This window comes from Doryrhamphus excisus, chromosome 19 (genome assembly GCF_030265055.1).
Source record: "Doryrhamphus excisus isolate RoL2022-K1 chromosome 19, RoL_Dexc_1.0, whole genome shotgun sequence".
In the NCBI taxonomy this organism is placed as follows: Eukaryota; Metazoa; Chordata; class Actinopteri; order Syngnathiformes; family Syngnathidae; genus Doryrhamphus; species Doryrhamphus excisus.
This window is the reverse complement of record NC_080484.1, coordinates 8,888,257-9,010,152: the sequence shown is the minus strand read 5'-3', so window position 1 is coordinate 9,010,152 and position 121,896 is coordinate 8,888,257. Positions and strand designations below refer to the sequence as shown.

Below are 121,896 nucleotides of genomic sequence, written 5' to 3'. Positions count from 1 at the left end.
AAAATGATCAACTTACCATCACTGAAAGGATGTAATCCACTCACCCAACACAAACATCACATGCATTTGGGTGTATCCTGCAAACAAACGTTGCATGAAGAAATAAAGAAATCGATGCAGTTTTATGATTAAATACAACTTACCATTATAATAGTCACATCCTGCAAACAGGTGTTGCAGCAGATTTGGTCCAAAGCTTTTATTGTCACCAGGGCGCCACCTGCTGGTACGTTTCTGAAAGGCTACAGCGTCATGATTCATTGCAACACCCTAGGAATAGAAACCACACACTATACATTGTAATTGAACGAACAGTGAACGGTTTAGTACAAACGTTTAGTCTCCTTTATTGTCATTACTTTTTCAGTGTTGTTACAGCATTCCGATGTGCTTAGAATTTGGATAAGAACCACGCATGTGTCACTGCTTAAAAAAGATTTTTATTGTGGCTGCAACATTGTGTTTTGTTCCCTTTCAATAGGTAAACAATCAGCATATGTCAAGAGGTAGAAATCTGTCCGACTGTATGGGGACTGACTGACACACACACACACACACATACATACACACAGGCATACACACATGCACACACGTACTAATGTTTGTTGTGATACTGCAAACATGCAGCAGACTCACCACTTTGCACAAAGTAGTGTTATAACAAACAAGTAACAAACAATAAATAATATGTAGGCGGACCGTCTGGGGACACAGGAAGTTACTACACTCATGACAGCAGCTGATTGGCTGATTATAGTAAGTCTGCCTCTGATTTCAATCACATCAGAGTTGTTATTAGGAGAAAGATGTGAATGCCGTGTCCATGAACTTGTGGTTCTTTCAAGGGGGGAACTTCGGCAAGAAAAGAAGGCAGGACAAAAACATACGTTGACTTATTTAACCCAAGAGATTTTGAGACAGCGAGCGATAAAAGCGTAGGTGTCGGCCACCTCCTGGATGACCTTGCTGGTGGGTTTGCCGGCACCGTGGCCGGACTTTGTGTCCACGAGGATGAACAGAGGGTTGGCCTGCTTGGTGTTGCGGCCCACAATGTGCTGCAGGGTGGCGATGTATTTGAGCGAGTGGAGGGGCACCACCCGGTCATCGTGGTCGCCCGTCAGGAGGAGGACGGCGGGGTACTGGACCCCGTTGTCTTCTGGGACTCGGATGTTGTGGAGTGGGGAGTATCTGAGGTGGGATGGGATATTTTCCAAGAAGTGTAGAAGGAACAGGTGTGGGGGGAAACAATGTGAGATGAACATTAAGTGTGTTTTCCTTTTAAGGAAGTAAAGTTTCCATGCATGAGCAGTAGGCCCTTTATTTAGTTTCTATTTTGGAAGGTTTGCAGGGACAATAGGGAATCAAGTGCACACAATGTGAAAAACAGTATTTTTTGTCATCTAAAATTGATAGATTGATAGAAGATAAGTTCATTTTTCAACAGACAACCAATGAAATACGACCATCCTCATGAGCAACCATTAAATAACCAATTTACTGATTTACTCAATATCTGAACATAGCCAATTCCTAATAGTTTGACTTCATCCTGTGAGAATGGCACTTTCAGTCTACGGGTATTATAATAAGATAAAAAGATGACGCCATGACGATAATGTGTTGTACTTACTTGATGAGCCACTCAAACTGAGTTTTGTCTTCCGAGCAGCCAAAGTCGGTGGTCCAGGCATGGCCAATGGTGAACTTGTGGAATTTGAGCATGTCCATGACGCCGACCTGAGCGACAGCGCAGCCAAACAGCTCGGGTCGCTGGTTCACACAGGCCGCTGGTGAGGAAGGAACAAACAGTATGTCAATGACGGATGAGGCACGAGGAGGAAGTAGTTTGGTTACACCCTGCTAGTGACATACCTACAAGCAGGCCGCCGTTTGAGCCTCCGTTGATGGTGAGTTTGGAGGGAGAGGTGTATCCCTCCTTGATGAGATACTCTGCTGCACACTGGAAGTCTGTGAAGCAGTTCTGCTTGTTGGCCAACATGCCAGCTAAGGAGAGAAATATCATGTATGTATATATCAGGTATCTCCCTCATCAACATTTGCCAAACGTGTCCTATCCTCATTACCTTTATGCCAGGTCTCGCCATACTCGCCACCTCCCCGGATGTTGGCGACAGCCAGGACTCCGCCCAGGTGCCGCACAAAAATGAGACGGGAAACGCTGTAACTGGGCGTGATGGAGATGTTAAAGCCGCCATAGCCGTACAGGAAACCCGGATGGGAGCCGTCCATTTTGATGCCCTTCTTGTGAACGATGAACATGGGGATTTGAGTGCCGTCCTTGGAGGCGTAGAAAACCTGGAGAGGAAACATTAGGAAGGAAATGACAGAAGGAAATGACAGTGATGACAGGACAGGAGCACCATATGACCACCATTTAATAATATTACCTGGGTGGTCTGATAGTCTGAAGGGTCAAAGCCTTTGACCGTGACCTCTCTGAAGATGTGAGGCTGCAGAGGCTCCTTGGTCAGGTCACAGTGGTAAATGATGGCTGGAGGCAAAGAGAAGAAATTAATTGTTATCATACTTTATCACAGAACTACCCAAGTGATACAGTAAAAGCCCAGGTTTCCTAAAAGGAGTGGGAAAAAATTGGTTTGAATCATATTGCCTTCCAGCAAAGGAGTGATGGATTTCAGTAGTTGGTAGCAACCAGCAGAGGGCGCAATGGGTTAAACTGTTACTTATAAATTCATCGGAATGTTTTATTTCTATTTCCATTATTTCATATGGCAAAAACAGTTTTGAAATCTAAACAGCATCACAACATCTTGCAATCAAACCAATACAACCAGAGGTGAGTGGTACCTGGTGATAGGAAGGAGGTGAAGTAGTAGAAAATCTCAGAGTCCCTCTTCCGTCCCGTGAAGCCAACCACTGAGCCGACATCCAGAGGAAAGGTCCTGAGCTCCTCTCCCGAGCTCAGACGATACATTTTAAGGACATTCTTTACGTCATGGAGGAAGCACACAAACAGGTAGCTGGAGAACGTGCAGGTGGCGAACACTGGGAGTAGGGGAGAGTAGAACGCATGTGAAATGAAACATTATTAAGGATTTAAGGCGTGTTTAAAAACGCTTCTCACCGATGACATCCTTGTCATGCTGAGGGATGAGCTCGGCCCAGTTGCTCTGAGCCGGAGAGGCAAAGTCGATGTTGATGAGGCGGTATCGTGGGGCGTCCAGGTTTGTCTTGAATGTAAAAACTGTGCCTTCATTGGTTACGTACTCGTACTCTGCATCAAAGTTGTCGATAAGCTTCACCCATGGCAGAAGTCCTGGATTTGCAAAGAGGGAAGATGACCACGTCAAGACAGAATCAGATAGCTGTATCACACATAAATAATTAAAAACACAAGATTAGCAATACACCACTCTAAATAAGATGAAAGAGTGATGGCAAACATGCCTGTAATGCCCTGAGGAGTAGTCTTGAGGTCGCAGTACCACAATCTGTTGACAGGATCACAACCTTCCCTGATGGACAGCAGCACATAGCGTCCATCGTCCGAAACCTGCACAGTTCACATTTATGTCATCAATCACCTCTGAAACACAAGCTAAGACATATTTCAGGACAAAAAAATACCTCAGCTCCACTCATCCACTTTGGGTGATCAGGAAACTCTGCACAGAGCACGTCTTCGGACTGCGGTGTTCCCAAAATGTGGAAGTACAGCTTCTGGTGCAAGTTGGTGGAGGTCTCCGTGCCTTAACAGACAATGTAATATATGTTAATGGTGTGAATAATATAGATTTTTTTCTCACCCTGTGGTTCCTGAATAAATGTGTCTTGACCTCACCATCACTCTTTCCCTCCTGCTCAGGGTAGGAGTTATAGAAAAGACCCTTCCCATCGTGAGTCCAGGACATGCAGCTGAACTTGACCCGCTCCAGGCGATCGTCCAGAGGCACTGCTCCCTCCACACGCAGGAAGTGGATCTCCACCCAGTCCGACCCGCTGGCACTAGTGCCATATGCTAAGTACTCCCCATCTTCTGAGAATGCGTAACCTTGCAACGGTGGGAAAACATCACCACGGTTAGGAAAATGAAGTAAAAAAACTAATTTTACAAGTGTGGGCCATTTACCTCGCAGGGCAACTGTCCCATCATCAGAAAATGTGTTTGGATCCAAAAAGACAGTAGGTTCTGCATCGAGGCTCTCCTGCACATACATCACACTCTGGTTCTGAAGGCCAGTGTTGTAGAAGTGAAAGTACCTGCATACCAAGATGGAGGGTTGTTAGATAAATGGAGGACAAAAGAGGAAGTTAATTGTTTTTCTTAAGGTTAGGTCTGGGAAAGGGTGCACTCAGATTTATGATAAACTACATCGCATCCAGAATGGATTGTTCCTGGCCTGATTTATGTTGCTCGACTCACCTGCTTCCCCTTTTGAAGGGACAGCTATACTTGGGATAGTCATACAGCTCAGTCATGCGCTCCTTGAACAGATCTCGCACCTCACAGCGCTCCAAAAAGGGCAAGGTGAGCTGGTTTTGAGCACTGACAAATGCCTGGTGGATGAACACAAAATTAAAAAGAGTATAGAACTAATCGTTCATGTTTTACATGTGTTTTTTTTAAATCAATGGAATCGATACATAATGCTTTATTACCTGTGTCTTTTCACTGTCGGGGTCTTCCAACCAGCTGTAAGGGTCTGGTATTTTGTAGCCATGGTAATCATCCACCTAGGATACACATTGTATATTTTTATCGAAACAATTCGTGTCGCAATTCAACAATTTTACCATTATAAAAAAGCAAGGGCCGGTCAGTGTTTGTGAAGCGTGTGAGAAGCTGTCAGTGTGTATGCTAAAGAGGAAGCTGTGCTAAGCTAACTAGCATGCTAAACAATAGTACAGTGCCAATGAATGAAACAGCACAATAATGACAGCGCGCTAGGCTAGTCGGCTAACTAGCAGTACTTACAACCGCCTCGTCACGGTAAGCAGTAGGGTACTGAAAAGCCATTCTAGAAGTCAGTCGTCGTGAATCACGTAACAAAAAATGCCCCAGAGACCGAAGTGGGTATTTTGAAACAGCTCTCCGGAAGAACATAAATCTGAGGCGCAAAAAATTGGGCACAGGATGGGCTCCTATGGCTGTAGTTCGATTATGCAGCCAACAAGCACCGTCAAGAGGGGACTTACAGTCTGTTTTGATAAAGGAAAAAATCTAGAGCGCCCTCTAGCAGCACAAAAAATATTACAACAGTTACAATGCATTCGAATACCTTTCCACAGGATGTAAACCAAGCGTGTTTTAAAAAAAAATCCATCTCAGCTTTGTGATATAGACAAAAAGGCCTATATTAGTATTGTTTTTTTATTTTCAAAATATTTCGACTTTCTTCTTCAATAATTCAATCATCTAAATTTTCTTCTCGTAATTGTATGCCTTTATTCCCATAATATTATAATGTTTTCCCCAACCCAATTCATCCCCAAATTACACCTCACAATATTACCTAAAACATGACAATGACATACTGTTTTAATATTTTAACTATATGCTATTAAAATTAAAATTTTCCATATTCTCAAAAAAGTCTAAACTTGTTTCTCCTTAGAATTTCACTTTTTAAAAAATATATTTTGACTTTGCAGCTGTTTTTTTTCAGTTTCTGCTGTTGTTTTTTTCTTTATTTTATTGTCTATATTTTAATGCATTTACTTGTATTCACTATAACTATTTCAGCAGTCTTCTTGCTTTATTGCCATCATATTTTTACTTTATTTTGGTAACAGAACTTTTTCACCACCTAATACTAAAGTTATTTGATGTTTCTCATAATATTATGACTCAAAATAACATCTTTCCTTGTATATTTCAACTTTACGCTACTAAAATAAACAAACTTTCTATTTCCGCATAATATCATAATATTATGTTGTAAAAATTACTGCTCTTTTTTTCATTTTCTAGTTAAATTCTAGTTTTAGAATGTGACTTGGGCCAATACAAAATCTGACATGGGCACAAATGGCCCCGTGCCACACTTTGAATACCACAATGTAACCGATTGTAACCTTTGATTTGGTTTTACCCTTAAATTTGGGTCATGTATGTATATGTATTTTTTATAATAATATTGAAATCTAACAATCACCCCCATGCCTTATCTTGCAGTGTTCTTGTGTTTATCCTATGCAGCGTGAATAGTGCCATTGAAAATGCTGACCTTGCACCCCCAGTTAAAGGTTATCTGTGTCCACTGGGGATCTCCATCATCAACTCTTATCTGTGACAGAGAAGGAGAGACCTCAACCTCTCTGCTCCTCTTTCTCTCTGCTCATCTCCACCTCCCATTCCTCCCTCCCTCCTTCTCTTCCTTCCTTCCTGGCTTGATCAATCAATCTCGATTAGGCTATAATTATCACTGGCGCCCATTCTTACACAAGACAGATAGCGGCAGATAAGGGAAACACATATTTGGATGCCTCATGGGTAATGAGTGGACATAAACGGCAAAACGTGTGTTGTTGTCTGCGATATGTAGGCAATGTTTCAAAAGGCGTCCTTACAGCTATGCAGATAAGACACTGGAAACAGGTTTTATGACACTGTCTGTCTCGGCTGTAAAAAAAAAAAAAAAAAAAACACACATTGTTTGGATACCGAGACTGATCAGACAGTGGATATGTCCTCTGGCAGGTTCCACCCTTTTAGATTCAACATGACACGTGTCAGAAGGTGTATCAGAGTGAAAGTGAATAAAGACGCCAAGAGGAGGAATGTTTCCAATGAATCTGGCTTGTTTTTGCTTGCACCTGATTGGTCAGTATTAACAGCAAAGCTCAAAGGTGGACGTTTTGGGTCAAAGGATGCTCTCGGCCTCCCACGCTCCACCCAATTCTATTCTTCTTCCCTTCTTAAAATCAGGAATACCCTACTATGCAAAGAGGATGTTTGTCTCTGCCGGATATGGGTCACGGAAGCTTTGTCCTCTTACGCCAACCGGGGGGAGAAAAACACTGACACTTTGAATGAGTGTGTTTGCTTTGAAAAATGGACCTCTCATTCTCATTCAGGGAAGGGAAGAAGGGTTTTGACACGGGCTGGTAGTATATGAATTAAAGCTTCTTTTTCCGCCATTATAAAAAGCCAACAATCATGAGACCCCCCCACGCACAAACACACACAAGATATATACACTCCCACAGGAGGAAACACCTGTCCCTGGGGAAGAGGATGAAGAAGAACGACCACCTGTTGTGTTTTGGGGCCCGGGGTCACCACCAGGTTAAATTGAATGTCCTGAATCTGACGTAAAATGTTCTCACAAGAATTCAGCCCAAATAAATGCAGGATAATTGGTCGAAAACAACATATTTTGGGGAGTTTATATTAGAAAAATCACAGTGGAACCTTGGTTAGCATGATTAATTCGTTCCAGAAGGACTTTTGATGTGATTCTTGATGTGACTGTTCCCAAAGACACAATATGGCAGCGAGACACCACACGGACACCACCTACCAGTTTTGCCATGAGTAACTCAAATGGAGCCAATCTGATGAGAAGGTGAACAACACTATTGAACTGAATTCAAGAAATAACTCATGACACAACACGGAGATGTTGTCCATGGTGTGTTTCGCTGCCACATCGTGTCTTTGAGAACGGTCACAACAATAACATCTTCAATGAAGGTAGAAGTAATCTTATTCCCTTTTGTTCATTATTTACATGCAGTCATGATTGGTTTATGTTTTTAAGTTGGTACAACTTAAAAAAAGTGTTTTATGTCAACATTTTTGACAGTCAATCACTGATGACATCATAGACAGGCGACGAATCTGACTTCCAGTTCCGGTCCCCATTTTGTAATTTAGCAAGCTAGCTTTTTTGTTGGGAGCTAAGAGCGTTTTGTGCCGTATATTAATAAACACAACCAGATGCGTACTGTATTGTACACTAACTAGAAAATGAATGTAAACCAAGGCAAAATTTTGGTCTACATTTTTTTTATTAACTGAAAAATATGCAAACGTTCCACTGTATACTATTATTAAAATGTATTTTTTTATTAATTTTGGCGGATTTAGAAAATTATTTTACCATATCATTTTACTATTTAATTTTACTACATCGGGCTGGTGGGGACAAGCGGTAGAAAATGAATGAATTTTACTATATCATTTTACTACATCAAAATTGTATTGATTAATAAATGACCACTGTTTCGTGGTTGACTACGGTCTATTATTAGACAAAAATATGCACATTAAGTAAATCTTATGTATCTTATTAAGGAGTTTCAAACCAACAGTTTCAGAGTTTCGGGATTAAAAGACGTTGATGAGCTGTAGTCAACACTGGCCACTCGGTGTCACTAGAAACACCTGCACCACAACAATAGTTGCATGTGTGATAATCTCACAACAGGCACAATAATCATCATCATCATCATAATAATAATACAGAGTACTGTTGTTGCCACACTCCAGCTAAAACCCAACTGTGAATAACTGACGTCACTTCCTGTCCAGACGTCTGGAAGACATTTATTGAAACACACAGACACTCAAATGTCTTATTTTCTTAGATTATGTCTACTATATTGGGAAGTAAGAGTGTAAACATGACTATAGGGGTGTTAATCTATGTCTAGAGGGCTCTAATAATATTAAAACCATATGGTCAGAAGGTTGTAAACAGGTTTCCTATGCTTTACAAATAAGGAACCCTACTACGCGGAAATGTATTTAACGCGGTAGAGGAGGGTTTACTGTATTCCTACAAACCTCATAAACTCAGATATGTATTTACCAGCAACAAAGAAACGTGTCAGCCAAAAACCTATTTTAAGTTCTTCTTTTTAAGTCCGGCCTTCGTTCTAATAACAGTTGTAGAAGGGGATGACAACGCGACACAACAATACTCAAGGATGCTTTTAAATACGGAGATCACAGAGGACGGCTTCCTGCCTGTTTGTCTCATTCGGCTGTCATTAGCAACCAAGGGCCAGGCCAACAGTCTGTGCCCTGTCCTGTCCCTATGCATGACGTGGTCGCTCCGACCTGTTCCCGTCGGATGTCAACAGGAAGTTACTAAGGGGAAATTACCGAATACACAATAGGGTTTTCCACTGCATGGTAGCTAAGTAATACTCGCTATTGACGGGTTACTATTAACAAAACGAGCTACTATATCTGCAACCCGAAATTCGAAAAAAAACAAACATTAACGTACTTAGATTTATTGTCAATTTATCATCAAGGTGAAGCAATATCTATAAATTCATGCTTTTTCGTTCATTTCATGTTTAGAACAAATTCCAACACATGTATAGCAACACCTGTAGACATGCTAAGGAGTGGCCAGTAAAAAACAGCTGCAGGCTGCAAATAAACCATCAAAAATCCAATTTTTGTGAACCAAGTTTCTGTGAAAATCGCTTTAGTCGTTTTTGTGTAACGTTGCTCATAAACAAAGAGCAATGACAAGTATTTGGCGGAGTCGTGTCAGTATCTATTCAGTCATACACGTCAGACAAAAACATTACAAGCGCTACAATGTCAACCAGTCAATTACCCAGAGTGGAAGGGAAGTTTGTCATTGTTTGTGCATGGCAATGTTGAAAGGGAAGCTACAGAGCACTCGTGTTACTCAAAGCCAACTGGGTGAAAGACGCCAGGATAAAAGGGCGGTTTGTGCAAAAAAAAAAAAACGGCGTTAGTTATAGGTGTGGGTCGCATGAATGCATCATTGATATTTACACTAGCATTACAAGGTCGGCACGAGTGTTAAAGAAGAGCTGATGTAACTGTCGGAAAGTAGAGCTTTGCAGCCCAGACTGATTTGTATCTTGTACTCTTGGCACAGTGGTGTACCTCGTCAAACCTGTCAGTCTGCCTGTATAAAACCGTCAAAGACATTTGCCAAAGACTGTCTTAATTTGGGAATTCATTTAATTATATATGGCCACAGGTTAAGACGTTTATTTCTATGAAAAGACTAAGCAAACAGGAAGTAGCATGTCAACGAACAAATACCACGCTTGCCATGTTTTCACTTTTGTCGGAAGAAATGAAGTTTCATTTTGTGCCATTTTAATTGGAGTGACAGTGGACAGAATTAAATGTGGTAAGGTTCTGTCGTCTTATGTTGTCTATGTTGAACCAGGAAGTAGCTATTTTATGGATAAACCAACAACAAAACCAGTGCACAACAATGTTTTCACTTTCTTTTGGAGTATTTTCTTTTGTTTTTTTTCCAGTGTGAGTCATTTCTGACAAGTCAGAATTTTAAAAAATGGCACAGGTAATGAATGAACAAGGTAGTAGGTAGGAGCCTGCTAGCTAATATAAGGATAAACCAACACATGGTATATGGTACTCCACAATGTTGTCACTATTTTGGAGGAATTTCTTTGATTTGTTCCATTTCTACCTCCTCAGAATATCCTCATCTTACGTCATTGTTCTTGAACCAGGGATTAGCCTGCTAGCGAGCATACAGACAAAGAAACCAAGAAAATACAACATGCCAAAAAAAATGTATATTACTTTTTGACATTTGAATCACAGTAAAACCATTTCTTCCACCTCAGAATAAAAAAAATGGTATGGTCCTGTCATTTTACATCATTCTTCGTGAACCAAGAAGTCGCATGCTCGCTAACATAAAGATAACGAACCAAAATATGCAGCTCCACAATGTTTTCCCTATTTTGGGGTGGAATATCTTTGATTTGTGACATTTCTGCCATCTCAGAATAAAAAATGATACGGTCCTGACATTTTACTGTCATTTTTAGTGAACCGAGAAGTAGCTAGCTAGCAAAAAACAGGTCGTGCCACAGTAATTTCACTTTTGTCGGAGGAATGTATATGAAACATTTTAATCAAAATAAAATAATTTCGGCCATCTCAGATCAAAAATGGTACAGTTTTGTCATTTTACGTCGTTCTGTGTGAACCAGTAAGTAGCCTGCTAGGTAGCATATGGACAGACAAATGTTAGTTTTTCCACTTTAACTATGAAAAAAAGAAACATACATATATGAAATATCAAAAAGGTATACCTTTATAATTCAGTTTAGTTCTAATAATTCATTTAAGTAAGCAAACAATTTTAATAGGATAAAGAGTGTGTCTACTGTGTTGCTAGCAGCAGTTTATGCTAACAGAGTGCCCTCTGACAAGAACAAGCAATGGATGGCAACAAATACCTATAAAATCTTCAAACAAGTGAAAATGATTCTTGCCCCCACAGTATTTCCAATGAATTATGAATTATAAGATTATTGTTATGCTTACATAACAGTAGATAACAGGACTGATGCTCTCCAATGTGTTCACCATCCCCTCACCTCATCTTCTTTTCTTTTGTCTTTGAACCTCACTTTGGTTTGGGTAAAAAGGTGGACAGGGCAGCAAGCAAAACGACCGTAAAGCCTTTGCGTGCAGACTGATATTACCCTTTTAAAAGCAAAACAAATATGTGTGCGAGGTGCGCCCTGTAATTTCACTGTTGACATGTGCACTTACAGTGGGGCTCCGGGACCCTGTTAATGACTAGGGCAGGTAAGACATGGAGACAGGTGGAAGACAGTGCTGTCTGACTGGTCCCAAGAGAAGAGGGAGAGTGCGTCTGTGCTGCGTGATTGTGTAAAAGTGTCACAGACAGACACCATGGCACCTGATGATGTCACTGATGTTGTCACCAAGTGCCTTCAAAGTTCCCCTTTTACAACACACGCCACTCCTAAACCGTAAAGCTCTTGAATCATCACACTGCATTGTTCTCTTCTTGTTGTCTTGCTCAATGGACAAATTACAGTGCTGCACGCCGCCTCCTCAAAACAAAGTCTGTAGGAAGCACTCACGGCCACGCGACAAACTATCATCTACAATACTAAGGCCATACCAGCAAGATAATGGGAATATTTTGTGAAAGAAGTTTACATTTTAAAATACTTATGCTGAAATTCTACAAAACATCAGAAAATAGTAATAATATTATCAAAACAAACAAGCTTTCCAAAAGGTGTTTGATAGGTGTCCAACTCCCGATTGAAACACTGATTTACCCTATACAATAAAAGGTCAATTTTTCATGAGCTAAACTTATTTTCATGTACACAAATCTGTGTTAGATGTGTCCTTTGACACACATCTCACAGGTGTGGCATATGAAGACGCTGATTAGACAGCAGGATTATTATTATACAGGCGTTTCCTGTAGGCTGGCCACAATAAAAGGCATACTGACTGTAGGAATGTCCACAATAGCATGAATTGAATGTTCAGTTCTCGACACATTTTTTTGAGAATTTGTAAAACTGTGCATTCTGGAGCGGCCTTTTATTGTGGCCAGCATAAGGCACAACGATGCAATAGTCTTGATACTGTATGTTAGACTTGTGAGGTGGATGGATCTTCTCAGCATGGAAGAAAAGCTCACTCACACAGATTCAGACGAAGAAGAAGCTTTACATCTTTAAGTTGCCTTAAGCACCATGATATGTTTTGGCCCCATCCCTGCGGGTGGTTTGGATAAGATTTGAACAGCCGTGTTGTTGTGTGTGTGTGTGTAAGTGAACACGTGTGAAGTGCAGCGACATTCCTCCTGGCCTTGGAACTATGATAATAACCTGTCAACAGGAGATCATCCACCGGTGGTTGGTGGACAGCGACGTGGGTGGTTGACATGGGTGACATGGTTCATTCTTGGAAAACTGGAAACAAAAAGACAACGGAAATATGTCAGGTCGCTGTTTTTATGTTGGAATTGGAAACATTTTCATTAAAATTGTATTGCTATGCTAAAGAGAAGATTAAAGGCACAAGAGATTTAAAAAAAAAAACTTGGAAAGAGATGTAGTAAATTGTATGAGATGTCCTGTAAAACAGGGATTCTCAACCATGCCTGTAATAAACCAATGTCCATGAATGCACCTCTGTGTTACTCGCTTGCTACGACGCCACTATAGGTGTGTGCCATGTGGATGGGAAACTTCAAGTAGGAGTCGGTCCCGTCCCACACACAGCTGCAGATACGTATCTGCAGATTCGGGCGAGAGGCGGGGTACACCCTGGACTGGTCGCCAGCCAATCACAGGGCACATATAGACAAACAACCATTCACACTCACATTCATACCTATGGACAATTTGGAGTCGGCAATTAACCTAGCATGTTTTTGGCATGTGGGAGGAAACCGGAGTAAACCCACGCATGCAAAGGGTGGAATCAAACTCAGGTCTCCTAGTTGTGAGGCCTGCGCACTGACCACTTGTACACCGTGCAGCCCCTTGAGAAGTTTGAGTTGCAAAAAATTCACAATATGTGTCACCACTTGTCATAGAGCGGCAATGGTGTGTCCCGTAGCTAAACCAGTTGAGAACCACTGCTGTAAAGTGACCCAAGGTGCAAGGCAGAAAAAAAAGTGAATAAACGTCAACTATTTCTCCTAGAGTCAGCCATAAAACTCAAAGAGAAGCAGACCATGTCAAACATTTCACGAGTTATAAAACTGGGCTCAGTCCCAAAAGCATCCCTGTTGAAGATCACCGTGTGTCATCCTCAGGGAACAGGATGGTCACCTTCAGTCCCCACTGATGAGAAATAACCCTTAGGCAGGTACAAAGTCAAGCATGGAAATTAAAGGCCTGAAGCTACCGCCACAATTTGCATGGTACATTGAGCCTTGGTAGGAATAGAGTGATACAAAACTGCCTTAAGGTATTTAACTGCAGTATGCAAATGAAAAATTGGCCTGTCAATTGCTTGTGAGTGATGGCTTGTGACATTAACAATTGCAGGTGACATTGTTGTTGAAAATAGAATGGAACTGTTTCACATTTAAACAGTTACCAATGTTCAGGCAATGTTTAAAGTGTAAAAATAAGTTAACCACCGTATAATAAAAGAGGCAGAGGGAGATATTACTTCACTACTGCAGTATATGCACATTACATTTATTATTATTGACTTCGCTTGTTGTTACAGATTTTAACCATATTGTACTGAGCAGCCTGGTCAGAGATGCGTGTCATTTTCCAGAACGGAAAAAGCCAAACTCATTTAGATGTTGAATGAGCTGGAGTCTCATGAGAGTTGATTCAATCTTGCAAAATTTGTAGAAATTTCGTAAGACACTCCAAGCAAGACGGTAGTTTTATGGAAGTCTAGAGGTGTAGTTGGATTTAGTGCATTGCGCAATGGTTTTGTTTATTTTTAATGTTTTTTTTTTTTTGTTCATTATTTTTCGGCCCATAGTCAGCCTAAAACAGGAGAGAAAAAAACCCTGATGAATAATATGACACGAGTCCTCGGTGGTGTAATGGTACAGCTGCCGCCTTTTAAGGGTTTAATCCCAGCAATGTACAGTAAATTATGTTAATTTGTTTTTTTGCACTAAAATTAATTTTTATTTATTTGTTCCACATTTTTATTCCATACACATATAAAATATTTTAGTGAACTAAAAATGTGTCCTGTCTTTCTACCTAGCAACAAGTACTACAGATGGGAAGTTGGTAATAGGGCACTTTTTAAAGAATAAAAATACCACAAATTGAATTACATTTCACTGAACTTTCCACCTTTGGGCTTTGTCACGTCTTTTTAAAGCCACTTATCATCATGCCTTTCGTACATCAAATATCAAGTCATTCAAATCGGCTCCCAAAGCGAGCACGCAGACACGATAATCACACACCTCCATCCACACGGTGCTAAAAGCTCTGAAAGCAGTCTTGGCCTGGTTACTGCATATAAATTGTTCTTGACAGAATGCATGTGACTATTAAAGGTAGTGGTGGGAGAGAAGGCTCCGATAGGGAAGCATTAGAGAGGAAGAGGAGGAGAGCTTAATAGAAGGTGATGAATGAGATGACCCCAAGGCAAGAAGAAAGAGCCAAACAGTAAGATGGAGAAGTGCATTCTAAATTACACGGTGGCTCATGTCAGCAGGTGTAATTAGTAGCTTAGTCAGGTGTGGCAAACAGGACAGGATGTGTTTGAAAAAAGAAGAGAACAAAAAAAAAATAACAACAGAAAGACACTGTGAACTTTGGCGAGAGGAGAAACAGCACGCGAGGAGAAGGAATGGAAACACAAGGCAGGTTGTTTTCTACGTGTCGCGTGTCAAGCGCGAGAATGATGTGTGAGGAAACTCGGACTCTTCTTGAATGGGTTGGCACAGCACCAAAGTAAATGTTGCTTTTGGAAGGACAGCTAAGACAGGAGTGAAAGCTGTGCTGAATGGAAGCAGACAGCACGGAACAAGATCCTATTGTGTCATGGAAGTGTAAAGCACACGCAAAACAACAAAGCACAGAACAAATGCGGTCGGTGCTCTCGCAAGTTATTAATGACAATCGCCAACTTATGTAGTAGAAATAAATACAAGGGCTGAAAATAAGTGTTGTGAAATGAGCCGGGCCGCCCCTCCCTACACATTGAACACGCGCTGCACGCAGGGCACCATGGGGGGGGGGGGGGGGGGGGGGGGGGGGGGGATTTTGTGCAAGTGAGCGCGTACTCGACAAATATGCAAAGGACATGCATCACTGCCATGAGGCATAGAGCACCAAGGGAAAAAAAACAGACATTTGAAAATAAAATGGCAGAATACCCCTCTCAGACACTGGTGGTGTAATGGTGTAATGGTACAGCTGCTGCTCTTTCAGGCAAAAGATGTGGCAGGTTATGCAAACAAATTCAGCTTCAAGTCGAACCTGAGCCGAGGTTTTAATGGGCCACTTAGGTCCTAATGATGGGGGGGGGGTCCTAGTCCACCTTGTTATTATTACGAATAAAAAGTGCCCTGCCATAAAATTTGAGAGATTTTTCAGTTTTAGTTTGGGTACCCATCACGGGCCGTGTTGATTTAACAAAATTGACGGAGGGGCCAGACTATATATTTTACACATATATTTTACACATACTTATTGTATGTGTAAAAGTGTCATGCAACCTCCTATATGTGCTTGTGTCCCTTTTTTCAGGAGCTTTGTAAAACTTTGTAAACAGCAGACCACATCAAATAACAAAATTGATTAAAAAAATAAGAGCTACCTAAACCATCAAAAGCCATGATTCCAGGTTGTATGTTAAGTTTCAATGAAATACTTTGGAAAGAACGGGCGGGCCGTATTTAAACACTTGGCGGGCCGGATGTGGCCCCCGGGCCGTAGTTTGCCCACTCCTGCCCTACATTGATGCTCAAACTTCTTGTCTGATTTCCGACTAATTTCTTGAATAACGGCGTTGTTACAGTTATGCGTTGAACCTGATCGGTGTTTATTATTTCGACCTCTTCACTAAGTGACACTGCCTGCCTCTGACTTCATGCTATTCACCGGGGCGCCAAAATGATGTCATCTCCTATTTAACGGCCTTCACTTCCGAACACGACGTAGGGATGCTTGGGTGAAGTAGATGTTCAGAAGAATGAAGACGTATGTGGCCTGATCCGGACATAGCTGTGTGACAGCCCCACCACCTTTGGAGAAAGCCTCACGCCTCGGGGCAAGAGAGTGACACACACACATACACTCTGAGGAGGAGTCATAGGGCAAAAGGGGAGGAGGAACAGGGAGTGTATAGACAGCCACAAACAGGTAGAAAGAGAAAGAGAGATAGTGAATGAGAGATTTAGACAAGGGGCACAAGACACTGGTTGCTCACACACACTCAAGCTCTCCACACAGCCTCACTTATGTGTGGCTCCTCTCAAGGCTTCACAGTAAGTCCTTTTACATTTACAATTAGCACCAATTACACAGGATTATTGGAAATGTCTTTTTTGGCTTTGCATCACAACAAGGTGTGCACGCGGAGACGTAGGGAGTCTTCATTAAGTTACAGCTGTGTGCCTTTGACTCATGTCTTGATTTTCACAACATATTTTCTGCTGTGTCACCCCCGGCTCCCCATGGTTTCAGAGTGAGCTGGCACCGCTTGTGACACTCATTCCGAGGTGCATACTTTTGACTGCAAAACTGGGTGAAAAGTCGTCAAACTTCATCGTTGGTATTATTTATTTCGGCGTTAATGTTAATTGCATAGCTATTACTCATTTACATACTCCAAAAATGTTCAACTTTTTAATGTAAGTATAAAAAAATAATATCATTTCCTTGTGCGTCTACTGCCTCATAGTAAAGTATGTGGTTTTTTTTTCATCTGTTTACGTTAACGTATATGGTTTCTTAGTTTATAAAAAGTTAAATCGATAGTTAAGTCTAACATTATTCCAAACATGACCGATATTTATTTATATTTGGAAAATTTACATTTGTAGCTAGAAATGTCACATTAATTTTAAAGATTCCACAAAAGATGAGACAAAACATCAAAATTTCTCGATACGTGCATTCGTCTGTAGTTGATTTGAGTGTTCTCGTCTATGCCAGCGGTCACTTTTTTGTGCCATTTCCAGTTGAAAGACATCCATTTAAGAAAACAAAAACTGTAAATTTGGTGTGATATTTGACGCAATTTCTCACCACGTTAATTCCAAAGTGTGCTTGCTTTTATTTCAGTGAATATTATCTTATCACTGTCTGAATGGCAACCTGAGCAGCCTGAACAGGAAACAGTTTGGAGAGGGCATATCCCAGTATTGTTTTTTTAATCAAAGCTTCTTCTGTCTTCAGTGTTTCATCCCATCAGTTGGAGCACTTTGCTGGGGGCGTAGGGGGGGTGGGGGGTTGTGGGGGTGCGATATCTGGCTCCAATCTTCATTTGAACTGGAGAGACAGTACACAGAGAGGAAGACAGGATGGATTTGTTTGAGGGCCAAAACCTCATTTGGTCCAGAGGAAGTCTGCTTGATTCACTGGGAACGCTGGCCCCGGCTTCCTTGTGAAAGTGGTGTTGCTCCAGGGAGAATGACGTGCACAGGAACCTCCCATACAGCTCCGGGGTTTGTGACTCGGATTTTCACAGGATGTATGGGACAGTGGGGGCAGAGGGGGCAGCGAGCATGAGGGCTCCACTTTGAAGTTTGTTTGTCCGGTAGTAGCCGAGGCTGGGAAAGTGGCTGCTGCCTCCTCACTGTAATTTTAGCTCCGCTGCATCTTGTAAAAATTTCTCCTCCTCTTCTCCCGGTTTAAAGCAACAGTATGTAGAAATTTGATCTTACAATAACATCTTCAAAATCCCTTTGATGACTGGTAATAAGGTGAACAGCATCTCTTATTGCCATGGAAACCTTGGACCATCTACTTTAATGGTCTACAATGTTGGTGGACCAGCCAGGACACCTCTCATGTGTAGTGCTTCTTTAGATTTGTAACTAATTGTGGGCTATCCTGGTAAAAATGATCAATCAATAACCTTAACCCTATGTTTTTTGCTATTTAATAGCTTTCCATGTCAAATACATACTGTATAATATACGGCCAATTGTCGCCAACTGCATATTTACGTTCACCTGTAAATAAAACAGCAACCATAAGTGAAGTCCTTCTTTATAAATGTAATCTTTTTGCAGTTAGAGGATAGAAAACAACCTCCTAAAAACAGTTTTATACATGATTAGAGCCCTCTAGATATAAACTAGCACCCCTACAGTCAGCTTTACACTCCGACTAGCAAATATAGTTGACAAAATAGCAGTCACTAATCCATTTAAGACATAAATAAGACTTATGTTCATGTGCTACTATCAATGTGTTCCCTACAGGACCTGAAAAAGAGTGGCGGGTTTCAGCTTTGTGTGGGTAACAGCTGCAAAAGTAGCCTGTGGTTTTACTAGGGATTTTTATTTGGGATCATTGGGAGATAATTCAAACCTGGAAGTCTGGTGCTTGTGTGTCTCACTGAACATTATACTACATTTCATCAACGTCTTTAAATTAAGTCCTCTGTATGCATTATATTTGTATTTTAGTTCATTTAGTTCATATATTTTGTACAAAAAGTAGATAACTTACATTGTTTTGGGTCATTTAAATACCGGTACATAAAAACCTGGAATTTTGGGAAACGTGAACCAACCCATCTTAACATGTCGCTCCCTCCCATCAGGCCTCGTCCTCTGAGTGCAGCGCAGTCATGTTAACCTCAGAAGGGTCACCGCACAGCACAGGGGTCATGGCGGTAGCGACAGCCAAGTCGGCGGGTGCAGACATGACATCATGGAGCGAGGCTGACTTTGAGGATAAGTGCACGTACATCGTAAAGGACCAGCCCCTGGAGGAATATTCCCGAAAGTGCATGAAGACACGAGCCGAGCGATCTTTGCCTAGGAACTTGGCCTTGAAACGGCGCCCAGACTCAACACAGGTACGGTTCTGCGGTTGGGCTGGGGGGGGGGGAACTGACTCATATCCCGACATGTTTTGGTGCTACCTTGCATCCACTCATCCATCATCAGGCGGGAAATACTTGACATCTTGTTGTCTAATTTCAGCCTTTGCTTTGTCGAGGCAAAGCCAGAGACAATTGCAGAGCCCCTCAGCACATAGCCTGAGGTCTCCGTGATTAGTAGCTACCTCAGATTCTCAGCCCTTTTGTCCTAGCGCTCAATTATACCGTAAAGCAAACTCGAGGCACCGGAGGGGCCCCATCTGATTGGTCAGCTGCATTAGCAAGTTTTATTTGCTTGCAGCTAGGAAGGTGGTTTATGTTTAACCTGCATTAGAAGAGTCAGGACATCATAGATAGTCAAAGATTAACACTTTAAAGATGTGGTGTCAAGAGTCAGACAAGATCAGAGAAAATGCAAAAATACTATGTTGACCCTCTTGTAAAATCCGTCCGCGGACACCAAAGAGGTTATGTTACTGCAACGTATGTCACAAAGACCCGCTTAGAGGGGTATGAACACTTGACTAGACGGCAAGGGGGGGGAAGCCCATGATACTTTATCTTTGTTTAACTGCCCTGGAGGCTCAAGAGGGGCACGTTTCACACCTGGATGTGACAGAACATGAGTAGCGGTGAAATTTTAATGCCGGGAAGGACAACAAAGAAAACTTGACTGATTGGCTTTTGAAATATTCAACAAGTAAAGCAAAGGAGGAGGACAGTCTGTCATCGTCTCCCTGGACAACGCCACTATTGATTGGCTGATTTCGGTTTTTTTTTGTTTTTTGAAAAGCTAGTTATGTTAGTCAAGTACACCTTAGACAAGTGGTTCTTCGCGGGAAATGAGATGTATTAACTTGAGAAAAATGAAGAAAAACCCTGAACATAAATAAAACTAGAATATATTGCATTACCATTGGCCGTACTTCCTGCTTCTCAGCATGCTTTGCTGCATTTGCTTTGTAAAAATTTGTCAAAGTTAATGGTTTAACATTAACTTATTCTCCGTCTGGGTGTGGAGGGTCTGATTAGAATAACTGTACCTCATCCCTCTAATTAGGTTTTTTGGGTTTTGTTTTTTTAACTAACCTAGGGTACCCTATTGTTGACAATTCTTCTATGTTGACAGGTGCTTGGGGTGACCAGCAAGGAGTTGATCCCAAAAGGGACACGCTTTGGACCTCTGATAGGGGAAATGTACACCAATGAAACGCTGTTGAAAGACGCCGATAGAAAGTATTTCTGGAGGGTAAGTAAGCATGTGTTGTTGCAAAACCATTCACTTCCTCTATCTCCATCTGAGACGTTGATGTGACCGCGCTGTGGGACTGGTTAGCCGTTGTGGGTTTGTGAAGTTATGACTCTATCAGCCATCGCCAGCATGATATGCGGCTGCCTGAGGTCACATGCTCACAGCTGTTGGGTTTCAGTGACGCAGCGCTTCTCCTTTCTGCACGCTCGCCTCTGCCAGTAAATACACCAGTACAATTGTCCGCACTTTTCCAGAGTAGCAAGCGCTCACGCGGTGACGAAGCAAACGAGGAAGTGGCTTTTGAACCTGAGAACTGTTTCCTTTCCAAATGTGCAGCAGCTGGACAACTTTCATTACAGACTCTCACGTATCACAAGACCACTGTGATGTACTTGCAACCAAATTAATACTTTTATTAAAGTCAAAATAAAAATATGCTAATAGTTACACTTCAATATACTTAGAGATGTGCTAAAGATAATTAGCCCATACTCAAAATAATTTGTCGTATTTGCTCTCTATTAGTGTAAACTTGGACATTTTTCAACCTCCGCCAAGTCCAGTGCAGAGGTTTTGTTTGTTTTGTTTGTTTATTTGGTTGTGTTCAAAATAATACATTTTCAGGAATAGTCAGAAATGCGATATGGAAGAAGTGATTCGATTTTAGAGGTGATCCGAAATGCAAAATTCAAAAATTTTCCCCAAATTCTCTCTTTTCCCGAAAACTAATTACCTGGTACTAAATTGTCACATTTCGCGACCGATTCAAGACATTCCAACATCAAACTGACTAACACGATCAGGACATTCAAGTTAACTATTTTTATACAGAAAAAAATTCAAAAATTTCCCCAAATTTTCCCGAAATACTACCAATACCCACTACTGCTACTACTTCCACATTTCTGCCACATTCATGCCATTTTCCACTTTCCTTGACATTCCCATTTTTCGGCATGCAAAATGCCTTTGATCTAAGCACTTCTAACTACTTCCACATTCAGACGTTCCAAATCAAAATACTCATTTAGTCTTCCCGGTACATTGCATTATCATTATCATTATCATTATTAAGTGTTAGCATGCTAAAGTTAGCATTGCTAGCATGCTAACATCAACATGGTTGCATTTTTAGCTATTTTCATGGGTAAACACTTATATACAGACTTAGCACTATTATGCTAGGTGTTAGCCTTAGCCTGCGCTCTCCAAGTGATTTTGTAGTTAAAATGTGTCTCATACAATTATTTCATCTTTCAACAAATATTCACATCCCCATCATTGTCATATCGTTGGTGTAACAGGAGACATTGTTATTCGAATCAAAAACAAAAAAATTGTGGGCCAATTTGGCTTGAAGCAGTCTGAAAATACTATGCTGACAAGCTGTAGTAAGTTGTCAAGTTAAATTTGCTTAATAAAATTAACTTTAAGTTTATTTTTTTAAAGGAGGAAACGTGGCATTAAAATTATTTTGAATTTCTGAAGGACAAATTTTAAAAACTTGGAGATCAGTGTCTTTGAATGTTTTTCAATGAATTTGAGGAAAACCGATGATAGAGAAATAATGATTAATCCACAGTTGTAAACAGTACGCATTATATTCACTTCCTGTGCTACTTCTTTGCCATAAAGACGGGTGGCGCCTATCTCACAAAGATTATATCGCATTTACCATAAAAGCTTCAGGAAGCCTGTGACTTCATAGTTTCGGGTTCAGAGCGCGTCATAAAGCCGATTAGTCACCAACCACTGAACACATGTGTGATTGCATCCCGCTTGCAGGTCTTCTCCGAGGGGACCTTACACCACATCCTGGATGGTTTGAACGAAGAGCAGAGCAACTGGATGCGATACGTAAACCCAGCCTGCGGGGTGGAGGAGCAGAACCTGGTTGCATGTCAGAATGGTCTGGACATCTTCTTCTACACTATTAGGCCCCTTCAGCCTGGTCAGGAGCTGCTGGTGTGGTACTGCTCTGAATTGGCCCAACGTTGTAACTACCCTCCCCTTGGACAGCTCACTATGAACCGTGCAGGTGAGTTGCTATGAATAAATATTTAGTCCTCTACCTTTAGGGTGGCATTAAACAGCTCCATTTTTTTTACTGCTTATCCTGTTCAGTGTCACTGGCAGTTGCTGTAATATGCATACTACACCACTTGTGGGCGTTATTACTTTGCAATAAAACCCTGTAGTTACAGCATAGAAAATCTGTTTACTTTCTCCTAAATATGGTTTTTAACATCATTAGAGCCCCCTAGACATGAAACAAACACCATTTAATCACAATTACATTTGCATAACCCAATATAGTAGATATACCAGAAAAAAATTAGACATATTTAACATAAATAAGATAACACGTTTGCAGTTCCTTGTTTTCTCTTGACAGCGTGCTTCCTGCTGTGGCTATTGTCTCATAAATATATTGTAATGGTGGCTTTAAATGACTTTACATTCATATCCAATATTCATTCATTCATTTTCTACCGCTTATCCTCACGAGGGTCGCAGTGGGTGCTGGAGCCTATCCCAGCTGGTACACCCTGGACTGCTGGCCAGCCAATCACAGGGCACATATAGACAAACAACCATTCACACTCACATTCATACCTATGGAGAATTTGGAGTCGCCAATTAACCTAGCATGTTTTTGGAATGTGGGAGGAAACCGGAGTACAGGGAGAAAACCCACGCACGGGGAGAACATGCAAACTCCACACAGAGATGACAGAGTGGAATTGAACTCGGGTCTCCTAGCTGTGAGGCCTGCACGCTAACCGCTCGGCACCATGTAGCCCATATACAATATAGTAGACAAAATAAGAGGATGTGTGGAAGAAAGGAAGGGACGTCAGTGGTTCGGAGTTGAGTTTTAGCTTGTTGTAGGCTTCAACAATAGCCCTTATTCAGTCATTATTGTGAGATAATTTAACCCCGCAATAAATGTCTTTATGGATGGATGGCCACCAACTGCTTATCCAAAATCATATTCCGGGAAATGTTTTTGGGTCATATATCTGGATTTAGGATTTGTTGTGTGCAGTCGTATGAATTGCAGCGCCACTGGTCGTAGAAGTAGTGCAGTGAATCCATTTGCTAACGTACACTTACTATTCGGGAGTTAAGCACATGCAACAACGTCCCCGTGGTTCTCCATTTCTCCTTTTCTGAACATATTATTTCTTTTGTTTGTTGTTGGAATTACACTGAAATGTTATTCCAGTTTTATTTCATTTTCAAATGAAACAAATGAACAAAGCCTCTTTGGGAACCGTTCATGTGCCCACTTGTGATTGAGGAATGATGCTCCCAATTAAAGAAGCACCGGCACATTCTTTGTGCGGGTGTTTGAGGAGCGAGTCACGCCCATCGTCCTTTTGTTAGTTGCCGACACAAAAGAGGAGAGTAGAACCCTGAATGCAGGGTCCTGTCCCCAGGTGCAGCTATAGTCCTTCTAGGTAAGATGAGACCAATTTTTAGTCTTGTTTCAGTTTCTTCTTTAACACCGCAGAGAAACACAGCTGTCAGCTCATTGATGCACAAAGCGTGCACCCCTCCATTCACACGTACAAAGAGCATGCATGCTTCCAGAGGGGAAAGGTATCCACACACACATCAATGAGTGTCGGGCCGTCTGAGTTGCTGACAGCATCCTGGCACGACTCATTTTATTTATTTGCCTCTTAAGTAGGAGGAGAAGTATAGGAAGCGCTCCACTGACTACTTGAACTTCCTGACGGGGCGACCCGCTGACAGACTGATGTCTCACTGAGTGTCGGCTGTTTGTTTGCCCAGGGTAGTGGGTGAGGGAGGGGGGGTCACACACTGGGAAACAGTAGATAAGGGTTCCATTGTGTGTTTGTGTGGGTTAACCGTGTTAAAGAATAGGTGAAATGTGCAGGCATACCTGTGTAATTCACTGTTGGAGTGAGTCAGCAAGGCAGGACATTGTTGGCATGGAATGGATGAAGGATGGATGAAGAAAAAAATGTAATTTCTTGGGAACAAAGTGTTAAAACTACAAGAAAGGTTTTAAAGACGCAAAGCCAGTGTGGTCCTTCTTACTAGCTAACTCACTATCTAACTAAGGAGTATTAAAAAACATTAAAACAAACACAATACAACTTAAGAGGAAGACTTTTATGAGAATGAAGCCATAAAATTACGAGACAAGGTCTGAATATGAACTATACATCCACAGACTTTGTAATATGAATAACTGCCGTCTATAAGACTGCAGTGGAATGATCCACTTTTTCAAGTGAAAGTCCCATTTTAGTTAAACGGTGGACGTAAATAACAAGAATCAGACCTAACCCTAACCTCCACATTTTTAATCCATGGTGTATCCCTGTGACCCTGAAAGATTAAGCGGCCGAAGGTGTGGTAGCCTGTTGGTTGTTGTATGCGATACCTGACATTGTACCTGCCTTCTCTATTGCCCTGATAGAGCGTCGCCCATCTCAGAAGAAGACCACGACAAAACGAGGACACAGTATGACTGAGATCCTCCAAGAAGAACCCAAATCCCTGTCTAGCCTCCCCCGACAAATGGATGGTTGTTTATCAGTTTTCCCCATTGTCTACCCAATACAGCCTCATTCTGAATCTGTCCATAGATATGTACCTCTGGCTCCGCTACCATCATGTAGTCCTCCAGCTGCCAAAAGACCAGCTTTAAGCAGCCACGTTCCTTCTAGTTTGCACTTCAGCTTTCAGCACAGTCCAAGTCATGTTCTAGGGAAGCCTTACCAAGAAGCATCTGCACCGGATCAGGCTTATTCTACTCTGAGACACGCTTCCTATCTGCTCCCTCACTACTCAACTGACAGCATTGTACCTCATCCCTACCTATCTTATGTTGATGGACTAAAACCCTACCTGACATTCCCCACTCATTTACTGCCCTTTGATGGCTATGCACACCTCCTCCATCATCAGGCCAATGGACATAAGAACTCCTCTCTTGCACTATCAAATACCAAAGTAGACCTCATGCCTTCACCAACGAGTCAGACCAAAGATGAAAAGAACCATATAACCAAAAACTACCTCAAGATTCCTTCCCGGCATCCGGAAGATACAGAGCTCCCTTTACCATCTACATCCAGCGCGACATCCGTGGTCACCTCACTTTGCAGAGCACAGCCCTCACTCTCTCCCGGGGGATGCTCTCCACCACTAGGTACAGCGGCCTCCATGGATGGAGTCCCTTCAAAACCTACCGCTGCCACTCAAAGCAACACAGACGGCGAAGTGGACCACAGAAACCCCAAACAAGGAGAGCATGTCATCGGCTACAAGACTTTGTCGTACCCACTCACCAGGCAGAATGGAAAGATCCGATATGAGTGTAACGTCTGTGGGAAGGTCTTTGGACAACTGTCAAACCTCAAGGTATGACTATACTGTCGCATGATATTAACACAGCATGATAGGGAAAACACTGATATGAGCTGGAGGATATTAATATGAAGTGTTTTTCTCAGGTTCACCTGCGAGTGCACAGCGGAGAGCGCCCTTTCAGGTGTCAAACCTGCAACAAGAACTTCACCCAGCTGGCACACCTGCAAAAACACTACCTGGTGCACACTGGAGAAAAGCCCCATGAGTGCAAGGTAGCCTTATATTAAACATCAACACTTGAGCTCATCTTAGCATAAATATTATGAATATCATAATTTGGATTGAGAGAACTATGTGCCTATCCTTGCTTCAGGTATGCCACAAGCGGTTCAGCAGCACCAGTAACCTGAAGACCCACCAGAGGTTGCACTCTGGTGAGAGACCATACCAGTGCAAGCTGTGTCCGGCCCGTTTCACTCAGTTCATCCACCTAAAGCTCCACAAGCGCCTTCACACTGGAGAGCGTCCGCACCGGTGTCCCTGCTGCCCACGTGCCTATTTCCACCAGTGCAGCCTTCAGGTGCACCTCCAGGGCTTCTGCCCTCTGTCCCCCTCTGCCTTGCAAAGGCGCTCCCTGGAGGAGCTCCACAGATTCAACTCCGAGATTGAGAGGTTTGACATGAGCGAAGCGGCGGAGCAGCTGGAAGCAATGACGGTAGAGGCAAAGCTGGACAAGGGAGATGTGCTGGATCTCATACAAAGGATGGACAGCGGCACCCCCGGCCAACAGGATGGTGCCACAGGCGCCTTTGAAGTCTTTGAATCAGCAAAGAAGAGTTTGCTTCTTCTACCTCGGCACCCGAGCACCATCAAGCAGGAGTCAGGCTGCATGTCAGAGCCCCAAGACAGCCTTGCTAATCCAGTCGTATAATCCTTACAGGTCAACTCAGCAGCTGTGTGGCACTGCCCTATTTGAGGTAAAGCCTCATCTATAAACGACTGTTGCATGTGAAGAATCAAGTCTCCACCAGTACGGCCCGGGAGCAGTGACTCTTGTTGAATTAACGTATAAAATGTTGCTAATTTATTACATCTCTCAGCTATAACAGGGTTCATTGTCATGTCATGCAATGTCAGCCAAAAATGTTTTCTATAAACTATGTTGTGTTGTGTTTATCTGTCTTCCAATTAAAGATATAATTAAAGCAGAGGCATAACTTACACATGTAAAGAGGAAGCCTCCATTGTTCATTCAACCTTTTGTGAGTAAGCTATGCTGACGTGGGTGGGTTGATGACGTGGATAAACTTCCTGTTATGGTTTCAGGGATATACGTATTTACAAGTGTGTCAACTCTTTACCTTCTGCAGCTCATTTTTTCCCTCATGCAGTGGACAGGAGAGTGTGTTAAATCAACTGCAGAGAGTATCAGGTGCTTTTAATTTGGAACTTTTCTTCCCCTCTCCCGCAACTAATACTTAATTTTAGACATACTATGCGGCACTTTGTCATAAACGTCAGCTTTACAGATGCCCTGTAGGTTTTGTGGAAGGTAAGGAAATTATAGCCACCGAGTTGAAGGCATATACTGTATTTGAAGTGTTGAGTTGAGTGTCTATTTCAGGATAAAACGCTCCAACAAATTTTTGACTAGAATAGGGAAAAACCTTGGCACTGGTTCTCATTTAGGGAGTAATAAAACACAGCTGTTTTACTCAGTAAAATACAGCAACAAACGACTGTCCAACCATGGTCTGAAATATATATTTCATATATTATGACATACTATCATCTCTGTGTGGAGTTTGCATGTTCTCCCCGTGCATACGTGGGTTTTCTCCGGGTGCTCCGGTTTCCTCCCACATTCCAAAAACATGCTAGGTTAATTGGCAACTCCAAATTGTCCATAGGTATGAATGTGAGTGTGAATGGTTGTTTGTCTATATGTGCCCTGTGATTGGCTGGCGACCAGTCCAGGGTGTACCCCGCCTCTCGCCCGAAGACAGCTGGGATAGGCTCCAGCACCCCCGCGACCCTTGTGAGGAAAAGCGGTAGAAAATTAATGAATGAATGACATACTATAGTATACAGTATTATTGGGTTGTGCAAGTGTACCTAATAAATTGAGAATGGGGATGAGCGGATTGTTCCAGAACATATGGTGTGTTCCCAGCACTGTGCATTAATGATAAGTGAATTGCAGGTGCTGCCATGTGTGTTCCATCATATCATTGGATATCCTGCTTGAACAAAAGGCCACCTGACACTCTACTAAGTTGTAATTTGAGCCCAGCTGAACGTTGGTGGGCAAGGAATGGCAGTAACACCATGTGTTATATTGAACCATTGCACAAACCATGCAAAGACTGTGTGTGCTGTATATGTCGGGGGGAATGTGGGGAATTCAAAGTAGATTCCCACTGCAACATCTGCTGTTATGGTTTGGGGTCAAAGGAGGAGAGGAGGTCAAGGACCCACAATGGAGGTGAGGGTGAGTATGGCCCTTTAAAAACTGCGCACTGACGTCATGTATTTTGACAGGAGGCAGGCAGCGGGAGAAGAAAGGAGCGGATGCACTGAGGGCGAAGGATGCGCAGGATAATGTCGCCGCTTTGGAACGTACCCCACCGCCCGGTACCATGATAAACACATCCGAGGCGGTGAACCGCAGGAGGCCGTCGGCGGCCAGGCGGAGCGAGCGCTGGATCGCCTGGTGCCAAGCGGCGCTGCTCGGCGTGTCGGCGCTGGTCATCGCGGCCGAACGTAGCGCTCGTAAGTGGGCATCGATACGTGGCATGCTCAAGGTGTATGGCGTTGAACCACAACGATTGCTATTTGTTAATAAAACAAGACGTTTGACGCAATAAATGAAGCCAGGCTGCTTGCTAGATGCTGGTGGTTCGACCTACAATGTAAACGATGATGCTGCAAGCAGGGGCGATGCTAGGAGGTGACCTGTTGGGGTGTACAGCCCCCCATCGGGATGTCAAGCGTATAACTTACAATCCCAAATTGAATTTTTGTGGTAAAATATATATATATTTTTTATTACCCAAAGTAGTGAATAACGAAATATAATGTTAACGCATACAGTATATTAATAATAATATAATGTATAATTATTGCCAAATCATTGACAAGTGGCAACCTTTCATTTATTCATTCATTTTCTACCGCTTATCGTCACGAGGGTCCCGGGGGTGCTGGAGCCCATCCCGGCTGTCTTCGGGCAAGAGGCGGGGTACACCCTGGACTGGTTGCCAGCCAATCACAGGGCACATATAGACAAACAACCATTCACACTCACATTCATACCTATGGACAATTTGGAGCCGAGGGTGGAATTGTCTCTTAGCTGTGAGGCCTGTGTGCTAACCACTCTTTCACCGTGCAGAAGTGGCAATTTTTCTCAACTCAAACTTCTCAAATATCATATTTAAAGGGGCTGCAACCCCCCCGCTTTATGACATGCTCTTCTCCAGCAGGTATCCGCAGCTGTGTGTCGGTGTGTCGTCCCTCCCTTTCAGTCGCCCCTAAACATGGCATGCCCCTCGTGTCGACGCAGCATCGAATAGCACAAACATGAACACAAGGTGCATTCACGGACATCAGGCGCTAAACGTGCGACCCACTGAACCCACTTTTGGGTCCCGACCCTGTTCTAATGAACATAATAATTTCTAACGATACAATTCTAAACTTACACTGTCAAAAACATAAATGGAGTCTGCCATAAGAAGAGCATGGGTTGATGACTCCCCCAACTGAGCAGATCAATGGACCAAGGACAGTGACTGACAGTGGAGAATAGACGTGACACCAAGCTCTGCACACAGGGGTCAGTGTGTCACAGCACTTCCAATCACACTACTCATGACAACAAGTAGGTTTCCTCTGTCCTTGGCAAACAGCTCTTGTGTAACTAAAGGCAAAAATGATTACAACCCTGTGCAAGCAAGTCGGTTCTTACGTAACAGAGTCACTCAATTAAAGGACCGACTCACCTCAGTGCGGTGCTTTTAACCTGCAGGGAAAGGGACTGCAGCACTGTTTAAAGTACGCATGCCGAGTTCTCAAGGGTACTTGAACATCCTATAAATGCATAAAATGTTCATGTTCAAAGTTTGATAAGTGCCTGAATTTTGGCTAAGGTACTAAAAAGTGCTTGAAATATCTATATATGTATGTGACCTCTCACTAGTGCATTTTCTCTTGCATGTGTGTTTCAAGTGATCTACTGCATAGGGTTTTACCTTTGGAACGACGAGACACGGTGGGCCGGCTTCACTCTCGGACTCTTCCTCCCGGGCACGGCGGTGCAGCTGCTGAGCGTCAAATGGTATTATGATGACGGTGACGACAGGCGATGGTACCTCTCTACCATACACATTCTTCACTTGGGAATCTTCAAAAGGTACAGACCCATTTTTGGCCCTGAAATATCATAAGAAAGTTGGTAGACTACAGACAGATCCTGTTCAGTTTTGGTCAATTTGAGCAGTTAACTTATTTTCCTCACTTTTATGACATTAAAGAACATCACCTGCACTGTTAATAAAGGTTTTTGTAAAGCCCACTATTTGACCTCCAAACCATAAGTCAACAAGCCATCTACTGTAATATAATGGTCAGCAAAAGTCATTTCATAACTCAGGTCAGTGGCGTTTGTCTATGTCACCCTCTCCTGGTAGGTTATGGGACTGCATGAGGTATGTGTCCCGCATGCAAGGATCAGTGGCAGAGCTCGGCGCTGTCGTCATGCAGCAGGCAGATGTTGCTGCTCTTTGGCTCCTGGAAGCCCTGGTCGTCTCGCTGCCGCAGAGCCTGCTGCAGGCGTACATCGTGGTGTCTACTGATGTAGGGATCATGTCCCCAGGTGACTACTTACGCTTATGCAATGCACATGCCATCTAGCTATCACCCATAGTAAGATATAATGCAGTTTTTGTGATGTGTAATATCTTACAGTTGCCTACTCCTGTGGTCTTTGCGTGCTGTCTATTTCCTGGGCCCTGGTGCTGTACAGCCGAGCCTGCTGTCTCATCCGGCCAGGCCACCTTGCCATGCCTCCGGCAGCCCTTCTGTGCCAGCTGGTGTGGAGAGCTGGCATGCTGGGTGCCAGGGTGACATGCCTCATGTTCTTTGCCAGGGTGTTCAACTGGTGGGTCTGTGGAGTGGCAGGTAAGCACAATTAAATTTATTGAGCGCTGTAAATGGATGATTAAATAGGTATACACAGCATTAAAATTCTCTACAGTGGTTCCTCGGGCTGCCGAAAACTGAAACATATAAATCCTAATCAAATTAATCTATCCCTATCCCAGCTGTCTTTGGGGGAGAGGCGGGGTACACCACTGGACTGAGGTGCTAACCAGTGTACACATGTACACATTCATAGCTATGGACAATTTGGAGTCGGCATTTAACTTAGCATGTTTTTGGAATGTGGGAGGAAACCGGAGTACCCGGAGAAAACCCACGCATGCACGGGGGGAACATGCAAACGCCTCACAGAGATGGCCGAGGACTTGAACTCGGGTCTCCTAGCTGTTAGGCCTGCGTGCTAACCACTCAAACGCCACGCAGTCCACACCCAAAAATATGAACAAGAAATCCATTTAATCGAGAAAAATTGTAGTTTTACACACAGAAAACATTGCAAAAGGAGCTTGGATGGAACGGATTTCCCATACATCCTGGCAAGATAGTGTTTCTCACCTTCTTTATCAAATTGCTGGCACTCTCAACTTCCTTTGGCCCCATGGTGGGTTATTTAGTGGTCACATTCAATAAATAATGCAAGGGCATTGAGTGACCGAGTACAGGATGCTTTTTTTGTTCAGTGCTACCTTGTGTTATTGTTCCACTACAGTCCTGTAGGTGGAAGTAGTAGGTCATTGCCACCATTGGCCCTAATGCAAGCAGACTGTAATGATAAACAAATACTACTCCTACAGTGTGAGTCCAAACTAAACATTTCAAAGGCAGACCTTTTTATATAGCTTGATAAGAGGTCTATTTTTACACTACCTGCAGGTTTTCACTGGCTGACCGCCTCCTTCTGGCTGGTGTCGCAGCAACCAGACATCTGCACCGGTCCCTGGTGTTGGCGTGCCTTTAACGGCCTCCTGGGGCTTGTCCATGTCTTCCTCTTTCTTAACATCAAAGACGGACCATCACGATTCCGCATGGCCAGCTTTTATACGGTGAGAAAAGATTTTAAAATTATTTAGAACTACGCCTGGTTTTACCTTCCTTTTACCTTCCTGTTTTCAGTTCATGCTGATTGAGAATACCACTTTACTGCTGGCCGCCTCTGACTTACTGAGTGAAGCATCATGGGACAACATGACGCTCCCCATCAGTGTCCTGAGTAGCTTTATCCTTGGTGAGTCACTCTCATATTCCTTAATTGTGTAGAACTCCTACTATCATATTAGTCCAGTCAACTCAACAAAGAAAGGCTCTAAAAATCTCTGTCTCTATGGTTACCAGGCGCTACCTCCCTGGTCATCTACTACAGGTTCCTCCACCCCAAGTCAACAGAGATCGCCCAAGGTCTGAACCGCAACCACATGGGTAGCACGTGCATAGAACGTGGGGAGTCCTCCTTCTCACTCGGGGACAAAAGCCTGCCGGTTGGTGGTGTTCAAAACCACGGCAGCTTCTCCCTCTCCGGTGTGGCTGGTTCACTGCTGGAGCATCCGAGCTCATGTGGAGGGAGGCCAAACAGCTCCTGCCCTTGCTACCACCATCATTGGCTCCTCATCCGGCTGGCCCTGAAAACAGGCGACCTGGGGAAGATCAACCGGGCATACGGGGCAGGTGGTGCGGCAGCCATACTGGACATGGAGGAGTACAACCAGGAGTTTAAGAGTAACGAAGGCATCACCACCACAGCAGGGGGCAGCTGTGAGGGTGTGTCCATGTCTGAGTCTCAGGGGAAAGGCTTGGCACCCCTCTCGGACTGCAAAGACGAATTTCAGACTGTGAGTGAACCCACGTCCTTTGAACAAGCAGAGGATGACAGTCTGGAGATGGAGAGCCCGCTGGAGTCACCCGCATCCGATTTCAAACGCAGCTCACCGGAGGGCAAATCCGTATTTGGAGACAGCCCGGAGCCATACTTTTGCCCCACGGAGTCCAGCTCAACCCTCTACTTCAGCGCGGATCCCCAGTCCCCCAGCAGCTCCAGTAACCCCCGTTTGGACCGGGACATCGGGGGCCTTGAGCAGGGAGTGCGTCTCAATTCCATTCCAAGTGATCCAGCTCTTCACAGGGACGTCCGAGGGCTAATAGGTCGGGTTGGACCACGCTACACATCCACCCCTAAACTGGACTCAGGAGTGCTGGAGTCTCCCTCCAGTGTCCCTCACCTCAGTGGTCCCAGGAGGCAGCTCATAATGTCCCGCAGGGATGAAGATGAACATTTCTGACATGATTCCGGGGTAGGATGACTCCAGCAAGTGAATCCATCCTAAAGTGAAAAGAACCAGATGAGACAGACATATAATACACAAACCAAATGACCATCATGCTGAGCTAGTAGTGTGTCTTTATCTCAATGCAATACATTGCACAAGTGGAGCCATTTAATGCTGTTTTAAAAGCATCGTTAATAAGCTAATTCGTGTTTGGACGCACATTCAATACATCATACAAACTGGTATGACCTCGTAGTTATAAGTACTAATTAAATACCATATTCCTTCAAATAGTGGCCTGTACTCTTATAAGCGACTTGCACCAATTAATTCACTGTATTTTGACATCTGATACACCAGCCTTTTTTTGCCACAAAGCTGTTTACATAAAAAGTGCTGCTGTAATGCTGAGAGCTGCAAAACATGTCAGCATTCAAAAATGATCGGATATCCGTAATCGGTGGTTATACACAGAAAAGGGAAGGTCATGTATTTAATATAGCAGTTCAATAAAACTGCAGCCACAAAATACTGCTGTGTAACACTTGTTTTGCCACACTATTCTAAGCTATTCTGCATTCTTCAGAAGTGTCATTAAGATCTGTCGGATCTTGGATAACTCTTTACACAACTTGATGTTATTAAATAGAGAGAGTAAGAGAATTAAAAAAAAAACAAGCCTCTAAATAGCACAAGCCTCTGCTTCACTGGCTTCCTTAAAGCACAAGTATCCTGTACTATACATTTTTTGTGGTGTCATTCCAATTAAAAAAAGGAATCCTCAGTTTCAACATACTCTGTATTTTTTTAAACTATATATACACAGTATATATACATATTCTCGTGCAGTGCATTGAGCAAGATTGATGTGTCCGCCTGGAATTCTTTTTCATTTCAAATGTGTGACTTTACAAGATGTAAGAAACACCCACGTTAGAAAGGTTTTTTTTTGTGTCATTACATACTGGCAGCGATGTTCTCTTATGTGTTTTCAGCAGCTGTTTCTGCAAATACATGCTACTTTTTTTTTTTTTTTACTCGGGTGTGTAAAAGCAGACATGAGTTTTTCTCCTTCACTCAAGCGCTGTATGAAATTTGAACTGTGAAGTGCAAGGCCGCCTGTGGCTTGAAATAAGCAATAAAAAGCAAATCTATTGAAGTGAGTGGAATATGCTGTGACATGTTTTTCTTCATCCGTGCCGTTAATGTATTACATTGTTTGATTTGTTGTGCCCTGTGGGTTTTAGGTACATTTTCTGGATGTAGCCTTGGAAATGTTCACTTTTGAGATCAATGGCAGATGGATATCATTTCAATGCAATATAGTGAAGAACGAACCAAGGAAAAGTTAGAAAACAACAACTACAACTACACTGTAGTACACAGCCCCCCCCCCATACAGTACCCCTGACCAACAGATTAGTAAATACACACAGTGCAACCAATAAAATGCCAAGGAATGACAAACAACTTACATAACATTAAACACATAATATTACAAAGCAGTTCAACACAGCATGCTGAGAATAAACTTTTTCCACAAAGGAGTAAGGAAATAAAACGATGAAGGGGGCCAAGTATAATATTGTATAGTATAGTATATATATATATATATATATTTAAATAAATTACATAAAAAGCTAAGAGTCAGTGTTAATTATTAGTGTCAACACTTCAGCTTTTCTCTTTAAATTTGGTCTTTTTACATTTTTATTTTTATTTAATTCCATTTTTACTTGAGAGTATCCATCTGTAGGTTACCGAGTACGATTTTAAGACAATGGTGATCAATGGAACAAATGGTCTCAAGTGAGGTATGTATGTCAGTTGCCCTTTAAGACGACGCGCATGCGCACTCCAGTGGGAAAGTTAAAGCTGAACTTCATAGTCAGGACGGGGGGAAAAAGTAGCAGAAATATAATAGTAGCAGGGAATTGACATGGCATTTCGCCGAAGAAACAAGAGTTACCCTTTCTTCAGCCAGGAGTTCCTCATCCAAAACCATGCCGACATCGTTTTCAGTTTGGTGATTTTCATTTTGATTGGATTGATGTTTGAGGTGAGGTGGACTAATTCTCATTTCCCCCTCTCTCATCAGCTGCTTTATAGTGGCAACGCATGTAAACAATGGGGAAACCACCGATTACGTCTACCTTTCTGTGGAAAAAAACCCGATAATGGACTGTATTTTGCGGATGCAGCTTGTTGCGGGTCTTGCAGCTTTGTGGTGTTTGTAGTCGGTGGAAAGGTAACAAGCTAACTTAAAAACGCAACGTTGATTAACTGCAACCGACTGTTAAAACACTCGGATTTGAATTCAATTTCTTGCTAAGGTGGAAGTGCTCGCTTTGTCACTCTAGCAATTGGAATTCTAGGGTGTTTTTAACGTAAGCTATTAAAACTATTGCACTCATAGCCATTATATGACTACTTTTACATAACACTGTGTATCAGGATAACTTCATAAACACACCTTTACTCCCAAAACGTAACTTTTGAGGACAAGAATCACGTCACGTTACAAAAGAGAAGACAAACTGTGAAGGAAGCAGTGGTTAACTCGCTTTCGAATTAAAAGCGCAGCGTTCATGTTTTAATAGGACTTGTACACGTCACCAGTTTGGAGCTTTTATTTTGAATGAGAAAAAAGGGGAAGCGGAAGACTTTCCATTTATCGCCTTGACTGTATTACTTTTTAACTGCCACGTCTCAATTCCTAAACAGTTATCGCGCCCATAGCTGTTTTATTAAACAGATAACCCCCATACAAAGCGCACGGGTCTCATACAGACACACGTATTACACTCATTACTACAAAACTACAAAAATAAATCACGTACACGTCATCCCGGACATTATAGTTTCGCTCGAAACGTTCCAATAGAGCTCGCAACTGACCGGTGTTGGATTTCCCTCGTCTTTCACGGAACAAAAGTTAGAATTTTGAAAAAGTAGAATGCATTTTAGTGCCGACAAAAGATACATTGCTCTAATACATTAAGGTGTCCTAAGTTGACGTGTCACACTCAGGGTGCTTTGAGGTGTCCGAGATGGCCACGAAGGAAGCCCTTTCAGAATCATTACAAGTTTTGTGTTTGTTTTGTTGACCTCTTTTATCGTGTTTTTTTTTTGGTGGCAGCACTAATATTTTGTGCCACTACGTGCTTATACTCTACCATATTAACAAACTGCCATTCAATCTTTCTTTTCAGGCAACAGCAAAGACGGCTATACTATTTATTCAGCCTCAGTACAATATCACCACATTGTCACCAGGTACCTGCATTGTGCACACTTCACTTGATAGTGTTCGCAACATTTTAAATCCACCTTTTCCTTGCCCTCAGAGGGAGAGGTGACGTTGTATCATTACGGATGGAAGGACTGTGCCACTATCCTTTTCTACTTCTTCATCGCCATCATCCTCCATGCAGTGGTGCAGGAGTATCTGCTGGATGTGAGTACTGCATGACACCAGCTCATTGCATCGGTGGGGGTCTGATTTAAGTTTAGTACCATGACCACATGACTGACGGTATCTTTAAACATGTAAACATCTATGCCTTGTTCCACAGCAGCCACAAATAGCACAGCCTGTCTGTTTTCTTGCCCTAGTTATTTTTATGTCTTGCATAATTGTTGAGTCAGCGAATCCTCTAACCCAATGTGAATCATTCTCACTCTGCAGAAAATCAACAGACGTCTCCATCTTTCCAAGAGCAAAAACACCAAGTTCAACGAGTCGGGTCAACTGTGTGTGTTTCATTTGGTGTCCAGTGTGTGGAGCTTCTACGTTCTAATAACGGTGAGTGGTACACACGCTTCATGTGTACACACTTTTTTTAAATAAGGAATTCTAAGAGTTTTCTCTCATCTTTTCAAACAGGAAGGATATCTTCTGCATCCCAGCAGACTTTGGGAAAACTATCCACACGCACACCTCAGGTAAAATAAATGCATACCTTGCATGGCTGTATGGATGTTTAAGTCAGGGGTCGTGTACAAAGATATTTTTAAAAAATCACGCCCACCATTCTTACATTGTCATATAAAGAGGTCATCCAAAGTGGATGTCATCTTTGCGTAATCAGCCATGACGAATGTGCATGCCATTTTTAGAGCCCTTCAGACATACTATAACACCCCTATAGTCACCTTTTTGCTCATATTACCCAATATAGTAGATATAATGGAAGAAACCATTTAAGATGTCTTCCGTACGTGTGAACAGGAAGTGAGGTTGGGCATTCAGAGTTGAGTTTTACCCACAGTATGTCCACAACGGTTATGATTATTATGGTGCCTGTAATGAGATAAGAACTAGACTTTTGTGTTTAGTGGAGGATTTAAAAAAAAGTGTAATACTTTCACATGTTTCAGGTTCCAGGTGAAGTTTTTCTACCTCACTCAGTTGGCCTACTGGCTCCATGCTTTGCCTGAGCTTTACTTCCAGAAAGTGCGCAAGGTCGGTATGGAAGCCAAGGAGTATTTCAAGATGTGTGTTGGGTGCTTCTGCATTCATTTGTCATTGTAGTACAAACATGTAGAGACGTGCGTGTGTGTGTGTTTTACCAGGAGGAGATCTCCCGTCAGCTGCAATACATCAGCTTGTATTTGCTCCACATCTTTGCAGCATATTTGTTAAAGTAAGCATCTTGTTCACAACCTGCAAAGAAAGAAAAAGTCTGGTTAGAATGCTTTAAAAAAGAAAACCTGCTAAATGTTTTTTTTTTGGACCTTGTTAGTTTGAACCGTGTGGGTGTGGTGCTCCTCTTCCTCCAGTATCTGTCAGAACTGGGCTTCCACATCGCCAGACTCTTCTACTTCACAGATGAAAACCACCAGAAAATGCAAGTTGACCCATCATGTTATTTTTTTAACCGATTTCCTTCAAAATGGAGAATCACACTAAAATCAGCATTCTGTGTCTCCTTCTGTAGGTTTGACCTTTGGGCGGTTGGTTTCGTATTTACTCGCATGTCTACCCTTACGCTCATGTTTCTCGCCGTCGGTTTCGGTTTGGCTCGTTCCGAGAACCAGGTGCTGGACTGGGCGACGGGCAACTTTAACACTGTGCTAATAAGGTGAGGAACAGCATGCACAGGAAATATATAGTTTTCATAAATCTGTTTCAGGCACTAAAACACATTTTATAAATACAGAAATTAGTGTGAAATACATAGATGAATATTTAATATCACTTATACCTTGTTGGTGATTGGGGGAGGGTACACCTCATTGTAAACATCAGTGGCAGATACAAATTTACACACCCTATTGTGTCTCCTTTAAATCATTCCCCTGCAACATGTGTTAAGGTTCATACCTCTACATCAGTTTCCTGACAACTGAGTCTCGCCTTTATCAAATGATGGCTTATTTTGCAGCCATACTCAATATAAAAACAGTGTGCTTGAACCACCTCACCACCACAGGGCACACATTGCTGAGGAGGAAGGCACAGATTTTCTTCATCGTGTTGTCGAATCTTTGTTTGGGCACAGACATATTTTTGACAATTGTACTCAATGAAAACCAAATCCTCCTTAAGCTGCTCACAATTTTTCATGACACAGATCAGGTTGGTACATTTGGTCTCCTGTCCCAAACAAGAACCTTTTGCTCTTGAATCACTCAAAATTAAGCAAATTGTTTGTGGAAAAACATGTATATTTTCAACTTATTTTAAGTCAGTTTGTATTTTACCACCAGTATCTTCTGCAGTTGAGTAAATAAACACCCCTGAACCTGTCTGTGAAGCCGAGTTACCGGAGGCCAGATTCAAACAACAGATTGTTAAAAAAAGTGTTCAGCCAAGTTGAGTAATGAGGTGTCACTAATCTGCTTGTTTTGCGTCCCTTCCAGGATGACTGTTCTTCTCCTGGTTTGCCTGACACAATCTTGGCTTCTTTGGAAGTTTATCCGCTTCCAGCTGAGGCGCTGGAGGGAGTTCAGACACGAGCAGGCCGTTCGCAAGAAGGCCGCCACCAAACAAGCTCTTCGGCCACTCAAGCGAGACTCTTGTAAGTAGACTATTAGCTTGTCCAATTACGACTTTTTCCATTTGTTCTCATGCTTTTTTTCCCCCCTATCCTTTAGTTGGACATTATGAAAACGGATTTCTTAAAGCTGAGAATGGTGCCTCTCCTCGGATCAAAAAACTCAAATCCCCGTAAGAAAACACTCGGACTGAGCTGAGCGGTGACCTCAGTGCAAGCTGAGGATCCTCAACAGAACAGGGGGAGCTGGTGTATCCTGGTTGATTTCCATCCCGACACGCCCCTGGGACTTGGTCACTACAGACTTAGCCTTGAATGCTGGAAACTGAAATTCCAAGGATGTTCCTTGAGCCCATGAGACTTTTCCTCTCCTCATCATATCAGTATTTGTTTTAAGACATCCACATGTCCTGCTTCCCCACGTTTAGCAGCACCACTGGGTGCAGAATGACAGAAGTGTACAGCAAACACAGTATGTAGCACATGTTACTGTGTAGCAACTTTTGAATGTGTTGATGTATATCCTCATTACATAAGTACTGTATTGCTCGTCTGATTGCCGTTGAGCCAGCTTTGCTTCTATTTCCACTCGGGTCCATTTGGGCAGGATAATGTTACTGATAAGATATCATACACGCTTACTGTAAACCAGCCTTAATGTTAGCCCTTACCTGTCGGAGGTAAGGAGAGGGATTTTGGTCATCAGATTTGTGCCCAAAGTTCCTCCCAAATAAATCATGTCTTGCATTTGTCATTCATCATTATGTATGTTACCGCATGCCATTCCATGAATTGTCAATATCAATAATGAGTAATGCAATTTTCTGACAAACTGGTGTAGTGGTCTTACTTTTCTGCCACATATTATCGAACATTTACGACTCAAAACTTACACAGAAGACGCAACCGAAAACAACACAAATTATTATACTACTATATTACTATATTTTTATGTTGTGTTATGCTATATAATAGCTATATTGTTTTGATGTCTATATACATGAAATTTCACAGACCTTGGCTCAATTTACCTTGACTGCAAGATCCAATAGCAAATGAGCTATAAAAGGAAAACCTCCATATTATAAGGATATAGGAAAATAGTACATGAATTATCAAGTAATGTTATAACAGGGTTAAAGTAGCTACATTGCAGACAAGCGGGCGTGAGGTGGGGTACTCCCTGGACTGGTCGCCAGCCAATCACAGGGCACATATAGACAAACAACCATTCACACTCACAGTCATACCTATGGACAATTTGGAGTTGCCAATTAACCTAACATGTTTTTGGAATGTGGGAGGAAACCGGAGTACCCGGAGAAAAGCCGCGCATGCATGGGGAGAACATGCAAACTCCACACAGAGATGGCAGACGGTGGAATTGAACTCGGGTCTCCTTGCTGTGAGGCCTGTGCGCTAACCACCGTGCAGCCAAGTTGGGATATTATTCAAAAAAATGTCAAAAAAGTATTATGTTTATGTTTATATAATACAAGTATTATGTATTAATATTATGAGAAAGCAGATATAATGAGAAGGAAAATACATCTGGACAAGATTTAAAAAACGTCAATGGCCAATAAATGCATTGTGAGAAAAAAGTGTAAAGTGTTCAGAGAATAAAGTTGTAATATTATGAGAAAAATCATAATGCTATGACAAAACACTTACAATACTATGAGAGAAAAGCAGTACAATAAGTCATATTAGGAGGACAATTTTAATAAAAAAGACTTAAGTGAAACTTGTATAAAAATATAACTAAAAATATCCTAAAAAGGTATTTGTGCATGTGGTAGAAGTTTTAGGAAAAATGTCATAAAATTACCATGACTATATTTATTAATAGTAATAATAATAATAATAATTTTGTTCGTAATTTTTCTTTGCAGTGTGGCCAAACATGAAAAAATACTTCCCATAATCAAAGTCCGTTGGGTTTTTTCTTTAGTGTGCATCCCTTAAGTCCTTCCTGGTCCAAATTGGGCTTGACATCATTCTGTGTTATGCCTGCCTCACAAAGAAAACACAAACATAGTGAGCTGTTTTCATTCTTTTCATGCTGGATTGTACCATTGTGTTAAGCTGTCGTGTTAACCTCGGTCCCTAACTTCTGGCGTAACGTATCAAGCGTCTCCAAGGGAATCTGGCTGGGGTTGGTCTCCATGTATTTCAACACGTAAAGGTCGGCGTCAATCAGTACAAAGCGGTGGCCAAAAACTGCAAAGTGCGAAGAGAAATGCATTTGTGGTGGATCCTCACCTGGAAGACTTTGTGTGAGTGCAAGTGTGTGTGTGTGTGTCTTTCACCATCAACAGTAGCTCCAATAGAGAAGTCTGCCGGCGAGTAGAACTCGGGATTGTCCACAGGAGAATTTGGCTTAGGAACACGTGTCCTTTTCAGGAATCCTCCACCAATGAAACCAGAGTTGTTTTGGGGATTCTCATAAATACTGATGGTGTCATTGGACAGATAATAGGACAGAATGAAACGTCTGTCTGCATTTCTGGTTTTAGAATCCGAGGCGTCCTTGGGCGTCACCAATCGGACACTGTAGCGCAACACTTTGTTTCCATTCTCCAGCATCTTTATCACGTTCTTTCTGGGAGGTGCGGGTATTAGAGATAAACAACTCTGGAGAGAATCTTCTAGCGATCCAAAGCCATTATAGGGGGGAATCTCCTGGAAACGAGATTAAAAAAGTGTGAGGGACTTGGGGAGAGCCGATGTGGCCAAAGACGTGACTATAATCCTGCAGATGTCTCACCTTCTTCATGCCCTCAAACTTGCCCATCTTCCTGGGTACTTCTATGCTTTTTATGTTGATTTCAGGGTGATTCGTCTGGTAATATTCTTTCGTGAAGTCATCGCAGTCATACAACAGGAAACGCCGTCCCATTATCGTGACCATTTCACCGACCCGGAAGTCTGTTGGGGAGAAGAACTCTTCCACTTCCTCATTGGAATCCTCCATCACACAGCTGGGGAACTGGTCTGGAAAGATAAATGACAAAAGTCCAAATGATCTTTGGGGTCTGACCTACCGAAGCCGAACTTTACCGTGCCCCGGCTTCATTTTCTTGGGTATCCTCAGTCTCTGCATCAACACCGGGAATGGATATCGCCCGCTGTTGGGCTTGTGGTCCTCCCTGATCTCCACTGTATCGTTCACCAGGAAGTAGTGGATAGTAACAGGCAAGGTTTCGCCAAGCTCAGATTCCGAATCATCCCATAGGGCGAAGAAACGCAGCACCTTATCAGGAAGTGGTTACACAGAGTCAAGGAAATGTCTCTGTTTTGACAAAAAAACACAGCCATGTCATCGGGAGGGCTTTACCTTGCGATCCATATGGAGAAACTGGTACCTGCTGTCAAATTCTGAGCGTGTCGTGTATGTATGCGGAGCTTTTATCCGCTGCGAGATGTATGAATCCTCTGGCATGTCCTCGGGTTCATTCAGAATAATACCCTGGCGCTGCATAAAGTTCTGTACGTTGGGTAGACAACGTTAGATTCCAAGAATACCAAAGACAATACAAGACTGTACAGGCGTGTGGTACCTGTGTAAACAAATCACACTGTGTGATACGGTACTTCACACCGTACACTTCCATGTCAATGCCAAGGTTGAGGTCTTTCCAGTGGTAATACTTCCCAGGCTCCCTCTTAGGTAGGCGTTGCCGTTTGATCCGTTCACCCTGGAGTATTCCAGAATTGGGCACCCAGGGCTCAGTGATATTCATGGTGTCATCTGCCAGGTAATAGTAAATAACCACATGACGGACACAGCTCTTTTCTTCTCGACTGTTGATCATTTCCTCCTCAAAGTACCCTTTGAAGCAAAGCACCTGTACACACACAAGAATGCAATGACCTGAACAAACCACAGCAACAAAAATATACTCAACTATACCTTTTTGTCAAGGGTGACATAAGCTGGGATGAAAGGTGGAGGGCTCGGGTTAACGGCTACACCGGCGTTGTAGGTCAAATTGAGTAGGTCTTTGTAGTATTTTGAGTCAATGGCACCAACGGGGATGTCGGGTGTCTCATAGGAGTAGCCGCTGAGCTGTTCGTTTATCATCTGGTCCGCTAAAAGAGGCTCCAGTCCGATGCCCACCCTAGGGGCACGGGCTAACGGTATGCCCCTGGAAAATGACAACGTCTGGGGGCGGTGGAATGCAGTTTTCTGGGGAGGAAAAAGAAAACATACCACAAATGCCTCAGGTTGTGAATGGAGCAGAAAATCAGTTGTGTGAAAAAGTATACTCCTTGACATACATTCTCCCTACTAGAGCTGGAGCCTATCCCAGTCGACTCAAGGTGACAAGTGAAGTACGACTTACCTACTGCAGGAATGACCACCAATCTCCATCTACTAGGAATTGAAAGTCAGCTATATAAAACACTACACTACCTATGACGCCAGAGTGCAGTCTTTGACATGGAGTACCAGAACGCTACTACAGCGGGAACCTATTCAAGTCGGCTTTACTACACACCTCTACTGCAGGAATGACCACCATTCTCCGTATGTCAGCTATGTAAAACACAATACAATACACTTGCCAAACTGTATTGGAGCAGGAACCTACCCCAGATGACTTAAAGTGACTTGTTTTTTACTTGAACATTGCCAGGAAGTACATAATATCAGCTCTGTGAACTACAACACCAGTGTTTTCAACTTTTTTTGAGCCACGGTACGTTTTTACATTGGAACACCATTACTAAGTCTATTGGAGGAACGAGGCAATCAGCTACGTGTTGCCACACGGACGAATATTACATTGCCCTGCCAGTATTTACACCACGGACACTCGACAATGACATAATATTTGCAGAAAATGATGAATAAATGTTAATTAAAAACATATATTGTCAGCTCTGAGAACAACTACAATAATGAGCCGGAAGTGCAGTCCTTGATACGTTGTGCACACAACCTGTAGTTTATTTAGTCTATTGGCATAAACCAGTGAAAATGTTAACTTAAAAAGTTAGCTATGTGAACCTCTGATGACCCCATGAGACACATTCTGTGATTTTAGCTTTTAGTTCCATGTATTTTACCAGTGAATTATTATTTATGCATGCTTGGTGCTTTTGTAGTGTGAAACGAGCACATAAATAGAACATTCTAGAACACACGTGGATTGAAAACTGGAAAACTAGCATAGGGATGTGTAATTACAAAAAAATGCTTCCATTTGGAAATGAGGTTTAATTAGGACGAGAATACGAGAAAGAAAACGCTACCTCACTTGATAGATGCCTTAAAATGGTCTAAATGAAAGACTCGATATGAAACTAACGAGTTTCACAAGTAATCAAACATCCTTACCGTTACATCCTCGAAACAGAATCCGGGTAAGAAAGGTAACCCGTTGTTGTCCAACTTGCGTGACATGTTTCTTAGCTTGAGCAGCCGAGTGGTGAGGTTTAAGTGGAATGTTTTGTTACGAAATAGTTTGTTATTCGGACAAAATACATAATAAAATAACCCCGTTGACAGGTGTGTGATATTGCCGCTTTTATTTTGGAGCAACAGCGTCGTTTCCGGGATATGACTGCTCCTTTTTTGAGCTAAAATGCACAAGTTAAACGCTCTGCCTGCATCAGTCCCCGCGGTGTATGCAAACAAAGATGACGTTAGAGCCAGGAGGGGAAGAGAAACTGAGCTTCACTGCGACGCAGTTGTCATTTAAGACGTTTGTTTCAAACATGCTAATGCTACCACTCAAGGTTGACGTCGTCAGCGTAACCGTCACAGTTTGTGTGACGTCACTAAATGACGAAGGGCTACATTATCAGATGACACAGATTGACACACAAAAAAATCAGTATTTTCAAGTGAATTTCATCCGAAAAATGTGTTATAGATTAATAAAACAACAGCATCTGAAATTAATAGTCACAAGGAAGTGCTTTTATTGTGATGAGTCTTGCCAAGTTCCACCAGAGGGCGACCAACGATAAGACTTCCTTTCTGCAGAACAACAAGCCACTACAATAAGAATATACCTGTACAACTGTATTGAAGAAGGCAGAAGACATGCTATTTTTAAACAGTTTATTCCAAACAACGGAGTCATCTCTTGGTCTCACTTTGCCAGTAAATGGCACATTATTATTCAAATTAAATCACAAACCATTCTAAAAAATAAATGATACAGCTTAGACAGGCTTTCCCAATGTGGGTGACCCTAATATGTTCTGCGTGCTATCAAGTCAAAAATACATTTTTAATGAAAAACATTGTCATTTTATACACTTGGATCCAGGGAAGCACAAACAGAACTCGATTGTAAATAGCTTATATCATCTTGGGCAATGTGATTTCAATGTTATCTCACAGTGGTGCGAGGTTATGAATCGAGAGAAGTGTGGTCCACTTTTGCAAAACGGAATTATTTGGTATTTCTAGTCGTTAAACTAGCTTGAAAAGGCACTGCATATACTGTATCAAAAATAAGGTGAAATCACTAAAACCTCTTTGAGGCTCTTTGTATTAGAACTCTTTCAATGTAGACTTACATGATTCATAGGGTTGATTCCCCCCCCTCTTTTAGAAGGCAAAACCAAACACAGACACTAGGATTGTATCCCTGAGGCACCAGAAAACCTTTAGCCAAGTATAAAAATATCTCATAATAAACAATACATGAGAACAAACAACTATTAAATATTATAAAATAGATTTCATAAAGGTTGAGAAAAATATCTTTTGGTTTTTGTCACGGCGGAAGAGATTGTCCTGTACAAGGTCTCTGTTGGAATCCAGGTCTCGCTCCTTCAATCACCGTGAAGTCTCCACAGGCCTCTGAGGGTCCAAGGCAGCTAAAAGCAGAACAGCCCACTTCAAAAACGGCCTCCTGAGGTCAGCGGCAAGGCAGTTTAGCCTTTCACCTCTCGCATCCGGTGGAGAGGCGAGTTTGCCGTGAGAGACTCTGGTGCAGATGGGTTCTATGTTATGGTACCCAAAGGAGAAGGCTGAAGACCACAGAGGGAATTCTAGCCTTTCAAGTCTGCAGGTGGACAGGTGTGAGCGACCCACTGTAAATCAAGTTCAAGTAAGCTTTCCGTCCAAAGCAAGTCATCAGTAATACCGATTGAGACTCCGCGTTCCGGGGATGTCGGGCTGCCCGTTCATCCATATCTCTCTGATGATCCGCTCCCTCTCCTCGAGCCGCTGCGCTCGCTCTAGCTCCTCTGCAGACGTAAACACGTTCATGTTGAGTGTACGCTCGAAGCGCCGGTGCCGCCGCGCTGACAGATCCGAAGTGGTTTCCCAGTCGGAGTCCGAGTCGCTGGAATCGGAGGACGAGTCGGCGGGGCGTGTTCGTTTTTTGGCCGGGGGCCTCTGGCGGGGCTGGCAGTCCGTGCGCCAGGAGATCTGGACTACTAGGGCGAAGAGGGTGAGGAAGAGGCCCAGACAGACACCGCAGACGAAGAAGAGAGCTGCCCTCTCTGGGTGGTCTGTTGAAGAGATAACGACCAAGAAGGTCAGTCATGTGTTTCCTTTTGTTTCATATCAAATATTCCACAATAGTGTCTGCTTCACTGGACCTTTAGCTCATATGACTTATTGCTGTGACTTTGGCTACCCATCTTTTTCAAGGTCCTCAGTCAATAAACATTGTCAGACTGCAATACAAAATATTTTGGCTGTGGTGTGTGAGTGACAGGAGGAAAAGATTGATGGGATGACACAAAAAAGTGATACTACTGTAGTTTTATATTGGGGTTCCATACAACAGATGTTGCTGTATCATCAACCATAGCACACAACACAAGAGAAAATATGACACCAACAAGGTCCTACTTGATGCGTATGTGTAGGCTGCCAGCGCATTGCTAATGAGGGCCATGCTGGAGCTGGAAGTGGAGTTGAGAATAGGATTCATCTCCGGGGGCCTCAACGACGCAGTCTCCCCCGCCCCTCCTCTTCCGACCTCGGGATACCTCTCCTGGTTGGAGCTGGTCTCTCTGGTGCGCTTCCGATCTGCAATGGGTGGAAAATGTCAGGAACTGAGAGGAGACGAGTGGGAGGTTCACAGGATGTGGAATCTGTGTTGTTGAATTCAGTGGGACTCAGTCATTGCATTTAGCATTTACAGTTAAGCGTGTGCAGTGTTTCTCAGTATTTGAGTCATCCGCTGCGTCTCATGTGGGTACGGTTTATTACCGACATGTATCCTCCCACCCCTCTTATAACCCCTTTTTAGGTGGGCTCTTATAACAGTTGTACCTTTAACCCCATAAATAAGCAATGCCTCACATACATAAACCAAACATAAAGTGATAAGAGTCTAAATGATGTCCCGATAGAATAATTCGAATCACTTGTGATGACGTGTTTGTCATTGTGGTTGAGCATTATTTAGTGAAATGTCACACAAAAGTGTTAGACTTCATATCTGATGAACATGGTTTAGACTGGAATGGCTCACGGAATGGCTAAATGTTTCCACCTGGACCCACTACTGCATTGTAGAACCCCCCCCCCCCCCCCCCCCAAAAAAAAAACAAAACAAAACAAACAAAAAAAAAACACAACCACACTCATAAAAGCTAGCCAAAAATAAACTATGAACAGGTAAAACGAATTATGGATCATTATCATCCTCATTTGGTTGGCTGGTGTTGACAATGTAAGGAAAGAGTGAAAAGTTAAAGTTATTCTAAAACTAATATGAACAAGTCTTGGAATCTTACTCCAATAAATTAAGTTCAGGCAACTAGTTCCGAGGGTAAAAATTCACTGCTAAAGAATAATCCTATTCCAGGCAGGATGAACGGCAATTGTATGAATTGACGGACCCCTCTGGAACACCTCTAAGATGCTCCCAGGATGGATACGGGGAACTTCATTGATGGCTAACTTTGATTTTTCCCGGATTCTTCTCCTCTCAGAATTGATCATACATTTATAGTCCATGCTCATGAATTTTCAAGCCATGCAGAATATTGTGTTTTTACTAGGGCTGTCAAGCAATTAAAATAGTAGATTGTGATTAATAATGATTAATCAAGTTCTGAGTTAACTCAAAATTAATCACATTTAATCGCAGGGGGAAGTGGGTGAAATCTCTTTGTGGTAAACAATTTGATATACAACTACAACGATAATTACATAAAATTTTATGTAAAGGGATATCAATTTTCGGAACAATGGGTCATTATTTAAAAAAATACAATCAGAAAGGAATACGTCAGACATACGCTTTCATCGTTTTGAGAAAACATGTTTGTATATCAAGAAGTCTTTTCATCCAAAAGACAAAGACAAGATCAGGAATGTAGATTTTTTAACAACTGTGTCACGTTCCACCCTGACATATTTCATTCAGTATCACTCGATCAAAGATGGAAACTGGTTTTTCCAGATGAGCTGGAAATGTTTTTTTTTGAAAGAGGTTCCAAGGAGGTGAAGGCCAAGTCGAGCACGAGGGACTGTCAGCACTGATGCAAACACCCTCATTTGCTGCCCTATTCTCCTCGTAGCTGAGCAGAGTAATTAGTGCTCTGGCTGCATGAATACATCTTTGTTCAAGTCTCCTGCTTTCGCTCTCTTCATTGCTCTTGCCATGTCTCCGCCTTCTTTCTGGGAGTTTGCCTGACTGATTTAGACTGTGGTCACATGTAAGTGCATCCACTGACTTAGCATATTTTAAGGCCGGTGATCATACAGTATATGGGACAGCGAGAATCCATATGGAAGCAGTTGAACCTCCATGATTTAAATATACAGTACATACATGCCCTGATTTAGGGACCGCTTAACTGCTCTCTGTGGTGCAGTGTGCAGTTTCGCTCACCTGGAACTACGTTGGGGCGTTTGACCGAGGTCCCCTGAGGAGGGCTGTCTCCCACTACGTTGGGGTCATGGGAGTTGGACGGGGAGGAGTACACGGGCGGCCTGGAGCTTTGTTCCTGCAGCAACTTCTTTGGGACTTCACATAGAAGGAAGAAGAGGAAGTAAGAAAATGACAAAAAAATCAATAATATACATATACAATGCGAAGAATATGTATTGTTTTGTCTTCAAAAGTGTACTATGAGAAAGTTCTGTGAAAAAAAAAAAAATGAAATATTAAAGACTAAAAATTCAGTTTTGTTAGGCCCGTCGTGGTGTAGTGGTTAGCATTAGCATTTGGAGTGGACGCCCGGGGTTTGAATCTCCACTAGTAAGCATCATTGTATTCCTCAGGAAGGGCTCAAGCCAAATCACTATGAGGATCAAAAAGATCCGCTGTGGTGACTCTGTAATCAAGAAAAATAAACAAACAAAGAAGAATAAATGTGCACATTTCAAAAATTTGGGTTGGGTTGAAGTTATAATGTTACCATAAGAAAGTAAAAAGTTCTCATTGGGAGTGACCAGGATGGATAGGATCAGGAAGGAGTACATCAGAGGGACATTACATGTTAGAAGCCTTGGATATAAAGTCAGTTATCGGCCAGACTGAGATGGTTGGGACATGTCTAGAGGAGAGATAGTAAATATATTGGTAGAAGGATGCTGCCAGGTAGGAGGCGTAGAGGAAGACCAATGAGGAGGTTTACGGATGTAGTGAAGGAGGACATGAGAGAGACAGATGCAGAAGACAGGTTTGAATGGAAAAGATTGATGTGCTGTGGCGACCCCTGAAGGGAAAAGCCCAAAGTGAAAGAAGACGAATAAGAAAGTAAAAATATTATTAGAATAAAGACATAATATTAAGAGACAAACATGGTGACCAAGTGATGTGACATCGAGCAGCCTTGAGCTAATCCCCACACTGATTCTTCCAATTTCGTCTTTGCCTAGTCTCAGCTTTCCAAAAAACAAAATCGACCACCCCTAAAGCGGAATAGGCGCAGGATGTGTGGTGTGGGCTGCCTGATTTTCAGCCTGCCTGCCAAATCCGGTGAATTATGATTCCTGATTCATCAACATTGAGTAAACCCCAAACATGCTGACTCACAAACTGTGTTTTTCATTAAAAATAGATTCACTTGTTGACATTCTCAAGGAATGCTCTCATTCACTTTCACATTCAAGGTCTTTAACCTTGCACTCTATTTCCCGAACCCCCACATCCTGGAAACCTTACAGTGGCGAGTGAGTCAGGGAGTCTGCACTCGCACCATTATTGGGGAGGGGGCTATACATTCCTACCATGCTCATGTATGACTTTGGCAAACCCGGGCTGTACTCCGGTTTGTGTGCACCTTTAGATGAATGGTTACACCTCCATACATCAACATGGACAAAGAAATGGCCAATGAAATGAAGACAAATCAGCCGCTTGCTGACATACGTCGTGCTTGCAGTCAAGCATGTGTGTGATATTAATACTAAAACAACACGAAGGTCACATACATCGCTGTCAAAAAACGGCTTTAGAAATGATATTCCTAGACGAGCCGACCAATAAGAAGTCATTTCTTTTTAGCCACTAAATGGTCAATGAGCTCCTATGCAACACATAATGACTAATATCAACTGAATCAAAACAAGCTAACCTTTTACCTTTCATTGTCAGACCTGGGTGACAGATGCTAATAATAATGGGTGGGAGTAGCAGTCACAGGGTCCAGTTTGGGGGCCTTAGAATCCTGTTTCTGCTGTTCACAGACGATGTGGTCCTGGTGACCTCATCAGGCTGTGACCTTCAGAGCTTACTGGGACGGTTTGCAGCTGAGTGTGAAGCTTTTGGGATGAGACTACAAATCTGAGGCCGAGGTTCTCAGTCAGAAAAGGGTGGTCTTGCCCCAGGAGTCTTGGGATCATGTTCACGATTGAGGGAAGGCTGGAGCACTGCGGTCGCTGTACCAAACCGTCATGGTGAAGCGAGAGCTTAACAAGCTATGAATTTATTGGTCGATCTATGTGACAACCCTCACGCAAGGTCATGAGCTTTGGGGTCGTGACTGAAAGAACAAGCGCCCAAAAGGAGGGTTTCCTCTGTAGGGTGGCTGGACTCACCCTAAAAGATAGGGTGAGGAGCTTGGTCATCCGGGAAGAGCCAGTTAAGGTGGCTGGGGCATCGAGTCAGGATGCCTCCTGGTCAGGAGGAGGCCCTGGGGCAGACCTTGTACACACTGGAGGTATCACATGTCCTCCCAGTAAAGCTGGAAGGGGCTGGATGTATCAGGCATGTACCAGACCTTCGCCTGCCTCTTCCAAGCATGCTGAGGACCAGAGAACTGTATCACGCTTGAGTACAGTCAGGTAAGTTACACGTTCAAGAAACATATTTCCTCACGTTTCTGTAATGTGGCTGAACTGCACAATCTGTCAAAAAAAAAAAAACCCTCAAGAATCTGTTCACCCAGAATTGGTTGGAACCCACTAAATCAACAACTCCACCAAAATGGAGGTGAAAAAGGCAGCTTTGACATGCTAATCACGTCTCCTCAAACTCCCCTGGACCCCCTTGTGCTACCACGCTGCAACCGTCACCCACACCACACCCTGATTACAGCCTTCTGATTGGCCCTAATTGGCTGCACATGTGGCCCAGGGTCACAGCTACGTACGAGACGTCATGACCCACACACACTTTTTCCTCTACACACACGTCAAAACATATGACACCAACCGTAAAACATGCATGTTGAGTTTCTCTTTGAAATAATCGTCAAGAAAACATGTGGAAAACACAAGATCAGGGTGCTTGGACGTACCCAACTTGGTCGCAGCAGCAGTCCTGAATGACCATTGCGCGCGAAGATACGAGGTGGGAAAAGAACGTTCATAACAATGGGTCGTGTTTACATTGGCAGAGCTCTGCTTTGTTTTCATTGGGCTCTCTCTCTCTGTGTGAACCAGTGTGTGTATATGTGTGTGTGTGTGTGTGTGACTGCGGTCCATGTGCTGACCAGTGCAGAACACATTTTGGACAAAGCCCTTGTAAGCCAGTGGGGATATAGTGAAATATTAAACCAGCCTAAATCTGAAATGAGATCAGACCAAGGCCAAGGAATTAAACTCACTTTAGCCAATATATACACACTACAGGGGAGGAAATATTATGTAGCAGTGAACCTTTTCATATTGATGTCAATACACCCAACAAGATAACCCATCCACCTCACAGGTATAGCATATAAAGATGGTAATTAGACAGCATGATTATTACCCTGGCTACAATAAAAGGCTTCTCCAAAGTTTTGACTGTAATGTTATGACTGCAGTCAGGTTGAGACCCCGATAAGGTGGTCATATACTACTGATTATTCTGATATTTGGCCATAATAAGTTATATATCTAATTCTATGGTTATGATCACACTTTTTTTTTTCTTAGGCATCACTGGTACAGAATATAAATATAGTTGTGGGGTAGCTGACGTCAAGCATGATATCATTTTCTTTAATGGTGCTTCAATGTTGAAGGTCCAGTGAACTTTATTGCAATTTAATGTTTTTTTTTCGCTGTAAAAATAAATTGAGTTGGCATTCGACGCAACATGTGCTTTCAATCAGCAAACACAGCCGGTGCCAACTTAATGTGCAATATTAAAGTGCTTTCTGTGGACCGACATTATAACACACGCAGTTCAAATCTCTATTTATGGACACACTTGACTCACTAAATATGTTTTATTGCATATTTGTCTGGTTTTTGTCCAAGGCCCACCCACCAATCATGCAACCCCCCAATGGGTGAAGGGTGCAGTAGCTCAAGGTATCTCCAGCAATCCCTCCTGCACCTCAACCCCCATTGAAATCCTTCTAACAGCATCCAGCTGACAGCAGTACTTTTGTGTACACAAGATGGTATGTATTTGATATATAAACAAGATGGCGCATTGTTGTAGCGGAGGATAGCATCATTAAATGACCTCAGCCAAGTAGACATAAACATCACATTCTGAAAGTATGAGTTTCTGCAGAGAAGCCAAACATTTTTTGTGTTTTGTTTGCGTTCATGAGTATGTGTGTGCACTTTAGAACACAAGGGGAGGGTATAGCTGTGGCTTTGAAAGTCCAAACCAATTAAATCTTGGTTCTGTCTCCCAAAGTGCTATAAATGTTTCTAATTTATTCACCATATCCAAGACAGCCATACATCTCAAACATAATCATTTCCATTTTCGTGTGGCCATGGAAACATGGTTTTGCCTATTTCAGCTGACGGAAACAGCATAATGTATACCCTCAACCATACCGAACACCATTAAAAAGCATCTGCAGACACTGAATGTAAATACACAGTGCAAGGGGACTTTAATATATAAAAGCCACAATTAGAATGTTCCATCCTGGACAACTGCCACCAAGCAAAGCCCTTAATTCACCCTGCAGGAAATGATCTGACGCTGTTGGCAGGAAAGAAAGGAAGTTATTGACGGTGATTAGTTGTAAATGCATGGAGAAGAATCTCGGAAAAACTGTCTTTTTCATGCAGAGGGCTGAACTTTGTTGAGTAAGGCAGCCAGACCAAGAGTCATTATGATACGGGGACCCCAAAAATGCAAACAAAGAAAGCGGATCAGTGTAAAAGCATCCCCCAGTCAAATGGATGAGGGTCCAGGAATGGGAGAAGATGCAGCCTATATTTAGAGACTGCATTATTTACTTTAATGGTCAACAAACCTCCCTCTGTCGACAGATCTACCAAAACAATGAACACATACACACCCTTACACAGCATGAGCGCTCTCACTTTACCACAATCATCACTCCTGCTCCAGAATCCTCAGCTGTTTTGGCTATCTAAACACTCCTCAAACACCATACACTTGCAAAAACACACAAATAGCTGGAGTCATTAATGGCGATGCAGACGAAAATAGTTGCATTGCTGACAGTGGGCGCTCATAACAATCGGTGACAAAACCACTCAGCTGTGCGGCCTGACCTCACAAAACAACCAAAATCACTATATGTCCTGTATTTTCCCACAGGACTACAATCAAACTGTGGCTATGGATTCTGTGCCTTCTCAGTTGCATAATTAGCCATTTGTCACCGTTTGTTATGAAAAACATTCATGTACTTTTGCAGTAGACCAGGGAGGTTTTCCGAAAAATAAGAGAAAATACAGGAAACGCAGAAGTTCATTCATTCATTTTCTATACCGCTTATCCTCAAGAGGGTCATGGGCATGCTGGAGCCTATCCCAGAGAGGCGGGGCACACATCAGCCAATCACAAGGCACATATAGACGAACAACCATTCACACTCACATTCATACCTATGGACAATTTGGAGTAACCTAGCATGTTTTTGGAGTACCCGGAGAAAACTCACGCATGCACAGGGAGAACCCCACACACAGATGCCGGAGCGGGGAATTGAACCCAGGTCTCCAAGCTGTGTGGCCTGCACGTTAACCACCGTGCAGCTGAAGGCAGAAGTTTCAAAGTAAAAAGCTTCAGGTTTCAAACATAGATAATCCGTAAAAAAGGTAGCATGGATTAACATTCATTGTTTCCTTTTGCTCTGACGGACTGGACATGGACTGGTGTTGATGTAGACCAGGTTTTCCCAATGTTTGGTGACCCACTGTGGATTGCGATTCCATTTTTATCAGGTAACCAATCTTATTCTATTCGTATTCTACTGCATTGCTCATCAAGATGCCAAAGTAAAGGTGGTTCATGTCAGTTGTAATAATATTGTAATAATTTGGCATTTACGAGCTCCAATCGAAAAGGTTCTTTGTGGGGACGATGATATCCCACGATTAACATCTGGACCTGTGTCGCACCTGTTTGTGGATTTACGATGTCACCGTTCACCATCAAACTTGAGACAAGGGCAGATGTCAAACTCGGTGAGGAAATTAGCAACAGAGAGCCTTTGGGGAGGCTATAAAAAGAAGAAGGGTGGAATTTGAGGTTGAAGGGGTGCAGGAATACAATGGAGGATGTAACAAAACATAGCAAGGACCCAATTACAGCACAGACCCATGATACCAATACAGCACATTGCCAAGTCTTATGGTCTTTTTTGATGCAGAAGATAAAGGCGAGGCATTCCAGAGAAAAAAAACCAAATTTTCCACTCTTCAGTCTTTGACCCTGAAAGTCCCGTGGCCCAGGAAATAGATGAAAGCTGCATTGCTTGTAATTCTACGTCCTTATTGAATGGATGATCTAAGCGTCAGCAAAGCCTGGCCGCTATCTAATGCGGCGATGGATCAACAAGGATGTGACTGATGCTGATTCATCACACTGGGCAGCTGGCCTAAACTCACTCTTTCATATCAGACTTATGAGGTCATGGATGGGATGCAGAGTTTAGGATTGGGGAGAGGGAGCTGCTGAGGCCATCAAATGACAGTATCTTGTGAAAATAGTCATTTGTTGTCACTAACATAGTGTCCAGAGATAAGGTCATGGCGGGTATTTACGTGACTTCAGCATTAATAGGCAGGGGCATTCAGCAAGCAAGCTCATATATTATATAGTATATCTATATATATATACATACACGTAAAGTACTATGCTATGCCATGCTATGTACTATGCTAGCCATGTTGTTTGATCTAGAGACAGTGCCACTGAGGAAAAGACAGGAAGCAGAACTGGAGCAGAGATGAGGATGCTGAGGTTCTCATTGGGAGTGACCAGGATGGATAGGATCAGGTAGGAGTAAATCAGTGGTGAGACCAGCCATGTTGTTTGGCCTAGAGACAGTGCCACTGAGGAAAAGACAGGAGATGAGGATGCTGAGGTTCTGACTGGGAGTGACCAGGATGGATAGGATCAGGTACATCAAGTACATCAGAGGGACATTACATGTTAGAAGCCTTGGAGATAAAGTCAGTTATCGGCCAGACTGAGAAGGTTGGGACATGTCCAGAGGAGAGATAGTGAATATATTGGTAGAAGGATGCTGCCAGGTAGGAGGCGTAGAGGAAGACCAAAGAGGAGGTTTATGGATGTAGTGAAGGAGGATACGAGGGGAGTTGGTGTGAGAGACAGATGCAGAAGACAGGGTTGGATGGAGGAGATTGATTAGCTGTGGCGACCCCTGAAGAGAAAAGCCCAAATAGAAAGAATAAGACTAGAATATAGTGCCATCTTTGTAATATATTGTTCTTCTTATGGAGCCCATGGAATTGTAAATTCAACCAAAAAAAAGAGGTTGTGATTATACTTCCTCTGACAGCAGTAGTTAGAGTCTAAATGTGTCTCACTGATAGGACACACTTCCATGAATAAGCTAGTTAAGGCAAAGATTCCACAGAGTAATAACATGCTCTGATAATAGATTAAGGTCATGGAAGGGTTATTTTTGCGCCCATGTGAAAGATATGTCTGCACTTCATTCTTAGCCTATTTCATGGTGGCCAACCAGGACTGCATTTGTCCCTCTTCGGCAATATTCAGTCGAGTTCATAGCATGTCAATGATATGCAATATAACAACCATAATGTGCCCCGATGGCAACAGATATATAGAGAAATGCAGAAACCTTAAGATTGAACCCTGTGGGACACCACGTAATTGTAAAACCAAACACTGACTGTGCTGGAAAATGACTTGAGTCAGTTGTTAAAAGTCTCCTTCCATATCAGATTGGTCTTGTCGGAAACGCCACAGATGACTGGAATAGATTAACCATTGTTCCCAAGTAAGGAAGATGTGGCTAGAACCAAATAACACAGCAGCATCTGTATCATTCATCGCCCTATGATTTGACGTTGGCCATCTTTAACATTTGGGTAACACTTGTCTGCCAAATGTGCATCTGGAGCCCTATCATTGTTAGCTAATTAGATGAGCCGTCAGTGACAGTCAGCCAGAGAGTAACCGGCTTATCAGACATCCCAGACATCGCCCAAGAAGTTTGGGAGTCTTGAACACGGATACATAGTTGGGAGGCGTGTTATCTTTCTTGTCGCGTGTTGACAGTGCAGGGGAGTATTAGTGGTCAGAGCTTAGCAGATGTAATGATCTGGAGTTCTAGGTTGTTCTGTCATCGCCACAGAAACACATGCCACATTAAAAATGTGTTTAATACACATAGCATACAATATAAATGTGCAATGTGCCAGGCCTGTTTCTTTGTTGAGCTGGAGAAAATGTTTCAACGTAAAGACTCAGAGATGGAACTCAAGTGGAGTCTTTATTGAGAACCTGTTATCTGTCCACTGAGATAGCAAGTATACCGTAGGCCAAACATTAGCAGGAGCAGAACAACACTGATACTGGAAGTCTGACACCTCACCCGACTATTCAAGAAGCACTGACATAAAATGTATGTACTGATGCCAAGTCCCACACCACTGGGAACCTTTGATTTGAGATTCGCTGCTGGGGACTATTGTTAGAACCACTGAAATAGCTGTTGATGGGTGGCTATACAGTACAGCTGTTAGCCATCAAATGGAAATGGAGGACAGATGAGAGACAAAAAAAAAAAAAAGAATGCAGCTATTGTGTAGAAACGCCACATACAGTAAATAGCAGTCTGATGTTTTTGACCGCCATCATCAACACTCTTTGTCGCTATCCTATCCAATTTTATGTGCCATCTCCTCCTGCTCTGTCTTTTTTTTTCTGACCCTGCCCACTTAGCGACAGTCTTAAAACAGCTTGAGTCCTAACAGATGCTGATTGGTGCCCTGGGGGGGTCAAGACTGGAGCGGGAAGGCGTGAGTGAGGGAGACGGACACCTCAGAAAAAGCTTTTAAGAGAAATATCTCTCTCTATGGGCTGCACGGCGCATAGAGAGGGATATCGCACAGGCCTCACAGCTAGGCGACCCGAGTTCGATTCCACCCTCAGCCACCTCTGTGCGGAGTTAGCATGTTCTCCCCGTGCATGCTTTCCAAAAACATGCTAGGTTAATTGGCGACTCCAAATTGTCCATAGGTATGAATGTGAGTGTGAATTGTTGTTTGTCTATATGTGCCCTGTGATTGGCTGGCGACCAGTCCGGGGTGTACACCACCTCTCGCCCGAAGACAGCTGGGATAGGCTCCAGCACCCCCGCGACCCTTGTGAGGATAAGCGTTAAAAAATGAATGAATGAACCATGGACATAACACATTCTTTGAAGAATGAAAAATGTGAAATAAAACCCTACGACTTTTTTCAAATGATGGGAATGATCGATTTGTATGTAAATGATATTTGATCTGTGTGTTTTGCTGTGTGTGTGTGGGGGGTGGGGGGGGGCGTTGCGCGATACAGTTGACGTTAAACAGACATGCTCAAGCGTATTTTATCACAACGGTGGACACTTGACACTTTAATTCCAACACACTACACAGACACACTTGCCTGTGTCTAGATCAGGGGTAGGGAACCTGGGGTTCGGGATCCAGGATGTGATGATTGCCTCTGGTTCTCAAGAGTAAAGTTTCTACGGTCTATGGTCATGAGCTTTGGGTACAAGATCAGGGGTACAAGCAGTCAAAATGAGTGTTCTCCATAGAGTGGCTAGGCTTCCCTTAGAAATAAGGTGAGAAGCAATGTCATTCCGGAGAAACTCATCGAGAGGAACCAGATGAGGTGTCTCTGGGATCTGGTCAGTATGCCTCTCGGACGCCTCAGGGTACGTTTGATCGGTAGGAGGCCTCTGAGAAAACCCAGGACACATTGGAGAACTGCGTGGGATCGGAAAGTCTGGGCTTCCTTGCTTGGGCTGCTGCCCCCACGGCCTGACCTCGGATAGGCAGAAGAAGATGGAGCCTCCATTTTGCGGCTGGAACATGACGTATTGAGATTTTCACGTACAGTACTTAACTTTTCAATGTAAGTTGCAGCTGACAGCTACTGTATTTCTATAATAGCATCGAAACTGAACAACACGCCAGCTGCGTTCCCTTGTACTGACATTAATTAGGGATCTGGTTATAGTCCACTGGGTTAAACATCCAAACTCCAAGAAATTTCATCTGAGAGCTAGCGTGTGTGTGCTTTGTCAACTGAGCTGCAGCCTCTTGTCCTAAGTCCAACTTCGCACTCCTTTGGGATTTATTTGTTTATCGGCTACAGATCTGCTTCCAGAAGTCACAGCATCTCACTCAACTCAATTCGCTCAACTCTTTTCCAGAGTTCAGTGAAAGTGAGTGTGCTAGTTTTGGCACAATCCTGCTAAAAGACCGATTTGGAGAAGCTGATAAATGCGGTCTTTCTTTCTTTAACATGCACAGGTCAAGGACGTTCCAAAAAACGTGAGCGTGTGCAGTAAAAGCTGTGAGCGGTTCAAGAACCACTCCATTGATGTAACAGGGGTGACCTTTATGGGGCAAATCTCACATCAACACTCTTTTCAAAGACATTTTATGAGGTGAATGAAAGACATATGACATCACAAGTGGCACATATGGTTGCCCTCTTCCAGATTTTTAAAAACATCTGTCAATCCTTTGTACATTTACCAGGAAAGAAATCATTTTGGTTACATTTATTCAGTCCAGACCTTACTCAAAAGTATGCTAGAGGCATGTGCAACAGCAGAATCAAGTTAATATTTGGAGACTATATAAGGCTATATTCACACAGCAGGTCATTTTTTTTTGCTCATATGTGACCTGTATCTAATTTTTTCATGTCAGTGTGATTTTTTTTTTACAAATGTGACCCAGGCCTCTTTCGTACAAGTATATAAATCAAATATGTATCCAATGCTAATGCAGTCTGAACACCCACGGTTGTGTATATTCGACCTATACATCATGGAAAAGTGGTGTCCATCACAATTGGCTACCGAAATAGACAAAAAGAAAATGAAATTAGGCATTAATATGAGTGAAGGTGTGACTATAGGGTTGTTATTTTATGTCTAGAGGACTCTAATTGCGTTTTAAGCCATATTTAGAAGGTCGTAAATAGGTTTTCTATACTGTAAGTATGAAAATATTCCATATTACCAATAAGGTATCATGCTTCACAGAAATTCACTTGTCACTGTCATCATACCTTGCAGTGTGAACAAAACCTTGGGGGTGACATTTGGTTCCATTCACTTTGTGTACAATCAGAGCCTATGAGTATAACTATTTGGTCGGGGCAGCGAGCAGGTCTACAAGGTATCCACGGTGGTGTCAGAAATTGGAGGTCTGGCTTAGATTTAGCTTGAGGATGTTATAATGCAATTTGATTCAAACCAAACACACTACGACAGAGTGAGACGTCCAGGTTTGTGGCGGTGGGGTATAGCGAGGGATGGAAATTCCCCATCTAACGGTGAAACCAGGAGGGCCTCAAAACCGAAGGAACCTTAGTTATAGCTGACCATTCAAATTACACATAACCGTATTCGGCTTATTGCCGCAAAAGAGGACTGCAGAGCTGATCCAGGCCCATCGTAGCATGTTTTTAGTGGCTAAATGCCAAGATCCAAATAGAAACTACTTTGCTCAAGAGTATACAAGTGTAAATGTCACACACTGACATTCTCAAACTGGAACTGATCAACAATCAAACAGAAATGTGTGCTACAGTTTATTGGTAGCAAGTCTTAAAACAGGACAACACATGCAAAAGAGCATTTATTAGTAATATTAGTAAATTAGTGTAGAAAGTAACCCATCACCACACAAAGAAGTGAATATGAATCAGTGATATATTGTTATGTCCAAGGACCCGTTGTCAACCTGATCACCATCTCATCACATGAGAGCATCACAGACACGTAGAATTACAATAGCAGCAACATGCCAACCCTCAACACACACCTCATGAGTAGAAGAACCCCATTGGGTGTCAGGTTGCAGGCAGGAAACAGATGGCCCGCTGTGGCCAGGAAAAAAAAATAGAGGAAAAAAGCCAAATGCCATAGAAGGAAATCGAGTGACTTTTTTTTTTTTGCTGTTTTTTTTTTTTTGCCTTCATCTCTGCATCCCCAGCTGGAAGGAAGAGGACCGTTGTTGGGGGGGACCGGATCAGAGCGCTAAAGATCACAGTGATGGTGCTCCCTGGGAGATTCAAAACCTAGCATGACTTGCGCAACTCTGGAAACTGCAGACTATAAAAAGCTACTGTTCGACACCCTGAAGGATGACGGAATATTTCTAGACTTGAAGCATGTATTTCAGGCTGCTCTTAATACTGGCAAACATTCTTGTGACTCTTACAAATACTCCACTATACTACTGTAAACGGCCTGGTCCAGCCAGCCCCAGCATAAACACACCTAGAGTACTAACTGCAGTATTACACTCCATAGTCTCCAGTTGCTAAACCTACTACATTCACTGTCCACTCAGTTGAATCAGTTTTAGTTTACTTTGTCGAAAAAGCAACCTTATGACCTTCGTGTGCTACAAAAGACTGACTCATCCGCTGCTCCTGGCATATAACCTTTGACCCTAAAATCAGCAATCAGAGACCAATATTGACTCGAGTCGGGTCACCACTCAAGTGGTTTGACCCTGAATGAGTTTGCAAAGCACTCAGATGTTTATTTCAGGTCCAAATGTTCAACCTTTGATGGTCATCATTGCAAAAACTATTCAATCTCGAACTAAGTACCTAAGTACATCACGGCGAAAATTTGGAAAATTAATGAATACATGATCACTGTTGTATGTCCTATTATGAGTCAAAACTAATGGTAGATCGTGATTAATTGCATTAATGCAGGGTTAACTCAGAATTAATCACATTTAATCACACAAATACATTTTTATCTGTAATAAGTAAGGGAAATCTTTTTGCGGTAAATTATTCGATGTGCAACTACAACGATTTCTATGCCGCTTATCCTCACAAGGGTTGCGGGCATGCTGGAGCCTATCCCAGCTGTCTTTATATAAAAGGATATCAATTTCGGGAACGATGGGCCATTATTTAAAACAATACCGTCAGCAAGTATATTTTTATATTACTATTTATTATTAAGATATTAGCCTTAAACTCACCCACAGACGTTCAGGATATACAAAATGTGAGCGACTGAGACCTCTCACACTGACACTGTTTTTGTTTATTTGTGTCAGCTCAAAAATAATAAAATAAAATAATTTATTTTAAATTCTAAATGTTTGTAAAAAGCCTTTTTCATTAATCAAAATGGTTAAATGAACAAAAATACACATTTAGAAGATGTTCAAGTATATGCACTGTCGTGTGATAGCTTACGACGTAGGGCCTGAGAAGTGACATACGGTATGTGACGCCAGCTAGCTACTGTAAAGTAGCAGTGACGGGTGTGAGTTGTGGCTGACAGCAGCTCCTGTGTGAATGTTCTACTACACTGGCCACTTGGTGTCAGGAACATTACATTGATGAGACAATTGCCACCAATCGTGAGTCTATGTAATGTCTTATTAATGTCTAAAATGTCTTATTTACTTTATTGGGTAATACAAGTCTAGAAGTGACCTATTTTATGTGGCGATGGATCTAATAATGCTGAAAACCAAATTTACAATAGTTTTCTATGCTCTAACTATAAAAAATATTAAATTTATAATACTTCTGCATAGGAATCCACTTATCACGGGTCAGGCGTGGGTCCAATTAACTGTGATAAACAAGAGACAAGTCTACATTAAGTCTACAAACCCCTTCCTCATATGTCAAAGACATAGAAATGTTCCATAAAAACATCGCAAGGACATAGTAGCATATTTGACAGCGTGACCACACATTGACAACTTGGCATTAAGAAAGAAAAGATATTACGAGCACTTCATCTTGACACTCTCAAACAGCTGCCAAAACTCAAAGCTAATCCTTTAGTGGATAGAGATTTATTTACACTGGACCACAAATTTTGGTATGGATTAGCATGAAGCCAAAGCGTCTGGTACGACTGCGTATTAAAAAAAGAGTTACATAAAGAAACTCCAATTGACTTATACTGTGTTACATTTCAATGTAACCCCCCCGCTCCCTTTGGACATCTGCAGCTTATCAATTTAATGCCTCGTTCCGTAGTGCCGCACTGTAAAATCTACATCATTAGGCATGTCTGCTACTTTTGACAACCTGAAATACAAGCTGTAATAAAACGTCCAAAAACATGACGACTGAGCCTTGAAACCCACTTGACTCAACTACAAAAAGAACCACCTCACAAATTGCGCCTTTGAATTTTTATTCAAATCGCACCCTGTAATCCTACAGTTTGGTTTTTCAAATAGGGGGTAGGGAAACATCTTACATCTTATCCATAACTTGTCTTCCTTTCATGTCCATTACAAATGAATGATGCATTCTACAGTTTGCAGTATGTACCATCATAATCACTCATTTGCAAGCTTATTTCACATACCTCGTGCTCCCTCCCAAATGCTTGACCCTACTTCAAGTTTCTTCACCTTGCTGACATCTTTCAGCGGCGATCGTAGTTGGAGATATATGACTCTGCATAGCTATGGGACTCCTCAAATCCCCCATCCAGTCCGACAAGAACACAGACATCAGAACAGTGAGTCCTGAGAGGAAGGACCAAGTCAAGGAACTACACACTAACTATTCTCTTAAACATTAAACATGAAATGGACAGGCAGCTCCACACTAAACCTGCGCCAATTCAAATGAACATGAAAACTGGAGCGAGATAAAGTACTTCCAATCTATGGATTCTTCTTGAGAAAGTAAGTAAGCAGCTAAGTAGCTAAGTTGTACGGATGCTGAGGCCCGGGGGAATCTGTCCAATTCAAAATAGTCCAGCACCGAGTCATAAGAGTTGTAATATCGCGGTTCAATTATCGCTTCCTCGCAATGTTGCCGTTGTTCAGAAACAAATTAATGATTGCCATTTCGTGGTAGGTTATGGTCTATCATTCGAAAAAAGTAATATGTAGTATTCTGGTCACTAGGTGGCAGTAATGACACATAACATTGATGAGTCATTACCTTAACACTGTATGAAGTAGGCCATGAATGGAAAAAAAGTTCTCCCATTCAGTGTGGAAGTGGTAAGTTGTTGGTTTTTAACTTTACAAGAAACTAAATTGGTTAAGTCGCTAGGTGTGTTATTTCATGTCAACAGTGCTCTAATAATGTTCAAACCCATATTTAGGTTTTCTATGCTGTAACTATGGAAATTCAATTTATTATAATTTAATCCTATATTGTGGAAATAAATTTAGCGTGGTGGGGTCTGGAACCAACTTCTTTTTTCTCTTTCGGTTTTCGGAAATCAATCGTGTTCTGCATCTGTCTCTCTCGCACCAACTGTTCCCCTTCACTACATCCATAAACCTCCTCTTTGGTCTTCCTCTACACCTCTTACCTGGCAGCATCCTTCTACCAATATATTGACTATTTCTCCTCTGGACATGTCCCAACCATCTCAGTCTGGCCGATAACTGACTTTATCTCCAAGGTCTCTAACATGTAATGTCCCTCTACTCCTTCCTGATCCTATCCATCCTGGTCACTCCCAATCAGAACCTCAGCATCCTCATCTTCTGTCTTTTCCTCAGTGGCACTGTCTCTAAGCCAAACAACATGACTGGTCTCACCACTGATTTACTCCTTCCTGATCCTATCTATCCTGGTCACTCCCAATGAGAACCTCAGCATCCTCATCTCTGCTACCTCCAGTTCTGCTTCCTGTTTTTTCCTCAGTGACACCGTCTCTAGACCAAACAACATGGCTGGTCTCACCACAGTTTTGTATACCTTTCCTTTCATTTTAGCTGAAACCAACTGCTATAAATGGGGGACAACTGTCATGATATTGGATCCCAGTGAGGTTGTGTACAGGTTAAATCTGCATTCTCCTCTCAAATTCTGACGCCTCCTCCTAATATGCCTACTTGCAATTTGACAGGGGTCAATGGTTGGTGCTGACCAACAGCTTGAAAGGTTCTGCAAAAATATTGAGACGTAACAGTCTCGGAGTCTCCATTTGAGGTGGTCGCGGTCAAGGGAACTCTGATGTAAAATGAAGGCTGTATGTATGACAGGAGAAGGTGGTGGGAGACAAAAATAGCCTCCATCCCCAGCAAGTCAATGTTTAATGGGAGTGCATCTGCTTTGGCCATCAGCGGCTCCTCAATAACTTCAACATGAAATCACACAAAAGTCAGGGAAAAAGTAGTTGGAAAAGATGGTAAATAAAACAGCTGTTGATAAAGAAAGAAAAGAAGCAATTGCATGATGACAGTATGCTTTTGAAAAAAAAACTCATCTTGAGATATGACTTGCTGTTTATCTACGGAGTTGAGCTGTGCTTGAAAATGAAGCACTGGCTTGCTTCAATTCTCGTTTTTAGTTTTTACGACTGAGTTGTCACCCTTATCTAATGGTCAGATGCAGACTTACATGCTATTATTGTTATACTGCCTGTGTGTACAATACAAGCGCTATTGTTATGTCAATCTCTCTTTTAATCTCTGGAGGACGTTCAGAGAGCAACTTTGGACTAATAAACACACCAGAGTTTACATTCAACTCATCAGAATGTTCTCATCAAGCCAACTGGGTTTATTCTTCTTGCCTCAGGCCTGCATTGCTTTTCACGTAACCTAAACCACAGACTAATTCATAAATTACAAACAAAGCGCCCCTTGTGGTTTGGGAGGAAGCAGGACTTGTGAGTGCTGAACAGCTACGGCGTCAACTGGAGGGAAACCTGGCTGAGGAAAGCTTGCATGCATCGCCAAAAAAGACCCACATGTTTGGTAGCCAATCAAGCCATGCTGAAAGGGTAGCACCTCTTTTTGGTCTTCACGGGCCCTGTTTACAAGGGATGACGTGTTTTTACGGGAGGTTTCGTTGGAAAACACGTGCGGGAATGCAAAGACTGGAAAGATGCATGAAGTGCTTTCAATGTTGTCAACTCAAAAAATGCATCTTTGAATGTGTTAGTCCAAATGGAGGAGAATGAGAGGCTTTCCACACAGCATTTGGCTGGTGGCCATTCAAGTGGAGACTGGAGGAAACAAGAAAACGGAGACTGTGGACTACAACACTGCAGCGTCCCAAGATATAAGGCATAGCGACAAGGTGATTTATTTGAGAAGAGATGGACAGCAGCAAGGAAATGGACTGTTGAAGCAAGGTAGAGTCTAAAGACCTCACTTTGTCATGATTAATCCCAAAAGATTCGACAAAAACTCAAAAATACAAAATCACAGGCACATTTTTTCCCCGTAGGAAATAAACACTAAAACACTAAACAACTAAACACTAAAAAATACATTTTAGAGATCATAGTTACAGACCCAGACACGTTTGGTACATGCAATATTGCAACATTTTCAATGCAAACCGAATCATACACAAACTGGGGCATACAAAAACCAAGGTTTGATTGTACTACAGCCTCCACAGGGCGCTGGACTATAGCAATAGGGTGTTGCATTCAAGGGCAGCAAGAAAACGGACCACAAAAAAAACTGTATTTTTAAATTTACTCAATAGGAACTGACCTGTTAGTACCTGTGTTTGCCAATGGACGACTGAATATCATGTAGGAAAAAAAAAGGGGACATTATATAACCTCACGGGGTGGTGGAGGACACGTGAATACATATTTCAGTATGAGAGGATCATCAGCATCAACGCTAGTGCAAAATAAGAGGTGTCCTGGCTGGTCCACAACTCACTATAGTCCACTCAGGCCGATGACCTGGGGTTGCCTTGACAATGGCAGACTACAATCATCAGTATATCATCCACATAAGTCTGTACGTGTTCTCTTTAGGTACAATGGTTATTACATAGTGTGGCTTTAAAGTTATTGCGGTTGTTTTTTTTTCTCCTCACACCTACGTTTACCTCATCTATCCACACGTGAAGCCTGTATTTCCCCGTCAACAAAGTCTAATCCAGTGAGTCAGACCTGGCAAATCTCCCTTTCAGCTCTTGTTACCTCATGTTTCATGGGAATGACACACACACACAATTAGCATGCACACGCCAATTAACTTGTACTCACGGCCCTGAAAAAAGTGTGTAAACACACACAAGCAGCAGCAGCAGCAGCAGCAACACCAAAACGCAATGATCTCAGCATGTTCAGACAGAAGACAAGGTGACACTTACACACGCATTGTTGATGAATGGAAACACCTCCGAGATCCAGACAGTAACTTTGTCAAACTCCTCAAGCTTTTCTGTGAAAACAAGCGCTCACGTGAATAGCCCACCGTGGGTCCCACTAGAAAGAGAGCGGAGCCCAAAAAAGGGAAAGAGGGACGTAGCCAGTGAGGGAGGGAACAAATGAATAGTCCGCTTTTAGGAAGGTAGAGTGACTCCCTTGTAGTACAATTTTGCTTTTCTTCTTATCCAGTGTTAGAGGGCAGGAAAAGGCATCTTCTTCTTTTTTTTTTTGGACTAGTCCTTCCTTCCAGTTCCAAGTTAAAGCCGGTTTTAGACAACAGGAATGTGACAGCAAGGGAGACTGAGGTGAGGGAGCGAGAGTGTGTGTGTGTGTGTGTGTGTGTGTGTGTGTGAGAGAGAGAGAGAGAGCGAGAGAGGGGCAGCAGACATAGGCTGGACATGTAGTAGTGTTCACCTCTACAACACACTACTGTGTGAGTAGTGAGCAGTCAGAGGGATCTGAAAAGGGGAGGGAGACCTAGGCAGGGGGGACGTGTGTGTGTGTGTGTGTGTGTGTGTGTGTGTATTAGAGAGAGCGGCTGTGTGCAGCTACAGGAAATGACCTGAGGATTTCATTCAGATGAGATTGGAAATGTGGTGTGTGAAAGGCTCAACACACATTGTATCCATGTCATGTTCCACCAACAAAAACACAAACTATTATACAACACACCAAAGCAACATGCACACCTAAAGGAAAACTCATTTTAAAAGCACAAAAGTCCATTATGCTACATAACTGCTTCTGGATCAGTTTTACTTATTACTTATTCATTATTATGACTTCAAAATGACAACACGATCCATCCATCCATTTTCTACCGCTTATCCTCACGAGGGTCACAGGCGTGCTGGAGCCTATCCCAGCTGTCTTCAGACGAGAGGCGGGGTACACCCTGGACTGGTCGCCAGCCAATCACAGGGCACATATAGACAAACAACCATTCACACTCACATTCATACCTATGGACAATTTGGAGTCGCCAATTAACCTAGCATGTTTTTGGAATGTGGGAGGAAACCGGAGTACCCGCAGAAAACCCACGCATGCACGGGGAGAGATGGTCGAGGGTGGAATTGAACTCTGGTCTCCTCGCTGTGAGGCCTGGGTGAAAACCACTCGACCACCATTCAGCCACCTTGGATATTGAAAATGAAAAAAAATGATGTTTTGCATTGAAAATAATTAATTCACACCATTTACCATTCACACACATTCATACATATAGACAATTTGGAGTGGACAATTAACCTAGCATGGAATCGAACCCGGGTCTAGCTGTGTGGCCTGCACGCTAACCACTCATCCGCCATGCAGCCTGATCAAACAAATATAATCAACAAATAACTATGCTGGAGCTGTGCAGTGAGAGCGTATACTATTCATTCTTATGTAAACGTATGTTTCTAACCATTATTAGTCATCATAAAAAGACATTTTTGTATGTTGCTGGCATTTAAACGTTGTTTAAAAGTCCGACTGACAGCTTCCCCATGTCAACACACACACACGCGCATTCACACACTATAATCCTTCCATCTCATTCTTTCCTCATTCTCTCCCTCTGTCTTCATCTACCACAAGAGGAAAGCTGAAACCAACCACAAGCTGAAAAGCATTACACTGCAGCCCAGCCCCCCGCGCTCGCCCCCCCTTCCACCAGCCACCTTCCGATTGAACACGCTCGACGTAAAGCAAGAATGAAAAAATGCTCGTAATTTACGACTTTGTGAATCTGACAAAGTTGGCGGCCATTTCTCCTGCTGAGGTCTGCTTATGCTGCATTTTTCAAAGCCAAAGATGACATCCAGTTGGGGAGCTCTGCCTTTTACAAAGATGATACAGAGGTTTATTATTGTGGTTTACAGTGGTGTGGAACTGTTCTACATCTTTCCTTCTTACCCATACATCCATTCATCATTCATCCTCAAAGTTAATCAAGGCACATTTGCCACTTATCACATAACCTTTTCTTATCTGCTGCAGCCCTTCATAAAGGACACTGCCAGGAATCCCATTTCCTGGCAGAATAAACAGAAAAACTGACAAAAAGTGCGAATGGAAGGATGGAGTGAGGCAAAAAAAAGATGGGAATTAAATGCTCTTTTTAAAGCCAAATCCACTTTGCTCTACATTCATTTTAATCTAATTAAACTAGCTGAAAATGTTCCCAGCGGGCTCGTGATCTTTATCTCGAGATTAGAGCTTCAACAAGAGAAAAGTGCCAGACTTTTAACTGGAACTGTGCCCCCAAAACACAGAGCAGATGCCAGATGATGCGAGTCAATGAGGCACACGTCAGCTGACTTTACATGCTGGCATAGCACAATCCCGCAAGCTCTGGCATCAGCAAATCACCATGGCAACCTTGCTGGCAACCATCTTGCTGTGGAGACCACCATGCCGCTGGGAACTTTCAAAACGTTTCAGGGTTAAGGTATTCACACACACACACACACACACACACACACACACATACTGAATGCCTTGTAAGGGTATTGGCAGAACACATGTAATTAATGCAGCAACAAGCACACATATAGAGGTCAGCTGAGGTCACATGTTTTCTCGCCGCGGTGTTCCTAAGAATGCCAGCTGCGGTTGTTTTGTGCACAGTCAGGTTCGAGGCTGCTTTCATTCCTTTCTGCTCGCTCAAATCAAACACAAGCAAAGACCGAGATGTACTTTTGATTTTGATCCAGTTTGATGTAATTATGCCAGAAACACACACAGAGCGGGGTTGAATACACAGACAGAGAAACTACAAGACCATAGAGTCGAAAAAAAGCTTGCTAGCTTGCAATCATCTGTTTCATCTCATCATTTGTATTGTGTTGCGTGACATAGAACTGGAGGTAGCAGAGATGAGGATGCTGAGGCTCTCATTGGGAGTGACCAGGATGGATAGGATCAGGAATGTGTACATCAGACTAGACATTACATGTTAGAGGCCTTGGAAATATCATAGGAATTTAACAGTTTCGGCCAGCATTTTTAAGAAAAAGTAGAAAAAATACCTATCTGTTATGTTTTAAGATTTTTTGTCTTCTAGAGACCTGAAAGGGTGGGAAATTTGTTGTAGGTTTTATATTCGAATTTTATGAAATCATACAATTATAATCATACAATATAATATAAGATAATATAATATAAGAATATTATAATATAAGATAATAATATAATATAAGAAATCATACAATATGTAGCAACAAGCAAACAAGCAAAAATGTACCTGCAAGAACTATACTGAATACCCATTTGATTCAATGATGTTGATGAATGAATGAATGAATATGAGCATTCTGCGGTTCTCATTGGGAGTGACCAGGATGGATAGGATCAGGAAGGAGTACATCAGAGGGACATTACATGTTAGAAGCCTAAGCCTCGTAGGTTTTATATTCTAATTTTATGAAATCATACAATTATAATCATACAATTTAATATAAGATAATATAATATAAGAATATTATAATATAAGATAATAATATAATATAAGAAATCATACAATATGTAGCGACAAGCAAACGAGCAAAAATGTACCTGCAAGAACTATACTGAATACCCATTTGATTCAATGATGTTGATGAATGAATGAACGAGTATGAGCATCCTGAGGTTCTCATTGGGAGTGACCAGGATGGATAGGATCAGGAAGGAGTACATCAGAGGGACATTACATGTTAGAGGCCTTGGAGATAAAGTCAGAGAGGCCAGACTGAGATGGTTGGGACATGTCCAGAGAAGAGATGTGAAAGATAGTGAATATATTGGTAGAAGGATGCTGGCGGAAGACCAAAGAGGTTTATGGATGTAGTGAAGGAGGACATGAGGGTAGTTATTGTGAGAGACAGATGCAGAAGACGATTGATTTACTGTGGTGACCCCTGAAGGCAAAATCCCAAAGAGAAAGAAGAAGAGTTGTGTGTTGTGTTGTGTGACGTCATGCTGGCAGTTCAAAAGTTGGATTTTTATTTTTACTTTAGAGCCTCCATTCTGAATTGGAATTACCACTTTAAAGGTTCAACTGTAATCCAGTTCTGTATCACTATAACTTTATGAACAGTCCGCACAGGATGTTCCTTTTTTATCAACTTCCCTGTCAAACCTTACAAAAAAAAAAAAAACACACTTCCAACCAACTTTATTGTTGAGCTTAAAACCCAAACCGTGTTTTCTTATCTTGGACCACAGTTGGAAAGCATCTAAAAATACTTTATAGTAGAGGTTTCAAGTAAGGAAAACAAAGCGACATTTTGAGGTCTGGGCCATGTTGGAAGCCTGGATGAATTATCATGGATGTTGCCTGTGTGGCACATTTCCTCCGACTGGAAAGTGTTTATTCCCATTAATGTGCACATAGGTACATATGTTCCTCAGGGGTGCCTTCCAGTCCGGCAGCTGTAAGACTGATATTTGAGGCAATACGTCCTGACCGCATGTCCACATGACCAGGCCAGTGTAAACACCCACATGGGTACTTAATGTGTGGCTGAGAGTGGATGGGGGGGGGGCGGATGTGCGGTTTGCAGCAGTCACATGAGTACCTTGTGCAATGACTGCTTTCATCTTTTAAAAGCCACAAAGGTAATGTACAGTATACTCCCTCACCTTTGTCCAATTAGTACTTGACTTAAAGTAAACAAATCGCCAGACTCCACGTTAACCAGCTAAGTGCTGCAATTAATCCATTTCCTCCTCAGCAATTAGTGCTGTTCATTAGGCTTTGGCTAACTTTTTATTCCCTTCAAACAAGTCTGCTGTGCACGCTTCAAAGGAGGCAGCACGTGAGGCCTATCCATTACAGCAGCACTCCAAAGGGAAGAAGGGAAGTTGCATGCGGGGGTAGAGTTCCTTATCTTTATCTTGATTTGGGCTTTCAGATACCTCAGGGGAGGAAGGGAAGAAAACTAACATAAGAGCGGAGTGGCTTCTAACCCATCTTTTGCACCAACAAAGAAAAATACTTACCAAAAGTTTGCCTGGATGGGTATCGGTTGAAAACTGGGGGCCAGAAGAGAGCAAAAATGAACCGTCCAAGTCTTAAAACTACCGGACACACCTGCCCAAATTGGGGCCCAAAGCAGATTATCATTTGCAGGTTCCCCCACTGCCGACTTTGGGCCCAAATAACCCATTAAAAGCTATTTTTATACTATTTGAATTGAACCTGAATTTGCTATGTTTTGGAGTAGTACAAATACATAGTAAACAAACTGTTCAATTAATTATTTTCAATGCAAAACATAAATATTTTTCATTTTCAATATCCAAAGTGGCTGAATGGTGGTTGAGTGGTTTGAACCCAGGCCTCACAAGCAAGGCGACCAGAGTTCAATTCCACCCTCGGCCATCTCTCCCCGTGCATGCGTGGGTTTTCTCCGGGTACTCCGGTTTCCTCCCACATTCCAAAAACATGCTAGGTTAAGTGGCGACTCCAAATTGTCCATGTGAGTGTGAATGGTTGTTTGTCTATATGTGCCCTGTGGTGAAACATTGAAAAATGTTACTGGAAAAAGATCTGAAGAAGTTCACGACTGGAATCACATCCCCAACAAGAAGGTCGCTGAGTAGAGCAAAGACGTCTGCCAAACTTCCAAACAGTCCTCAACAAAAACATCATCATTTGCAACGAACAAACAGGGCGCTAAAAATCCTAAATCAGCTAAATAACGTTCTTCTATTTGAATGCCGTAAAGAATCTGAATTGTTCACTCGAGTACGCCAAACCCCAAAAAAAGAAAGTTCAAAAGCTTCCACATTGGAATCTGGCTCTTTCAAGAAAGCGCCCCGAGCTCACTCATTCATCATTCGTCCAAAAAGTCACTTGAAGAACGAATGTTTCAAGGTTCTGATGATGAACAAATCAGAACCTGCTTCAAAAAGACTTAATCCGTTCTGCAGTGGAACTCCTTAAGGGTTTTTGGAAACAAACAGTCCACAACTGGAAATGAAACCTTATGTTAGTGACCGATGTGTAGGAGGTGTGTGTTTGTTTGTGTATGTGTGTGTCTGCAGGGAGACTGATGGTGGGTTCTGGACCATTTGCTGCTGAGTTACTCCCTGAGGCTGTCTGAAAAATACAGTGGAACCTCTAAGGTCGAACGCAATTTAACTCATTTGCTACCAAAGACGTTTTTTTTTCCAACCAGAACACTCGCCCCCCCCAAAGCCATATTTTATGCATGTTTTACGGCAGAAAAAGGTGATGATGCAACTGCACAATAGAAGAGATCATGTTTGGTGCAGTTTTATTTTCTATACCGCTTATCCTCACTAGGGTTGCAGGGGTATGCTGGAGCCTATCCCAGCTGACTTCGGGGGCGAGAGGCGGGGTACACCCTGGACTGGTGGCCAGCCAATCACAGGGCACATATAGACAAACAACCATTCACACTCACATTCATACCTATGGACAATTTGGAGTCACCAATTAACCTAGCATGTTTTTGGAATGTGGGAGGAAACCGGAGTACCCGGAGAAAACCCATGCATGCACGGGGAGAACATGCAAACTCCACACAGAGATGCCCAAGCGGGAAATCGAACACAGGTCTCGTAGCTGTGTGGCCTGCACCCTACCCACTCATCCACCATGCTGCCCTTCTACAGGAAACAGGAAGTGAAAAAGCGTCCAGTTACACATTGAAGGGAAATGTGTGCACACACACAGTTCAGTTTCAAACTGTACATGGTTTATGGTGTTATATTTGCAAATAAATTGTTATTTTCATGTACCGTTTATGTTGTGGTAAAATGGATTAGATATTTTGGCTAAATATTTCTGTCAAAATGAAAGTGAAAGAATGCAAAAAGTTGTTTTTCTCCCTTTGCTAGTTGGGAGCTGATGTTTTGCTGAAACTGACGTATGTTCTACTGCTGATTACAAAAGAATGGAAAAAGATAGAAACAAACTTTTTTTTCTGATGAAAGATAAGAGTCGAGTCTTTCTTTTGGTATGTACCATGTCTATATAGCCCGAGAACGCAACGTTCTGTGTGCCTTGAAAGATCAGTCTAAAATGGCCGGTGCTAAGAGGGAAAGAATGAGCCAAGTACATCTACATTGAACAGTAGTACATTAGTAGTAGTACAGTAGTACATTAGTAGTTCATATACACAATGAATTAAATCAATTCTGGCCTGTGAAAAAGGACTTAAAAAGGGTGACACTTCTTTCAGGCTGACCAACCATAGAATAGAACATCACAGTTCTACCACACACATTCTTCCAAACAATCATGGGGTTCAACCACCAACGAAGCCTGGGGCGACCACCGACTTCACATCCTACAGAGTGACTTACTCAAGTTCAGTCCTCTCAACCCCCCTCCCCAACCAGAGAAGCCCTCTCAACGCGCCCCTTCTGTCGAACATTTACCATCCTGCTTCCTTCTTCTCTTCCTCGCAAACACCCGCTCATTTATCGAACTGTTTGGCGACTTTGTGATGGGTTATCAGAAGCCAGATAAGGGAGGTCAGACACAGATGGAAGACTCCATAAACACAGGTGAACAGTCTGGGTGTTCTGGTCTGCGTCGGCCTGTTCTTACTTGGAGAACAACTTGACAATCCGCTTTTCAAGCTAAAGATATGTTCTAGGATATAACGCCTGATGTTCACACCCACAGAGCCATCGGGGTGAGAATGGTCTGGAGTGAGTTGTCTATGGTTGGTGATTTTAGTGGATTTGAGAGGCTCCAGGTCACTTGGATGATTGATCAATCCCGGATGTTGAGGCATCTGGACAATGCGTGTGTGTCTGAGAGTATAAGTTAAAGAATTACAGCCTTGACCTGTCAGGATTAGCCCAAGGGTGTGTTACTGATAAAAATAAGGCCATCATTCAGCCTCATCTGCACTAAATATAAACAAAAGACATTCTATTTGCTTGTGGAATTATTACTATTACTTATTTTTAGTTGTTTTTTTTTTAAAATGTTGTTTTATATTATATGCTTTAATATGATAATTATCCATTAATAGTTAAATTTTTCGGTCTTTATCATGCTATCGTTGAGATTTCTGTAATGCAAAGTGCAATATAAATAACATTTATTATTATTATTATTATTATTTACATCACTCACCAAATGTGTTTCACGGCCCAATGAATGAATAATTATTTTTAATTAATTAAATAAAAATATTATTAATAAAAAATTTTAATTAAATAAAAATTTAATTATTAATTGCATGATAATTTACTTAATGTCATCACTAATTCTAATTAATTCCTATTTATTATGAACAATTGATGAAAGATAAGCGCCGCTTCTTCCCGCTCATTTTCAGACATGTCGAATTGTGTAAATGCAACCATGTGATGTTCCTTCATGTAACTTTGAACACATGTCCGAAACAAATATCCATACCACAATAATGCCGCGGGGGTTGACATAAACTGGGGCAAACTTAAAAACAGTTACAATAACAGTGTGTTGATCAATGAGTGTATGTCACCCCCTTGTGGCAGCAATAGGAAGCTCATGACTCACCACAAGTGTAGATGACGCTCAGGTACTTCCTGGTGCCAGAATAACAGGGATCTCCAAATTCCCTGGATGAGGCTCGGACCGCACAACTCTTCTTGCCCTGACAGCGGGAGGTCAGAACCTGCAGGGCAATGGACGACTGGCAATCTGGCAGGAAAAACATATCAAAAAAATTATATTTCATTTTCTACCACTGATGTTGTTCAGGAGGTCACGGGTCAGCTGGAACCTTCCCCGAGACACTTCAAAGCAACAATTATCAAATGATGAGAACAGAACAGGAAAGGAAGGTGACTCAGGTACTTGCTGCAAGGGGTGAATAGTTTGATTGACAGTTTGCAAAGTGCTACATAAGATTTTGTCAGCTGTAACGTTTAAAGAAGAAAAACTGCTAAGTGTACGGGAATGTGAATGGGGTCCTTAGGGATGCCTCGGAGGTCCCCACAGTCCATCAAACCATTAAAAACAGTCCATCACACCCCTGAAGAAAAACACAAAGAGATGAGCCTTTGAAAATGGACACTGGGCTCTCTCACCTGTGAGGCTCCATGGCGGGAGAGATCAGAAAGAAGGTGAGAGCAGCTTGGCTTTATAATGAATGGTGGCACAGGTCAGAGGGTAAATGTTCCAGTCAGGACGTGAACGGCGGTAATGTATTGATAAGGCCCATTGACAATATTAACCATTTTGGAACCATAAATTAATTTAACAGTTTCAGACATCATTTTTTTTTTTAGAAAAAGTAGAAAAAATACCAATACATTATGTTTTTAGAAATGGTGGGAAATATGGCGTAGGTTTTATATTTGAATTTTATGATTTTTTTGTTAAAAAGAAATCATACCATATGTAAAAAACAAGCAAACATTGACCTGCAAGGACTATATTGAATACCCATTTGATTCAATTATGTTGATGAATGAATGAATATGAGCATTCAGAGGTTCTCATTGGTAGTGACCAGGATGGATAGGATCAGGAAAAAGTACATCAGAGGGACATTACATGTTAGAGGCCTTGGATATAAAGTCAGTTATCGGCCAGATTGAGATGCTGCCAGGTAGGAGGTGTAGAGGAAGACCAAAGAGGAGGTTTATGGATGTAGTGAAGGAGGACATGAGAGAGACAGATGCAGAAAACAGGGTTGGATGGAGGGGATTGATTTGCTGTGGCGACTCCTAAATGTAAAAGCCCTAAGAGAAAGAAGAAGATTTGATTCAATGATGTCATTGTTTTTGCTTCGAAAAATAAAAATAGTTATTTTCCAAATAATATATGTTACGTGGCTGGTGCTCTTTCAAAGATCAGGTCTAACTATACATCTTGTGTTTTTGTTTTTTGCAGTGTCAGATTCCAAATTTCCTCCTCCCATCGACTTCCATTATAAGCACCATTTTTCAACACAATGTAAATAGACACAAAAAAAACATACATGTTCTAATTTCAGACATTAGCGATATGCATTTTCTTAGGTTAAATCTGAAATCTTGCCCCATCTAAATGTGTGCTGGTATGACAACAAAGTTCCTAGAATCCTTTTGCCCAGATTGTTCCCTTTAATCAATGTGGATATGGTTCAGGAGGGGGCAAACGGACACTCCCCAGCAGGAACCAACATTCTGGAATTCCTGACCGGTACACAGTGAGGTCAAAGACTGCGGGAAACCAGCGTGGAACTGGAAAATTGTCCAGACAAACACCTTCGAGACTGTGACACTTTTCCATTGATCATGAATGATGGGGGCGTTTTACAACTCCAATTGTTTTTAATACACATACTTTGAGTTTGCTATGCTGCCAGCACAACAAAAAGTCAAATAAAAAGCCAAATCCTGTTGTTGTTTCCCCTCCTTAAATTTCGAGAGGTGCCGTTGACTGTGTGTCTATGGAGGTGTAATTGCACAATTGCACACTTTTTTTTGGCTGGAATTTGGTCATGAAATTTTCCGTAGTGCTAGTGGAGTCATTTGGTTAAGAAAATATACATACTCCTGTTGCACAATCTTGCAACAATCTTGACTTCCATAAACACTTTTAAAATTTAAACACTATATTTCTATAGCGTTTAAATGAGAATTCCTTTGGGTCCACCGACAGACAGGCATTGAAGGGCCTTCTTTTACATACAAACACACACACACACACACACACAGTCACAGACATGAATGGCCTCTGTTACCTCTGACCTTTACCCTCAACCACCTTCCTCGCCACCACACCCACCCGATGCGGTCCACACACAGCCAACAAGGACACGCCTGTGGTCCACCAGAACAGGTCCACAGTCAAGAGAAATGGGGATAAATGAGTCATTTCTTGGGCAAACACTAAGACTTTTTGTCACTTGTGACTGATGACAGTGAGGGGTCAGGTATGGCCGTTTTCCCAGAAAACAAAGCTCCAGGTTGTCCGTCCACCCACACACATTTTTACCAGGAAGGTACAATAGGGGGGATCTATTTTATCTCATCCTGTGCTCATATGACTCATACGTGCAGCGTATCATTTGATACGCTACTTTGGACACCTTAAGTCTTTGTATGGCAGACATCTGACATGCATTGGGGTTGTAAGGTGATAGGGGAATATTTCAAAGGCGCAAGATATGACAAGATATGAGTCGCACATTACTTCATATTGGAACACTATGTGTACTTTCCAGTCAGTGAAAACATGTTTTTATTCATACAGGTGGTTACAAATGACCTTCCAATAAATTCATAAAAACAATACAAGATTAGTACCAGTGGAAAAATACACTATGTACACTATAACTACTATACACTACTCTCAATATTCGACTGTCGCAACCATCAGTATGAATAAACATTGGATTGTTAACTTGTGGATCAAAAATATCTTTATTGCAAAAAAGTACATGCTACTGTTGACCAAACTACGCCAAAACAACTGTGAAAGGATCTGTTCCTATGAAAGTGAAAGTAACAACTAAGCAGCATAATGATTTTGCATTTAATTAGTGTTTTATTAGGGGTGGCACGGCTGTCTAGTGGTTAGCGCGCAGACCAGGGATCAATTCCACCCTCGGCCATCTCTGTGTGGAGTTTGCATGTTCTCCCCGTGCATGCGTGGGTTTTCTCCGGGTACTCCGGTTTCCTCCCACATTCCAAAAACATGCTAGGTTAATTGGTGACTCCAAATTGTCCATAGGTATGAATGTGAGTGTGAATGGTTGTTTGTCTATATGTGCCCTGTGATTGGCTGGCGACCAGCCAATCCCCCGCCTCTCGCCCAAAGACAGCTGGGATAGGCTCCAGCACCCCACGTGACCTTCGTGAAAAAATGGTAGAAAATGAATGAATGAATGAATGAATAGTGTTTTATTACCGTGGAAAAATACACTATGTACACTACAACTACTATACACTACTCTCAATATTCAACTGTTGCAACCATCAGTATGAATAAACATTGGATTGTTAACTGGTGGATCAAAAATATCTTTATTGCAAAAAAGTACATGCTACTGTTGACCAAACTATGCCAAAACAACTGTGAAAGGATCTGTTCCTATGAAAGTGAAAGTAACAACTAAGCAGCTTAATGATTTTGCATTTAATTCGTGTTTTATTACTGTATTTTATGTGCTTCGACTAACAATGCGTCATAGGAACAGAACTCATGCGGGCCAAGGATGCTTATTTACTCAACTGCAGAGATTCTCAGGGTTAATGTTGAAATGTTGAGCAGCTTTTTTGCATGCATCTTTACAATATCTTTGACTTCACTGGTGTCAGTCATAGTAAATGTAATTACCTCACCGTAATGATGTTTTTTGAAGTGTTTTGATGAGGCACGCTGTCAAAGTGAGCATGAGGCTAACCTAAAACTCCTCCTCCAGTAAGGATTTAGTGAGAGCGCAGGAGCCCTCAGAAAGAAGCGATACCAGACAAGGTAAGAGGGGAGTAATTTAGATGTCAAGGGTTTTGTGTGATGATAATAGGTCAGATGAGAGAAGTCCCCTTTTTGCTTTGAGGCTCGTCCATCACAGCTCAGACCTGTCTATCTATCTGGAACATAAGGAACAACATTTGTGTGCTTCTTCTTCATGCACGTTTTCTCTCCAAAATATTCCGGGTCATATGGGTTCACCAAGCTACCCACACAGCATTCCGTGACTGTAAAAACGTGCAAATTTAACAAGCTAAACATGGCCTGTTATAAAATAAAACAAGCATATTTTGGCAAGATGATGGTGTGGAATTATAACCTTGTGTGAGCTTAAAATAAAAAACAGTGCATGTAAGACTTAAAGGGGACCTATTATGCTCATTTTCAGCCCTTTGTATTGAGTTGTGGACTCCAATAGAGCAGCTACATGCGATAAGCTTTCTAGATCATCCAGAATCTGCAACCATTTCAGCTGTATTTTCCGTGGATTTCCAAAAAGGTCTTTTTAATTTATTCCACCCACAGCCTGCTTCCGGCACACCCACTCCGTTATAATTGGTCACACTCCCAAGCGCTCTCGTGGACTTCCGGACTACTGCCGAACCCCACTTTGTAATTTTGTCGGTATAGGAGTTGATAATAAATGAATAAAGTCAATGGAGAACTATTTGAAAAGTGGTTAAGAGCTACTGGCTGGAGACCCCTGACTGTGTGTATGAAGAGTGGTAATGTACGTTTTCTACAACATTGGTAGTAGAAATTTGGTTATTACACATTTTTTGCAAGACTACCCATGTTTAAAAAAAAACACTGACTGGTGGTGGAAAAACGCAACTCCAGACATTGGTGACCTTGTAAATTGCAACACGCTCCCTGTATGCACACTCTATAATGCTACACAGACAAACGCCTACTTACACAAAATTTAAATGATTTAGTGCTATTTATTCTGTCCAATCAGCAACCTGAAGAACATCAACTTCAAGTGTAACAACTCTTAATTATCACACAATAATATCAAGTCAATAGACAAAAACAACAAAAGGTACATTTCTGAAAGTTAATGAGCGGTTTGGGTCAGAGCTGTCACTCAAGGCAGCCTCATTTCCTGTCCGTGGTGACATGGGACCCACATTAAACACAGGGGGAATCCCACCACACAGTCTGGAGCAGTGTGTGTGTGTGTGTGTGTGAGGTAGAAAATTGTGGTGTATGCATGTGTATTGTAACCACACACACAATGCTAATGCCGTTTGACAGCTAACAATGTAGCTCCCTGCATCTAATCTGGCCTTTGTACGACTGTAACAGTAGAGTTCATGACAACTCGGCTACTATTTAATGGTGAGCTTGAAACCAGATATTAGACACCCCCCCTCCCCCCACCCCACTCACACCACAACCACCTGCTACCGAGCATTGGATTCTGTACTGTATATTTGTCTCTAATTACCATGTGATATGATGCCAGTGTTTGATGCCTTTTGAACCATGTGTCGTATAAAGGCCATGCACACAAATACACTGCAAGAATCTTATTATTCAAACTGTGAATAACGTTTATACAGAAATGACCAAATGACAATACAAATAATAAGCATACAGTGAGCATACATGCGGCTGTCCCATACGCTCACATGCATTCTTCATGGGAACAAAATCCTGTCCCTTTTCTACGGCACAATTCTGAGCTTTGGATGACATCCGATCTACATTCCAACCCCACAATGCATGTGTATGTGTGTGTGTGTGTGTGTGTGTGTATCCTTCATCCGTGGTTTTATATATCTCAGGATGCTTTTAGAGCACTGCTTGAAATTATAAATCAGTTTGTGCTTTGAAGAGCTGATCAACCCAGAATGGGCGTGTCTGACTCCACCTCCCAGGCCACAAATCTTTGGAGGAAACTGTAAATCTCCATCAAAAGCCACAACTTGGTCAAACGATGAATGTTTGAAGGGGAAAAAAAAAAAAAAAGACTTGGAGGATTTGAGAGTGCGTGTGCTCCAGACGCGTTTCGAGCCCTGACATGTAGGAGTCATCAATAAAAGGAGTTTTTCCTCCTCAGCCAGACACATTATGACACCTGGTATGTTTTGCTTTGCTTTGAGAGAAAGTCTGGCAGAACATTTACAGTACGGGCACCATATTTGAATCTCATGCAAAGACTTTATTTGCATGGTTTAATCCAACATCCCCTCCTCTAACCTCTATCTGACCCCCAAATGCAGTCTATGAACAATATATAATATTCATATATAGTGAAATAACTAGTAGATTACAATAGTGACGATTTTGTAGCTGCTCAACAGTGGTTTGATGTCTTTTCTTAATTTATCACCATTATTTTAAAAATTGGCACCAAAATTACTACCTTTGAAACACTTTTTCTCTGCAGATCACTGGTGCGTGTATGTGTGTGACTGGAAGAAAAGCTCTGACTTTCTTGGTGCCTACTGTTAGCTTGCATGTATGAATCCCAACTATTTTGTTCTTGGGGTGGTAAATCTGTCATGATAGCAATATGATTTCATACAGAAGAAAATTAATCAATTGGCAATTGCCACTTCCTGTCCATGACCCCCCTTTCCCGCCCTCCAATTATACAAGTATACAACAAAGAAATCACATCGGGAGTGATACAGAAATTGCTAAAACAAAAATCACTTTGTCTGAATTTGTCTGAAGTTCAACAGACTTCAACTTTTAAAATGTAGCAGGTGTACCTTTACACAACCAGAGATTAAACAGGTGGGTTGTTTATAGCTTTTGTAAATACATTTGTTTATCCTTATGAGAGACATGTAGAGAAAAATATAACACCCCTGTAGTCACCTTTACAATCCTATTATTCTTTGTTTATACCACATTGCTACAGCTACAGGATGACAGCAGGGGTACAAGAGACAACCACAGCTGCAAAGCATGCTAGCGAGCTAGGTAGTTAGCCTTCTATTTATTTGAAACTTAGAAAAAGGTTTCAAAGAAAGACAAACTAAGAAGTTTCACTGTAGGTTTTATGCTTTCTTTGTAGCACTTTGAGATTTCTGTAATGCAAAGTGCAATATAAATAAAATTTATTATTATTATTATTAAGTTAAAAACCACCTCCACACGTTATAGGAGGAGAACACCCTTTCATTCTATCATGTCGGACATGCCATGGCTGATTACATGAAGTGTGACAGTAATGTGATGTCATGTCATTGCCGACATCTAGTGTTGATAATACTACATAAAACTTGTTTTTAATATTATATTACTAATAATGGACCACAGTCAACGACAAAATAGTGATTATTTATGCATTAATTCATAAAAAAAACACAATTGAGCCAGGGAGCAATATTTGAGCGGTAATGTGGGATGACTGTATGGCATAAAAACATGCATAATTCATAATAATAACACTTGAGTGTCATGCAGCAGGAATTTGCCCTTAATAATAGGGCATAATAATGTGCTCACCAACTGACGGAGCTCTCCTGTGATGCAGTGGACACTCCAGGGTGCCCTGTTGGGTTCGGCCGAACATGGCGGAGTAAACGGCGATCTGCATCCCTCTTTTGCAGCTCAGCCTCATCCTCTCTTCCTCACACACCACCTTGCTCTTGTATTCGTCTGAAAATAACGGTTAGATAAGTTAAAACATTGCATAGTTATGCTAGTAACAAATGTAAAGAAGAGAAACATGACATCAGCCACCAACGCTAATACTGTGTTTAGTTGAGGATGAAAATAGAGTATAAAATGTCAGGTGTTCCCCTCAATAAGCTTGCAATAGCAGCCTGAGGGCATGACGCTGTGTAAACACACAGAGGTAGGGTTGCTAGGTGGACAAGTAGAGCCATGCAGATGCATTCCTCACACACATCCAGTCATGGTGACCTGTGACCACCAGAGCAGCTCCACTGGCCGGCAAATAAAAACAGGCAACATTCATGTGGGAAGTGGAACAGGAATGCATAGAAAAAAAAGTTAACCAGAATGGCTTGTTATGCCTTTTGGTGATGGATGCAATCCTGTTCTCTAACCTTTTCTCCTTCACTTCCTCCCTCTATCCTCCATGCACGTCTTTTCTTTCTTTCAGAGCAGTGGCACCATCCTGCTGCTCCCCACGCTGCCTTTCTTTGCTACCCTAACAAGTCATTGGTTAAGTGACAGTGAACAAAGAGCTGTTGATTGGAGGGGAAAAAGTAGTGAAAGCAGAGGGATCAGTGGATTAATTCTTCCACTTCTGCTCACTCTGCTGTGAACTGCAGCGCTGTGGCTTGAATGAAGATGAGAGTGGGATTACAGCCCTTTGGTGGTTGTAGGCAAAAGGTTGTTGTCAAAGCAGGGGGCTGGAGCCTACCCCAATGGACGATGATATGATTGCTGTTTCGTGGTTGACTTTGGACAATTATTAGTCAAAAAAATTCAAAGATATGTTATATGTAGTATTCTGGTCACTATCAGTGATGTTATTAGACTTGACGTTACCTTTCACACTACGTGGAGAATCCCTACTGACCCAGCAGAGCTGAGCCAAGAAGCCATGGCTGAGATCAAATGGAAAAAAGGTTCCCCTCTTATTCCGTGTAGAAGTGGTAAGTTTTTTGCTTCTTTGTACTTCTTCCCGATGTGTTTTGAAACACTCTCCTTAGTTTAGAATCAGTAAATTGGAGAGGCTAACTAGATAGCTTGCTTTGCTAACGGTGGCCATCAGTTATGTGACTGCAGTGATCCCGTAGCCTGCACAATAGGAGTCGAATTGTGATTTTTGTTTGTTTCTTTCGGCTTTTACCTGATTACGGAGTGGCCACATACTGATTTTGGCTTGAGCACTTAACATCCTAGATGCCCTTCCAGACGAATACCAATGAGGCTTACTAGTGGAGATTCAAACCCAGTTCCGAAGTACAAAGTCCCTAAGAGTCTAATGGTGACTATAGGGGTGCTATTTCATGTTCACAGGACTCTAATAATGTCCTATATTGAAATCCACTTATCGCGGTTGGGTCTGGAACGGATTAACTGCAAACAACAGTATCAGATATCAGCAAAAAAGCCAATATTTCTACCCTGGTTGTCTGTTGCCTGGTTTATCAGCCTCCTAAACAAAAACAGGGAAGTGGATGCAAAAGAATGCTGGACTTACTGGGTCTGCACTTGTACCACACTGTGAGGTACTTGCTGCTGCCAGGACACTGGTCCGTTCCGAACACTCGGCTGTTGACAAGAACTTGACAGCTCCTTCTGTCTTGGCACTCATCCAGCATTTTCTAAACAGGGGCAGGTTAGCGGGAGAGGACCACAACAAGTAGATGAACAATGAGGCAAATGCGGCGAAGCCAGAAGCATGCAAACCTAAAACCACTTCAAACAGGGGGGCTTACAACCATTAGAACCCATGAAGGGAAGGGGGTGGGGGGGGGGGGGTCCGGAAAGGCCCACTCTGTTCATTCATCCCTTTGCATCTCAATTTTCACCCTAACATGTAACGTTCTAGTCAAGTACATTCCACAAGGAAGTCGTAAAGGTGTACTGGCGGCATCAAGACAAAAGATGGATCACAGTATACAGATGAAGGAAAGCAATGATTCATTCATTCATTCATTTTCTTCCACTTATCCTCAAGAGGGTCGCGATGGGTGCTGGAGCCTATCCCAGCTGTCTTCGGGCAAGAGACGGTTGACACCCTGGACTGGTCGCCAGCCAGTCACAGGGCACATATGGACAAACAACCATTCACACTCACATTCATACCTATGGCCAATTAACCTAGCATGTTTTTTTGGAATGTGGGAGGAAACCGGAGTATCCAGAGAAAACCCACGCATGCACGGGGAGAACATGCAAACTCCACACAGAGATGGCTGAGGGTGGAATTGAGCTCGGGTCTTGTAGGCCTGCCCGCTAACCACTCGTCCACCGTGCAGCCCAAACGCAGTGATATGGAGGCCGGGGCGTATTGAGCACACAAGCTAACTTTACCGTACTACTGTCTCAAGTATAATAGCAGCATAGTAATTGTGCAATGTGTTGTCAGCAATGACTAATAGGAGGTTATTTCATGTTTACGACGGACAGGCCGCTTAAACAACCAATTACATGACACCGATGTCTTCCCTGTACTGCATACAGCCACTCGGGGGCATATCTGCATAGTACAGTGGAACCTTAATCTAGTCTCAAGTGAAGACTTGAATTGCAAGTCAAGTCAAGTCAAGTCAAGTCATGACAAGACAGGTTGAGCAGTTATAGGCTTGAAATTTTTTAATTCTTACAAGTCATAACAACAATTTAGTGTCTACAGTGTAAAATTTACATTTAATGTATGTTACAATCTGTTAAATTTTGAATTGTTGGATTTTAAGTCACAGAAAAAGAGTGCTGACATAGCATTAGTGCATAGAAATGTAATCCATGCATTTGTTGTTTTGATTCAATAAGGAAGATTCTGTGGGAAAATATATTGTAATGGTAATGGTTTCATCAGACTAAAGACCAAGTCAAGTCATCAATGCCAAGCCGATTTGATTATATTGTCAATTTGAGACCTAAGTCATCAAAATTGAGTACGACTCCAGTCCAAGTTACGGGACTCGACTCCACACCTCTGATACGCACCATAAAGGTTGTCAAAATTTCATCCAAATTTAATAAGATACCATTTTTGGCCCATGTCGAGATCTGGAGTACTGTTACAAACATACAAAATACCTGCGACCAATGTTCTGCTCATAAATATTGTAAAATGGATAATAATGAACTGAATACTTCCCCCGAATTCTACTATTTGGGTACAATAAAACACCATTATCACACCAAATGTTCAAGATAATGCCAAAAGGTTAGAGGACTATGGCTATGACTATGACACACCATTTGAAAACAATGTGCTCTCTGTGTCAGTGCATTCGTGGAGGTCCCCATGTTACGGGGCACACTGTTGTTCGACACTTCAAGGGAGGGGAGGCGGTTGTAACTAAAAATACACAACACCCCTGAATGAATAGCGGACAGAATGAAAATGTGTGTTTGTATTGCAACAGCTTGCCTCCTCTTTCGGGAGTGTAATTTGCTGGAAAACACGCTAACAATACATTACATAATCAGCAAGCTTCCAACTGTTCATTAAGAATGAGGTAAATTTCTGTCTCTCTCTCTCTCTTTTGAGTGCTGCTAAAAATGAAAGATGTAATACCTGTAGTGCAGTGGACACGGAGCAATACTCATCCTCCCGATCGTCATAATAACCTAGGAAGGCCTGGTAGGTCTGAGGACACTGATGGAGGTCGGAGATGCCTTTCCTTCCATAAAAAGCGGATTGGACGGTGATGGTGGTACGTGGAGGGCAGCGAACAGACAGGAGGTCTCCGTCACAGGCCTGCTCGGTGTAGTTCTTCAACACTTTTGCCAAATAACCTGTGAGACGAGATGCCGTAATAGCTATTAATAGACAAGACAGGTACTCTTTATGGTAAATATGCTGCCAGTACTGTACTTTTTCAACATATTAGTACAAATATGCAATTAAATTCAACTTAACAGTACTCTAGAGCAGCCAGTCACTCTCCTCACTATGGAGTAGAACCAAGGCCACCATAGAGCCTCCATTAACATTCCACAAAGAAAAAGGGAAGATTCCACTAGCAACCACCATATAAGATAACTGGATTTATCTCCTGTTCCAGCATGCAATTAACAACAGACATACACCATCTTTACCAGCTTATCAACATTGCAATCATGAATGAATCAAGCTCCAAATGCTAAAAACAACCTCCGAGCTGAGGTCGAGCCTACTGCTGAAGTGCAGTGCAAACACATTTACAAAGAGTCAACACACATGCACGCTCGCACACACTCACAAAGTAGACACTGTGTGATTCAATTAGCTTTATTTGGTTGGTCTTTGCTTGGGATTACATTGAAACAGTGCACACATGCTTAAGTGGAAAACACACATTGTCCCCTTATCACCATGGCCGCAAGCAGGAAGGGAAACATGGCCAATGACGCCTACAAAGGTCACGTCTAAATATGGATGGCAATTATATCGGCAATGCTCGGTAACACATTTACACAGGAACACATCACATGGTGAAAATGAAGAACTGATGCAATACGTACATAAATGGTGGTCTATGTGATGATTTGCATTTGTTAAGCATGTCGGAAATAAATGCCATTGTCATTGCATGACAAGCCCCAATCAAACAATCCAACAGCCATGGAGCAAAAAAACATTTTCCAACAATTCAACAACAATTCCCACAAAATGTGCACATAGTACCTCAAATATATGCAGTACACCCATATTCACACAAAACACACCCACAAGGTCATCACCCCCAAACACTTCCCTCACGCATAGTGCAGCCAAAAATAACACAATGTGAAACGCACACAACACAGACTATGTAGGTATGAAAATAAACGCCTACACACTAATATGAATGCAGAACAATACTATTTTATACTAATTTATAGCCCGCAAGGTATGCTGGGCTTCCCTGCATGTCACGCCTACTGACTACTCTCTGTGCAACACAAGCTTTGCTAATGTAGAACACATGAGATGGGTTTTATACCAACAAATGGCCTACTTATGGAGATTATTAGCATAAAATGGAGGGTTTTCACACACACACACACACACATACTTTTTTTTAAAAATCAGCAATTTCTGACTGGCGAATTTAGAGTTATGTTTCTGCAGGTCACAAATGCTCACTTCCATTATCTAGCTCATTACCTTGATGGATAGATGATAGACATTACATGTGGCATTCTCTGTTTTCAAAATGGTATGCTTTTACGCCATCATTACATAAAAACAACATTTTTTTGTCTGTTTTTTTTTCCTTTAACAGCCTGAGGGATATTTGTAAGCCTCAGACTGGCGGCTGTTTTTTTCTTTCTTATTTGCACTATACAAAAGTTTAATGTACAGAAGACAATACCTTTTGTGTATACGAAAAACTGAACATAAACCTTGAAAAAAATAACTGAAAATATGTCTTTTTTGTGTGTTTTGAAGGGAGTGATTACAACATTTACCAAATGTTCTCATGTTCTAAGTTACTATAATTACTATTTGAACAACACATCATCCATCGGGTAAAACTAACCTACAAGAAAATTAGTGATCAAATGAATGTTGTAGTGATGTATATGCAAGAATGTAAGTATATAAAATAAAATAAAATAAAATAAAATAAAATAAAATAAAATAAAATAAAATAAAATAAAATAAAATAAAATAAAATAAAATAAAATAAAATAAAATAAAATAAAATAAAATAAAATAAAATAAAATAAAATCAGAAAGGCAGGAAGTGAACAAATGTTACTGACTGTAAAAGTGCCAGATGGATGGGTAGGATACAATAAGCTCTGCTTCTTCCTACTCCTTTTGGACATGTGGAACTGTGAATTGATTATGCGATGCACTCAATTGTAACTTGATGCATGTTCAAATAAAAATAAACCATTACCGTTACCAAAGTCATACTATTATACACTCACATTCATATAAAAGGTCAAGAGAAAGAACACAGCGGGACCTAGCCGCTTGAAAGTCAGGGTGTGTTGCTGCCAAATCAAATGATCATTAGTGCGAGGTCTGGGCGAAGAGCCAGTGACCAGAGGGACCACGAGTGTTCGGCGCCCTCCAGTTACACGAAACCTCTGCTGCAGCAGTGAAACCATGGGAACAGGCGAGGGAAACATACGACAAGATGATTGGAAGTGTATGGCGCAGGAGTGGCCACCACGGACACATTCCTAAAAGAGGAATTATTAGGCAAGTGGATTATCTCACGCAAAAGAACTCTCTATGGATGTTCTTCTTGGACCATCCATCTCTTCCTTCATTGTCCCCTTCATGGTACCTGTTGATTGAAGCCTCCTTTCAAGGCCCAGGAAAAAGGCAGGGTTAAGGCACCTGTGTAAACCACCTAGCCAATGACAGGCGTTCCTCAGAGGCTAAACAATACCAGATAGAAGAACACCCAGAAGTGTCTCCTCCCCTTTTAACTAGCATACTGCCCTTTCTTTTAACAAAAGCACCGCTCTACTATTGTGTGTTGTGCTGGTTTTTTGTATTTGCCCATTAAAAGAGGTTGCAGACTCGATGCTGCTTGTGTACAAAAAAAGCCACACACACGCACACACACAAAAGCTGCACCTGTTCTTTTCCCGGTAAAGGCGAAATCAAGTCATGCGATGTAATTAGCATGCCTATTGTCTAGCATGCCTATACATAAGTTTCAGCTGTAATCTTCTGGCAAGGCATCATGTGATGACCCCGAAGCTTGACCCTGCAATGAAGCAGGGGGCGTCATGTATGATGGAGATTAGGGACGGCCCACAGTGTTGTGTCAACATGACACAGAAAAGAGAAGGATTTCCTCCCTGAGAAAGTGGTTTGGGGTTGCACATACCAAATCCAACTTCCAGAAATGTGTTAGGGAGTGTGGTAAAAGTGTGGTAAGAGCATGTTAAATATATGAAGTAAAAAAGCAGTTAATTAGTTCCAGGCTCGACCGTGACAAGTGAATTTCCACAAAGTAGGTTTCCTTCTTTATGAATGGCATAGAAAACCTGTTTACAATCTTCTAAATATGTGATTTTAACATCATTAGACATTAAATAACACCCATATAGTCACCTTTACACCAATATAGTAGACATAATCAGAGAAAAGAAGCCATTACTTAGTAGGCTTAGTGGAGGGCAGACAGATCGGAAGTTCAGAGTTGAGTTTTAGCTTGTGGTGAGTTACAGCTGTGTTATAATTATGTTACTATAATGTTACTATAATTATGTGACTGTTGTGAGGTAAATCTGCAAAGCCTGGGGAACGGGTCCGGTGCTTGTCTCACCGAGCAATTACTGACACCTAGCTGTCAATGTAGGATACTACATTCACATTTTGAATGTGTCTTCTCAATTCTTTGTATTTTAGTTCATTGAGTTAGTTCATTTTGTCATTTGTATGCTTGGAAATGTTGAATTAATAATGAAATACTGGACCATATCAGATATCGGTAAACAAAATATATAAACAAAAGTGTCTATATCATATCTACAAGCCATTCAGACAAAACACATTTTCTGATTGTACTTGAAATTGTTTTTCCTTTAGTTTTTCAGAAGCTGCACTGACTTTCGATCAACATTGTGATATTTCTGTACAAGGATCAGTATTTACAGGTTTTACTAGATATTTGTCTACAGTAGTCTAGTTTGCGCATTTGAAGACAAATGTTTAGCTCAGGACCTTTTAGGCTTTGTTGTCTTTACGGGTGCTGCTTTTTGTCTTCTGTTTAAGCAAGGAAGTTAATGGTTAACTGTTAAGAGCATTGTTGGAATACAATTGCAAAAACGTCAACAGTAAGCATCTTAGGTCCTCAAACGGCAGCACGAGGGTGTTCCTTGGACATACAGCATACACATCTATCCATTCTTAACTTATGGTGTAATGCTCAGTCATTCTGAAACTGAAACACAAAAATATTTCTGACAGGTGAGAAGGGGGAAGAGGGGAGTGGTCGTGATTGAACTCCAGAGGCAGTGCAGCTGGTGCATAAATTCTGCTTAAGGCTTTCTTAACCTTTTTTTTGGAAAAATGTCACCTCCTTTTATTGGCTGGGTTTGAGAAATGAACCCATTGAATTGGAAATGACTGGTTATTAAACCATTTTCTGAAGGTAAATACATTTTTTATTGCGGTACAATGGAAACTCTAAGCTCGAATGCTTTCTTCCTAAAGGAAATAATGGAAATATAAATGATTTTGGTCAAATTGTGGGCCATACCACCACAGTGGTATTCCACTCTTAAGGTAAGTGATCTGCAGATGAACACTGAAATATTGATAACACCGATACCACATCTTTATGCTCTAAATTCGATTCTCAAACACAAAATATTGATACTTCAGTCATTTGAGGTAATGTACTGTATATCACTTAACACGGCCGGGTCTGGAACCGATTAACAGCTATGAATGAGGGCTAACTGTAATTAGAGTTTAATATACTGTATATTGCATGTATTACAATTTACAATAAGGTACACAAAATTACTAAATTTACATGCCTTATTACCTCAGTAACTATTCTACTCTAAATGTGAGTGTCTTAGTTCTTCAATAACTACTCTACTCCTTAGTTAATGTGTCCCTCTGTAACTAGTCTACTAATTAGTTCTTCATTTGTTCCACAATAACTACTCTAAATGTATGTATCTTAGTTCTTCAACAAGTACTCCCCCAGTATCTACTCTGAATGTATGTGCCTCGGTTCCACAGTAACTACTCTACTCATTAGTTAGTCATTAGTTCCTGAAAAACTACTCTAAATCTACATGTGTTAATCATTAGTTCCTCAGTAACTACTCTAAATTTACATGCTTTTCCTAAATAACTATTCTACTCATTAGTTGTACAGTAACTCCTAGAAATGCATGTGTCTTGGTTCTTCAGTAACTACTCTACTCATTAGTTCTTCATCAGTAACTACTCTAAATATATGTGCCTCAGTTCCACAGTAACTACCCTACTCATTAGTTCCTCATTAGTCCTTCATTAACTACTGTCTTTTTGTGTACCAAATTGTAAAGTGAGACCACAATATGGATTTTAAGAAATATCCAAAATGTGAATGAGGTCACAAATATGATTTTTGTGAATTCATATTAGTCAACTCAGGGCTCGGCAATAACGTTGTACCGATGGCCCGGGGCAAGTTAAAACAAAATTCGGGCAAGTAAATCCAATCATTAATATTCCCGTCGGGCAAGTGCACTTTAGCATGCCATACTGCCAAGAGTTTTTTTTAAAGCGGTTCTTGTTGGGTGTTGGTAAAACACGGACTACGTAATTCCGGTGGTAATTTGCAAACCAATCCTTGCAAATCTTGAAATGGACCAATCAGAATCGTTTATTTAGACCGCGGACCGTAATCCACAATCCACGTTTTACCCACACCCGTTCTTGTTCGCGATCAACCAATCAGCGATCGTTTTACTAGGAAAACATCTATCATGGCGTCCCTGCCAACATCGTCTAATTCTTCAACAACTTCTGAAGGAAAACACCAAAAAGTGATGAAACAGTTCCTCCTAAACAAGTATTTTATTAGCGGCAGCAAATCAAATGATGGCAAAGGTGAGTGAATCACATTGCTGTGACAATTTGAAGTGGTCACAATGAAACACCACCCATTAGATCCAATACCAAGTGCTGATTTTGCACAAGCTGCAAAACCTAGCGGTTTCATTTCTCTGTGTATTTTTCTCACCTTTGCTTCACAAATTATTGTTTGACCATTGAGCATTTTTTTCTGGATTAAAAACACTTTACAAGTACACAAATGTGTCAAATGTTTCATTGTGGTGTACAACTTATAAATATCACTGCTTACTACTACCGCCATGTGTAAGGTAGCATGGCTTGCCATGTTAACATACATCTCCCCAAATTTTCAGACATTCCTCCAAATACAATGCATCAGTACTATTATCTGATGAATTATCAGCATATATTGATATATGATATCATTATGGCAGTCTTTTCATTTTACATGGGGCAAGTTCGGGCAAGTAGTTCTCACCTTAAGGATTCCCCATGGGCAAGTCATTTTTGTTTTTAACGTAGAGCCCTGCAACTATTTGAAAAATTTGTGGAAAGATTTAGATATCCCTCACACTGTATGAATGGGAGTCAAATGTCTTTAAATAGACCTTGCATTAATAATAATAATGATATATATTTAGATATATTTGTAACCAGACCTCAAAACGCATTCCAGCAAGCAGCCTAGATGTTTTTGAACACGACAAAAATCAAAGGCTGTTTTGCGTTTCATCTCGCTACATTAGCCACTTGTGCATTTACAGCCTTGTGACTTTATTGGCGTTATTTTAAGCAAATTATAGCTGTCAAACCATCAAAAGTTTAAGAAAAGCGGAGCTGCAGGCCTGCTGCAAAAGGAATCCCCTTCAAGTGGTGATTACCGGGAAGAGGGGAGTATGAATGCAGTAACAGTAAGCAACCTCACCAAGTGTTTAGTTGTTTGAAAGACTTTAAAAGATAGGCAGTTTAAAGATAAAGAGCGTCCATCTTTTTCCAAGCCAGACCGCAGCTAACAGGTTGTGGCAGCAAAAAGGTCCAAAGGCCAGATCTGATGGCTTTAGCTCACATTCTAATTACTTCTCCCCACAAACCGTGGAACGTCTACAAGGCCCTGGAGTGTTGAGATAAAACAACTCAAAGCCCCTCTGCTTTTAAATCACGCGGTCATACCTCGAAAATCACCTTTAAAGAAGTGCACAGATGATAAATGAGCCGCATAAGGCAGGCTGATATTGTGTGCTGTACAACAAAAATACCAAAATATTCATCACATTCCTCGACTTAAATTCCACATTTGGGATTAGCTTACTTTTTTTTCTCCTTTACACTATGGAGCAGAAGAAGCCGGAGTGAGTTCGACTTGCCACAAAGTCAAGGTTGGATTACTTTTTAAACTACTTAGGGACAGTAAATGGGTAGCTCACTGCTTTGAGTCTTGAGCAAAACCACCTCAGACTGTGCAAACAGATCTATACATTAGCTTACCCAATACCTTCTTTTGTAAATGGCTGGTAAACACTTATTGTTGTACCTTTCAGACGATAAGCAACTGTATCAAGATACTATACTGACCCAAATATGACAAGACCATGGCTTTTCAAGACATGTTGGAATAATAACCATTCCATTCCAATTAAAAAAGATGCTGCCAGTAATGACTAATTGTCTAATGACAGATTTTTGAGGATAAGCGGCATAGAAAATGGATTTGACTAGCTTAAAACCAAAATCAGAGCCAGTCAACTAAAATTATAATCTTCCTTTTCTTAGCATCTTAACTCTATTTTTTTTCAGCGGGTGTTACAGTTGAAACGTCTCCAGAATAGATCACTGGTGTGTGTGACAGGAAGAAAAGCTTTGACTCACTTGGAAAGACATTTTTGGGCACCCGGCTTTTCAGACGAAACGGTAAATCGGAAACATGTTAAGTCTGAAAGTGACATTCATTCATTCATTTTCTACCACTTATCCTCAAGAGGGTCGCGGGTGTGCTGGAGCCTATCCCAGCTGTCTTCCAGGTTCACCCTGGATTGGTCACCAGCCAATCACAGAGCACATATAGACAAACAACCATTCACACTCACATTCATACCTATGGACAATTCGGAATGGCCAATTAACCTAGCATGTTTTTGGAATGTGGGAGGAAACCGGAGTACCGGGAGACGGGGAGAACATGCAAACTCCACACAGAGATGGCCGAAGGTGGAATTGAAAATGGGTCTCCTAGCTGTGAGGCCAGCGTGCTAACCACTCGTCCGCTGTGCAGCCTGAAAATGACATTTTTCAAGCTATCACCTATGTGATCAGTCCCATACAATTCAACTGCATAGAGTGCCTTTGAGCAAAGTGTTGGGGCGTGAGACCCCATTTACATTCAACTGTGCATACACACTCTTTTATTTGGCACAGTTAATAGTGGGGGCGTCACCTGATGGGGGCTTACCCCTGGATTTAACCACAGCAATGGTCTTGCTCTTGGACTTCAGACCGAAAACCCATTGAGTTTTGATCACCCGAGATGCCCCCCACCCTTCACTTTCTTAGAGAATGAACCAGTTAAAAGCACCAGTTTAATGACCTGAAAGGGTTGCGCTCTACCTCAGAAGTTTCACTCTATTTCTCTTTTGTTCCATTTGTATGCTGCTTTCAATGTGAACATGGCAAGCATTTTGATGTGAAATGTAAACATAGCAACCTTAAGTTCTTATTCCCCATGACAGCAGTAAAAACCAAACAAGTCTCAAAGCTGATGCTGTTCCAACATGTTCGTTATGTTTCCTCTTTCTTTGTTCCCTAACAATGCAAGATCTTGGCTTGCTGGTTGACATCAATGTTCACTGATGATGGTCTCCTTCATTTGAATGGCGGACTGGCCAAACCCCCCCCCGACAGACTGAGAGCAGAGCAGCTGAAGTCATCCAAACCAGAGAAACAAACAGGTCCTTTCCTCCTTTCCTGACATGGCTTATCTTTCTCACTCCTACGCACACCAACATGCATAGACAAACCTAAACCCATTGAAATGAACAACACAAACAGGCACCAGAATCTAGTGCTGGGGTTAAAGACACCGCTTATTGTTTCTGTTGTGAGTTGTGGTAAAATTGTGAAGGTAAAAAAGCACTATTCAATAGTGGTTTGTCGGTCATGAACGAACGGGTCAAAAGAACTAGTTCTTTTTGGTGAATAGAATGAACAAGGTCACTGCCCCTAAAATATCCGTTTTCTGTCGTAACGTCGGATAGCTGAGATGCTCGCATCCAAGAGGGCTGTCATAATACTTCAGATTTCAAGGTACGTCATCACATGTTGTTGCGCTGTTGAGTCGGAACAAACGTGAACATGAGTGAACGGACTGACTCAACACAGATCACAGACAAATTGACCGAAATGAACGAAAATCACGGATCATTTTAGTGAATGAACCGGAATGATCCGGTTCACTGAAATGAACGGTTTTGCCCGCCACTACTATCCAAGTGGAAGTCCAGTCGTACGTACGGCCAACGCGTGTCTTTCCTGTGTTTTTGCTGGTGTCAGGTTTGGGAAAAATGTCAATTTTTTCATACGTCGATGCACACGTGCAACCCACATACGTAGAAAACGTGTCCAATGCACATTCAGCTTTTGTGTCGAGATTGTACTCATTCACGGTCACCACAACTATGTTCTCAGTGAACAACAACAACAAAAAGCAGTGATTCGGGGAACGCCAAAATCGCACAATCAAAAAAAATCGTACATCTGGTCATCTTATATTCATGATTGTCTGGTTGTTTGAGTCAATGCCATAGATAAATTACTCAATTTGAATCAACGCGGTTCTTTCCTGCAATGCAAACCTTTTGGGAAAACTGTCCGAAGAAAAGAAAGCAGATGATGCAGAGAACACAATAATCAAATTGATGAGGTGTCACATGAAGTGTGAGAACTTGAACTCAACATGTCCCTTCCTTTCAATCTATGCAGCTTGTGTGCCAACAGTCAAAGGCCACCCAAGTGAAGTTAGCAACAAGACACAGGTCACCTTGTTGTCTAAGCTCATCCTTGGAGGGGGGGGTTAGTGGGTAGAGAACATCTGCCAGGCAAAGAGATGGCCTCACTGTTGGATTGAAGGCACCGAATCTTCCCTGGGGAGCACCCGAAAACCACACGAGTCCCACCCATGCCCTTCCGCGACCCCTTTTTAAGCACGTGCCTCCCTTTATGACCCCTTCAGGTCAAAGGACACTGTGCAAGAGGACTTTTACTCACAGTGCATGCACATTAGGACGCTGCTTATCACTGGTAAGACGTGAAAGGAGGGCAGTCAGCTGGAAGCCCCCTGCACCGTGTCCGTGTGCATGTCCAGACACACTCACGAGACACTGATAGCGATGCGGGGAGCGTGCAAGACGAGGTGAGATTCATCATTTTAATGGTCACTTTTATGAGCCTGCGAGAACAGAGTGGCTGCCAGACGGCCTCATCGTTGACGGGCCAGCAGACAAGAGACAGATGCATCAGTGTGTCTTTATTGTCGCTACGTGAACAACAGTTGGATCCGTACGCCGTCACTCGCCTGACAGCTGAGCAGATTTAAGCAACATGGAGTCATGTGATGCTTGAGGCCGGACAAAGCAGGGGACATTTTTTGGACTGCAGCTTAAGACTGAATGAACTAGATGCTGTTCCAAAAATGATGATGATGATTTCATCCTAGATAGTGCAAATTGTGTGTTTGCCTTGTGCTTGACAGGTTCATTGAAAACTCTAAATGATCACATTGGGTAGATATTTATCAATTAAGAAGCCATGTAGGATAGGATATGATTTGTACTTAGTATGAGTACCAGAATGAGCCATGTTAACCTGCAAGACAACATGCCTCATTTTAAGGTCCAAGAATGCACCGTGAAGAAAAGGGAGGTATTTCCTCCCCCCCGCCCAAAAAAAGGTACAAGTGGGTGGGAGCTGAAAGGCCGAGCTTTGAGGAGAATTAACAAGCTTAACACAGGAGCTGCTCTGTGAAAACAAGCAAGAGAACAACCCCCAGAGTGGCCCAGGGAGAGAAAAGCCATATGCAAGCACGCCCCAGTGGGATTTAGCAAAGAGATCCGCTTCCATTTCCAACGAACCCAGACAGGTCGCCGGGGGAAGGATCAGACTAATTGTCAAAGACTGCCTATAGCTGGTGGTCATTGTTTTCACAACTACTGAGCAGTCTCGCCGGGCAAACATTGTTACACTTGGAATGTCCAGACGTGACGTACATTTACTCCTCACACACGTCTAATAACGTCTAACAACTGCTTCAAAGGCTGTGTTGCATCTTCTCACGATACTGTCTGTCCTTCACTGCGAATCAATAACCACGTATACATGGACCCAAATATTCCAATTGCATTCGGTTTATTTGCTCAAATGGAAAGAATTTAACATTTGTATACACCTCATTCCCAAAGAAAAGTGCTAATCATGTTTTTCTTCTTCTGTTGTTTATTGGCAGTTGGCAAGCAGCCATCTGTGGAACAGAATCTCAACACTTCTATACTCCATTCATAAGTCCAGTTTTTCTTTAAAAATATATATATAGTATATCTATACAAAACATGTCCGGAGTTTAATTATAAAATATTAGCAAGATTGAATTTGATCTTTTCCTGTTTAAATTTATCCCGGGTGCTCAATTTTAAAAATGGAGGCGAGCAATCGGCACTGGACTGCTGCGAAAAGTTTTTGTTTTTGATCCAAACTAAATTTCAAGACTGGACAAACGAAAAACTCGCAATATGGAGTTATTCCAACAAGTGAAAGAAAAACTCAGGGAAGTCGGTATCATGTCCCATTGACTATTCTGCGCATGTAGACAAGAGATTGGAATATTACTTTCCGTGTATACCATTGTTTTCAGAAAAGTAATTCGGAAACTGATTTACATGTAACATAGGGGTGGCATATGCCAATCAACAGGATTCTTTCACTTTTGTTACAATCCTAACACCCCAGAACCAAAAATCATACAATCCAATCATCTTACTTAGGTTTTCTAACCTAATGAACCATTGGAGCGTCCATGGACCGTCATTGAACCATTACCCTCGATTGAGAACGAAAAATGGTATGATCCCATCCCAACCAGGAAAAAGTATTGGATTATACCAATATTAGCACTCCGATACAAGCAGTCCATTCTAAACTCCACTCCAGCACTTCCAGCACTATCCAGCTGCACCAGATAAAGCCCAAGTGATCACAACAACAACGTGTCACAACATCATCAGTCGAAACGGTTCACAAAAACGTTGAAGACCTAGCACAGACACGACAAACTTCAACACGATCAGCCCCATCGTGCATCTGAAGAACGCTACAAAAACAGCATGAGGATCATCCAATGCGGTTCATGTGACGAGCTGATTTATACAGATCTGCTGCTCAGAAATGGCAGATTTGAGTTGTTCCGGGTGTGCTTCGTGTTTGGTTGTTTATGTCATTGCTGTTTCCTTTGTTTTTCACTTATATTAAATTCCCTCCTTGTTTCCCCAATATATGTTTTATAGCATAGGCATTGCATTGGAAAGCATGAGGATCCTCACAACACACTACACTAGCAATAGCCCCCTGTCTGCTTTTCCCATTAGAAATAGCTTGTGGTTCATTGAACACACCAACTAGAAGCCTTTTAAGCTTTTAGCATGAACCCACATGCCTGATGAGCTACATAATCATTGCGCTAAATCAAAAGAAAGACGTGAGCTATAAACTGTTCTGTGTTCTCATACAATACTTGGAATAACAATAACAAAACAGATAACTTGTTAGGCACCAGGAAATAGGCTGGACAAAGTCCCGACTGCTCACTGCTTACCTGAGCTGGTCTGAGAGGCCGGTAAATAACAGATTAGCGTTGCTTTTGGGGAGGGGGGGCAGGCTGCTGTAGCGTGGTGTAATGCAGACTGTCAGGGCGACACAGTTGGGGGGCAGTACAAAGCCTCGTTGTTCAGACTGGCCCCCTCCTGTGCCAACTTTGTATCAAACAGAAAATATTCTTGCACTCTGCAATACTTAGGAAAAAATAGAAGGCGGACAGATGGAGGCGGATGTTGGGAACATAAATCAGCTCCCAGGAAACGGGGAGAAGGACCCAAAATGAGAAGGCATGAAAGCACAAGAGCACAAACAGTGTGTGAGGATGTGAAGGCATAATTCAACAGCAAACCTAAGAGGGGGTGACATATGGAGATAATTGCTGGTGCACACGCCCATCAGGCTCATCCTCAACACTCTAATTAAGCTCAATTCAACTGTGCCTTTTTCAATGCATTAGGGAATACACACTTCAATGCGCAGGATTCCACAAACCTAATTTATTGTACCAATGCAAAGATAACTTGGCTGCCTGTTGCTTGGAGTGTCACTTAGGAATCTTTCTCACAGGTTCGCTAGTTTTGCTTGGCGCTCTGCTCAAGAGAGGGCAAGTGCAAGCAACTACGACGTTTACATCATACATAAGAGCATCAACAGGACCTTGCAACATCAGCGTTTGCATAACACTGTATCGTGTTATACAATCAGAACTGGGGGGCCTGCAAGCTGGCTTTGAGGCCAATCAGAAGTCTGATTGACTAAAAAAAAAAGTGTGTATGTGACAGCGACCTGTCAATCTCATCAGGATGTGCAGGAACCTGATTGCAAAGGCACTGGGCGGATTACATTGATATGGCAACACATAGAAGCTGAAATCTGAAAAAATATCTAACACACACACACACGACTGGAAGCACTGCAGCCAAGAAACATGCAACTTTTGGGAATAAATTAATATAAATGAATATAATTGAATGGAACAAAATACTAGAATTTTTAGGTTAATTGGCAACTCCAAATTGTCCATAGGTATGAATGTGAGTGTGAATGGTTGTTTGTCTATATGTGCCCTGTGATTGGCTGGCCACCAGTCCAGGGTGTACCCCGCCTCTCGCCCGAAGACAGCTGGGATAGGCTCCAGCACCCCCGCTACCTTTGTGAGGAAAAAGCGGTAGAAAATGAATGAATGAATGAATGAATGGCAACTCCAAATTGTCCATAGGTATGAATGTGAGTGTGAATGGTTGTTTGTCTATATGTGCCCTGTGATTGGCTGGCCACCAGTCCAGGGTGTAGCTGAGATAGGCTCCAGCACCCCCGCAACCTTTGTGAGGATAAGCGGTACAGAAAAATAATGGACGAATGGATACTCCAATTTAACTTTGAAATGTAGGTCAGTGCTTCTGCTAACGGTTAGGCCAGCAGAGAAGACAATGCTGGCCCTGACTGCACAGCAATGCCCTATCTAAACCTGCTTTATGTATGGATTATATTGATATGGTACTTCAGTTGCATTACCTCAGTATTGTTGGAGGCCAACAATGAGTGACTTTGATTTGTGCACATTAACATAGCCTGTGTGCCCGGACTTGACTTGCGTTGACACTGAAGCTTTGAGGCACATCTCCATTGAACATATTTTCACATTAATCACATCAACACGTTTCCTTTTGCTTGATGCTTTGCCTTTTCACTCAGGAATTTCCAGCAGATTGTTTCAAAGCGTTTTTTAAAGGCAGGTTAGACTTTTCATAGGCTGGAATATTTGGACTGTTATTTACAATGAACTCATCAGCAGTATTAATGCGGCCTGAGCAATTTGCTCCCCCCATCTCCAGCGCTATGCCTTTATATCTGATAACTGATGTCATCAAGAAGTAAACTGTGAAGAGGCACCACCCCTGAGTGTTCAAGACAGCTTTTAATGTCAGCTCCTTGCTGTCTGCCTCACTGTCTGCCTGCAGTGAATTAGACAAAACAAGTCAGAGGCGCTATTTGTTTAGATGGAGCTCACCTGGCCCACACAGGCGACAGACACAGCGTTTGGGTGAGTGGGCCCTGTAGGGGAGGCGGTGAGTAGAAATGAAGGTGGAGCTGATGATTGTGTGAGTGAGTAGGGGGGGAAGGGATTCGTGTATAAGGAGCATGGGGGTCAGCGTGTTGACCCCTATCCAGCGGCACTCAAAAATCAGTGCGGATTAAGGGGCCACTCACACATCTACGTTTTGTAACTTTGTTGGCTGTTGGTTTATACTACAACTTGAAAACAAGGGTTCAAAGGTGCTTATTTTTGAGAATGTCATTGTCAATCTCCTCCAAGCGCATAAGCAAAAAAGTCGCCACCCAAACCCCAAGACAAATCATTCCCCCAGCCTGACAGTGGACCTCCCGACAATGCTCCACACTGCCAAAATCCCCCAAGAGCCGTATCATATGCACCTCTCCATGTGTATAATAGACAGAGACTTTTTTTTTTATTGTCATTGCACAATAACACAGCAGTGGAATTGCCAACAAAATGTCGTTGCCTGGCTCCTGTGTAATAATAAATAATAAATAATAATGTGGAGAATAAATAGATTACATCAAATATGAACAACAATGTACAGCATAAACAGTAATTTGTACAAATAATTTAGAATAAATAACAATAATTTAAAGTTTTGGTTGTGCATGTGGGCAGGTAGAGGGGCTTATTTGGCATTGAGCAGTCTGATGGCCAGGGGGAAGTAGCTGTCTCTAAACCTGGTTGTTCTACAGCGGATGCTGCAGAGCCTTCTCCCCGATGCCAGGCGAGAAAACAGTCCATGCTGGGGGTGTGAATAATATAATGATAGGCAGATAGGTAGTCGAATTTGTGACATGACAAGAGGTATATTTGTTAACTACTGCAGCAAAGGATCTCTGTAGGAAAAACTCTGTTAGTTAGACACCAGCTGTATTAAATTCCATTGCTTTTATAGGTTCTGGATACAAAGGATACAAAGACCAAGATGGATAACTGCCTTCAACCATGCTCACGGTTACGATGTCCCGACCTCAGTTAACCCCTCGGCCCCTCAAAAACCTCAACTTCCCATTGACTGGGGGTTAAATGGTTTTTGTGAGTAGAGAAAAGCCTTCACGGGAGCCATTTGGCAGTGTCAGAGGTTCAGTAACAAACTGTCAAAATGTTGAATTTTGATCAAGACCAAGCACTGAGCAGACCACAGATGACCACAGCCAAAATGTTGAAAATATTCAAAAAATCCTTTGGGAATTACAGCTTGATTACCTTCATTTAGTGATGCACCTGATACCAGATCGTTCGCCACCACTAATCTAAAATTCTGTGCCTGACAGATGTTGGACAGTGCCATGTCCGCCTGTCAGTCAGACTGCACCACTGGGTTCTGCAGGGAGACTTCAGCTGGTCAAGAATGTGAGAACTAAAGGATGTCTTTGTGGCTGTGGTATGCTGAGACTGTCCCCTCCTTTTCTCCATTCATTCCAAAGGATGTCAGGTCAGCAATTCTTAGGAAGTGAATACCTAGCAGCATGGTGGCAAAGTGTGAAGCACGGAAGCTTCACTGCGAGAAAGGTCCCTGTTTTAATTCTAGCCTTGACTTTGAGATTCTGGGATAGTAGATTCAATTTTTATTGGCCATTTCTGTGATTCTGTATACGGTTTCGTCAATGCAAAAATCATAGGGACCTTTGTTTTTAGTATGTTAGTTACTCCCAAGTCTTGACCTAAATACTCTTGGCGTAACACAAAGTCACTGCCACCTTAACTGGGTCAGTAGTTAAGACAGAATCAGGGATTTGAAGCAAAAAAAAAAACATATAACAGCAGATCTTGCCTCATTACTGTGTAAGCATCAAAGATACTTGCAAACATGTTGAGATTTCAAGTCAGTAACAGTGTTTGAATAATCTGGTCCGAGCCCTTAGTATTGGTAAACCAACTCTAATCTGTAATCAGTGTTCCCTTCTTGCCCAATTAACTTCCATTTGATTCATCCGATCGTATGTATGTATACAACCACAATCACACACCACCACAATTACAGCAAGCTTGTAAACAGCTTTCATTACAGGCTGACATTTTAGCACATGCAGCCCATTCGGAGGAGTCACACGGATGCGCTTGCTCCTTTGCACCTTCTCCCCAGCAGTGTGCTTTGCAACCATTAGAGCCGCCATTAGAGACCAATTAACACCGACACAAAGCTCCCTTCCTGCTTCATGGCACAGTAAACAACAGGCTTGCCTTGGGCTCAGCAGCTTATAATGCAGCAACAAAGGCTCATTAGTTTATGTTTATCTCCTCCATTTAATTTAAGATAGCAGTGGTTCTTAAGAGACATAAAAGCTCACAGATTCCGTCATGCACATAAATCTTAGGTAATTGTCAGTCTTCACACAGTAATATAACTACTTGCTGTTTACTTTGACAGTAAAAAAAAAAAATCATATGGACTGTATTGCTCTGTGGTATCATATATTTTAACCACAAATAGTAGTTATTCACATACCTCGGAGGGTCTGCCACCTTATAAATGAACGCACAGTGGAACCACCAAAGTCAAACAAAACCATCATCTTGACTGCTTTTTCTTTGGCTTTTTTCATGATGCCATCACAGATTAATACAAGTGGTGGAAAAGAAAACATCGGAAAGTGTCAATTTGTATTGATGAAAAACAGGATCTGGTGCCAAACAACTTTTCCCCCCCAAGTGAGCCAGAGCTTTTCTTCCCATCACTCACGCACACCAGTGACCTGGGGAGAGGCAGCTTTGACAGACGCTTCTTAAAAGGGGGTTCCAAGTTTGAGTTACGATGGAGGAGTTATGATGCTAATTTTAAGATAATAATAAACAATTAAGCTGAGTCAACAAGCAGCTAAAATATATGATATTGATGTTACAGATGTTTAAAGAAATACATTTTTAGCCTTTGATTTTGTTTTGAAAAATGTTCTTCCAAGACAAGAGGTCGTCCTATATCCAGGTCAATCGGATAATTAATGTTATCAAGTAAATATCATGCAGCTGAGGGTATAATGACAAAATGACCAATCAAAACAACTGTAATTCTGCCATATTGTCAACCAACAGTGAATCTAGTTCGGGGCTTTGGATAGGTTACTTTCCCCCCCAAGTGAGCCAGAGCTTTTCTTCCCATCACTCACGCACACCAGTGACCTGGGGAGAGGCAGCTTTGACAGACGCTTCTAAAAGGGTTTTCCAAGTTACGATGGAGTAGTTATGATGCTAATTTTAAAATAATAATAAACAATTAAGCCGAGTCACCAAGCAGTTAAAAAATATGATATTGATGTTACTGATGTTTAAAGAAATACAGTTTTAGCCTTTGATTTTGTTTTGAAAAATGTTCTTCCAAGACAAGAGGTCGTCCTATATCCAGGTCAATCGGATAATTAATGTTATCAAGTAAATATCATGCAGCTGAGGGTATAATGACAAAATGACCAATCAAAACAACTGTAATTCTGCCATATTGTCAACCAACAGTGAATCTAGCTCGGGGCTTTGGGTAAGGTGAACCTGCTGTAAGTGCGTTCTAGAGGAATAAAGCTATTTTCCACTTTTAAACTGCTTTCAGATTTGGTTTGCGAATACTGCAAAACTCAGCTTGAAATCAGTAAAACAAAATGTTCCATGCAGAGCAAAACTACTCTCACAGGATAACAAGTGCGCGCGCATGTCACGTTGTTGTTGTTTCATTCGACAGCCCTAAAAAGCATGTTTTCGGATTATGTTATTAAAAAAACAAAAAAAAAATCATGATTTATCTGACCTGAGAGGTCCGAGGAGCTCTTGGCGAGATCGCAGACGACGGCCAGATACGTTATTCCCAACAGGAGCGCATAAGTGACGGCTGAGAGAGTCCCATAGAGGTGGAACATCCTTGATGCCTCAAAGGTTCATCTGAGATCCTGCTTGGCACCACAAAGTCCACATTGGAAGTAGGAGGCAGAAGAAGAAGCATGGATGACAAGAGTGGCGCACATGAGACGTCCAATTGTCCCGGCACGCTGCACGGTTGTGAGACTGGGATGGAGGCTCCTCTTCTTCCTCCTCAGAGCTGCTGCACGCTTTTTTTTCCTTCCTCCAACTCTAGTCTAGTATGGCGGAGGAGGAAGCAGCCCACCTGAAGGACTTCAACCACTTTTGCATGCATCTTGACACCTGCAGACCTGACTGGACTGAAGTGATTAGATATTACTATAACATATCAGAAACTACATTTCTTATACTATTTTGACTCAAAAACATACCACACTCAAGTGAAGCATCCATAATTTATATTTTAAACCTAGTCAATTAGTAGTGTTTAATTTTCACTTTTTAATTTTTTTTTTCACAACCAATTGGAAAATCTAGTCGAAAAATCACACATCGGTTTACAAGAAAAGAAACTATTGCGCCATCTTTTGGTCATATGGCCATACTGCAACTCAAAATTCATGTTCTGTGTCCCTTATCGGCTTCCTTACCTGACATGTGACAACAGAAGGTCAAAGATGGCAGCCTGCACGAAATGGCTCGCTAAATGTGTATTTTCATCAAGATTGTTACGAAATGTACAGCTCCAACATGAACGTAAGTTACTACTTATAGCGAGTTAATGTGTATATTAAAACGACAATTCTACGTGTCCTCACGAGCTAACTATAAGATAATGTTGCTAACGCTGCTAGCTTAGTAGCTTCAGCGTCGTGGTCACCATCATTCAAATAACCGTGAATTATTACTTGTTTCCAGGGTTCTTGTCCACGTCAGTTTGTCGTCTGGCGGCTGGAAATGCCACCCAGCAGCCACCGAAATTCACCCCTCCGCCAAAGCCTGTCATCATTGACAAAACGCAGACTGTGGCTGCTCTACGAAAGTATGCTAACGCTACAAACATAAGCTAACACTAACAGACATGCTCTTCCACCACCTTGAATTGTATATGTGTGTGTTTTGGGACTTAATGGTAGGTTCCTGAGCCCAGAGTTCATTCCACCTCGTCAAAGGACAGACCGGCTTAAGTTTTACATGGAAAGAAAAGACATGGTCCGCAGGAGGAGCGTGGTTAACATTCCTGAATTCTACGTGGGTAAGTCACTTAAAGATCAACAGTGTGTCTGCATTGTACACATGTACACCACTCCTGTTTTCCTTTTCAATGATTTTACCAGGAAGCATACTTGCCGTGACCATGTCAGATCCTAATGCCAGTGGCAAAACAAACCGCTTTGTTGGCATATGCATCCAAAGGGGTGGAAAGGGTCTTGGAGCTACATTTGTCCTGAGGAACATTATTAATAATCAAGGTGAGTAAGGCGTGTATTAGAGGCTCACTGTCAGTCAAAATATATCTAATATTTGCCAATATATAGCTTTTTTTGCTGCGTCCCAACACTCTCCTAGGGTCTGCACGACCCCTGCACCTCCCAGCTCTCACTCTAGTAAAACAATATAACACTACACTTTAGTGCCACTCTGCCAACGAGAACATTTAAGTTTTAGAGAACCTATTACAGCGCTTTGTAGTCACCGTTTTTCACTTTTTAATGTTTTCTTCAGCATGTGTTTTCAGCAGCTGTTTGAAAATACTCAGTGGCTGCGGATGGAACGTTTCACTAGCTAGTAAATATGACTCATTGATATTGGTAAGATCACTGACCCTTGGCCTACATCAGGGGTGGGCAAACTTTTTGACTCACAGGCTGCATTGATTTAACAAAATTGACGGGTGGCCAGACTATATATTTTACACACATAATTCTAACAGTCCACCTGGAATTATTGCATCTGTAAAAGTGTCATGCAACTTGCTATATATGTCCTTGTGTCCCTTTTTTCAGGAGCACTTCGTAAACAGCAGACCACATCAAATAACCAAATTGATTAAAAAAAAAAAGTTACTTAAAATCTAAAAGCTACTTTGGAAAGAACGGGCCTTTAAACACTTGGCGGGCCGGATGTGGCCCCCGGGCCGTAGTATGCCCACCCCTGCCCTACATACACAAGTGAAGCCAATCATGAGAAAGGGTATTTAAGGTGGCCAATTGCAGGTTGCATCTTCACTGAAGAATAGCTACTACATGGTAGCCTCGTTTAACATCATGGTCTATGGGAAGGATAAAAAAAAACTAGCTTAGGTTTCACTCTGAGGAACATAGTGAGGGAATGGAAAACCACAGGCAGGGTTCTAGGTAAGGCAGTTGCAGTGATATATTTAACTGAAATGGCAGAATCTTTCTTTTTTTTTTTTAGCTCTATTGGCGTCGGCCCCAAAAATCCCATATTGGTCGGGTTCTAGCGTGTATGCTGATAGCTTGTTCGTGTCGTCTAGGTGTGGAGATATGCTATGAGATGTATAACCCGCGCATTCAAGAGATCCAGGTGTTGAAGCTGGAGAAGCGGCTGGATGACAACCTGATGTACCTGAGAGACGCCTTGCCTCAGTACAGCACTGTGGACCCCGACATGAAGCCGTCTGCGTACTCCCCGGCTGGAGAAGTACCTGTCAACATGGTGAGATATAGGAGGGGACAGAAACAGACCAACTTTTGTCACTAATGCAATGTCACAGGCTCAAGTTCCAGTTCTTCAGACACCCTTCCATGGGGAGCAAAACGCACTTGTGAAGTTAATCATTTAGATGTTCACTGACCTGAAAAGGGCTCCAGTCTTTGTCATGTCCAGAAAATCCATCCCCTGACTTCTTTCAAATCTTCTTCTCTCCCCCCAGCTCAAAGTGAAGATGCGTCCACGGCCGTGGTCCAAACGCTGGGAGCGGCCCAAGTACAATGTCCAGGGCATACGCTTTGATCTGTGCGTGTCCCCGGCGAGGATGGAGCACGCTCAGAAGTGGGCGATGCCTTGGGTGGAGTACGACATGTTGAAGGAGTACGACACCTCCAAGCTGGAGGAGCAGATTTACAGTGAGATCCAGGAGGAGATGAGCAAGTTGAAATCAGCCTGAGGTGGAGACAAAGGACTTGATGGACTGATGTGGACTGGACTGGACTTTTTCAGGTCTATTAATGGTTTCACTGTGTTGGCATCTTTGTCATATAAATGCAACTTTTCATTCAACCAGCATTTCTGTTAATACTTCACATGTAGTAACGTAATCTCACACTAGGTGGCGTTGTTTCTCTTCATATGACGCATTCGTCAGCAGTTGCATAACCAAGCCTCTGTGCTAGCAGGGAAATTCTTGCCAGATTTTTGCAGTTCAACAAACAAAGTAAGCTTAGTGCCTTCCATAGGTGTGAAACCATAAAAGAAACCTTTCAGTACAAGATGCAGATTTACCTCCATACAAGTGTGGTATTCAGAGCAAAATGCACCAAGGACACCCAGTAGTGTTTTACTGTTGTGGATGGAAAGTTGTGGTGTTGAGAAGGTATGTTAACGCGTCACTCGGCAAGTATAAAAAAAACACTTAGACCTCTTATGTTATGTCTGCTCCGAGCGTATGTGTGCATAAACACACTGAGCAAATCCCTGCACTCTAATTTCTCTGTATTACAGGATGAGATGGGGAGAAAATGGCCTTTAATACGGGAGTAGCAGATGTTTAGCAGATCATTACGGACCACACAGATAGGCTGCGTGAAGAGGGTGATCGTGTTGTGACAGTTAACGCACTTTAAGCATTACGGTACACTATACCTTTCGAGGAATGTTTTCCCCCTATATATGCACCTGTCAAACCGCCAAAAACTGAACTGTTTGTGTACAGTAAATCACCCTGCATGTTGTCATTCCACCACCACCTCCCCTCTTTTATTACTCCTTCCCCTATTGATGTTCACGTGAAGAGGTGGGAACAGTGATGTTTATCCAAGTACAGTATCTTCATAAGCATACCGCAACTGGCAAACCAGTTTAAAACCCACTGTTACCGCTTTGAGATGAGTTCCTCCGCGTGGAAGACAGCTATATCTCAACTGTGTGCGCCTCTCATGCCCTCAGGTTGACTCTTCCCTGCACCTGGAGTGAAGTTAAAGCCCCCAGGCTGGGAAAGCAGATCAAACACACACACACACACACACACACACACACACTACAGCTATCACATCAGCCTCTGCAGACAGACACCTCGAACAATTTCAACTGTAAACGTCTGGCTCGGCCTGTCCTGTCATGAAACCAGATACGCTCCATTCACGTTTGCCCGTGGGATCAGTGGGCGGGGCATGTAGGTTTGTTTGACATAACTTCTTGAAGAACAAGTGCAAGCAAAATGTGGGCCAGCCTGATGGTACCCTCATCCTCTTTGATGAATGAGAGTCTGTCCATTCACACAATACATAATGAATTGTCTGTCCATTTTACCATCCACACTCTCTGACCATTGACATAATTTAAACATTGTCTGTTTGCATACAGTTGCAATGTAATACACATCAAGACAACTGCATTAGAAAAGGCCACTTTACTACACGGTATCTTTGCATACAGTACAGAAACACTGTACTGTAGCCATTTTTGGCCCACATTCTAAAAATAGAATGTAAAAAAATTAAGAGTCATAATAGTCATATTACAACAAGGAAAAAAGTTGTAATTTACAAGCATACTCAAATTATGAGAAAAAAGTACATTTTATGAGAAAGGTGAAGGTGTCCAACGATTTACATACCGTATGTAAACGCATCTACCTGACCCTCCACATTGTCAGTTAATTTGCATTTACACATATAATGTAAACCATCAGCTGCCCATCCACATGCATGTATATTGGGACAGTGCAAGCTACAGCTTCACTAAACAGTACAAACAAACACCATCGGCCATTGTGTCTGTCTTACACAGAAGTGTATGCACATATGACAAGTGTAACAGGATACCAGGCCACCCGTAGGTTTCAGGTAAATTACGTCCTGTCAGTGTGTGTACAAGCGTCAATGCGTGAGTGGATGCTTACGCCGGGCCACCCGTAGTCAGGGGCTAAATTACACACTTGAGTTTCACCATATGCTTGCAGCCAAATGACACGACCGTCTGCTCCTCTCCGACCCGCTCCTGCTGCCATCAGTCTTTTTTTTTTTTTTTTTAACGCACACAAGAAGACAGTGCTGGGGCAGTTGATGCCTGCAACAGAAGAATCATTTTATTAATGCCATCCTGTGTGGCGAGGGTCTGCGAGCTCTCCTTGGGTTCATTTCCACTAAATGTGTCAAGAATACCAGTCAAAAGAAAAGTCACGGTATGTTTCTGTTCAGAGGAGATGAAATCGTACATCCACGCCTTGGAATAATGAACTCAGGTGACTTTGATGGACAGATGAAACAGGAAACCCTGATCATCTCAAATTCCACACACTGGCGTTTTGGCACATCTCCATGAAGCACATGCGTGATCTCACTCAAATTACTCTCACTTGACAAAGCATCACAGGTGAGGGAAGATGTTTTGCTGTCATCTTTAGATGTCGCATGTACGTTGCTGGGAACGCTGCTATTCGACAGCATTGCACACCACACCTTCCATAATAGACAGTGGTCAATTGACACCTCTCTGATAGTGTCAATCAAACAGCTTTATTACCTTTGCCAATGAAGATCTATTGTATTAAAAATAATGGGGCCCTAAGTCTATCATAATATATTTCTATACATTTAGAAAGTGAAAGAATTGACCACACTACATTGTCTGTAGATCCATTCACATACACACATCATATACCATCTGTCGGTTCACATCCAAACATAACGTAAACATGCATGTGCCCATAAACATCTGCACAAAATAAACATCTGTCACTTTGTATATAAACACACAATGCAAAAATCGGTAGGTCCATTCGCATATACGTGCAAATCTGTCTGTCTGTCAGTTCACATATAAACATAATTTATATGTGTCTGGACAAAAAGGAAACTGTCCACTCACACACACATCATGTAAACATGTCTGCAACAAAGCAGAAATCGGTATGTCCATTTGCACACACACACTCTAAAATCCGTCTGTCAGTTCACGTCTACATATAATGTAAGAATGTGTCTGCCCATTAATGTATGTACAGAAAACATCTGTCAATTTTCACACATGCACACACAATTAAAACATTTTCTGTCTGTCATCTGTCGGTCCAGTCACATATAATATATAAATCTGTCAGTGCATTTGTTCACCATAGTATACACTATTCATCTACAAATACACAAAAATGTAAACACTAACAAAATGTATTTATTCATCCATCCATTGTCTATACCGCTTATTTCGGGTATGCTGGAGCCTATCCTAGCTGTCTTTGGGCGAGAGGCGGGGTACACCCTGGACTAATCGCCAGCCAATCACAAGGCACATATAGACAAACAACCATTCACACTCACATTCATACCTATGGACAATTTGGAGTCATCAATTAACCTAACAATCATGACATGATAACAAAATTCTGCTTCCGCGTACAAATGTGTATACTATTTAAAGTATTATAACATACTTTGACTACGACTGGGATACAATAATAATAGTTATCATCCTTTGCTTTGCTTTAGACACCATAATGCATTTTGCACTGGGTCACGTGTTGTTCACCAATAAAATAATACGACTTGCACTTATTATAGCCCACATGCTATGAATTGTAATTGGATAAAAACATAGCTGGCGGTGTCTTGAGTGTCGTAACTGGCTGGCTTACAAACATCTACGCCTGTGTAGTAAAGATGGAGGATTTTACAGCTTTGGGTCATGTTGAATAGTGTGCCAGAGCGGACCTCGGTCATATGATTGAACCTCAGGCGAAAATAATTCTTAAAGCCTTTGTCTGGGTAGTAATCCAAGTTAGTTATTTATATATTAAGTATCCTCCTGCAAACAAGGCATGTGCTATACGGCACACAAGAATCGGAAATCAAGTTAAGTATAAGCCAGAACAATGTATCTGACACATTATTTTATGCCCCGGGCAGCAAGTACAGCGGTTGGAGGAGGAAATGAGTCAGTGGCGTGCGCGGGTTGGAGACAGCTTTTTGACATTGTGCCACTATGCATATGTCCGCCCTGCACAAGTGGCAGCTGTCTGAATGCGTCCTTTACTTCTCCTCCATCATTGCGTCTGCATGTTACTTAAGATAAGAGCACCAAGGTTATTTAATGCATTCTTCACATTTTCTGGGTATCACTGCTTGTTCCTGACACAGCTTGTGTTTTTAAGTGTCTTTTCACGCTCGGGACAAGGGTGCTAGGTCATAACATTGCACACTAGGTGTTATGGTGGGCTGTTTTGGTCATGTTAACCTTGTTGGACACTTTACACAACAGTCAAGAGCTCTGAAACCCACCCATTGGCTTTGATCTGTGCATGATATATAGTCGCAGTTACACTCAAATGCCACTGAGGGGCGCTCTCATCTTTAATGTCCTCACTACCCCCTGTTGTCCCTGCACAGCTGGTCCTCTTCTTTGCTGAGCTGTAATTGCAGCTCTGTCCTGGGAAATGGAAGGAGGAAATCCCTGAGCTTTCGCCCTGCACCGATGACAATAAAAAAAAGGTGAGGAAAAGAGGAAGAAAGCGTTTGTGCTGAGATGAAAGACAGAAGGGAGGCTTAGGAGTAGGGAGGAGTGCCGGCTAAGGAGAGGGAGGGATGAAGGGGAAAGGTGGGAGGAGGGCTGCATGTTGGTAGTAAACGCTACACTTTATTAACCTCATTTAGTTTGAGAGCCTGAGAGTGAGGAGAAAGTAGTAGTAGTAGTACTTTGCTAATGAGTCTCACAAATGTACACAGTCTCGGCATCCTTGCATTGACTTAAAAATGTACATTTCCTACCCCAGACTCTAGACTCTGAATGTAACATTGCATTTATTTTACTGGAAGCAGCTTATTGGAACCAATTATGAAGCTACACAACATGAGGAAAACCAGCACACACTCTAACACACATTGTTTTCATCACTTCAGAGTACACGACAATGCCTTGCATTCATCTCCTGCAAAAATACCTCCAAAGTCTTAACCCTACACCTGAAACATACGCTGTTTTAGTTTTTGTGTAACCAAACTACTTTAGTATTATTTTGCATTGCTTTCTTAATGTAAATGTATTTTTTTGTTAATATGTTTGCTGTCGGCACGGCGGTCGAGTGGTTAGCGTGCAGACCTCACAGCTAGGAGACCAGGGTTCAAATTCACCCTCGGCCATCTCTGTGTGGAGTTTGCATGTTCTCCCCGTGCATGCGTGGGTTTTCTCCGGGTAAAAACATGCTAGGTTAATTGGCGACTCCAAATTGTCCATAGGTATGAATGTGAGTGTGAATGGTTGTTTGTCTATATGTGCCCTGTGATTGGCTGGCGACCAGTCCAGGGTGTACCCCGCCTCTCGCCCGAAGACAGCTGGGATAGGCTCCAGCACCCCCGCGACCCTCGTGAGGAAAAAGCGGTAGAAAATGAATGAATGAAGTTTTATGTAGTATTGTCACTACTAGGCGTTGGCAATGACATGACATCACATTGCTGTCACACTTCATGTCCGACATGATAGAATGAAAGGGCATTCTCCTACTATAACGTGTGGAAGTGGTTTTTAACTTTTTAGTTTGTCAGCTTTAGTTTGTTAGTTTGGCAGTTTGCTGTCTAAAATGGATTAATTGCAGTTATACACTGCAAAAAATTGCATTTTATATGTAATTAGCAATTTTTTTACCATCCATTCTTGATGCTGGAGCCTATCCCAGCTGACTTCAGGCTAGAGGTGATGTACATCCTGCACCCTGTCAATTGCAGGGCACACATAGACAAAGAATCATTCACATTCATACCTACTTATTACAGGTCCAAATAAGAAAACCCACTGGTTTGTCTGCAGGGCCCACCATCACCCCTAATTAGTAAGTAGGAACCCAAATAGTGTGAATTTTTCAACTCAAACTTCTCATATATATGCTATACTTTAAGGGACTGTTTTCAACACAGTGTGAGCTGTAGCACCGAGATGGTGTCTCTTTATGGCCGCTCTTCTCCAGCAGATATCTGTAGCTGTGTGTTGGACAGTTGTTAAATCTTCACTTGATGCTTTTTCTCTCCCACTCAAGAACAAACCTCATTTTGCGACTCACCCCAAGTGTCACGAGCAGTCAAAGTAACTTCATCTACATGCGCTACCCAGATAGAAAGACCCGGTGAGCTGTGTCGAGTCAGTCCGTTCACTCATGTTCACGTTCGTTCCGACTTAACAGTGCAACAACACGTGATGACTAGTGGTGTGTCGGTCATGAACGAATGGGTCAAAAGAAGTAGTTCTTTTTTGTGAACGGAATGAACCAGGTCACCGCCCCTAAAATACCCATTCAGTCTGTTCAGTTGCAAATGTTTTTTTTTTTGATTGGCTGGATTGGCTTTTGCAGGGCGGGACTATCTGCGTGCTTGCCTGTCTTATCCAATCGTCGCGCCTCGTTCTGTGGGTGGGTGGGGTTAGCTGACTGAAAAACCGAGACTGGGATATTGACCGACACTGTTGGTGACTGTGTTCATTCACAAAAAAGAACTAGTTGTTTTTACCTGTTCGTTCATGACGACACACCACTAGTCATCACGTGTTGTTGCGCTGTTGAGTTGGAACGATCGTGAACATGAGTGAACGGACTGACTCGACACGGCTGACCGGGTCTATGCACAAGGGGGAGATCACAGGCTAACGAACCAATTGACTGAAATTACCAAAATTAACGGATCTTTTTACTGAATGAACCGGAATGATCCGGCTCACTGAAATGAACACGGTTTTTCCCACCACTATGACAGACCACTATCTTTTCAGAGGATGCTTCATAAAAACCGAAGGTGTTGCTCAACCAAAATCTTAAAATCATCAAGCTAGTTAGAATTCTACCAATTTAGCACTAAAATGTCATGGGAATCTTATTTTATGGTGGCACAAATTGTAAATGTTTACAACAAGAGGAAAAACCATCCACAAAATAAAGTAAGACTGGCCGTCAGGAGAGCACAGAGATAGAAATACTAGATCACACACACACACACACACACACATATGCACACGCTTCCGATAGCTCACACCAGGCTGACTTGATCTCAAGCCAAATCTGAATCTCAAATCTCATTCACAAGCCAGCTCCATCTTACCGCCTCCTGTCATTGAGGTGTCATATCAAACTAACCTTCATATTAGTGCCAAATTGGTGCAAGCTTTCGCCTCCTGACTAAACCGCAGGGTTTTTTTTTCATGTGTGTGTATTTGAAAGCTTCTTCGCGTGTCTCTAGAGCAGGTAACCTATACGAGACGCTGAAAAGACACACTAAGTCTTGGGCAAACAGTCCCATGGAATCTCGCCACAATGGGGAGGGGAGCCAGAGGAGATAGTAAACCCTGGCGAACTCTGTGCCGCAATGGCCACGGGGTCAAGAAGGCCACCAAACACCTAAGTGAATCATCTGAAGTCCTGTGAGGCAACATAGTTAGCGCTGTTTGCTAAGGTTGACCTTGTGAATCGACGCCTATATGCTTTCAAATAATAACTGTATTGATTTTTGAAGCACTTTTACACACCAAATAAAAACTATATGAAGAAAACAAGCATTAAAGCAGGAATAAGTAATTTAATCAGAAGGATAACAACGTCAAATTGATTAATTGACTTGGAGAGCACTTCTTTCATTGCAATGGTGATCAAAAATCTACCAGTCTTTGATATCAGTGGACCAGCCAGGACACCTCTATATATTGTATCTTGAACACAAACAACAGTTTAACACCTACTGTATGGAATTAAATACAGTATATTTCACTTCTATTACAAAACTTTAGAGAAATGTACATATATGGTGTAAGGTAACGCTATTTCTCTTGAACTGGAGCACACAAAAGGGTAAACATTTGCCAAAACATGCACCCCTACTGTGTACCCCTAACCACATGGTGGTGACGTTATTCAACCCCTAAGTTGGAACCCCAGGAACTCAGATTGACTTGAAGTGTCTCACAAATCTCAACAACAAAACACGGTGTAACTTCAGGGTATTTCGCGGAATCACCATCAAATTCGGTATATACCTTTAAGAGAATGACGTGAAAATTTGAGAAACATGGCCACCATAAAGCAAAACGTCTTCGTGACGGAGTAACTAATTGTCCATAAGCCATTGATTGTTTGTCTAATATATACAGGGTCAGGCAAAATGATTTGACACATTTGTTGGTTAAATAAAAGGCAAATAAAGTAAAGTTTATTATTTTCGAAAAGTACATATAATGCCATTTCGCTTTGTTTCTTTATAATGCTATTGTTTTTAGTTTCATTTTCAGTTGCTGCCATGAATTGGACTGGTGAGCATGGCGCTTTCATTGTGGAAACGTTGTGGAAAACAACCAGCGTTTTGCACTTCAATCTTGGTAGACATGATCCCGTACCAGCTTGAAACGTCATCTTGTTATGGGTTAGCAACTTCAGAGCTACTGGATCTGCTTTGAAACCGAAATCAACCGACCAAACTCGCACCGCCAGAACTGATTTAATTTTTAAAACATAACGAAACGGCATTATATGTACTTTTTTGTTTCTTTACTTTATTGGCGTTTTATTTAACCTACAAAAGTGTCAGATCATTTTGCCTGACCCTGTATCTCCATTTTATCTGTGGATAATTTTATTACATGTATGTAGGGGGCATTGGGAGTGAACAAACTTCCTATTTTCACGGCCAAACCCACATTTCAAAAAATAGCTTTACCTCATATTAGATTACCTCATATTAGATTGTCCAATCAGGCGCTCTTCACTTCCATCCATTATACACACTGACCATTAATGACCTGCAATGGGCACAAAGAATGCACTCTTAGGACACTTCCACAAGACGAATGAGCAAAGATGCACTCTGAACTATTGACAAATGGCGTGAAACACACACCGGACACACACTTAGAACGCACAGTTGAAGATAGATGATGCGGCGCGGTCCGCAGCGAACTGACACTGCCTGATCTGAACTGTAGGTGACAAATGATCGGTTGCCTCAGCGGGTGTGCTGACCCAATGTGACAGCTGACCAGGGAGGGGGGGGGGGGTTATTTTTTGATTCCTAAAAGGTTAAGTGAGCGTTTCTTCACTGTCTTTCTCATGCTGATCAATCAGTATCGGAACCTGATTTAAGTTTTAATATAACATTTTTTTATTTTGTCATTGAATTATTCAAATATGTTTTATAAATTGTTCCTGCAGGGATTAAAATCTTTGCAGTCACTTTGCACCTCTTTCCATCTGGGACTTCAAGCTCATTAAAACAGAAGGAGGCTTCCAAATGCAAGCATCCAGAGGTGAGTTGACATCCATGGAGTCAGGTCGACGAATGACTCTGAACACTAACGCGACCCATCCGTCCCCACATTGATCAGTGTGATCTTTTCAAGAGCTGTGACCGGGCGTTCACGGCAGCTCCGAAACGTTTGTCGACATGGCAATACACAAACAGTGTTGCTATCTTTCACACAAAACACACACACACACTCAATCATTAAACTTTTGACCCTGTTATATGCCATTCTTTGGAAAAACACATTTTTCTTTCGGATTATGTGGCTCCTGTCAATGATGTTTGTTTTTTTAAACTATAATGATGCCACGACAGACATTTAGCTGGCACAGCTCCAGGCTTTACTTTAAGATGTGTAGCGAAGCCTTAAAAAAATAGTTTTTTTTAATCCTTCAAAAGCATGTATAGCCATTTTCTTTACTGGATAAGACCAAAGTATTAGTGTCACATCGAAAGAAAAAAATAAAGATTTCGAGAATAAAGTTGTTAATACACGAGAAAAAAATGTGTACATTAAAGAGAAAAAAGTCGGAAATAAAGTTATCAATTTGTGGAAAAAATATGTACATTTACAAGAATAAAATTGTACATTGAAGAGAAAAAAGTTTTAAATTTACAAGACAAAATGTACATTTATGTGAATAAAATCGTACATTTCAGAAACAAAAGTGGTAAAATAATAAATAAAGTAAAAAATAAAAAAATACATTTGTATGTTTACGTGAATAAAATTGTTCACTTAAGAGAAAAAAAGTAAATTTATGAGGAAAAAAATTTACATTTACGAGAATGAAACTACATTTAAGAAAAAAAGTTGTAAATTTACAAGAATAAAGTTGTACACTTTTGTACACATTTAAGAGAAAAAAGTCGTATATTCATGAGAAAAATATTTTGTACATTTATGAGAATAAAACAGACAAAAGACAAAAGTTGTAATATTACTAGAATAAAGTAATACATTTAAGAGAAAAAAAAATGTACATTTATGTGAATAAAATTGTAGACTTGAGAGAAAAAAATATCGTAAATTTATGAAAAAAAATTACACTTAAGAGAATAAAATCAAGAGAAAAAAGTCGTAAATTGACAAGAATAAAGTTGCAAATTTAAAAGCATAAAGTCGTAAAGGTACAACAAAAAAAATAGTTTTTTTTAGTATTTAGTTTTTCCTTTGTTTCTTGTGTTGTTCTCTTATTTTGGCTATCTGTTTCCTGTTTGGCGTGATGTGCAGCTGCTTTGTGGATGCTGGAAAGCCTGTGCAGCGGTACCTGTTTCTCATTCATCAGCAGAGCTACTATTTAGGTGGATCCACTGATATTGTCATAATTTATTCCCATCAGCAATGAAAGTGTAATGGTGCCATAGTGACTTTTGCCCATATGCCTATTTTTTCATTGAACATTTTTATTTTTCCAGAAGACGTCTTTTCTCCTACAGTGTCTAATGGGGATGTCTAACTAAGCAATTCCATATATTTTGTTATACGTAGATAATATGGTGTGACCTTGAAGGAAATCCATACTAAACGAGTAGGGAAATATCTAAGAAAGCCCACTGCGGGTTCAATATCAAATGTTGTTACAGCACGTGGGTGTGGATAAGCTAGTTTCCGTGGTTTTACTACAGCTTAGCCAGCCGATAGCCCTGATGAGAACGCTGTATCCATTACTCCATATACCACCCAGACACCATTACGGAAAGGTCGCGACCTGTAAGCCTTTCAGTTCCCTTGCCAGTCTACATCGCCAACTGCTGTCCAGCGCCACTCAATACCCCAGGTCCAGTTTCCCAATAAGTTACTCCTGTTCCCCACCACACTCTGCATAGAAGTATCCGGATTGAGGGGAAGGAGTAGGGAGGGGGCGGCGGCGGTGGCGTTGGCTCGTAACCAGCTGCAGATGTGGCTCCGAGAACACCGGCCCTCATTAACTTCAATGGACTTCCTAATGCGACAGCTTCCATATTTCACTGACCACGCACCCGGACCCCGGCGGACCTGACAGGGGGCCCGACTGTGAGCAGGGTGCAGTGATGACAGCCAGGGGGTGAAGTGCAAAGAGAGATGTCGGAAAGAGGACACAGAGAGGAAATCAATGCATTGAAGCTTTTTACTAGGCAGCAATGATGACTTGAAGCCCTGTCATAACGGTGTGAGGATTTGCGAGGGGGTGAGGTCAGGGCTCTTTTTCCTAGTACATACTTCCAGAATACAAGTCATGCTCGCTTTCCCCAACAAATTGTCCCAAAAATACTCTCGGTAGGATGATGAATTAAGATCCAGAGTACTTAAGGCAGGGATGTCCAAATGTTTCCACATTTCCAAAGAAATCTTTGGAAAACTTTAATAGCAGTTTAATATAGTTCATTAAAATAAATATATACTAAACTAAAATAGAGGCCAATACAGTCGTCTCATCTTTTAATGTACAATTATAATTCATGATTTATTTTCTTGCACAAAAAATACATTTTAGTAAATAATAAATGATAAAAAATAATAATTCATGATTAATGTATTTTTTTAGCGTTAACATATTTTGGGTAAGTTCATTTCTGTTTATTTAATTAAAATATATACTAAACTAAAATAGAGGCCAATACTGTCGTCACATCTTTTAATGTACAATTATAATTTATGATTTGTTTTCTTGCACAAAAATACATTTTCCTAAATAATAAATGATAAAAAAAATAATTCATGATTAATGTATTTTTTTAGCGTTAACATATTTTAGGTAAGTTCATTTTTCTGTTTATTTAATTTCATTTATTTTTTACATCTATAGTAGATGATGGATTACTTATGAAATATATAATTTTCAATATATCTGTTAAATAAATTATTTCTGTAAATATTATGTAACTTAAAAAATAAATAATAATTATATAATGAAATATTATATTTAAATAATTATATATAATAATAATAATAATAATAATATTAATAAAATACTATTATTATTAATAAAATAATAATATTATGAAATAATAATAATAAATGATTAATTATTGTGTTTTTAAATACAATTAATTATTAAAATATTAACATTTAAATTATTCCTGAAAATCTAAATCAAGGCCACGACTTGTCTTTATATATCCAACCCATGCGATGTTCCGAGGTTTTTAACTTCCTTTGTTAAAAATTGCATTGCAAGCCTTTAAAAAACTAGCTGGATTTTGGACACCCCTGGTCTCAGGGTTCTATCCAACCCCCCGATGGATTCATTGATAGGTTAAGAGGAGCATCACCAAGAATGGGTGAAGGGGCTGCAGAGAAAGTGTCAATAATTACAGAGAAGAGGTGATAAATGCCAGAGAAATTGAGATAAAAGGAGCCGGGGCATGGAGTTTAGCGAGGGAATTTATGATCCTCGGTCTCATTGTTCCTGTACACGTGAGGGTGCACAGCTGGGGGGGTAAAAAAAAAAAGAAGATGGAAATGGGGTACAGATGTAGTGTATCAAACACAGAGGCTTGAACTTCAATAGATACATTACGATGCGCTCCCCTGCTGCACCGCTTTTCCCAAACATCAAAACCTCCTCCTACCTTTCTCACCCTCCCTCCCTCCCTCCCCAGCTACTGCCCACTCTCCTCCTCTCCATACTTACCTGATCATTCCAGCACTAATATCCTGCCTCATTTTCTCAATGGAGGGAGGCTGCATTCATTTTAATCTCCTCCTTTTTTTACGGGCACAGCAGGCCTCAGCAGCAACCTGTGGCCTGCTTTGAACTGCTTTAAAAGCCATCCACGTTAGCAACATCCAGCCCTAATGACAAGGGTATATTATCATGCCCTTACCACAGTATATCACGGCTGTTCACACTCACCCTCCCCAGCATGCACACATAAATACAAATCATTATGAGAGAATGCATGGGGGAAGAGGTGCAAAGGGATCAGGGAAGGGTGA

The 121,896-nt window shown here is 41.9% G+C and overlaps 7 protein-coding genes and 1 long non-coding RNA gene across 11 annotated transcripts; 4 read left to right on the top strand and 4 right to left on the bottom strand.

Moving 5' to 3' along the window:
* Window positions 1-322: 322 nt before the first annotated feature.
* Window positions 323-5,168, bottom strand: prep (prolyl endopeptidase). Its single transcript, XM_058056835.1, has 14 exons — window positions 4,958-5,168; window positions 4,642-4,716; window positions 4,406-4,539; window positions 4,112-4,242; window positions 3,824-4,033; window positions 3,610-3,731; window positions 3,430-3,535; window positions 3,107-3,298; window positions 2,830-3,027; window positions 2,409-2,512; window positions 2,085-2,316; window positions 1,873-2,004; window positions 1,631-1,787; window positions 323-1,188 (listed from the first exon to the last, which is right to left on the bottom strand). The coding sequence occupies exons 1-14, from the start codon at window positions 5,084-5,086 to the stop codon at window positions 894-896; spliced, it is 2,217 nt and encodes a 738-aa protein (XP_057912818.1). The 5' UTR covers window positions 5,087-5,168; the 3' UTR covers window positions 323-893.
* Window positions 5,169-11,132: 5,964 nt separating this feature from the next.
* LOC131107326 (uncharacterized) lies at window positions 11,133-33,409 on the bottom strand. The gene is made up of 4 exons (XR_009120240.1): window positions 31,932-33,409; window positions 30,868-31,068; window positions 30,155-30,335; window positions 11,133-12,711 (listed from the first exon to the last, which is right to left on the bottom strand). It is a non-coding gene; the product is annotated as an uncharacterized LOC131107326 (long non-coding RNA).
* On the top strand, window positions 16,622-27,539 carry prdm1c (PR domain containing 1c, with ZNF domain). Its single transcript, XM_058057230.1, has 7 exons — window positions 16,622-16,727; window positions 19,016-19,273; window positions 20,427-20,546; window positions 22,335-22,587; window positions 25,006-25,952; window positions 26,045-26,173; window positions 26,275-27,539. Exons 1-7 carry the CDS (start codon window positions 16,701-16,703, stop codon window positions 26,830-26,832), a joined length of 2,292 nt encoding a protein of 763 aa, XP_057913213.1. The 5' UTR covers window positions 16,622-16,700; the 3' UTR covers window positions 26,833-27,539.
* On the top strand, window positions 28,446-34,488 carry xkr5a (XK related 5a). The gene is made up of 7 exons (XM_058057231.1): window positions 28,446-28,673; window positions 30,132-30,315; window positions 30,593-30,777; window positions 30,870-31,082; window positions 31,938-32,107; window positions 32,178-32,289; window positions 32,397-34,488. Exons 1-7 carry the CDS (start codon window positions 28,541-28,543, stop codon window positions 33,335-33,337), a joined length of 1,938 nt encoding a protein of 645 aa, XP_057913214.1. The 5' UTR covers window positions 28,446-28,540; the 3' UTR covers window positions 33,338-34,488.
* A 683-nt stretch (window positions 34,489-35,171) lies between these two features.
* On the top strand, window positions 35,172-40,175 carry tram2 (translocation associated membrane protein 2). The gene is made up of 11 exons (XM_058057233.1): window positions 35,172-35,384; window positions 36,538-36,601; window positions 36,673-36,782; window positions 37,014-37,130; window positions 37,212-37,270; window positions 37,706-37,790; window positions 37,901-37,971; window positions 38,071-38,175; window positions 38,266-38,409; window positions 39,191-39,348; window positions 39,425-40,175. The coding sequence occupies exons 1-11, from the start codon at window positions 35,265-35,267 to the stop codon at window positions 39,499-39,501; spliced, it is 1,110 nt and encodes a 369-aa protein (XP_057913216.1). The 5' UTR covers window positions 35,172-35,264; the 3' UTR covers window positions 39,502-40,175.
* An 853-nt stretch (window positions 40,176-41,028) lies between these two features.
* On the bottom strand, window positions 41,029-45,055 carry efhc1 (EF-hand domain (C-terminal) containing 1). Its single transcript, XM_058056962.1, has 9 exons — window positions 44,672-45,055; window positions 43,241-43,516; window positions 42,888-43,175; window positions 42,665-42,814; window positions 42,388-42,580; window positions 42,095-42,321; window positions 41,637-42,009; window positions 41,426-41,547; window positions 41,029-41,337 (listed from the first exon to the last, which is right to left on the bottom strand). The coding sequence occupies exons 1-9, from the start codon at window positions 44,735-44,737 to the stop codon at window positions 41,332-41,334; spliced, it is 1,701 nt and encodes a 566-aa protein (XP_057912945.1). The 5' UTR covers window positions 44,738-45,055; the 3' UTR covers window positions 41,029-41,331.
* Window positions 45,056-45,306: 251 nt separating this feature from the next.
* On the bottom strand, window positions 45,307-105,966 carry LOC131107309 (protein eva-1 homolog A). 4 transcript variants are annotated; one of them, XM_058057210.1, is made up of 8 exons: window positions 105,482-105,966; window positions 86,886-87,106; window positions 84,837-84,960; window positions 83,165-83,317; window positions 75,788-75,931; window positions 49,149-49,283; window positions 47,153-47,332; window positions 45,307-46,806 (listed from the first exon to the last, which is right to left on the bottom strand). In XM_058057210.1, the coding sequence occupies exons 1-8, from the start codon at window positions 105,588-105,590 to the stop codon at window positions 46,427-46,429; spliced, it is 1,446 nt and encodes a 481-aa protein (XP_057913193.1). In that variant the 5' UTR covers window positions 105,591-105,966; the 3' UTR covers window positions 45,307-46,426. The 4 variants fall into 4 exon arrangements, with proteins under 4 accessions (XP_057913193.1, XP_057913196.1, XP_057913195.1 ...); XM_058057213.1 differs by lacking the exons at window positions 75,788-75,931; window positions 83,165-83,317; window positions 84,837-84,960; window positions 86,886-87,106; window positions 105,482-105,966 and adding an exon at window positions 67,233-68,087; XM_058057212.1 differs by lacking the exons at window positions 75,788-75,931; window positions 83,165-83,317; window positions 84,837-84,960; window positions 86,886-87,106; window positions 105,482-105,966 and adding an exon at window positions 55,034-55,654.
* Window positions 105,967-106,127: 161 nt separating this feature from the next.
* mrpl19 (mitochondrial ribosomal protein L19) lies at window positions 106,128-109,453 on the top strand. The gene is made up of 6 exons (XM_058057214.1): window positions 106,128-106,287; window positions 106,450-106,573; window positions 106,668-106,786; window positions 106,869-107,003; window positions 108,029-108,210; window positions 108,428-109,453. Exons 1-6 carry the CDS (start codon window positions 106,152-106,154, stop codon window positions 108,659-108,661), a joined length of 930 nt encoding a protein of 309 aa, XP_057913197.1. The 5' UTR covers window positions 106,128-106,151; the 3' UTR covers window positions 108,662-109,453.
* The last annotated feature ends 12,443 nt before the right edge of the window (window positions 109,454-121,896 follow it).

What these genes read in the sequence shown, in the direction of transcription:
- prep (XM_058056835.1), bottom strand. Translation starts at nt 5,086, where the DNA reads ATGTTCTTCCGGAGAGCTGTTTCAAAATACCCACTTCGGTCTCTGGGG. An exon ending in GCAGGAGGGAAAGAGTGATG is followed by an intron (nt 3,732 to 3,823) that starts GTGAGGTCAAGA and finishes TTGTCTGTTAAG; the next exon opens with GCACGGAGACCTCCACCAAC. An exon ending in TGGCGAGACCTGGCATAAAG is followed by an intron (nt 2,005 to 2,084) that starts GTAATGAGGATA and finishes TTCTCTCCTTAG; the next exon opens with CTGGCATGTTGGCCAACAAG.
- prdm1c (XM_058057230.1), top strand. Translation starts at nt 16,701, where the DNA reads ATGTGTGGCTCCTCTCAAGGCTTCACA. An exon ending in GGCGCCCAGACTCAACACAG is followed by an intron (nt 19,274 to 20,426) that starts GTACGGTTCTGC and finishes CTATGTTGACAG; the next exon opens with GTGCTTGGGGTGACCAGCAA. An exon ending in AAAAGCCCCATGAGTGCAAG is followed by an intron (nt 26,174 to 26,274) that starts GTAGCCTTATAT and finishes TCCTTGCTTCAG; the next exon opens with GTATGCCACAAGCGGTTCAG.
- xkr5a (XM_058057231.1), top strand. Translation starts at nt 28,541, where the DNA reads ATGATAAACACATCCGAGGCGGTGAACCGCAGGAGGCCGTCGGCGGCC. An exon ending in GTGGGTCTGTGGAGTGGCAG is followed by an intron (nt 31,083 to 31,937) that starts GTAAGCACAATT and finishes CACTACCTGCAG; the next exon opens with GTTTTCACTGGCTGACCGCC. An exon ending in CCTGAGTAGCTTTATCCTTG is followed by an intron (nt 32,290 to 32,396) that starts GTGAGTCACTCT and finishes TATGGTTACCAG; the next exon opens with GCGCTACCTCCCTGGTCATC.
- tram2 (XM_058057233.1), top strand. Translation starts at nt 35,265, where the DNA reads ATGGCATTTCGCCGAAGAAACAAGAGTTACCCTTTCTTCAGCCAGGAG. An exon ending in GATGAAAACCACCAGAAAAT is followed by an intron (nt 38,176 to 38,265) that starts GCAAGTTGACCC and finishes CTCCTTCTGTAG; the next exon opens with GTTTGACCTTTGGGCGGTTG. An exon ending in GCCACTCAAGCGAGACTCTT is followed by an intron (nt 39,349 to 39,424) that starts GTAAGTAGACTA and finishes CCTATCCTTTAG; the next exon opens with TTGGACATTATGAAAACGGA.
- efhc1 (XM_058056962.1), bottom strand. Translation starts at nt 44,737, where the DNA reads ATGTCACGCAAGTTGGACAACAACGGGTTACCTTTCTTACCCGGATTC. An exon ending in TCTGTTTCGAGGATGTAACG is followed by an intron (nt 43,517 to 44,671) that starts GTAAGGATGTTT and finishes TTTCCTCCCCAG; the next exon opens with AAAACTGCATTCCACCGCCC. An exon ending in ATGTCACCCTTGACAAAAAG is followed by an intron (nt 43,176 to 43,240) that starts GTATAGTTGAGT and finishes GTGTGTGTACAG; the next exon opens with GTGCTTTGCTTCAAAGGGTA.
- LOC131107309 (XM_058057210.1), bottom strand. Translation starts at nt 105,590, where the DNA reads ATGTTCCACCTCTATGGGACTCTCTCAGCCGTCACTTATGCGCTCCTG. An exon ending in CAGGAGAGCTCCGTCAGTTG is followed by an intron (nt 75,932 to 83,164) that starts GTGAGCACATTA and finishes TTTTCCTGCCAG; the next exon opens with ATTGCCAGTCGTCCATTGCC. An exon ending in ACGCCCCAACGTAGTTCCAG is followed by an intron (nt 47,333 to 49,148) that starts GTGAGCGAAACT and finishes CACCCATTGCAG; the next exon opens with ATCGGAAGCGCACCAGAGAG.
- mrpl19 (XM_058057214.1), top strand. Translation starts at nt 106,152, where the DNA reads ATGTTCTGTGTCCCTTATCGGCTTCCTTACCTGACATGTGACAACAGA. An exon ending in CATTCCTGAATTCTACGTGG is followed by an intron (nt 106,787 to 106,868) that starts GTAAGTCACTTA and finishes TGATTTTACCAG; the next exon opens with GAAGCATACTTGCCGTGACC. An exon ending in GAACATTATTAATAATCAAG is followed by an intron (nt 107,004 to 108,028) that starts GTGAGTAAGGCG and finishes CGTGTCGTCTAG; the next exon opens with GTGTGGAGATATGCTATGAG.